The sequence below is a fragment of the Carcharhinus amblyrhynchos genome, chromosome 34 (genome assembly GCF_965287045.1).
Source record: "Carcharhinus amblyrhynchos chromosome 34, sCarAmb.v2.hapA, whole genome shotgun sequence".
NCBI classification, from domain to species: Eukaryota; Metazoa; Chordata; class Chondrichthyes; order Carcharhiniformes; family Carcharhinidae; genus Carcharhinus; species Carcharhinus amblyrhynchos.
Genome location: NC_137357.1, coordinates 22,068,136 through 22,189,289, shown reverse-complemented (window position 1 = coordinate 22,189,289; position 121,154 = coordinate 22,068,136). Strand labels below are relative to the sequence as shown.

The 121,154-nt window shown below is 44.0% G+C and overlaps 3 protein-coding genes across 6 annotated transcripts; all 3 read left to right on the top strand.

Moving 5' to 3' along the window:
• The first annotated feature begins 12,086 nt into the window (after positions 1-12,086).
• On the top strand, positions 12,087-41,818 carry LOC145361363 (hatching enzyme 1.2-like). 2 transcript variants are annotated; one of them, XM_080217046.1, is made up of 11 exons: positions 12,087-13,236; positions 13,321-13,428; positions 13,691-13,752; positions 14,716-14,809; positions 17,482-17,599; positions 20,513-20,694; positions 24,556-24,637; positions 25,363-25,523; positions 32,560-32,685; positions 33,189-33,319; positions 41,362-41,818. In XM_080217046.1, exons 1-11 carry the CDS (start codon positions 13,182-13,184, stop codon positions 41,515-41,517), a joined length of 1,275 nt encoding a protein of 424 aa, XP_080073172.1. In that variant the 5' UTR covers positions 12,087-13,181; the 3' UTR covers positions 41,518-41,818. The 2 variants fall into 2 exon arrangements, with proteins under 2 accessions (XP_080073172.1, XP_080073173.1); XM_080217047.1 differs by having other exon boundaries at positions 41,337-41,453.
• A 5,158-nt stretch (positions 41,819-46,976) lies between these two features.
• On the top strand, positions 46,977-66,065 carry ddx56 (DEAD (Asp-Glu-Ala-Asp) box helicase 56). Of its 2 annotated transcripts, XM_080217027.1 has the most exons (14): positions 46,977-47,071; positions 49,572-49,733; positions 51,022-51,176; positions 51,263-51,433; positions 52,473-52,563; positions 53,759-54,000; positions 54,214-54,333; positions 54,805-54,918; positions 55,318-55,412; positions 58,563-58,636; positions 59,909-59,998; positions 60,153-60,258; positions 63,958-64,052; positions 65,108-66,065. In XM_080217027.1, the coding sequence occupies exons 1-14, from the start codon at positions 47,012-47,014 to the stop codon at positions 65,180-65,182; spliced, it is 1,650 nt and encodes a 549-aa protein (XP_080073153.1). In that variant the 5' UTR covers positions 46,977-47,011; the 3' UTR covers positions 65,183-66,065. The 2 variants fall into 2 exon arrangements, with proteins under 2 accessions (XP_080073153.1, XP_080073154.1); XM_080217028.1 differs by lacking the exon at positions 46,977-47,071 and having other exon boundaries at positions 49,618-49,733; positions 51,026-51,176.
• Positions 66,066-69,522: 3,457 nt separating this feature from the next.
• Positions 69,523-106,629, top strand: LOC145361425 (uncharacterized). Of its 2 annotated transcripts, none has more exons than XM_080217167.1 (15): positions 69,523-69,544; positions 71,045-71,143; positions 74,961-75,042; positions 76,248-76,360; positions 76,919-76,976; positions 81,088-81,139; positions 81,917-82,249; positions 82,803-83,039; positions 84,049-84,167; positions 85,865-85,985; positions 89,476-89,717; positions 91,427-91,514; positions 94,984-95,699; positions 101,502-101,694; positions 104,730-106,629. In XM_080217167.1, exons 1-15 carry the CDS (start codon positions 69,534-69,536, stop codon positions 106,190-106,192), a joined length of 3,927 nt encoding a protein of 1,308 aa, XP_080073293.1. In that variant the 5' UTR covers positions 69,523-69,533; the 3' UTR covers positions 106,193-106,629. The 2 variants fall into 2 exon arrangements, with proteins under 2 accessions (XP_080073293.1, XP_080073292.1); XM_080217166.1 differs by having other exon boundaries at positions 104,727-106,629.
• The last annotated feature ends 14,525 nt before the right edge of the window (positions 106,630-121,154 follow it).

Genomic DNA, 121,154 nt, shown 5'->3' with positions numbered 1-121,154 from the left:
TAAGCTTGGGTAAGAGTCTCTGTAGCATCGATGGGCCAAGTGGCCTCCCTCTGCACTGTAGGGATTCTATTCCATGATTTAAAGGTGGAAAGTTGCTTGTAAATTGTGCCCTTGCACATTGGGAATCTGGATTCATCTCAGGAGGTGAAGGCTTCCTCTCCTGGGGACAAGAGATAGGTGCAGTTCAGTGCAGCAGTTGGGACAGGGTTTCTCAGGGTCCCCAGCTGATCCCTTGCCCACGGTTTCTCCTAACACCATCGGTCTGGATGTTCTCAGCTGTTTCTGACTGCTGTTTGGCGGCCATCATACTGCACCCAACACCAATCATGTGACACACCTGACCTTTCACTCTTTGATGTGTCAGCAATCAATTTCCAAACTTAATTCAAATTAAACTTTTCCCTCGTCTGTGTGGGTTTCCTCCGGGTGCTCTGGTTTCCTCTCTGTTGGAAAGAAGTGCTGGTTAGGTGCATTGGCCAAGTTAAAATCTCCCTCAGTGTACCTGAACACGTGACTAGAGGATTTTCACAGTAACTTTATTGCAATGTTAATGTCAACTTACATGTGACGCTAATAAATAAACTTAAACTTACAGTTTCCACTGTTTAGATCCAATAATATAAATATTATTTTATGAATGCTTGATGTTTTATTACCTGTCTTGCCCCGTGGTGCTCTCCTCCCCCCTGTTTTTTGGATAGTTCAAGCTGATTGCTTCGTCTGAATTATCGGTACCTCCAGGGATAGAAGCTCTGCTGAGGGTCTCCGGGTGTTGAAACCGTGCAGCTTGCAGCTGAATAAAATGGTCCAATGGCAATAATTTAGCCCACCCAAACTAGTCAGGGGCAAAAGTAAGTCCCAGAGACAGAAAAGCAGGTCATTGAAGGGCCTGCAAAATTGATCGCTCTCAGGAGAAAGAGCTGGGAAAAACAGGATCCAAACGTTGCCAGCAAAGCAATGCTATGGGTGGGAGAAAAAGGGCCTGTTTAATTCTGTGTATAGATCATAATTGGAACCAGAGTTAGGATAAGCAGACAGAAAGATGTGTGAGAGAAAGTGGCAAGGACGGCCTGATGAATCAGTGTCCCTGAAAAACACTGATAATTTACTTAAAGGAAGAAAATAAACAAAAGTTAAAGAGCTCTATTTTACTATTTTGATTCTAAGTGCTGGGTGTACTTGAAACTGAGTGTTTCCATTCCAATTTTTAGACTTGTTCTCAGGCACCCCCATATGCACTGTGCCTGCAGAAATATCAGCAACTCAGAATCGTGCTGTGGAAGTCTGTAGGTGGGGCTTAATGTGCCTGAAATCCTCCAGCTCTGATCGGGGCCTCCAACTGCACATGTGCAGAAAAAAAAGATAGAATTCTGCTCTGCTGCCACATCGCTCCTGGGCTGGGTAATGCCTCTCTCTGGACTCCACAGACCCCCCCCCCAACATTACTGACCCTCTTATTCCCTCCCCACTACACAGACTGATTGCGGGCCCCTCTCACCCCCCCCCCAACAACTTCATGCACAGGCTCGAACAAGATTTCTTCACCACAAAGGACCTTCAACTGCTGCTATACACAAGATACGTCAATGACATTTTCTTCCTTTGGACTCGTGGACTCGCTGAAACAACTATATGATGGTATCAACAAATTCCACCCCACCATCTGACTCACCATGGACTATTCTCCAGATTTGGTTACATTCTTGGACGCACGCATCTCCATCAAGGACGGTCACCTCAGCACCTCACTGTACCGCAAGCCCACAGCCAACCTCACGATGCTCCACTTCTCCAGCTTCCACCCTAAACACGTTAAAGAAGCCGTCCCCTATGGAGAAGCCCTCCGTATACACAGGATCTGCTCAGATGAGGAGGATTGTGACAGACACCTCCAGACGCTGAAAGATGCCCTCATAAGAACAGGATATGGTGCTCAACTCTTCAATCGACAGTTCCGATGCGCCACAGTGAAGAACTGCACCGACCTCAGAAGACAAACACGGGACATGGTGGACAGAGTATCCTTCATCGTCCAGTACTTCCCCGGAGCGGTGAAGCTATGACATCTTCTCCGGAGTCTTCAACATGTCATTGATGAAGACGAGCATCCTGCCAGGGCCATCCCCACATCCCCACTTCTTGCCTTCAGACAACTGCACAATCTCAAACAGACCATTATCCACAGCAAACTACCCAGTCTTCAGGAGAACAGTGACCACAATACCACACAACCCTGCCACAGCAACCTCTGCAAGACATGCCGGATCATCGACATGGATGACATCTTCACACATGAGAATACCATTCATCAGGTACACGGCACATACTCTTGCAGCTCGGCCAACATTGCCTACCTAATATGTTGCAGGAAAGAATGTCCCGAAGCATGGAACACTGGGGAGACCATGCAGACACTGCGACAACGGATGAATGAACATAGCTCGACAATCACCAGGCAAGACTGTTCCCTTCCTGTTGGCGAACACTTCAGTGGTCATGGGCATTCAGCCTCTGACCTTTGGGTAAGCATTCTCTAAGGCGGCCTTCAGGACACACGACAGCGCAGAGTCGCTGAGCAGAGACTGATATCCAAGTTCCGCACACATGAGGATGGTCTCAACAGGGATCTTGGGTTCATGTCGCACTATCTGTAACTCCCATGAGTTGCCTGGGTTTGCAAAGCCTCACTTTACTGTCTGGAGACAATACACATCTCTTTAACCTGCGCTCAGTGCTCCTTCCACTCACATTGTTGGCCACTTTAAGACTTGAATAGCAGGTTAGGTGTAAAGATACGCATTCTAATCAGTAATCTGTAAACTTTATGTGCTCTGTCTGAGGCCAGTACTCTCCATTCACCTGACAAAGAGAGAAACCTCGAAAGCTTGTGAGTTTACTATCAAATAAATCGGTTGGACTTAAACCATGTTGTCAGACTTGTTACTCTGCTCAGGCAGAGTGGCAGCGGAACCTGCCCTCTCACCACCACCCCCTGCCACCATTGATCTAATTAGAGGGAAGATATCATTTCACCGCCCCCCCCCCCCCCCAAACTGATCTCAAGCAAAGAGTTGTCGGATGCCAAGCACCTACCTCCTCACTAATTGGAGCGCCTGAATCAGACTTTTACGCAGCATATTGGTTCTGCGCCGATTCTGGATGGGCGAACACAGCGGTAAAAAGGAAAGTACCGGTTAAGTTGGGTGTGCAGCCCATTAAGTCAATTTAAATGCATGCAAATATGGTGAAATTGCCATTGCACCTTTTTCAGGCGAGTTCCCAATCATGGCCATTTTTGGGCTTTGGTAAAGGGGAAACCAGCGCAGAGACAGGTGCGGATCTCACTACTTGCCTCATGCACGCCTTTACCAAATTTTGAACATTCAAAAGGGTGCAATGCAATGGTAAAATTGGGCCCAAAGAATCAAACTAGTGAGATTTTGTTCCAATTGTATTTTGCAGGGGAAGAAGTTTAGAAATGTAGACTGTACCCTAGAACTGTGAATAAGTTAGGGTTACCTCCTCAAAGAATTCTAACATATTTGTCAGGCATGTCCTCCCCTTGGTGAAACCATGTTAACTTCATCCTATTTTACCAGGCGTGTCCAAGTATTCAGAAATTTCACCCTTGGAAGCGAATGGGAAAATAGGGCAAAATCAGCATGGATTCGTCCTATAAGGCCATAAGACAAAGAAGCAGAATTATGCCACTTGGCCCATCAAATCTGCTCCTGCCATTCAATCATGGTTGATGTTTTTCTCATCCCCTTTCTCCTTCCTTATTCTTATAACCCCTGATCCCCTTATTGATCAAGAACCTATCTATCTCTGCTTTAAAGACGCTCCAGAGGCAGAGTTCCACAGATTCACTACTCCCTGGTTGAAGAACTTCTCCTCATCTCTGTTTTAAAGGATCATCCCTTTAGCCTGAGTTGTGCCGTCTGGTTCCAGTTTTTCCTACTAGTGGAAACTTACTCTCCATGTCCACTCCATCCAGGCTTCACAGTGTCCTGTAAGTTTCAAGAAGATCCCCCCCTTATCCTTCTAAACTCCAATGAATACAGACCCACAGTCCTCAACCGTTCCTCATATGAGAAGTTCTTCAGTCCAGGAATCATTCTTGTGAACCTTCTCTGCACCCTTTCCAAGGCCAGCACATCCTTCCTTAGGTATGGGACTGAAAATTGCTCAGAATACTCCAAATGGGGTCTGACCAGAGCCTTATACAGCCTCAAAAGTGCACCCCTGCTCTTATATTCTAGCCCTCTCAACATGAATGCTAACATTGCATTTGCCTTCCTAACTGCAAACTGAACCTGCACATTAACCTTAAGAGAATCTTGAACCATATCTCCCAAGTCCTTGTGTTCTGATTTCCAAAGCATTTCCCCACTTAGAAAATATCTGTGCCTCCATTCATAGAAACATAGAACAATACAGGCCCTTCGGCCTCAATGTTGTGCCAAGCTTTGTCCAAACCAAGATCAAGCTATCCCAAGCTATCCCATTCCCTATCAGTCTGGTGTGCTCTATGTGCCTATCCAAAAAATCACTTGAAAGTTCCTAAAGTGTCTGACTCCACTATCACAGCAGGCAGTGCATTCTACATCCCAACCACTCTCTGAGTAAAAAACCTAACTCAGACATCCCTCCTAAACCTCCTACCATGAACCTTATAGTTATACCCCCTCGTAACAGCTACATCCACCCGAGGAAATAGTCTCTGAATGTCCACTCTTATCTATCCCCCTCATCATCTTATAAACCTCTATTAAGTCCCCTCTCCTCCTCTTCCATTCTGAAGAGAAAAGCCCTGGCTCCCTCAACCTTTCCTCATAAGACTTATCCTCCAAACCAGGCAGCATCCTGGTAAATCTCCTTTGCACTCTCTCCAATGCTTCCACATCCTTCTTATAGTGAGGGGACCAGAACTGAACACGATATTCCAAATGTGGTCTCACCAAGGTCCTGCACAGCATAACTCCATGGCTCTTAAACTCAAACCCCCTGTTTATAAACGCGAACACATGACTATCCACTTGAGTGGCAACCTTCACAGATCTGTGGATATGAACCCCAAGATCTCTCTGTTCCTCCACATTCCACAGAACCCTGCCATTGACCCTGTAATCCCATTCAAACACCAAAATGAATCACCTCGCACTTATCAGGGTTAAACTCCATCTGCCACTTTTCGGCCCAGCTCTGCATCCTATCAATGTCTCTTTGCAGCCTGCAAGAGCCCTGCACCTCATCCACTACCCCACCAGTCAGCAAATTTACTGACCCACCCTTCAGCCCCTCCTCCAAGTCATTGATAAAAATCACAAATAGCAGAGGACCCAGCACTGATCCCTATGGTACACTGCTGGTAACTGGTCTCCAGTCTGAAAATTTTCCATCCACCACCACCACCCGCTGTCTTCTAAGAGACAGCCAGTTACTTATCGGCCAAATTTCCCTCTATCCCACATCTCCTTACTTTCTTCATGAGCCGACCACGGGGAACTTTATCAAGCGCCTTACTAAAATCCATGTATACGACATCAACTGCTCTACCGTCACCCACACACTTAGTTACCTCCTCAAATAATTCAATCAATCACAAATCTGTGTTGACTATCCCAGATTAAGCTGAATCTTTCCAAATGGTCATAAATCCTATCCCTCAGGACCTTTTCCATTAACTTTCTGACCACTGAAGTAAGACTAACCAGCCTATAATTACCAGGGTCATTCCTATTTCCATGAACAGAGAAACAACATTCGCCACTCTCCAGTCTTCTGGCACTATCCCTGTGGACAGTGAGGACCCAAAAATCAAAGCCAAAGGCTCCACAAGCTCATCACTTGCCTCCCAAAGAATCCTAGGATGTATCCCATCTGGCCCAGGGAACTTATCGACCCTCAGAGTTTTCAAAATTGCTAATACATCTTCCGCCAGGACATCTACCTGCTCCATCCTATCAGCTTGTATCACACTCTCATCCTCAAAAACATGGCCCCTCTCCTTGGTGAACACTGAAGAAAAATATTCATTCATCGTCTCTTCCTACCTCTTCTGACTCCATGCACTTGTTCCTACTACTATCCTTGACCGGCCCTAACCTCACCCTGGTCATTCTTTTATTTCTCACATAAGAGTAAAAAGCCTTGGGGTTTTCCTTGATCCGACCTGCTAAGGATATCTCGTGCCCCCTTCTAGCTCTCCTAAACCCTTTTTTTTAAGCTCGTTCCTTGCTATTTTGTAATCCTCAAGCGACCCAACTGAACCTTGTTTTCTCATCCTTACATACACTTCCTTTTTCCTCTTGACAAGACATTCAACCTCTTTTGTGAAACATGGTTCCCTCACTCGGCCATTTCCTCCCTGCCTGACAGGGACATACCTATCAAAGACACACAGTATTTGTTCCTTGAACAAGCTTCACTTTTCATTTGTGACTTTTCCTGACAGTTTCTGTTCCCATCTTGGGGGAGGGGTAATTATGTTGTGATTAGGCAAAAATTAGGGATCATAATTATAAACCTTGCCCTGCCCTGTGACTCTATTCTTCATGATGTGGGTATGCCGGCGTTGGACTGGCGTAAACACAGTAAAAAGTCTGATAACACCAGGTTTTAGTCCAACCTATTTATTTGATAATATACTCGCAAGCTTTCGGGGTTAGCCCCTTCGTCACCTTCGTCACCTGACGAAGGGGCTAACCCCGAAAGCTTGCGAGTATATTATCAAATAAATAGGTTGGACTAAAACCTGGTGTTGTCAGACTTTTTACTCTATTCTTCTCTATTGCAATAATGAAAGACACTGAATTGTGGTCACTGTCTCCAAAGTGCTCTCCCACAAACAAATCTAACACATGGCCCAGTTGATTACCCAGTACCAAGTCCAATGTGGCCTCACCTCTTGTCGGCCTATCCACATATTGTGTCAGGAAATTCTCCTGCACTCACTGTACAAAAGCTGCCCCATCCGAACTACTCAACCTGTAAAGGTTCCAATCAATATTTGGAAAGTTAAAGTAGTAAACAGCAGCTTTTGTGATTGCTAGAGTTCTTCAGTTCAATTTTATAATTTGCCTTGGAATTTTGGACTCTCAGTTTCAAGGTTGCTAATCCAGACTGGTGGGTTTCCGCTGTTCTTTGCCAATTGAGCAGTTAATTAAATGATTCAAAGTGGGCTGTATCTGACAGCAGTTTAAAGGACTCCCACACAGGTTCTTTTCAAATTGCTGTTGCTGTTTTCTTTTTAAGTGTTCATTCATGGGATTTCTCTGGCAACATGAGCATTCTTCTTAGTCATTCTTTGTTGATTTTTAAACCTTTCCCAATCTTCTAATCGCCCACTACTTTTAGCCACTCTGAACGCATCAGCTTTTAATTTAATACTCTCCTTTATTTCCTTCGATAACCATGGCTGGTTATCCCTTCTCCTACATTCCTTCTTTACCATCGGAATATATTTCTGCTGAGCACCGAAAGAGATCTCCTTAAAAATCCTCCATTGTTCCTCAGCCATCCTACCAGTCAATCTGCGCCCCCAATCTACATTCGCCAATTCCTCTCTCATCCTATCGTACTCCCCTCTGTTCAATCAGAGGACACAGGTTCGGGACCCTACTTTCTCATCATCTGCATCAAAAACTCAACCATACAATGATCGCTCGTCCCAAGAGGATCCCTCACAATAAGATCCCTAATTCTTCCTGCCTCGTTAAACAACACCAGATCTAAGATAGCTCGCTCCCTCGTAGGTTCCGTCACATATTGTTCAAGGAAACTATCCCGACAGCATTCCAAGAACTCTTCCTCAAGCCCACCACGTCCAACTTGGGCTCAGGAAAGAATGACTAAGAAGTTGATAAAGAAAGGAAGGATAGACAATGAAGCTGAACTAGCACTAAATATTAAAAAGGACAGTAAGAGTTTTTACAAATATATAAAGAAGAGGAGGCTGGCTAGAGTGAATGTTGGACCCTTAGAGGATGAGTGGGGGGATTTAGCAGTGGGAGATGAGGAAATGGCTGAGGCCTTAAATAAGTTTTTTGCCTCAGTCTTCATGGAGGAGGACACAAATAGTTTGCCGGACATTAAAGATGGAAGGATGGTAGGAGTTGAGGGCCTGAATGCGATTACTGTCACTGGAGAGGTAGTGCTTGATAGACTAATGGGACTGAAGGTGGACAAGTCCCCAGGACCAGATGGAATGCATCCCAGGGTTCTGAAGGAAATGGCAGAGGTGATAGTGGATGCCTTAGTGATGATTTACCAAAATTCACTGGATTCCGGGGAAGTGCAGAAGATTGGAAAACAGCTAATGTTACACCGCTGTTTAAAAAGGTAGCAGACAAAAGGCAGGGAATTATAGGCCGGTTAGTTTAACGTCTGTAGTTGGAAAAATGCTGGAATCTGTCACCAAAGAAGAAATAGCGAGGCACCTAGAAAATAATGGTTTGATAGAGCAGACGCAGCACGGATTCGTTAAGGGGAAGTCATGTTTGACAAATTTATTGGATTTCTATGAGGATATGACTAGTGCGGTAGACAGAGGGGAACCGGTGGATGTGGTGTTTCTCGATTTTCAAAAGGCGTTTGATAAGGTGCCTCATAAAAGGTTGCTACAGAAGGTTAGGGTGCATGGAGTTGGGGGTAAGGTGTTAGCGTGGATAGAGGATTGGTTGTCTAATAGGAAGCAGAGAGTTGGTATCAATGGGTGCTATTCTGATTGGCGGTTGGTGACTAGTGGAGTGCTGCAGGGATCGGTGCTGGGGCCTCAACTGTTTACCATTTATATAGATGATCTGGAGGAGGGGGCTGAGTGTAGGGTGACGAAATTTGCTGATGACACGAAGATGAGTGGAAAAGCAAATTGCACAGAGGGTGTGGAAAGTCTGCAGAGCGAGCTGGATAGGCTGAGAGAGTGGGCGAGGACCTGGCAGTTGGAGTATAATGTTAACAAGTGTGAGGTTATCCACTTTGGCAGAAATAATAGTAGGAGGGATTACTATTTAAAGGGCGAAAAGCTGCAGCATGCTACGGTGCAGAGGTATCTGGGGATCCTGTGCATGAGTCGCAAAAACCCAGTCTGCAGGTGCAGCAGGTGATCAAGAAGGCGAATGGTATGCTGGCCTTCATAGCGAGGGGGATAGAATATAAAAGCAGGGAGGTCTAGCTGCAACTGTACAGGGTACTGGTGAGGCCGCAGCTGGGGTACTGTGGTCGCCGCACTTGCGCAAGGATATATTGGCCTTGGAGGGAGTGCAGAGGAGGTTCGCTAGGCTGATACCAGAGATGAGGGGGTTGGACTATGAAGAGAGACTAAATAGACTGGGTCTGTACTTGTTGGAGTTTAGAAGGATGAGGGGGGATCTTATAGAGACGTATAATAATGAAAGAGATGGATAGGGTAGAGGTAGATAGATTCTTCCCGCATAGAGAGGATAGCAGGACTAGAGGACACAGCCTCAAGATAAGGGGGAGGCAGTTTAGATCAGAGTTGAGGAGGAACTTCTTCACTCAAAGGGTGGTGAATCTCTGGAATTCTCTGAAGTGGTGGAGGCTACCTCGCTAAATATATTTAAGACGCGGGTTGATGGGTTTTTGATAGACAAGGGAATTAAGGGTTATGGGGAGAAAGCGGGAGAGTGGAACTGATCCACTTCAGATCAGCTATGATCTTATTGAATGGCGGGGCAGGCTCGAAGGGCTGGATGGCCTACTCCTGCTCCTATTTCTTATGTTCTTAGCCCATCCTGAACTGTACATCACAAGCCATTGCAACATCAGAACAGTAGTAAGCCATTCAGTTCTGTGAGCTTGCTTCACTCTTCAATATGATCATGGCTAATCATGTGCTTCAGTGCTTTATCCCATACTATTTGCCATATCCCTTTATGCCATTGGTATTTATAAATCTGTCAATTTTTCCTCAGATATACTCAATGACGAAGCTTCCACAGCTGTCTGCAGTAGAGAATTCCAAAGATTCACAGTTCTCCAAGTAAAAGGTTTTCTCCTCATCTTGGTTATAAGTGGCCCCTTATTTTGAAATTATGTACCTGGTTCTAGATTCCCGAAGCAGGGGAAACATCTAACCTGCATCTACTGTGTCTACCTCTTCAGCATTTTGTAGGTTTCAGTGAAATCACCTCCCATTCTTTGAACTCTAGAGAATACAGGCCCCGTTTCCCCAATTTTTCTTCATCGGACAGTCCTGCCATCCTGGGAACAAGTCTGATGAACATTTGTTGCTATGGCGTGAATATCCTTCCAAAAATAAGAGGTGTAAAACTGCATACAATGTTCCAAGTCTAATCTGACCAAGGTTTTATACAGTTGAAGCAGAACTTAGTTACTTCTATACAGAAGTAAATTTTGTTGTGACAAACGTACCATTAGCCTTCCAAATGGCTTGCTCTACCTGCATGTTAGCCTTCATGATACTTTCTCGAATACAGCTGAGTGGTATTGCAGATATAGGAAATTAGAAATGAAAACTATAAAAAGTCCCTTCACCAAAATCCCCTTATTTACAATTCCAACAGCAGTACACAGAGTGCTAGCAGTTTACCTACAGGAGTGCCAGAGGAACTGACACTCCCAGCTAAATACAAGGAAACGACTCTCTGATTAGCCCATCAATTGACTCCTTAATCAGGGAGTTCATATTCCAATAGGCTAACCGCAATGGCCTGATTGAAGTCATTACATAAACACAAAATGCAGGAAAAGCTTTGCTGGCCCGACAGCTTCTTTGGAGAAAAAAACAGAGATGCTTCGGCAACAGTGACACCATAAGTGTTATTCACAAGCTCATCTGACCAGATCATTGTGGTTTAGAGTCTCATCCTCAAATTTGAGCAAATGACACAGATTGATGTAACTGAGGGAAAGCTGCTGTGTTAATGGTGATGAGGCCACGTCTCCCTGTTCATTTGGACAGAAGAAATAGTGACCATTCTCAAGAAAGGACATAGTTTTCCTGGTTCTCTGGCCAACATTCTTCCCCTGAGTCTGCACCACTGGAAACAAACTATTCATTCATTTCACTTTGGGATCTTGCTATGGGAAAAGTGATTGCTTTGTCACCTCCATGACATTCAGTGCAATTCGAAGTGGTTTGGGATGTTTCTGAAAGATGCAATGTACTTCATTTTATCACAAGTTCCAGATTTAATTCTTTACATGTAGGTAGCAGATCTGAAGCTCAAGAGGATTTGTGGTTCTGAGAAATGTCTCACAGCACTGTGGCTTAAAGGAAAGAACTTTCTTCAAGGAATTGCCATTCATTTTTAAAGGGGAGGGGTTCAAGTTAGTGGATAAGCAGCACATTCCGCTTCATGCGTGTAGGAAGAAAAGAATACACATGCTCAGCCAAGGCACCATTATATAAGTTGAAGCAAGCTGTGATGAAACTGGAGAATGCTCAGATGACACGACATCTTAAAATAGTGCCCAGTTCTGATCACTGGGGTCTATGAGAAAGAGAGATGAAAGATTAAATGTTGCAGAGAAGCATCCACAAGATGAATTGCCACCACCAGAGTGTAGAGAGCGACCGAGATAGTCTAGAACCACTATATTTGTTTCATTTTCCCAGACCAGCCACGTCATTGCCCTATCCAGGTGAGCTGAGATTGTTAATTTAGTGTCGGTTACTGGCTCATGTTCACTGGGTTTTGTGACTCAAGAAGAAGTTTGATTTATATCACGCTTTTCATAGAGCAAGATGCCCCCAAAGTACTTCACCAGAGCTATTGCGACAAATGATGAAAAGTTTGGTCAAAGGAGCAGATTTTAGGGAATCATCTCAAAGTAGGCTGAGGTTCAGGGAGAGAATTGCAGAGTTTTGGAGTCTCGGCAACTACAGGACACAGCTACCAGTGGTGCAGCCATTAAAAAGAGAACTGAGTGAGACGCCAGGATTGGAGGAGCTCACTAATCTTATCAGGTGGGAAAGCTGGAGATTAGTGGGTCAGTGTTTTTTTTAAAAAAAAACTGGTCGGTGCAACATCGTGGGCCGAAGGGCCTGTTCTGCGCTGTAATGTTCTATGTTCTATGTTAATTACAAAGATATGTGGCGGAAAATAATGGAGGGATTGAAAACAAGGAGAATTGGAAATTTAAAATTGAGGCTTTGCTGGAATCTAATAAAGATCAGCAAGCACAGTGGTAACTTAATCATTTAGAATTCTTTGGCTGAGATTTTACTGTTTTGCTCGTCCTGAACCTATATGATCTGGCCCAAAGTCAACAGACCATTCCATGGTCCACCTTTCACCCACGGGTGGGATGGCAAAATTCCGGCCTTAAAGTTAGCAGTAGAATTCCACTCCACTCATTTGGGTGTATTTGAGCTTTTAAGCCCTGAGATAAGGTTCAGATAATGTTTACCTCAGTTGAAGAGTGCCATTGTTTTATTTTTGAGAACTTATAAAGGTGATATCTGTGCAGTTCTGAAAGATGCTGGTAGCCCAGTGCTGCTGTCAGCAAGCAGTGCTGCTGTTTGCCTTTTTCAATGCCAAAATAAAATGCATTTTCATTTCTTAAATACTTTCAATAAATTGGGTCAACACAGAGATACAGTCTCATCATTTAACAAAACACAGCACATTCAGCACATATTTGAGATTAGGATTCCTTGCTCTTCTGTCTTTGTGTCTCCACCTCTTTCAAAAATAGATTCAATCTTTCTCAGCACCAGCTGTGTGCACTGTGCTTACGCCTCTGCTCTGACTATTGGGTTTTGCTATCCATGAAGTGAGAGAGTAAAGTTGCAAAGAGTGGGCATGTAAGAGCGGAGCCCATGAGGGGCAAGAGTGGATGTGTGCAATAATTCATGGTGTCTGCAAGCCCATGCAGGGGATAAAATAAACTTACTTCAAGCAGGTGATTTTTTTTGCATGCAGATCAGTAAATTACTGGAATTGCCAGCCTCCCTTAACAAATCAATCTCTGAAAGGGTTAAAAGAAAGATATTGCTTCAGTTTGTGGTTGACAGGTAAGAATGACTTTCATCAAATTGCTAAATGCATTTGTCAGATTAATCCAACCTTTCAGATATGTTGCAGAACACCAACATTCCTTTGATTACTTTTCTTGTTAATTCTTTATCTCCCTCCTGATGTTTCTAGGAGCCATTGATGCTGAGTAACAGTTCTTGAAGTTTCTCCTCAGTCATGAGTTGCAGAGTGTGGCAATCCCTCTTCCTGACCTTGGCTCTTGCACTGAGAGGTAGTGGCTGTTTTTCACTTTGTCTCTTCAGCAAGATATCCTAATCTCTCTGTTTTTAACAACTGTCTCTTGTTATTACTACAGTAGTCAGACAGGCTGAAGTTAAGAAACAAGTCAGTGGTTTTTGCCTGGATGCTCTACAAACTAAGACTACCCTTACAGCCGAGGATGTAATCGTCAGGATTAACCAGCGTAAGTTTCTGAGTTAATGTCTCTGTTTATTTCACCGTCAATGGGGGTAAGTTATTCCTCAGCTCCAAAAACCAAAAATGGAACTGCTCTTTGGAAAGCTCCCCTCATTCCTTTGGCAGCAATTTAAAATCAACTCTTGCTGCAAATGTTTAAGTGTGTTCTAAATTACTTTTTGCTGGTTTTTTTATCTTTTGAATACTCAATGCAGCATCCTGATTGAGCTGTCAGATAAAACTGCTACCTTTTGCCGTCCTGGTTACAGGTATCTTTCGATATGAAAAGCCCTGGAGGAGCTTCCTCATTGAAGGGGACATCATCAAACCTGTAAGTTCCTTTCAGGCTGACCTTGTCCTTTTTCCAGATACATGTGTAATGCTCCATTGCCCCTCTTCACCCGTTGGGGAGTGGGGGAGGGAGTGGTTGGCAGGGGAATGATGTGCTCTATTGATGCTGATATAATTCTGTTTTCTTCTCTTTGCGGGTAAGTTCACCAACTTTTAGTTCTGCTTAAGCACCAATCTGCTAATCTTTTTCAGCAAGCAGTACAAGGGGGTTGCAAGGGCTGAGAGATAGGGGAGGATTGGGTCAGTTGGTGGATCTTTCGGTGGCTTTTTGAGGATCTGCTCCTGGACTTCGCTTAAACAGGTGCCGACTGTTTGAGAGAATGGCTGGAGGTAAGGGTGGGATGGAATGGGGTAGGAGGGACAGGGATAGTTGGGGAGCCACCTGCCTGGTCTTTACTCTGTGGTTATGTCTATGCCACAGTGGCACTAGAAAGGGATCAAGGAGCCTCCTATGATCATTGGATTCGGCAGAATGCAGTGTGTCTTGTACACAATTAGCATAAACATGTTGAATTGGTTGTTTTATTTTTGGCAGCATTTGATGCTTAATTTTGTCCGTTTTACTTGGAGTCATAGAGGTTTACAGCATGGAAACAGGCCCGTCAGCCCAACTTGTCCGTGCCGCCCTTTTTATTTGAACCCTTAAGCTAATCTCAATTGCCCAATTTGATCCATATCCCTCTATACCCATCTTACCCATGTAACTGTCTAAAATCTTTTTGCAGTTTTGATTGGTCCAACCTATATTGATGCCCTAAAAGTTAACCCTGTGATGATTTTTTGGGTGACCTGAAGATAGTTGGCAAAGAGGTTTTTTTTATAGGTCAGAGAAAGATTCATTGGTTTAAAAACTGAAGTCTCGGGTTCATTGACAATGTGTGCTGTGTATTGGGTGGGATGCTGGGTGACTGCAACTTGCTGTCTCTTTTGCCCCTCCAATCAGCTGTGGAAGAATGCTGTAGTGTCTGAAACCAAGACATGGCAGAAATCGCCAGATGGGATGGTGAGAATTCCATATGAAATATCGCAGCAGTACGGTAAGTGTTAAGTGGGAACCTGGGTTAGAAATTGTGAGCCTTTGTGTTCAGTGGCACAGAGGAACTGGGTGGGGTTTGTGACTCTGTTCCACATGGAATGATAGTCTGAATTCCTGATGGGAGGTTAGACACTAATGTTCCATCCAGCAGCTGGTCTTTCAGGTCCCCTGGCCACACAATATTCTGTGGATTCACTGAGATGGAGTGGGACAAGACAAAATAATTCTCCTTCGCTAAATTCATCAGTAAACAAAACTCTTTCCAGTCTTCAATTTTTTAAAGGAAGGCTGTACTTCATTGGGTCCAGGATAACTCAGGTTCGCTAGATTGGTTCTGGGCTGAGTGGCAGAGTAAATCGAGTCTTCCAACCTCTGGGGTTCAGAAGAATGAGAGATGATCTCTTTGGAACATACAAACTTGACACCATAGACACTGGAAGGCTGTTTCTGCTGCTGCGAATCTAGAACATGAGGCATAATCTCAGGGAGAAGTGTTGATCGTTTAGGACTGAGATTAGGGGAACCTCTTCAATTAAAGGGTTGTCCGTTTTTGGAGTTGCCTGCCCCTGGGGGTAGTGGATACTCCCATAATTTAAGATATGTAAAGGTAAAATGGATAGATTTTTTGTCAGGTGCTAGATGTGTACATGCATAGATCATTGAACACAACAGAAACAAGACTAGGCCACCAGACCCTTAAAGCCTGCTCTGCCATTCAGTACGATCATGGCTGATTGATGTTGGCCTCAACTCCTTTTCTGTGCCATTTCCCCATGGCCCTCTATTCCTCGATCTATCATATATTTATCCACCTCCACTTTAAATACTTCTAATGATCCAGCCTACCCTTTGGGTAGAGAATTCCAGAGATATACCACCCTCTGCAGGAAGAAATGTCTACGCACTTCAGTTTTAAATCACTGGTAGGACAGATGGAGAGAGCAATTGGTAAATCAGACAATATTCTGGGCTTTATTCATCAGGGTAGAGAAAACAAAACCAACAGCTGAACTCATACAAGACACTAGTTTCACCTCAGGTGGAATATTGTGTCAGTTCTGGGTGTCACATTGTAGGAAGAATGTGAATGCATTGGCAAGAGTACAGAAGAGGTTTGCAAGAATGGTTCCAGGATGAGAAACTTCAATTATGAGGATAGGTTGGAGGGGTTGGGACTGTTCTTCTTGAAGACAAGGTAAATGGTAGGACACTGAAGAGTGTAGTAGAACAAAGGGATCAGGGAATACAGATACATCATTCCCTAAAAGTGGCGTCACTGGTAGATAGGGTCATAAAGAGTGCTTTTGGAGTACTGGCCTTGATAAATCAAAGTATTGAATCTAAGTTGGAATGTTATGGTGAGGGTGTCTAAGACATTGCTGAGGCCGAATTTAGACTACTGTGTGCAGTTTTGGTCACCTAATTACAGGAAGGATATTAATAAGGTTGAAAGAGTGCAGAGAAGGTTTACAAGGATATTGCCGGGACTTGAGAAACTGAGTTACAGAGAAAGATTTAATAGGTTAGGACTTTATTTCCTGGAACGTAGAAGAATGAGGGGAGATTTGATAAGAGGTGTATAAAATTATTACGGGTGTAGATAGAGTGAATGCAAGCAGGCTTTTTCCACTGAGGCTAGGGGAGAAAAAAATTAGAAGACATGGGTTAAGGGTGAAGGGGGAAAAGTTTAAAGGGAATACGAGGGGGTGTTCTTCACACAGAGAGTGGTGGGAGTGTGGAACGAGCTGCTGGATGAAGTGGTAAATGCAGGTTCACTTAACATTTAAGAAAATCTTGGACAAATACATGGATGAGAGGGGTGTGGAGGGATATGGTCCAGGTGCAGGTCAGTGGGACTAGGCAGAAAAATGGTTTGGCACAGACAAGAAGGGCCAAAAGGCCTGTTTCTGAGCTGTAATTTTCTATGGTCCTAAGAGAGGAAGGTGAAGAGGTTATTTGACAGAGATGTTCAAAATCATGAGAGGGCTAGATACGACAGATATGAAGAAACACTTCCTGATTGTAAAATGATCGAAGATGAGAGAAAGATTTAAAGTGATCTGCAAAAGAAGCAAGTGCGATGTGAAAAAGAGCTTACTCAGACAATGATTGGTTGGGGTCTGGAATGTACTGCCTGGAAGTATGGTGGAGGCAGGTTTAATCAAGACGTTCAAAAGGGCATTGAATACAAACAATATGCAGGGGATCAGGGGAATGGCACAAACTCACGATGCTTGTTTGGAGAGCTGGTGCAGATACAATGGGCTGAATGGCCTCCTTCTGCACTGTAACAATCCTGATTTTATAGTCTCTCAGGGAATCAAGGGATATGGGGAGGGAGCAGCAAAGTACAGTTGGAGATTAACACAAACTGTGAAGATATTGAATGATGGAACAGCCCCAACAGGCACTATGATCTCTTCCTGCTCCTGTTTCTTATTTTTTTAACGTCTCACAAATCTAAATGTGAAAAAGCATTAAAAACACAAGAGTAGAAAGATAGATGAGGTTCATCAGCATCTCACAAGGAGAGGGGCATGTAGGACATTACCAACATTTTAACTTGTCTTTTCTAGTTTAAGGCTATTCAGATGCTGATTGGTGTAAAGTGCATTTCTCTTTTCAGAAAAGAGATCTTAAATTCATTAAAAAAATCTAATATTTTTCCTCCAGATGAGGAGACTTGGAGCTCCATCAGCCGAGGTTTCAAGGACTTTGAGAAGTTCACGTGCGTACGATTTATACCTCATAGTGATGAGGACGACTACATTTCCATTCAGCCCATCCATGGGTATGTACAAATTGTGGAAGCCGAGATGCAGTGGTCCTGATGCGTGTTCTTGCTGTCTCATGGTCACCAGCTGATTGCGCCTGAGCTTGGTGATGCTTCCAGTTCACTGCAAATGTTCCTTAGGAATACAAGCGTATGGCCAAGGGTAGCAACTAATGTGGCATTTCTAGACTTCATTGCAGAGCCCCCTTCCTCAGGTCATCAGAGAAATGAGACTGTAGCTGACAGAGTAAAAGCCAGCAATTTTCTTTCATGGCAACAATTTCTCCAAAAGAACGTCTTTGGATTTATAAAGCATCTTTCATGACTTTTGGTTGCCCCATAGCACTTGAAAACCAATTAAGCATTTGCGAGGTGCAAACAGAGAAGGCTATAAATACTCAAAGTCGGGTAGTCTCTATAGAGACAGCAGCAGAGTTAATAGTTTCAACAGGAACTTTTTTTAAAATTAATTGATGGGACATGGGTGTCACTGACTGCCCAGCATTTATTGCCCATCCCTAGTTCCCATGGGCAGTTGAGAGTCAGCCACACTTCTGTTGCTCTGGAGTCACATGTAGGCCAGACTGGGTAAGAATGGCAGATTTCCTTTCCGAAAGGATATTAGTAAAATAAATGGATTTTCCGACAATTGACAGTGGTTTCATGGTCATCAGTAGATTCTTAATTCCAGTATTTTTTATCAAATTCAAACTCCACCATCTTCTGTGGCAGGATTTGAACCCAGGTTCCCAGAACATTAGCTGAGTTTCTGAATCAATACGTAGGCCAACACCTCCCCTAAAGTGGTGCTTCCAATTCTTGTGGCTGGGGAGTGGAGGGAAGCAGTTGTGGTTTCTGAACAGGCTTGGCTACCTCTTTCTGGTGGGGGAGTACTTGGGTTGAAGGGAGAAATCAGAGAGATTTGGGTCCAGTCAGTGTGAAAGCTCAGTCGTGGGTGTGTGAATCGGGTTTAGCTAGGGCAGCTGGAGGGTAAATTCCTCCTGGTCAGAAGCAGTGCAGGAAAATCACTTGCCTTTTCCAAACAGTGGTGCTCACCTCTCTTTGGACCCAGGAAGCCCATCCAACCAGTGGGAAAGCTGGGAGAGAAAATTTGATGCACCCCACATTGAAATGAGTGACCCACCTCACTTGAAAGAAGTGAAGGTAAATTGTTTTATCTGAAATAAGTGTTTGGAACCCCGGGCAATGGAAAGGGAGGGATTGCAAGGGCACGTGTTGCACCTCACCATACAAGATTCCAAAGGCTCTTTCCCAGCTAAACAGCAACATACTTGTATTTTGTCTGAATTAGAATACTGTATTTGCCACATGGACTGGAGCAAATGAAGAAGATGGTTCGTCCCACTACCTTCTGAAGAAGAATCAAGGGTGACCAGCAAACGCTGGTCTTGCCAGTGATGCCCACATCCCATAAATACCTGGTATGGTGGGAAGGTCTTTTGAGGAAAGGCTGAGGGACTTGAGGTTATTTTTGCGAGAGAGAAGAAGGTTAAGAGGTGACCTAATTGAGGCATACAAGATGATCAGAGGGTTAGATAGGGTGGACAGTGAGAGCCTTCTTCCTCGGATGGTGATGGCTAACATGAGGGGACATAGCTTTAAAATGAGGGGTGATAATTATAGGACGGATGTCAGAGGTAGGTTCTTTACTCAGAGGGTAGTAAGGGTGTGGAATGCCCTGCCTGCAGCAGTTGTGGACTCGCCAACTTTAAGGGCGTTCAAATGGTCAGTGGATAGGCATATGGATAACATTGGAATAGTTTAGGTTAGAGGGTCATTAGATTGGTTCCACTGGTCGGCGCAACATTGAGGGCTGAAGGGCCTGTACTGCGCTGTAATGTTCTATGTTCTATACACAAAAATCATTGTCCGTGATGTGGATTCCTCTGTGTATAGGAAACTATACACAGATTGAGTGATTCTTTTGCTGTTCTGTGTGTGTAGCGCTGAACTCCCAATCATCTGTCAGTTAAATTCTCCTTCCAACTCCTGCTCTGACCTCCTGTCCTTGGCTTCTGACTCTCTTTCAGTGAAGCTGGGTATAGGTTTGAGGAACAGCACCTCACCTTTCTGTTAGGCATTTGTCAGCCGTCTGGAGTCAACATTGCTCAATAATGTCAGATCATAACCATCCCATTTGTGTGGTCAACAATACTTGGAATGATTCAGATGGAAGTGTTCTGATTTGAAAGATGGCACCTCCAACAGCACAGCATTTCTTCAAGACTGCACTGGGGTGTCAGTCTGGATTTGACCAGAAGACCATGAGATATAGGAGCAGAATTAAGCCATTTGGCACACTGAGTCTGCTCTGCCATTCAATCATGCCTAATATGATTCTGATCCCCATTCTGCTGTCTTCTCCCCATAACCCTTGATCCCTTTATTGATAAAGAACCTATCTGTCGCTGTCTTAAAGACACTCAATGACCTGGTTTCCACAGCCCTCTGTGGCAATGAATTCCAAAGATTCAGCACCCTCTGGCTGAAGAAATTTCTCCTCACTACATGTTCAAGTACTTGAATCCGTTCTGTGTGGTGTTGATCTTTCAGTGAAGGCGCCTGAGTAACTTCTCCATTTGGTTTCCAGATCTTTCTCATTTGCTTACTGCCATAAACTGGACGTTGCAACAAGTTACAATTTGTGTACCCCACGAGAAAATGCTGAAAAATCTCAGCAGGTCTGGCAGCATCTGTAAGGAGAGAAAAAAGAGCTGCTATTTCAAGTCCAGATGACCCTTTGTCAAAGCTAAAAGGCATAGAAAGTGGGAGATATTTACACTGTTATGTGAGGGGATGAAAGATGAGTCATAGCCACAAAAACAAGAGGAAAGGCAAAGAATTTATTTAAGGCTAAGAATTCTCACAGTTTATGTATGATTTGAATGGCCATCTTTCTGTGTCTCTCAGGTGTTATTCGTCTGTGGGCCGTGTTGGTGGGATGCAGCTCATCTCACTCAATCACCAGTGCCTGAAGAAGGGGAAGGGTGTTGTCGAACATGAGATCATGCACTCACTGGGTTTCTGGCATGAGCATGCAAGGAGTGACCGAGATAAATACATCAAAATTGAGTGGAAGAACGTGTGGCCTGGTAAAGTGTATCCTTCCTTTTCACTTCCTGCCCCCTGCCCAGTCCATCAGGCAAACCGGCCTCCCATCCATTGACTCTGTCTATACTTCCCGCTGCCTCGGCAAAGCAGCCGGCATAATTAAGGACCCCCATGCACCCCGGACATTCTCTCTTCCACCTTCTTCTGTTGGGAAGAAGATACAAAAGTCTGAGGTCATGTACCAACTGACTCAAGAACAGCTTCTTCCCTGCTGCTGTCAGACTTTTGAATGAACCTACCTTGCATTAAGTTGATCTTTCTCTAGACCCTAGCTATGACTGTAACGTTACATTCTGCACGCTCTCATTTCCTTCTCCATGAACGGTATGCTTTGTCTATATAGCGCACAAGAAGCAATGCTTTTCATTCTGTACTAATACATGTGATAATAATAAATCAAATCAAATCAAATTAAGCCTAATCTAAGCCTGGGTAATCCCCTATGTGCACAGTGAATTCTAAGGCAGGCTCAAGGAATCGCAATACCATTGGGACTCAAAAGTATTGACACTAGAATAACAGACCATTCAGCCCAACAGATCCACGCCAGTCTTAATACTGTACACATGCCCCCTCTCACCCTTTGTCAATGCCATCAACATATCTTCCTATTCCAGTTCCCTTGTTTATCTGGTTTCCTCTTAAATGCAGCTACAGTATTTGGCTCAACTGCATCTTGTTCTCACAAGCTGCACATTATAACCAGTCCCTGGGTAAAGACATGTCTCCTGAATTCTTTATTGAACTTAATTGTGACTATCTTATATTAATGCACTTTGGTTCTGGTTTAACTTGCAAATGAAAACGTCTTCTCTGCGTCTGCCCAATCAAAGCCTTTCATAATCTTGAATGCCTCTTGTCAGATCATTCCCTCTGATCTTCTCGAGGAAACACAAAGGAGTTCTTAGACAGGGAGGATCAGATATTCTTACAAGTTTGGAAGTGCAGCCGGGGGCGGGGTGGGGGCAGGCAGCAATGTGCCAGTCTTAGTGTTCGACCAAGATGTGTGAAACTGGGATGGATTTAGAATCTAGAGTCAGCCTATTAGAAACTGCTTACTCAAATTCATGGGTCCTGCTGCAAGTGAAGAGTGCTTAACGTTCAGGTTAGTAAAGTGGAATGGACCTCATAAAATCCCTACAATACAAAATGAGGCCATTCGGCCCATTGAATCTGTAATGACCATAATCCCACCCAGTCTCTATTCCCGTATCCAACACATTTACCCTGGTAATCTCATAAGAACATAACATAAGAACATAAGAAATAGGAGCAGGAGTAGGCCATCTAGCCCTTCGAGCCTGCCCCGCCATTCAATAAGATCATGGCTGATCTGTCGTGGCTCAGTTCCACATTCCCGCTTTCTCCCCATAACCCTTAATCCCCTCGCTTATCAAAAACCCATCAACCCGCGTCTTAAAAATATTTAGCGAGGCAGCCTCCACTACTTCAACGGGCAGAGAATTCCAGAGATTCACCACCCTTTGAGTGAAGAAGTTCCTCCTCAACTCCGTTCTAAACCGCCCCCACTTTATCTTGAGGCTGTGCCCCCTAGTCCTACTGTCCTTTCTGAGCGGGAAGAGTCTCTCCACCTCTATCCTATCCATCCCATTCATCATCTTATATGTCTCAATGAGATCTCCCCTCATTCTTCTAAACTCTAACGAGTACAAGCCCAGTTTATTCAGCTTCTCCTCATAGCTCAACCCCCTCAACTCTGGCATCAGCCTAGTAAACCTCCTCTGCACTCCCTCCAAGGCCAAAATATCCTTGCGTAAGTGCGGCAACCAAAACTGCACACAGTACTCCAGCTGCGGCCTCACCAGTGCCCTATACAGCTGCAGCAAGACCTCCCTACTTTTATATTCAATCCCCCTCGCTATGAAGGCCAGCATCCCATTTGCCTTCCTGACCACCTGCTGCACCTGCAGGCTGGGTTTTTGCGACTCACGCACAAGGACCCCGAGGTCCCTCTGCACCGTCGCCTGCTGCAGTTTTTTGCCACGTAAGTAATAGTCCTTCCTACCATTATTCCTACCAAAGTGGACCACCTCGCACTTGCCAACATTAAATTCCACTTGCCAGTTCCTGGCCCATTCGCCCAGCCTATCTAGATCCTTCTGCAGACTCTCCACACCCTCCGCGCAATTTGCCGTTCCACCAATCTTGGTGTCATCAGCAAATTTCGACACCATACACTCGGTTCGCTCCTCCAGATCATCTATATAAATGGTAAATAGCTGAGGCCCCAGCACCGACCCCTGGGGCACTCCACTAGTCACCAACCGCCAATCCGAATAGCACCCATTGACCCCCACTCTCTGCCTCCTATTTGACAGCCAATCCTCTATCCACGCTAACACCCTACCCCCAACTCCATGCCCCCTTACCTTCTGCAATAACCTCTTGTGAGGTACCTTGTCAAATGCCTTCTGAAAATCAAGAAAGACCACATCCACCGGCTCTCCTCTATCCACCGCCCTAGACACATCCTCATAGAACTCCAATAAATTTGTCAGACATGACTTCCCCTTAACGAAACTGTGCTGCGTCTGCTCTATCAAACAATTCCCCTCAAGATGCCTTGCTATTTCCTCCTTGATGACAGATTCTAACATTTTACCTACAATAGATGTTAAACTAACCGGTCTATAATTCCCTGCCTTTTGCCTGCCACCCTTCTTAAACAGCAGCGTAACATTAGCCGTTTTCCAATCTTCCGGCACTTCCCCGGCATCCAGCGACGTTTGGAAAATAACCACCAAGGCATCCACTATCACCTCCGCCATTTCTTTCAGAACCCTTGGATGCATTCCATTCGGTCCTGGGGACTTGTCCACAATCAGTCCCTCCAGTCTGTTGAGCACCGCCTCTCTAGTAACAATAATGTCATTGAGACCCTCCTGTCCTACCATCTTTCCATCGCTAACACCCGGCAAATTATTCACGTCCTCCTCCGTGAAGACCGAAACAAAAAAGTTATTCAGGGCCTCAGCCATTTCCCCATCCCCTACCACTAAGTCCCCCTCTCATCCTCTAAGGGTCTAACGTTCACCCAAGCCAGCCTCTTCCTTTTTATGTATTTATAAAAACTCTTGCTATCCTTTTTTATATTAAGCGCTAGCCCAGCTTCATAGTTTATCCTACCTTCTTTATCAACTTCTTTGTCAATCTTTGTTGACTTTTAAACCTCTCCCAATCCTCTTCTCGCCCACTACTCTTAGCTACTCTAAACGCCTCCGCTTTTAATTTAACACTTTCCTTCACCTCCTTCGTTATCCACGGCTTATTACCTCTCCTCCTACGGTCCTTTTTAACCATCGGAATAAATTTCTGCTGAGCACCAAGAAAGATCTCCTTAAAGACCCTCCACTGCTCCTCAGCAGACCCACCTTCCAACGTGCTCCCCCAGTCAACATTCGCCAATTCTTCTCTCATCCTTCCGTACTCCCCTCTGTTCAAACAAAGGATGCGTGTCCGGGAGCCCACTTTCTCCTCCTCCATCTGCACCAGAAACTCCACCATACAATGATCACTCCCCAAGAGGATCCTTCACCACAAGGTCTCTAATTCTACCCACCTCATTACATAATCTCCCTGACATTAGGATCAATTTAGCACCGCCAATCAATCTAACCGCACATCTTTGAAGTGGAAACCAGAGCACCTGGAGGAAATCCACGCCCTCACCAAATTTGGTTATGTTACAAAGATGCCTCTTGGCTTGTAATGGGATGGTTTAATTAGTTTAGTAAGACATCCTGATAAACAAAAATATCTTCAAGAGACATAGTTCTGTTTTGCTGTCAGATATGCCAGTCGTTTCCTGGCTTCTCTTTCAGGTTATGAACATAATTTCTTGAAGCAAAACACCAACAATCTCAAGACCAAATATGACTATGGCTCCATCTTGCATTACAGCAGGTGAGTAGGGAGTTGGTATTACTTTTCTCTCTCTTTATGACTTTAGCTGGAATAAAGAGCAAAGCCTGAGGAACTTGCGTGAAGTACACAACATATTCGCAACTGCTGTGAAAGCCTGAATCGAGTTGCAGCCCAACAACTCTCATTCTGCATGACATCTCGAACCTTGCATCCTCTGTCAACCCAAATTCATCCAAACTGGTGTGGCCTGTATCCTAAATCGCACCAAGCCCCAATCACCCCTGTATTTGCTGACTGACATTGGTTCCCCAGTCCGACAACACCTCTTTCTTTCCCAAAAAACTCTTCATGGTTATTTTCCACTTTTTCTGTAACTATGTGCGCTCCCTACATCTGTAACCTACTCCATTCCCACAACCTTCCCTTGATACATGCACTCCTCTAATTCTGTCCTGTTGTTAATCCTGATTTTCATCATGGAACTACATGTGAATGTGTGTTTAGCAGCCTGAGCTCCAGCTCTTTACTTCCTCCCCTCAATCTCAGTCTCCTCCCTCCTTGACAAAGTATTTCTTCATACCTACCTGTTTGACCAAATGTTTGGTCACCTGTTCTGATGGTTTCCCACGTGACTTGGTATCAAAGTTTTTTTGACAGTAGTCCTGTGAAGCGATGTTTTATTCTGTTAAAAGTGCTCTGTAAATGCGAATTTTCTTTTCACCATTCCTGTCTCAATGTACAATAAAATTACCTCCTAATTGTAGGACTGCATTCTCCAAGAATAGACAGCCAACCCTGAGACCGCTCATGGATACGGACACTGTGCTTGGCCAGCGCATCCGTCTGAGTGAGATGGACTTGGTGAAGGTCAATCGTCTCTACAACTGCACCACGCATCTCAAAGATAAGGCAACTGTGGTGAAACGTAAGGCTCTAAGGAACAAATCCTTTAAAGAGGATATCTGACTCCTCTCATCTGAAGCAAATAGATTTCAATCCTGTTAAACCTGTGTGAAAAGCCCAAAAGAAATCAGTCACAAGTTTTTGCCGGTCTCTGTCCATGAACATAGTACATTCAAACTCTGTTTCATATTGTTGGATTCCCTCCGTGATGCTGCCACTTAATTTATGGACCCCTCCAGTGGTTTATCCCACCTGGCAATGGATGTCTGCCTGCCCCTGAATCCTGTCTTTGAGAGGAGGGAAGAAATCAATTTAAAACAAAAATTCCAATAGTTATTTAGCTTCTTAAAGCTGGACCATGAATTGCTTTGAGAGTTACTGAGTTAGCTGAGAATCTGTTCAGTCTCTGAGACCTGTGCTTGCGGTGCAGTGATTGAAGTATTATTTGTGGTAGCTGGATATAATCTTTTGCAGAGACTCAAATCTGCAACTTTGTTTTACAACGTCCCGTACAGAAGAAGCTTTCCGTCAAGAGCTGCCTCCATCATTTCTCAAGTTAATTCATAATAGCCACTTGCATGATGAGGGATGGAAAGCTTGATTCCCAGCAGTGCAGTTTGGAGATGTGCCTTAACCGAACTGGGAAGGCAAGTGTCCATCTTAAATAAACAGTGAACCCTTTTATTTATATGATAAAAAATGTCATTGTAGAGGGAGAATGGTATGAAAAAAATCTAAGTGTTGGTACAGAATGCTGCTTGTATATGTTTCTGGATTACAGATACTGAAGTCTTTCTCCATTAGGAAGGTTGTGATCCCTTAACAAAAGTCGATGCTGAAAAATAGTTAGGGAAAATCTTGTCTTGCTCTTGTGATTGAAAAGCCCTTTGAAGGGGAACTCCCCGATTTAATTTTTGTTGTTTAAATCAGTGGCATACCAGGAGTTGTGGTTAAGCACATTCCCTTCTCTTTCACTATATGTCCTCCACACAACAGCCTTGAATCAAAGCTTCCTGTCTGTGTTGTTTGCAGGCTTTTTTCATCTTTTTACATGTCTGTCGATAATTATTTTAAGTCATTAACTTGGTGCATTTAGCCTGTGGGAAGAGGGTTCTCTGGCCATTGACATTGTCCCAGCAGCAAAGCATACCTGGTAATGCTCTGATGAAACAAGATGGATCTCTTCTGGCCAATAATTCCCTCTTTTCTCCAGCGAGAGACTGCCTATCCCGTTGCCTCAGCTATAAAATCAAACTGAATTCAGAATGCACTCAGCATTCTGCCTCAACGTGAAGTCTCTGCAACTGGAGTTCTTTGAGTGGAGATTTGAGAGAGGTCATTCAAAATCATGAAGGTTTCATTCATGAGAAGTGGGCATCACTGGCTAGGCCAGCATTTGTTGCCCATCCCTAATTGCCCTTGGAAAGATGGTGGTGTGCTGCCTTTTTGAAACACTGCGGTGAATGCAGTGTAGGTACACACGTAGTGCTGTTTGAGTGAGAGTTCCAGGATTTTGACCCAGCAACAGTGAAGGAAAGGCAATATATTTCCAGGTCGGGGTGATAAGAGGGAAACTTCCAGCTGGTGGTGCTCCCAGCTATCTGCTGCCCTTGTCATCTGAATGGCAGTGATTGTGGGCCTTGGAGGTACTATCTGAGGAGTCAGTTGCGACAGTGCACCTTGAAGATAGTCCTCAAGGCTGCCATTGTTCATCGGTGATGGACTAGTGAATGTTTGTGGATGGGTTGCCAATGAAGTGGGCTGCTTTGCTCTGGATGGTTGAGCTTCTTGAGTGTTGTTGGGCTTCACTTATCCAGACAAGTGAGCAGTATTCCATTACCCTCTTGACTTGTGCCTTGTTGATGGCGGGCAGGCTTTGGGGAGTCAGGAGGTGAGTTCCTTGCTGCAGGATTCCCAGCCTCTTTCCAGTTCTTTCAAAGTTCTCTCCTTGTAGATGCTGCCAGACTGCTGAGATTTTCCAGCATTGGTTTCAGATTCCAGCATCCGCAGTAATTTGCTTTTATCCAGACGTAACAATTCAACTCTGATCACACAATTGTTACAGTGCGTGTGGAATTCATTTTGATCCATAGTGTCTGTATCAGGTCTCCAACATCCATTTCTCTTGCCTTCTCCCCTCTCTACAACCTCACACTTCCTTCCTTTTCAGATAACTGTCCAGTTTCCTGTTGAATGGTTCAATTGGGATGGCATAGTGGCACATGGGTGGCACGGTGGCACAGTGGTTAGCACTACTGCCTCACAGCATCAGGGACCTGGGTTCGATTCCTGGCTCGGGCCACTGTGTGGAGTTTGCACGTTCTCCTTGTGTCTGTGTGGGTTTCCTCCAGGTACTGCGGTTTCCTCCCACAGTCCAAAGATGTGCGGGTTAGTTTGATTGGCCATGCTAAGAAATTGCCTCTTAGTGTCCAGGGATGCGTAGGTTAGAGGGATTAGTGGGTATAATATGTAGGGATATGGGGGTAGGGCCTGGGTGAGATTGTGTTTGATGCAGATTCGATGGGCCGAAGGGCCTCTTTCTGCACTGTAGGATTCTATGATTCTATGAAGACAAACTGTTTCCCAGTGATGGGAGGATGAGTAGCCTGAGAACACAGGTTTAATGTGATGGGTAAAAGAGCCAAAAATGACATGAAGAAATGTATGTTTTTTTATGCAGATCTCAAATGCCTTGCCTGAAAGTCTGACAGTAGATCCAATGCCTAATGTTGACAAGTGAACTGGATAAATATTTGAATGGGGAAAAGATGATGCACCACGGAGAATGAACAGGGAAATCTCCAACAAAGAGCTGGCTTAGGCAGCATGGACTGAATAGCTTCCTTCTGTATTATTCCATCATTGATTAGTTGACATTCTAAAATTGCAAAACCCGAGTTAACCTGTTCCATTTCCTCCTCTCCCATTTCACCCAAAATACCTTAGATCTCCAACTGCTGAATGAAGATGGTTCCTTGCATGAACTTGAAAGAACCAAAGAAGCTGGGAGATTGAAATATGTCTTGGGTACCTATCCCAAAACTGTGAAAGTGAGAGTTCACTCAGCAGCACAGCTGGGTAGAAGTTTGAGTGGGAACAAGTCCACAGGAAACCAGACCACGACCGTTGCCCACAGATGCTTTCCCCAAGGCACATGCTCACCTACTTCTTGGCTGACTAAGTTGATACCTGCAGTCATTCACAACTTCTCCATTGAAGCTGCAGTCAAGAAACCTGCAACTGAAGCTTCTGGGAACCTGGCAGCGATGTCTGTTTTGGCACAGGGCCAGAAAGGAAAAGCTGAGATACCGTTTTCCACTCCCACTGAGCTGCCTTTTGCTCAGAATCTGACCACAAACTTAGGGACCATTCACTCCTTTCTGCACATGGTATCTCCTTTACTGACCATGTGGACTCTGACTCAACAACCTACAGCCTGCCCCAAGGCATGCACCAGACGCCTGTCCAATGAACCTGCTTTGCACCAACAAAGCCAAAATTCATTTGGGCAGATTGAACATTTGCCTGTAACTCCCCACATCCTTAAGACTGACAACCAGACTCATGGGTCAATGTTTTTTCAGGAGGACTCATTGACTGCCCATCACCAGGAGCCTCAACCAACTAGCTGGACTGATTTAGCAGGCACACAAACAGTCAGTGTTGTTTACCAATCTTTGACACCAGTTGGGTTTCCACCCAGTGCCATTCATCCAAAACCACTCACGATTCTCTGTCGAAGCTGTCAACACAGAAATGAAAGATTTCCCATTCTTGTCCCAGTCTTCCAGACACAAATAACCGGACACTTAAACACTGTGACTCCAGCCAGTCAATATAAGGTGCCAACTGTGCCTCCACAGTCGACAATCCCAGGAACCACAAGAGGAATTCATCCTACAGGTTCTGGAGAAAGTACCAATGTGCAGATCAGTATGGCTACACAGGAAAAGGCACCAGTAGTGACCTTGCACACAGAAGGACTGGCTTCTCACCTGAAAATTGATAGCTTAGCAAAATGGAGCAAGGCATTTCAACCGTTTTACCCTCAGGCAATAACCATAGCTCCCCCTGCAGAGTTGCTGCTGACCTCTGCTGCCCCAGCAAACACCCTGCTAGCGCCTGCTCACTCTACAGATATCCTGATAACCTCCACCCCCACTGAGGAAAATCCACTGGAATCCACTCCCCATGCAGAGGATCTGCTGGAATCTCCCCCTGTAGAGGATATGCTGGCCTCCAGTCCCCCTGCGGGCCCCCTGCTGGCCTCCAGTCCCCCTGCGGGCCCCCTGCTGGCCTCCAGTCCTCCTATAAACTCCCTGCTGGCCTCCACTTCCCCTGCGGGCCCCCTGCTGGCCCCCACTTCCCCTGCGGGCCCCCTGCTGGCCCCCACTTCCCCTGCGGGCCTCCTGCTGGCCCCCACTTCCCCTGCGGGCCCCCTGCTGGCCCCCACTTCCCCTGCGGGCCCCCTGCTGGCCCCCACTTCCCCTGCGGGCCCCCTGCTGGCCTCCACTTCTCCTGCGGGCCCCCTGCTGGCCTCCACTTCCCCTGCGGGCCCCCTGCTGGCCTCCACTTCCCCTGCGGGCCCCCTGCTGGCCTCCACTTCCCCTGCGGGCCCCCTGCTGGCCTCCACTTCCCCTGCGGGCCCCCTGCTGGCCTCCACTTCCCCTGCGGGCCCCCTGCTGGCCTCCACTTCCCCTGCGGGCCCCCTGCTGGCCTCCACTTCCCCTGCGGGCCCCCTGCTGGCCTCCACTTCCCCTGCGGGCCCCCTGCTGGCCTCCACTTCCCCTGCGGGCCCCCTGCTGGCCTCCACTTCGCCTGCGGGCCCCCTGCTGGCCTCCACTTCCCCTGCGGGCCCCCTGCTGGCCTCCCCTTCCCCTACAGACAACCTGTTAGCATCCCCTTCCCATGCAATCATCGGTGCTGCAGACAGCCAGTCTGTGGCTTCACCATTTACTTTGAGAAGATGGCACAGTGGTGTAGTTTTTGATGAGAATCTGATCTCTCCCAGTCAGACTGTGTTACTTACTGACCATGCTGTGGAACTCTTCTGTGACTTTGAACATGGTCTGTGCGACTGGGAACAATCCATCACAGACGACTTTGACTGGATGCTTCATCGCCACCAAACATTCTCAAAGGGAACTGGACCAAGAAGGGACCACACTAAAGGCCAGTGCAAAGGCCAAGGAGGTGAGAAAATTTCACACTGGTTGGAGGCATTTGGGGGATGGAAATGTGGTAAGGTCTGGGATGCTCATGCATTTAAAAAATGGACAGGGGCAAAGGTAATGAATGGAAATGACGACCAGAAAAGTTTTGAAATAAGCTTTATTAACATCTCGAAAAAGAGAAGACGGCCTCAGCTTTCAGATATAAGAGCAGAAAATGCAGGAAAATCTCAGCAGATCTGGCAGCATCTATGGATAGAGAAAAACAGTGTTTAAACTCCAATATAAAGTTTTAGAGTTTATTTATTCATGTCACAAGTAGGCTGACATAAACACTGAAATGAGGTTAGTGTGAAAATCCCCCAGTTGCCACACTCCAGCACCTGTTGGGATACATTGAATTTAGCATGACCAATGCACCTAACCAATACATCTTTCAGACTGCAGGAGGAAACCGGAGCACCCGGAGGAAACCCATGCAGAGACGGAGAACATGCAAACTCCACACACACAGTGACCCAAGCTGGGAATCAAACCTGAGTCCCTGGTGCTGCTGTGAGGCAGCAGTGGTAACCACTATGTCACCGCTTTTTCTGAACTGAAAGTGGTGGGTTTTATGCTGTTGAAAAGCAGGGAGGTCTTTATTGTGCTATTAATACATAAGCGAGTGGTAATGATTGAAGTTAAAAAATGGTTGGTCCAGACCAGGTGTGAATTGCACTGTCTGAAAGCAAAAAAGCAGAGTAAAGACTTTCGCTGTGACATCTTTGTCATTTAATTCCTCCCTGTCCTCTGATGTATCATTGACCTTTTCCTTTGCTGCACCTGCCACTCCCTCCTTTTTACAACAGCACAAACCTATCACATTCCTACCTTTCTTTGCTTCCATAGAATGCATATTGGACTTGAAATTTTAAATGTTTCTCTCTTCACAGATGCTGCCCCAGACCTGCTGAATTTTTCCAGCACTTTGAGTTTTTATTTCAGATCTCCAGCATTTGTGTAGCTTTGCTTTTTTTCATCTTTCAGGTGTTCTTCTTTTTGTTAATCAAGTCATTTCCTTGATGGAAATGTTGTTGGCAAAGTCATCATTTATGTTTGGCAATCTTCCCGTCGTATTTGCAACCATGTTGATCAGGGTTTGGAGATCAGACTAGACGTGGACACAGATTTCCCCTCCCCTAAAGCACATTGGTGAATAAAATGGGAATTTGCAACAATCCAGCAGTTTCATGGCCACCAATGCTGCTGGTAGCTTCTTATCCCAGCATTGAATGAACTGAATTCAATTCACAAACTCCAGGAAGCTGGTGGTGCAGAGGTAGTGACCCCACCACTGGAACAGACATTCTGGGTTTGAGTCCAATTTGTTGCCACAGGAGTTCATAATGCAGTTCAATGGGCTGACAATGGGCTCAGTAATCTTTTCACCTCTATCCACCACTGTTCCCCAAGGGGTAAAGAACAGTGTATGGGTGTGAGTGCATACTAAAAAAAATCAAAACTGCCTTGATAAGGTTTGAATTTGTGTCTCTGGATTAGAAGTCCAGTAATGTTGCCACTCTGTGTGTTTGATTGAGTTGTTGAGGATCAGGCAGTGGGCATGCAGCAGTGTCTGAGAAATACTTGGAAAAATGCATTGTGGATTCACTGGTTTGATACCTGGAAGTGAAGTATGAAGCTGTAATGAATGATGTGGCTGTGTTCACTGGAACAGAGAAAATTAAGGGGAAAATAATTGGACGATTGAAAATTCTGAGTTTTTGAGAATATACGTTGAGAGTTGCTGCAAAGAACTTCAGGGGAATGTGAAGAATTAGTCAGTTGATTTCAAAAGACATTTTTGGCTGACAGTTATTTCTGTTTCTGATTATTTTTTAAATGCAGGTCACTACCTGTATCTAGAAGCTTCATATCCTCAGCAGAATGGGGAGAAGGCAGTACTCATCAGTCCTCCACTGAGAGGACAGAAGTGCCTGACATTCTGGTTCAACATGTTTGGGAAACACATGGGTGAGTTGTGAGGGACCCAGGCAGTGAGTCTGATCATTACTTGTGATAATCTGCAGGAAGTACCTGACTTCATATTGTCGCCATTAAAAAAAAAGTAACATGAAGAAAATTGCTCATTGGAACTGTGTGAATTTGGATAGGTGTGAGGTGAAAGCAAGAGGAGGGATGTTGAGAAGAGTTGTGTGTGTTTGAATGTGGTGCTGCTGATGTGTGATGGACGCTGTAGAGGATGGACTGTGTGATATAATGACACATGGAGAGATTACTTAGATTAACATTGCTCCTTCAATGTGAATCAGAATGAGGCTGAACATGAGGAAAGGTCACTTCAAACAGAAATATGCATGTTGCTGACTGACAGAAAGCAGCACAGTCATCTTAGGTCTGATTCTGATGTTCTATAAAGCTACAGGTTACACTATCTTAATGGAAACCTTTAAAACGAGACACCATAGGGGGATTATTTTTGAATACATCAGTCTGAATCTGTTTCTTTTTCGCAGGTACCTTAAACGTGTTTCTGAAATACGAGAATTCTCCTCATTGGCAAAAGCTGTGGTCTGCCTCTGGAAATCAAGGGCGGAAGTGGCTAAATGCTAAGATTGATATAACTCCTGATGGGGAGATCTATCGAGTAAGTCAAATCATGATTGATATTACATTGAGCAGGAATATAATAGCCATCATGCAGGCTGCAAATAAAAGAAATTTATCAAAAGTCATCTCTTGATATGCATTTAGATTGTGCTGTTTATATTGTGATCTTGAGGAAGAACCAAGGGATGTGAATTCTTGATCCACAGTTTTAGGTGTATCCGAAGGTGTGCGTGCGTGCGCACGCGCACACGCACGCACACACACACACACTGCTGATATGCTTGCTCAGGTCTCCCTAATGTGAGCATCTTCCAATGAACTACCCAGTCTGGGGAGTGACAAACCATTTCACTCACAGTGGGCATAGCAATTCCTCGCTGAATCTGTGTGGTCTTCGTTGTGTGTTGTCAGTATTAGAGATTTATGGATGTCACAATGGATATCTCGACACTCTACACCAGCATCCCCCACGAAGATGGCATTGCTGCGACTGCCTCAGTACTCAATGCCGATAACTGCCAGTTTCCAGATGCAATTTTACAACACATCCACTTCATCCTGGACCACAATGTCTTCACCTCCAACAACCAGTTCTTCACCCAGACACATGGAACAGCCATGGGGACCAAATTCGCACCTCAATATGCCAACATCTTCATGCACAGGCTCGAACAATATTTCTTCACTGCACAGGACCTTCAAGCGATGCTATACACTAGACACATCGATGACATTTTCTTCCTTTGGACTCATGGTGATCAATCACTGAAACAACTATATGATGACATCAACAAGTTCCACCCTGCGATCAGACTCACCATGGACTATTCTCCGGAATCGGTTACATTATTGGACACACGCATCTCCATTAAGGACGGGCAACTCAGCACTTCACTGTACCGCAAGCCCACAGACAACCTCACGATGCTCCACTTCTCCAGCTTCCACCCTAAACACGTTAAAGAAGCCACTCCCTACCGACAAGCCCTCTGTATATACAGGATCTGCTCAGATGAGGAGGATTGCAATAGACACTTCCAGATGCTGAAAGATGCCTTCATAAGAACACATTATGGTGCTCGACTCACCAATCATAAGAACATAAGAAATAGGAGCAGGAGTAGGCCATCCAGCCCTTCGAGCCTGCCCCGCCATTCAATAAGATCATGGCTGATCTGTCGTGGCTCAGTTCCACATTCCCGCCCTCTCCCCATAACCCTTAATCCCCTCGCTTATCAAAAACCCATCAACCCGCATCTTAAAAATATTTAGCGAGGCAGCCTCCACCACCTCAACAGGCAGAGAATTCCAGAGATTCACCACCCTTTGAGTGAAGAAGTTCCTCCTCAATTCCGTTCTAAACCGCCCCCCCTTTATCTTGAGGCTGTGCCCCCTAGTCCTACTGTCCTTTCTGAGTGGGAAGAGCCTCTCCACCTCTATCCTATCCATCCCATTCATCATCTTATACGTCTCAATGAGATCTCCCCTCATTCTTCTAAACTCTAACGAGTACAAGCCTAGTTTATTCAGCTTCTCCTCATAGCTCAACCCCCTCAACTCCGGTATCAGCCTAGTAAACCTCCTCTGCACTCCCTCCAAGGCCAAAATATCCTTGCGTAAGTACGGCGACCAAAACTGCACACAGTACTCCAGCTGCGGCCTCACCAATGCCCTGTACAGCTGCAGCAAGACCTCCCTACTTTTATATTCAATCCCCCTCGCTATGAAGGCCAGCATCCCATTTGCCTTCCTGACCACCTGCTGCACCTGCAGGCTGGGTTTTTGCGACTCATGCACAAGGACCCCGAGGTCCCTCTGCACCGTTGCCTGCTGCAGTTTTTCGCCCCGTAAATAATAGTCCTTCCTACCAAAGTGGACCACCTCGCACTTGCCAACATTAAATTCCATTTGCCATTTCCTGGCCCATTCGCCCAGCCTATCTAGATCCTTCTGCAGACTCTCCACACCCTCCGCGCAATTTGCCGTTCCACCAATCTTGGTGTCATCAGCAAATTTCGACACCATACACTCGGTTCCCTCCTCCAGATCATCTATATAAATGGTAAATAGCTGAGGCCCCAGCACCGACCCCTGGAGCACTCCACTAGTCACCAACCGCCAATCCGAATAGCACCCATTGACCCCCACTCTCTGCCTCCTATTTGACAACCAATCCTCTATCCACGCTAACACCCTACCCCCAACTCCATGTCCCCTTACCTTCTGCAATAACCTCTTGTGAGGTACCTTGTCAAACGCCTTCTGAAAATCAAGAAAGACCACATCCACCGGCTCTCCTTTATCCACCGCCCTAGACACATCCTCATAGAACTCCAATATCGACAGTTCCGATGCGCCACAGCGAAAAACCGCACCAACCTCCTCAGAAGACAAACACAGAACACAGTGGACAGAGTACCCTTCTTCATCCATTACTTCCCCGGAGCGGAGAAGCTACGACATCTTCTCCGGAGTCTTCAATTTGTGATTGATGAAGACAAACATCTCACCAAGGCCATCTCTACACCCCCACTTCTTGCCTTCAAACAACCGCACAATCTCAAACAAACCATTGTCCGCAGCAAACTACCCAGCCTTCAAGAGAACAGTGACCACGACACCACACAACTCTGCACAACAACCTCTGCAAGACATGCCGGATCATCGACACAGATGCCATCATCTCATGTGAGAACACATCCACCAGGTACACAGTACGTACTCTTGGAACTCGGCCAACATTGTCTACCTGATACATTGCAAGTTTCTGAATCTGCACGTTGACAGCATGAGGCAGGGACATTCCAGTGAGGAAATCCCACCAGCTGTGAAAGCTGTTTTGGGACTCCCGCTGGATTTCCCACCCATACCAACCTTCCCGTCCACTGAAAACAGGAGTGGAAAATCCCAGCCTATGTTTTGAGTTTTGCAAGCACATTCTTTTCCTATTGGGAATAGCCGAAGGCGAGTCGTGTTTGATACAATCCGCCAGTTGTTGGGACGTACGCACTGAAAGACATACACCCTATTACTCATTTGTGCGTTTTTTGGTTTGACTGCAGCATCCTGTCAGTGGGGAAGAGCCACTCATGTTCCTACTGTGTAGTATCAGCATGAAACATCTTGCTTCACCTGTTACTCAAACTTTTGAGGTACCTTATCCCAGGGTAATTTGAGGTAGACTGTGCACTTCTCAGGACTGAAACTGGCAGCTGTAGACTCATTCATGAAGTTGTGCAATATACAGTGAGCAATGATCTGATCAGGATAACCATTATCCACAGGAGCGCTTTATAAGCAAATGGCTGGGGCCTGATTAACAATGTTGACAATAAGGCCAGTTTGCATGGTACTGTCAGAATTCCAATGCTTACATGGAGCAATGAAGGTAGGCTGGCAGCAGACAGTTGTTGAGAACACATTGGCAGATTTCTCAATGAGCACATCAAGGAAAAGGAACTTGTTTCACTGCTCTGTTTCAAAGGTGAATTTGAGTGTAGGATGGAGCCCATTCAGGTGTGTAAGGAAATTCTTACATGCAGATGCAGATTCAAATGTAGCAAATGTAGGAGCGGCACAGTGGCTAACACTGCTTCTTTGAAGCACCAGGGACCCAGGTTCAATTCTGGCCTTGGGTAACTGTCTATGTGGAGTTTGTACGTTCTTCCCATATCTTCATGGATTTTCTCCTGGTGCTCCAGTTTCTTCCCACAAAGATGTGCAGGTTAGAGGGAATAAGTGAGGTAAATATATGGGGTTATAGGGATAGCATCTGGCGATGATGCTGTTTTGGAAAGTCGATGCAGACTTGACAGGCCAAATTCTGTTAAGAACCCCGCTGGTGTTACCTGTGAGAGTGTCTTAAAACCACCAAAGGGTAACATGACATACTGGTTCTTAGTGGTGTATATTTGTGTGGAATAATGCGAGGAACAGTGTGCAACTCAGTGAGGAATCAGTCCAATCGATGTGTGAACAATTAACAAAGATATTTATTAAAGTAAAAGAAAAGAAAAATACACGGCAAAAAAGATGAATATACACAATGATTCTTATGTCTATTATTATGTAAACATGCCGTGATGTCAGAAATTACCAAAATATACCCACGTTCCCTGAACTCACTGAGGCACCCCTTTTCTCAAACAACATCTAATTTCGTAACGCTAAGTCACATCTAGCTCATAGTTACCACGCAATACAGCTGAGGTGACCACGTCTGAGAAAATGTCTTTTCCTGGTTCACTGAAGGCATGAAACAGCGTCTTTTAGAGGACAATCTCTGCAAACTGCCATGGCTCTAAATGTTGAATGGAACAGACCTCTGTGGCTTTGATCAGAGATGAAACTGGCCTCTCTGAAGATTAGATGACCTGTCTGATGTTGGATGGAAAATGAGCCTTCTTTCCAATGAGGGTGCAGCTATACTGTTCAGTCTCTCTGACATTCCATCCCTATGGATTTGGTTGTCAACATCTCTCAGATCCCTTGCCTTTCAAAGTTATCATTTATGTAGCCCCACTGATCTCTGGTAAACAGTTACTCTGATATGGCAATTATCACCTCAGTTTCTCTTGATACCTGCTAATCTAGTTATTGGACAAATAGCATCTCATTATAAGAACATAAGAAATAGGAGCAGGAGTAGGCCACCTAGCCCCTCGAGCCTGCCCCGCCATTCAATAAGATCATGGCTGATCTGTCGTGTCTCAGTTCCACATTCCCGCCCTCTCCCCATAACCCTTAATCCCCTCGCTTATCAAAAACCCATCAACCCACGTCTTAAAAATATTGAGCGAGGCAGCCTCCACCACTTCAACAGGCAGAGAATTCCAGAGATTCACCACCCTTTGAGTGAAGAAGTTCCTCCTCAACTCCGTTCTAAACCGCCCCCCCTTTATCTTGAGGCTGTGCCCTCTAGTCCTACTGTCCTTTCTGAGCGGGAAGAGCCTCTCCACCTCTATCCTATCCATCCCATTTCAACATCTTATATGTCTCAATGAGATCACCCCTCATTCTTCTAAACTCTAATGAGTACAAGCCCAGTTTATTCACCCTCTCCTCATAGTTCAACCCCCCCAACTCCGGAATTAGCCTAGTAAACTCCCTCCAAGGCCAAAATATCCTTGCGTAAGTGCGGCGACCAAAACTGCACACAGTACTCCAGCTGCGGCCTCACCAGTGCCCTATACAGCTGCAGCAAGACCTCCCCTACTTTTATATTCAATCCCCCTCGCTATGAAGGCCAGCATCCCATTCGCCTTCCTGACCACCTGCTGCACCTGCAGGCTGGGATTTTGCGACTCATGCACAAGGACCCCGAGGTCCCTCTGCACCGTCGCATGCTGCAGTTTTTCGCCACGTAAGTAATGGTCCTTCCTACCATTATTCCTACCAAAATGGACAACCTCACATTTGCCAACATTAAATTCCATTTGCCAGTTCCTGGCCCATTCGCCTAACCTATCTAGATCCTTCTGCAGACTCTCCACACCCTCCGCACAATTTGCCATTCCACCAATCTTGGTGTCATCAGCAAACTTCGACACCATACACTCGGTTCCCTCCTCCAGATCATCTATATAAATGGTGAATAGCTGAGGCCCCAGCACCGACCCCTGGGGCACTCCACTAGTCACCAACCACCAATCCGAATAGCACCCATTGACCCCCATTCTCTGCCTCCTATTTGACAGCCAATCCTCTATCCACGCTAACACCCAACTCCATGCCCCCTGACCTTCTGTAATAACCTCTTGTGAGGCACCTTGTCAAACGCCTTCTGAAAATCAAGAACGACCACATCCACCGGCTCTCCTCTATCCACCGCCCTAGACACATCCTCATAGACCTCCAATAAATTCGTCAGACACGACTTCCCCTTAACGAAACCGTGCTGCGTCTGCTCTATCAAGCAATTCCCCTCAAGTTGCCTCGCTATTTTCTCCTTGATCACGGATTCTAACATTTTTCCTACAACAGACATTAAACTAACCGGCCTATAATTCCCTGCCTTTTGCCTGCCACCCTTCTTAAACAACGGCGTAACATTAGCCGTTTTCCAATCTTCCGGCACTTCCCCGGAATCCAGCGACGTTTGGAAAATAACCACCAAGGCATCCACTATCACCTCCGCCATTTCCTTCAGAACCCTTGGATGCATTCCATCCGGTCCTGGGGACTTGTCCACAATCAGTCCCTCCAGTCTGTTGAGCACCGCCTCTCTAGTAACAATAATGTCATTCAGGCCCTCCACTCCTACCATCTTTTCATCACTAACACCCGGCAAATTATTCATGTCCTCCTCCGTGAAGACTGAAACCAAAAAGTTATTCAGGGCCTCAGCCATTTCCCCATCCCCTACCACTAAGTCCCCCCTGTCATCCTCTGAGGGTCCAACGTTCACCCAAGCCAGCCTCTTCCTTTTTATGTATTTATAAAAACTCTTGCTATCCTTTTTTATATTAAGCGCTAGCCCAGCTTCATAGTTTATCCTACCCTTCTTTATCAACTTCTTTGTCAATCTGTGTTGACATTTAAACCTCTCCCAATCCTCTTCTCGCCCACTACTCTTAGCTACTCTAAACGCATCCGCTTTTAATTTAACACTTTCCTTCACCTCCTTCGTTACCACGGCTGATTATCTCTCCTCCTATGATCCTTTTTAATCATCGGAATAAATTTCTGCTGAGCACCAAGAAAGATCTCCTTAAAGATCCTCCACTGTTCCTCAGCAGACCCACCTTCCAATGCACTCCCCCAATCAACATTCGCCCATTCCTCTCTCATCCTACCATGCTCCCCTCTGTTCAAACAAAGGACACATGTCCGGGAACTTACTTTCTCCTCCTCCATCTGCATCAGAATTATTCCTCCAGATTCTTGCTAATCTTATTACTTGTCTGTTATTTTCCTTTCATCTCAAGTTCAACTGTTAACCTTATTAATGTCCCAAATTCCTAACAGTGTAACATCTTCACGGAAGTGGTTGCAGCAAATCATTCAACCATTAGTCCCCATTCATGTTGTGCAGAACCAGTCACAAATACTATAGGGCATAAAGGGATATCACTTTTACCTGTCTCGGGCAGTCCATTGTTATGCGGATGCAGTGAACAGTGAGGAGGAATTCTCTTATGTATATCAGCCACCAGCTTGTTACTCTGACACAAGTCCCTCAAAAAGTTTTTGTAACTTGCTTTCAAACAGGTCTGTCCAGCCAGACTTTGCGGCTGATTAAATTGGTACGAATTAGTCCTGTCATTAAGAATGGCGAGCATTTTGTGGATAATGTCACACTTTTTCAGGATGATTATTCCAGTCCCTTTGTCGGGTTTACCGATATGTTTATCTGATTGAACCTGAGGCTTCGCAGTGATATCAGACATTGACATTGTATGTGGAAATCAGCTTGGTAGTTAAGTGTTCCCTGGTGCATTATCCATGGCAATGTCTCAACCACTGTCAACCAATGAGCATTCTCTTCTCATGCAACATAAATTATTTCCTTTACAATTCTTGCGAAACTGTTCTGATGAGTGCAAGATGAAAAGCTTTGACAACATGGGCAGGATTTTATGGCCTTGCTTGGGCGAGACTGGAAATTCCTGCCTGAGGTCAATGGAGATTTCTGTTATTGGATCCTCGCCCACTCTGATTCTGTGGCAGGTGAAGTGGTCAAGTTCTGGTGCATGACTCTTTTTCAGCAGGCTGTGTGCTACCAAAGGACTATCAGATTTTTAGAACATAAGGCTCAGGGAAATTGCTTGACTCAGAGAGTCAAGAGGCTGTTGTCTTCAATCCCAGGGTTACTTGATGCAGAAACATTGTCAATGCTAAAGTGGACAAATGTTTCAAACAAAAGGGCAGGTAAATTAATTGGGCTGTTTGTTTCAGCAGAAAGTAGATGCTGACATTCGTTGGGCCAAATGTAATGTCTATGTGTTTCCTCTGTTTATTCTTCATCCCAGGCTGAACAGCAGCTTGAATAGAGCAGCTTTAACCTCTGTTACCTGGTGATTAACATTTCATTGTGGCTCAGTCTCTCTTTCCAGATCTGACTAGTCTTTGCCTCTTCAGGTGATAGTCGAAGGCATACTGGGACTGAACTATCAGAGTGATGCTGCAATTGATGACGTGCAGATCTACAGAAGTAGCTGTGCCTCAGGTTGGGAGCACCATAACCCATCCTGCAACTGGCGTCTGAAGAGAAGAAACAAACCTCACCTGGCTTAAAGAGTTGTGATGGCAAATTCATTTGATAAAGTCCTGCAGAGGGTGTGCAACTGCCCAATGTTATGGCATTGTTCATTGATTGGTAATTGCACACAGTAACCCAGACGAGAGATGCATTGTATTCAGAAGAGAAGCTCATCTATTTGGGCTGATTTTTATTAAGTAGTACGTTAACACACAGTGCCTTCCTCTGAGAGATTGGAGCTCCTTTTGGCACCTGTCCAACTTCCCAATACCACTCTCTAGCCTGTCATACTATGTATTCAGAGTCAGATGCAATAAACACTTGGAATATGTTTTACCTTCTTTGTCAAGATTACCATTTTCTTCCGACCAGTTCATGGGCTGGGATTCAAACACTTTCAACAATACTGCCCCATGTATTCTGACAGTATGCAAAGTCTTGAATTTGGCTCTGTTCTCTCTCCAGAGATGCTGAGATTTTCCACCATATCCTCTTTTTGTTTCAGATTCCAGCATCTGAAGTATTTTGCTGTTATTTTGAATTTATATAGTTCCTGTCCCAACCAGAGGAGATACGAAAGCACTTTACTACCACAAAACTTTGGAAGTGTTATGTACAAAAAGTGGCTGATAATTTATGCATAGCACGCTCCCAAAAACAGCAATGTGATAATGTGCAGAGAGAATCTGTTTTTTTAGTGATGTTGACAGATGAATACTGCCCATGACACTCCTGCTGTTCTTCAAAATGGTGCCACAGAATCTTTTCTTTCCACTTGAGATGGCAGATGGGACCGTCAGTTTGGCATCCCATCCAAAAGGTGGCAAAACCCTGCTAATGTTCACTCTGTAAGCAGTGTTAGCACACAACAACCCTGATGTTTCTTTACATAAGAAGTAAGGGCAAGAATAGACCTTCCAGCCTGTCGAGTCTACTCCGCCGTTCAGTATAATCAAAGCTGATGTTTGCCTTCAACTCCATTTTCCCGTCTGCTTCCCAGATCCCTTGATCCACTTAAAGATCAAACATTTGTCTATCTCCTTCAATATATTCAATTATCGTGCATCTGCAACCCTCTTGAACGGACAAGTCTGAAGATTCACATGCCTTTCAGTGCATGAATTTCTCCCCATTTTGGGGCCACTGCTGTTTGTCATTTTTATAAATGACCTAGATGAGGGTGTAGAAGGATGGGTTAGTAAATTTGCAGATGACACTAAAGTCGGAGGAGCTGTAGACAGTGAGGATGGATGTTACAGTTTGCAGAGAGACATAAATAAGCTGCAGAGCTGGGCTGAGAGGTGGCAAATGGAGTTTAATACGGAAAAGTGTGAGGTGGTTCACTTTGGTAAGAGTAACAGGATTACAGAGTATAGGGCTAATGGAAAGACTCTTGGTAGTGTCGACAAGCAGCGAGATCTCGGTGTACATGTGCATAGATCCCTGAAAGTTGGCACCCGGGTTGATAAGGTTGTTAAGAAGGTGTACGGTATGTTAACTTTTATTGGTAGAGGGATTGAATTTCGGAGCCGTAAGATCATGTTGCAACTGTACAAAACTCTGGTGCGGCCACACTTGGAGTATTGCATACAGTTCTGGTCGCTGCATTATTATAAAGATGTGGAAGCACTGGAATGGGTGCAGAGGAGGTTTACCAGGATGTTGCCTGGTATGGTGGGAAGGTCTTATGAGGAAAGGCTGAGGGACTTGAGGCTATTTTCATTAGAGAGAAGAAGGTTAAGAGGTGACCTAATTGAGGCATACAAGACGATCAGAGGATTAGATAAGTTGGACAGTGAGAGCCTTTTTCCTCGGAAGGTGCTCACGTGAGGAGACATAGCTTTAAATTGAGGGGAGGTAATTATAGGACGGATGTCAGAGGTAGGTTCTTTACTCAGAGGGTACTAAGGGTGTGGAATGCCCTGCCTGTAGCAGTTGTGGACTCGCCAACTTTAAGGGCGTTCAAATGGTCAGTGGATAGGCATATGGATAACATTGGAATAGTTTAGGTCAGAGGGTCATTAGATTGGTTCCACTGGTCGGCGCAACATCAAGGGCCAAAGGGCCTGTACTGCGCTATAATGTTCTATGTTCTATTTCAGTCCAAAATGACTGGTCCCTTATCCTGAGACTGTGCTCCATTGTTCTCCTCACCGGAGAAACAAACTGTCAGCATCTACCCTCCAGGTGGTTTTGACACAACTTATTCAGTTTTGCCTCATAGTACAATCTGGTCATGCTTGCTGTACCTGCATGCCAACTTTGTGTACGAGCACATTCAGGTCCTTTTAATTATCAACATTTATAAATTTCATGCTGTTTTAAAATATTTTGCTTTTCCTCACTTTGGCACATTATACTTCATTTGCTAGCTTGTTGCCTACTCACTTAACCTCTCTCTGTATTTTTTCAGTCTCTTTGTATCCTCCTTATAGTCCCAACACTCATCCTTGCGGCACTCCTCAAGTTATAGCTTGCCAGTTTGAAGATGCCCCATTTTTCCTTTGTCTATGCTTCCTGTCCATTAACCAATCCTCTATCCATTCTCATTTATAACCCTAACTAACCCTTGTCTATTAACCATTTGTGTGGTACCTATCAAATACCTTTTGGAGATCTGTTTTCAAATCTGCTGGCTCTCCCTTATCAACCCTCCTAATTACATCCTCAAAATCACTAATAAATTTGTCAAACATTCTTTCACTTTTGTAAAACCGCATTGACTTTGCTTGATCATGCTATGATTTTCCAAGTGCATTGTTAAAACTTTCTGAATAATATAATCCAGCACTTTCCGTATAACTGATATCAGACTAACTGGCCTGCAGTTCTATATTTTCTCTCTCCTTCCTTTCTTGAATATTAGTGTTATATTTGCCGGAGCTGTTACAGAATCAAGGGAATTTTGGAAAATCGTAGCCAGTGCACCCACTATCTCTGCCATTATCTCTTTTAGAGCCTTACCTAGCGCATGGGCCACTGGGTTTCTCTTGAGCCATTGTGCCTGGTCTCTGCTGTTAGGGACTAGTAGTGATTCTTGCTATTCTTATGTTGTGTCCATTCTGGGTGTGATCTCATTAATACCATGAGAAAGGGACCAGTTGATTGCAAATTGTTTGGCGCTGGGTGTGGAACTGATTTTTAGCCTGCATGCTATTTTCTGGAATCAGTGCAATCTGCACCAGTCGTGGTGAGATCAGAATCCCCTATTGAATTGTTTCTTTCAATAATTCCCACTGTTTATTTACCTCCATACGTCTATTTTCTCAGGCTGACTACAAGCTATCATGTATGTGCAACTGCGCAAAAAACCTTTAAACGTTCTGCTACCTTACATGAATAAGCCTTGCACAAAAGTAGGACAGATGTTGCCTCCAGCACTCATGCTGTCCCGCACTGGGAATGCCAACTTTTGGTGTATCAGATCTGTGGAATGAACCAACACTGTACTGACTCAGAGACAAGGCTGCTGTTCGCACCAGTTATAGCTAATCCAAGAGCATGAATAAACCAGTTTAGGTTTTGGATTTCCTTGTTGTGAGAGTATCATGTTTTGATGGGATGTAGGCTTGCAGCTTTCCTGTTCTACAACCAAAGGACCTGACTCAGCTCCTTGCACAACATGCTGTTCAAGTATAGAGATTTGTAAGCTTTTTTTTGCTGCCAGATTGTTTTACTGCCTTCTTCAGAGGCAAAAGCTCCGGGCCCTGTTCTGAACCTCATCCCATCACCCCTTGCAGGTTTCATCTCTCTGCCCTTGAACTCTCTCTCTTTATCCCCCTGACTTTTTGCACTCTCTCTATCCTCTCCTCTCTGATCTGTCTCCTTCTCCAACCTTCATTCCTCACTGCCTCTCTGTATCTGTAACGGTCTCTCTTCCAGTCCCATCCCATGGAAGGCCAGCTTCTCCACCGCTGCCAGCTTGATCCCAAGGAGACCTTTTGACTTTAAAGAATGCAAATTATATTCACACAAAAGTATTATTTGATTTGATGGGGGACTGAAAACATTTGAAACAAAATCACAACATGACAGATGCTGAAAATCAGAAATAAAAACTGAAAGTGCTGGAAAAACTCACAGTCTGGCAGTTTCTGTAGAGAGAGAAGCATTTTGAGACAAAATTACTTCTTCAGAACTGAAGAGAAATAGAAATGTGATGGGTTTTGAAACAGAAATCATGTCATGTTGGCTCATCAAAGACAGTGCATTTCTCCAGTTAATTCTGATGAGATTTTTGTGCTGCCAAGTGGAATGGACAGGAGGATTGCAAGGTGGTCCATGGAAATATTTCCATATTAAGTTAAATTGCAAGTTGCTTCCGCAGAATTGACAATGAGACCATAACACAGTGACGTAACAATTCAAAACCAAAAGAGAAGTTGCTGGAAAATCTCAGCAGCTCTGGCAGTATCTGCAAGGAGAGAAAAGAGCTGATGCTTCGAGTCCAGATGACCCTTTGTCAAAGTTCCCTCCTTACTGATGCTGCCAGAGCTGCTGAGATTTTCCAGCATTTTCTCTTTTGGTTTCAGATTCCAGCATCTGCAGTAATTTGCTTTTATCCAGACGTAACAATTCAACTCTGATCACACAATTGTTACAGTGCATATGGAATTCATTTTGATCCGCAGTGTCTGTATCAGGTCTCCAACATCCATTTCTCTTGCCTTCTCCCCTCTCTACAACCTCGCACTTTCTCCCTTTTCAGATAGCTGTCCAGTTTCCTTTTGATTGGCTCAATTGGGATGGCATAGTGGCACATGGGTAGCACAGTGGTTAGTACTGCTGCCTCACAGCATCAGGGACCTGGGTTCGATTCCTGGCTTGGGTCACTGTGTGGAGTTTGCATGTTCTCCTTGTGTCTGTGTGGGTTTCCTCCAGGTACTGCTGTTTCCTCCCACAGTCGAAAGATGTGCAGGTTAGGTTGATTGGCTGTGCTAAATTGCCCTTTAGTAGGGGAACTAGTCAGGGTAAATGGGAATTGGGCCTGGGTGGGATTGTGATCGGTGTAGACTTGGTGGGCTGCATGAACTCCTCCTATACTGTTGGGTTCTATGTGCCTACCTCCAGTGCATGGTCTGAACATGCAAGACCCTAACCACTTGCTGCATGCAAAAGCTTTTCTCTATGTCGCTACTGCCTCTTATACTGGTAACTTGAATTCTGAGCCCTTGCCTTCTTGAGGCTTGGCCAAACTATCTCGACCCCTCATGATTTTCCATACCTCTGTCAAACCTCCTCTCAGTCTTTTCTCTCAGGAGAACAGTCCTAACTTGAAGGTTGTTCAGCCGAGAGGTAAAAGACTGCCTCTTGTTTTCTGAAATTAAGGGCCAATTTTAAGCATTGGTTTTAGTTGTCTGTCTCTGTTTGGAGGGTAAATGACGAGAGCTGATAGCGATCAATGAATGAATGAATGGATGCAGTGGCTGCCGGCTTCCCATACTCGCTGCTGTTGCTGCAGTGAGAGGGCGCCACCGCAGAGCGGCAGCAGCGAGCGGTTTGCGGGGCCACCTGAGCAGCGGGATCAAGATGGCGGCGGTGGAGAAGCTGGGCTTCCACGAGATGGGCTTGGAGGAGAGACTGTTACAGGTAGAGAGAGGGAGAGGGGAATGAAGGCTGGAGAAAGAGACAGGTTAGAGAGGGGGGGATAGAGAGAGAGAGTTAAATGACGGAGCGATGCAGTCTGCAGGAGGCGGTGGCATAGCGTTTGGAACTGGGCCCGGAGCTGTGGGATATACCGGGACAGGGGGGTTAGTGAGCCCGGGGAGGGGGAGGCGGAGAAGGAGGGGGAGGGGGAGGCGGAGAAGGAGGGGGAGGGGGAGGCGGAGAAGGAGGGGGAGGCGGAGAAGGAGGGGGAGGGGGAGGCGGAGAAGGAGGGGGAGGGGGAGGCGGAGAAGGAGGGGGAGGCGGAGAAGGAGGGGGAGGCGGAGAAAGAGTGGGGGGCTGAGAGGAAGGGGAGGGGGTGCTGGGAGGGAGGGGAGGGGGGGGCTAGGGGGGAGGGGAGGAGGAGGGGGGGAGAAGGAGGAGGAGGGGGAAGGAGAGGGGGGGAGAAGGGGGAGGGGAGGAAGAGGGGGGAGAAGGGGGAGGGGAGGAGGAGGGGGGTAGAAGGAGGAGGAGGGGGAAGGAGAGGGGGGGAGAAGGGGGAGGGGAGGAGGGTAGAAGGAGGAGGAGGGGGAAGGAGAGGGGGGGAGAAGGGGGAGGGGGGGGGGAGAAGGGGAGGGGAGGAGGAGGGGGGTAGAAGGAGGAGGAGGGGGAAGGAGAGGGGGGGAGAAGGGGGAGGGGAGGAGGAGGGGGTAGAAGGAGGAGGAGGGGGAAGGAGAGGGGGGGAGAAGGGGGAGGGGAGGAGGAGGGGGTAGAAGGAGGAGGAGGGGGAAGGAGAGGGGGGGAGAAGGGGGAGGGGAGGAGAGGGGGGGAGAAGGGGGAGGGGAGGAGAGAGGGGGAGGGGAGGAGAGGGGGGGAGAAGGGGGAGGGGAGGAGAGAGGGGGAGGGGAGGAGAGGGGGGGAGAAGGGGGAGGGGAGGAGAGGGGGAGAAGGGGGGGAGGAGAAGGGGGAGGGGGGAGGAGAAAGGGGAGGGGGGCGAGGAGGGGGGGAAGGGGGAGGGGGGCGAGGAGGGGGGGAAGGGGGAGGGGGGCGAGGGAGGGAGGGGGGAGGAAGGGGAGGGGGGCTGGGAGGGAGGGGGGAGGAAGGGGAGGGGGGGCTGAGAGGAAGGGGGGAGGAAGGGAAGGGGAGGGGGGGCTGAGAGGAAGGGGGGAGGAAGGGAAGGGGAGGGGGGGCTGAGAGGAAGGGGGGAGGAAGGGAAGGGGAGGGGGGGCTGAGAGGAAGGGGGGAGGAAGGGAAGGGGAGGGGGGGCTGAGAGGAAGGGGAGAGGGGGGAGGAAGGGGAGAGGGGGCAGCGGCCTGGGAGGAAGTGGGGGTGGGGGAAGCGGGGGGTGGGGGACGGGCTGGGAGGAAGGTGGGGTGGGGGACAGGGGGTGACGGGCCGGGAGGAAGGGGGGGTGGGGGACGGGCCGGGAGGAAGGGGGGTGCGGGCTGGGGGGGTGGAGGACGGGCCAGGAGGAAGGGAGGTGCGGGGGACGGGCCGGGAGGAACTGGGGGGGAGGAAGGGGGCGGGGGGGGGGCGGGAGGAAGTGGGGGGCGGCGGGGGGGGCGGGAGGAAGGGGGGGGGGCGGCGGGGGACGGGCCAGGAGGAAGGGGGGGCGGGAGGAAGGGGGGGCGGCGGGGGACGGGCCAGGAGGAAGGGGGGGGGGCGGGGGGGGGGGGGGCGGCGGGGGACGGGCCAGGAGGAAGGGGGGGGGGGCGGCGGGGGACGGGCCAGGAGGAAGGGGGGGGGCGGCGGGGGGGGGGCCAGGAGGAAGGGGGGGGCGGGAGGAAGGGGGGTGCCGGGAGGAAGGTGGGTGCGCGGGGGGGGGGGGGGGGGGGGAAGGTGGGTGCGGGCGGGAGGAAGGGGGGGCTGGGGGGCGGGCCCAGAGGAAGGGGTGGTGGTGGACGGGGGGCGGGCTGGGAGGAAGGGGGGTGTGGGCTGGGGGGGAAGGGGGGTGGGGGGGGGGGGCGGGCTGGGGGGAAGGGGGGTGGGGGGGGCGGGCTGGGAGGAAGGTGGGGCGAGGGGGGCGGGCTGGGAGGACGTGGGGGTTGGGGGCGGGCTGGGTGGAAGGGGGGTTAAAGGAGGGTGTTGAGTTGAGGTGTGGGGTTCAGGAATGGGTTGTGAGGTTAGTTGGGGGGAGGATTGTGTGGGGGGGGGAGCAGGAGCTGAGTAGAGATAGACAGATTAATCGTTCTGGGTCATGAAAGCTTGAGGAAATCTCAACAGCAGTTGCAAATCATCACTGCGGGGGCCTTACAACATAATACATTAAGATGGAATTCTCATTACCATCAGTAGCGCTGTCATTGTGGTTCATTTTGCCGAATATCCAAGAGCAATATGCAGCAAACACTTTTTTCAAAATTGAATGGGACAGACTCCCGTGGAATCCAGCTGGGGCATTTGAAGAATGAGGGTGTATGTGAAGGCTAGTGGGGGTGAGTTGAGCTGGGCAGCTCCAAATATGCATGTTGACTGAATGAACAGCTGTATTTGTCACATTCTTCAGGCCATTGCGAACCTCAATTGGGCTGAACCGACCTTGATCCAGGAACAAGCCATTCCCTTGGCACTGGAGGGAAAGGATCTACTGGCCAGAGCACGTACTGGCTCAGGAAAAACTGCAGCGTATGCCATCCCCATCATTGAACATCTTCTTAACACCAAAAAGGTAAATAAATTCCTGCAGAGACTTTATTTGCCTTGCTTTTTAATGGCAAAAGACCTATCAGTTTTGTGGGATCAGTTTTGGATTAGTTTCCTGCAATTGGTGCAGACATTGATTTGATTTATTATTGTCACATATATACAATGAAAAGTATTGTTTCTTGTGCGCTATACAGACAAAGCATACTTACATAGAGAAGGAAAGGAGAGAATGCTGAATGGTGTGTTACAGTCATAGCTAGGGTGCAGAGAAAGGTCAACTTAATATGAGGTAGGCCCATTCAAGAGTCTGATGGCAACAGGGAAGAAGCTGTTCTTGAGTTGGTTGGTACATGATCTCAGACTTTTGTATTTTTTTCCCGATGAAGGTGGAAGAGAGAATATTGGTGTGTGTGGGGTCCTTGATTGTGTTGACTGCTTTTCCAAAGCAGCGGGAGGTGTAGATGGAGTCAACAGGTGGGAGGCTGGTTTGTGTGATGGACTGTGCCACGTTCACAATGCTTTGTAGTTTCTTGCGGTCTTGGTCAGAGCAGGAGCCATGCCAAACTTAAAGAATGCTTTCCATGGTGCATCTGTAAAGATTGTTGAACGTTGTAGCTGACGTGCCAAGTTTCTTTAACCTCCTGAAAAAGTAGAGACGTTGGTGGGCTCACTTAACTATAGTGTCGGCATGGAGGGACCAGGACAGGTTGTTGATGGTGTGGATACTAGAAACTTGAAGCTCTCAACCATTTCCACTTCTTCCCCGTTGATGTAGACAGGGGCATGTCCTCCACTACACTTTGTGAAGTCAATGACTATCTCCTTCATTTTGCTGACATTGAGAGAGAGATTATTGATGTTGCACCTGTTCACCAGATTCTCTATCAGTTTGCAATTGGTTTAAGGAGTTATGGCCAGACTGCACTTTTGACCAAAATGTGCTCGTTTCTGTCTTTCCCATCTTGGAAGTCATTGAGTCTTATCATAGCTGCTGACTGAAATCAGCAAGTAGTTGCATTGGAGGTTGCCAGCAAGTTTGTTCATGCTTCCCTTGTATAGCCAGTGATGGAGTGTGCATTTATCTCCATTCATCCTCAGCAGCATGAGATTCTCACCCTCAGCACGTGTAGTTCAGGGAGGTTTAACTTAGTGCATTCACTTCTGAGTTGTTGACAATATAGAGCAAACTGAGTGCAGGAACCAAGTTAGGAGGTGGAACTTGCCCATTTCTGCTGCGGACTGGCAGTGGAGCACTTAGTATTGGTGATACTGGTGACAAAGCTGGATTTAAACCCTATCTGTTTCTCAAGTCAGCTTGTGAGCAGGCAGTGCGAGCCCTTGTGCTGGTCCCCACAAAGGAGCTGGGCCAGCAAGTACAGCAGATGATCCGACAACTCACCTCATGTTGTGCGCGGGATGTTCGAGTGGCTGATGTCTCAGGACAAGCGGATGTATCTGCACAGAGGTATGAAATAAGAGGGCATGTTGTTTGGGCATTGTTTTTTATTTGTCACTGCGTGCGCCTTTTCAGTATTGCTTCTCTTGTTTCAGGCCAATCCTAATGGAGAAACCTGACATTGTAATTGGAACGCCTTCCCGTATTCTGCTTCATTTGGAACAGCATACCCTGAACCTGTGCACTTCACTGGAGATGCTTGTGATTGATGAGGCTGATCTGCTCTTCTCTTTTGGGTTTGAAAATGACCTGAAGAACTTGCTTGGGTAAGTTGCTTTTTTTTTTCAGCCTGTTGCTCAAAGTCATGAGAGAACTGGACAGAGTGGAAGGTTTGCAAACCAGAGCATCCCAATTTAAGGTGAATGGCAAAACAACCTCGGACAACATGAGGAAATTTTTTTGCACAGCAAATGACGAGGTTCTGGAATGCATTGCCTGTGTGTATGACCGAGGTTCATAAAATTGGGGCTTTCAGAATTAGATAACCATCTGAAGAGAAAAAGATAGGGAGGAATATGGGGAGTAGGTGATTAAGGGGAGTGAACGGAGTTGTTCTTGTCGAGAGCTAGCCCAGACAAGCTGGGCTGAATGGCTTCTTAAGTACTCCCATAATTCAATGATTCTGTTGCATGGTTGGCTTCCCACCTGACTTTGTATTTTATTGAAGAGCTGTTGCTGTGAAGTGAGATTTTTGACTTGCAAGTTATCTCCATTACTTTCGAGCAACTTATCTTTGACCTTATTCTGGTTGGCAGAGACTGTCCCACAGATGAGTGATACTAGAATTGCGTATATCAGCAATTTGGAGCATGTGACACATCTCAGCATGGGCTGTTATGTGAGGAGGGCTTTTCAGTTGTGGCCTTGTTACCGTTGGGAACAATTGGAGGTGCTGATTTTGGCACGGTGTACAAGGTCTGTGTCACGTTATTGAAGGGCATTATGGCCCTTCCTTTATTTCTGACGGTTTATTTAGCACCAGTGTGCCCGATATGTTCAGTGACAACACCTTTGCAAAGAGCGCTGCTCCCTTGGGCAAGCTGTGTGGATCTGTTCATTTGTGGTCGGAAATGTGCCACTTGGTCCAACTTCTGCCACTGTACTTCTGTTTTAGTACAAGTGTCCACTGGAGATGAGATTTACTGCTAAATGTGTGAAATTCTTGAAAAAGCTCACTGCCTGCACTTTTTTTGTGTGATATGCCGATCATTGTTACTGTTGTAATATTTGTAACATTAGGGCCACACTTGGTCATTGATGTAAAAGCTGGAGTAAATGTTCAGTGGGCATTCTGACTGCTTGCAGGCATCTTCCGAAGATTTATCAAGCATTCTTGATGTCAGCCACGTTTAATGAGGATGTTCAGGCCCTGAAGGAATTGGTGCTTCACAATCCAGTAAGAAATCTTTTGAAGAATCATGTGATTTGATTTGATTTATTATTGTCACATGTATTGGGATACAGTGCAAAGTATTGTCTCTTGTGTGCTATACAGTCAAAACATATATGGGGAGAAGGAAAGGGAGGGTGCAGTGTGTATAATCATAGCTAGGGTGTAGAGAAAGATCAGCTTAATTTATGGTAGGTCCATTCAAAAGTCATCTGCAGCAGAGAAGGAGCTGTTTTTGAATCTGTTGGTATGTGACCTCAGACTTTTGTATCTTTTTCTGACAGAAGAAGGTGGAAGAGAGAATGTCCAGGGTGTATGGTGTCCTTAATTATGGTGGCTGCTTTTCCGAGGCAGAATCAATGGATGGGAGGCTGGTTTGAGTGATGGACTGGGTTACATTCATGACCCTCTGTAGTTTCTTGTGGTCGTGGTCCGAATAGGAGCCATAGCAAGCTGTGATACATCTGGAAAGGATGCTTTCTCATATGTGAGAAACCCAGTGTCAGCCTCGCCCGAGAGTTAGTTCCCTTGCCTCTGAATCATGAAATTGATGGTTCTATCCCCATTCTGGAACCTAAGCGTGTATTACACGCTTCAGTTAGAGGCCCGGCAGAGCGCTCAGACTTTGAGATGAGACATTAATCTGAGACGTCATCTGCCTGTTTGGACATTCTTGGAAAGATCCAATGCTATGTATTTAAAGACAAACAAGGGGGAGTTCTCTCAACATTTCTCCCTCACCAACATGACCCTGAATCAGCTTGCAAGTCTTTGTCTCATTATCTTGGCTGCCAAGTTCACTAACAGAAGTGTGATGATATACTTTAGAAAGTGATATATTTGACGCAAGGCAGTTTGGGGTGTCCTGTTCGGGTGTCTTGTTAAGTATGAAGATGAGTAAATGCTCTAACCAAGGAGATACAGCAAACAAACCACCATAAATACAAGTTACTCTGTTGGGTGGACTGTGCAATCTGCCTCAATATCCCAGTTTTGAAAATACAGTCTCTCCATGAGGAATTAAGCTTTTTGTCCTGAATGCAGGATGGTGTGTAACACCTTGTGAATGCAGTGTGAGAGAGATTGCCAAGCTAAAGATGGATAAATTGCTTCATTCTGGAGCAGGGCACTGATGGACAAGCAGATTGTCATGTGTGTGTCTTCATTTGTATATCCTAACCTGATTTCCTTTTACCAACAGGTGATTCTCAAGTTACGAGAGTCTCAGCTCCCAGACAGCTCACAGCTGACCCAGTACCAAATTAAATGCGAGGAAGAGGAGAAGTTCCTGCTGATTTACACATTACTCAAACTCTCCCTTGTCCGTGGCAAGACCATCATTTTTGTGAATTCCATCGATAGGTGCTACCGACTGAAACTGTTCTTGGAGCAGTTCAGCATTTTATCATGTGTCCTAAACTCAGAGTTACCAGTGCAGTCCAGGTAGGGCATCTCTTGAATAAAAGTGCTGCTGTTTGCTTTCATTCTCTGTGTGGGCATGTGTGCGTACGTGCCTCACTTTCTCTGCACTGTGCGCAGCAAACACTCAGGAAATGTGGAAAGAAACTGGTTTTAAAAGACAGGTGACGAACCCGATCTGTGAAGTTGGGGAGTGAATCGCATTACTCAAATATTTGACTGCTGTTTCTCTATCAGGTGCCATATCATCAGTCAGTTCAATCAAGGTTTCTATGATTACATCATTGCCACAGATGAACATAGTCTGACCAGCGCAGAGAGGCAAAAGCACAAAAAGAAACTCAGTAAAGGAGCAAAGTAAGCATTGCTAATTTTGTAATTTTTGAAGATCTGGTGCTTTACAATGAAGGATTATCCCAGTGACCTAAAATTGTTTTGTAAACCCTGGATTTCTGCTGGTTTCATTACTTTAACTTGTGAAGAGTTTGAGGCTCTTGAGCTGGGTTGTCCTCCTTTGAGCTTGGAGTCTTGATTGCACGAGTTTAGCTTCTGGATGCCTGTCAGGTCTAATTTGCACCATGTCAATAACTTTCCTTTCTCTCCAATGCCAACATATAATGTCTGGCTGGTCCCCGCCTAACCCTGGAACAATGGCAGCATACTCTACCCAAGGAAAGGAAGTAACTGGGATTGTATTCCGTGGTCCACTACTTCATTTATAAAAGCCCCGCCAGTACTGACCCAGGACGGTGGTTTGTTTGCTGTGCCTCCTTGGTTGGAGCAATTACTTATCTTCGTACTTAACAGGTCTCTCTCCTTCTGTTTCAGAGTGAAGGATCGTGAATATGGGGTCTCCCGTGGTGTAGATTTTCAGAATGTGTCAAATGTCATTAACTTTGACTTTCCACTCACAGTGGAGTCGTACATACATCGTGTTGGCAGGTGAGATTTATAGAACATAGAACATTACAGCGCAGAACAGGCCCTTCGGCCCACGATGTTGTGCCGACCAGTTAAAAAACAATGACCCTCTAACCTAAACCAAACCCTTACCATCCATAAACCTATCCACGGATCTCTTAAACGCCCCCAAACTAGGCGCATTTACAACTGCAGCAGGCAGGGCATTCCAATCCCTCACCACCCTCTGGGTAAAGAACCTACCCCTGACATCCGTCCTATAACTACCACCCCAATTTATGGGTACTTCTGCAACAAATGTTTTTCCCAGATTCTCATGTATAGCTACCTTTACTTAAGGACTTTCCTAATGCTAGTTGTGTTTACTTTTATAAGTGGTGAGGTGGATAATAAAACTTGTACTTCCATTTCTTCTTACAGGACAGCCCGTGCTGATAAGCAGGGAACGGCATTAACGTTCGTGTCTCATACGGAATTTCCACTGCTACAGCAAGTCGAGGAAGGGCTAACTGGAGGTTTGTGTTGGACATGTTAATCCTTTTTGCTCCATGTTGCTGTCAGGAATAGCGTTTGGTGAAGCAGAAAGATAGAATGTGAATCCGTGTTTGTTGCTCAAAGCCACTGATGCCCAGGTGAAAGGGCTGATCAGAAACTAATCTTCCCAAGAGGGGAGAGTTGTCAAGTTCAGTCAGTGCTTTCTCTCTCTCTCTCTCTCTCTTTTCCTTGCATCCCAACTTCAGAGCCATTTTGCATTCCCAATGGTGTTAGTCCTCTGCAAAGAGGACTGACGACCCTCTTGTCAATAGTGACATGAGGTCAAATCCTACCGAGGCAGCTCATGGAATTTAAATTATATAATTAATTGAAAAGATAAGGAGGTAGAAATCCAGTCTGAGTAATGGTGACCATGAAACAACCAGACTGTTATGTAAATTCATCTGGTTCACTGATGTCCTGAAGGGAAGGAAGTCTTCTCTCCTAACTTGGTCAGCCTAAGTGTGACTCTGAATCTGCAGCAGTGTGGTTGAAATGACCTAGCAAGGCAGTTGTTTCAAACTGTACAGAAAAGTCAAACAAGAATGAAAGCAAACTGGCATTGAAACGAGCAAGGCACAGCCTGATGTTCAGATTAAAGGGCTGATCAGAAGCTAAATCTCAGTTACATTGGAGAAGAATTGTCAAGTGCAGTTGGTGCTCTCTCACTGCAAGGTGTTAATCACAGACATCCAGGGCAAAGTATCCGACAGGGTTCTGAAAGAAATGGCGGAGGTGATAGTGGATGCCTTGGTGGTTATTTTCCAGACGTCGCTGGATTCCGGGGAAGTGCCGGAAGATTGGAAAGCGGCTAATGTTACGCTGTTGTTTAAGAAGGGTGCCAGGCAAAAGGCGGGGAATTATAGGCCGGTTAGTTTAACGTCTGTTGTAGGTAAAATGTTAGAATCCGTCATGAAGGAGGAAATAGCGAGGCATCTTGAGGGGAATTGCTTGATAGAGCAGACGCAGCACGGTTTCGTTAAGGGGAAGTCGTGTCTGACGAATTTACTGGAGTTCTATGAGGATGTGTCTAGGGCGGTGGATAGAGGAGAGCCAGTGGTTGTGGTCTTTCTTGATTTTCAGAAGGCGTTTGACAAGGTACCTCACAGGTTATTGCAGAAGGTAAGGGGGCATGGAGTTGGGGGTAGGGTGTTAGCGTGGATAGAGGATTGGTTGTCAAATAGGAGGCAGAGAGTGGGGGTCAATGGGTGCTATTCGGATTGGCGGTTGGTGACTAGTGGAGTGCCCCAGGGGTCGGTGCTGGGGCCTCATCTATTTACCATTTATATAGATGATCTGGAGGAGGGAACCGAGTGTATGGTGTCGAAATTTGCTGATAACACCAAGATTGGAGGAACGGCAAATTGTGCAGAGGGTGTGGAGAGTCTGCAGAAGGATCTAGATAGGCTGGGCGAATGGGCCAGGAGCTGGCAAATGGAATTTAATGTTGGCAAGTGCGAGGTGGTCCACTTTGGTAGGAATAATGGTAGGAAGGATTATTACTTACGTGGAGAAAAACTGCAGCATGCGACGGTGCAGAGGGACCTCGGGGTCCTTGTGCATGAGTCGCAAAAACCAAACTTGCAGGTGCAGCAGGTGGTCAGGAAGGCGAATGGGATGCTGGCCTTCATAGCGAGGGGGATTGAATATAAAAGTAGGGAGGTCTTGCTGCGGCTATATAGGGCATTGGTGAGGCCACAGCTGGAGTACTGTGTGCAGTTTTGGGCACTGTACTTACGCAAGGATATTTTGGCCTTGGAGGGAGTGCAGAGGAGGTTTACTAGGCTGATGCCGGAGTTGAGGGGGTTGAGCTACGAGGAGAGGCTGAATAAACTAGGCTTGTACTCGTTAGAGTTTAGAAGAATGAGGGGAGATCTCATTGAGACATATAAGATGATGAATGGGATGGATAGGATAGAGGTGGAGAGACTCTTCCCACTCAGAAAGGACAGTAGGACTAGGGGGCACAGCCTCAAGATAAAGGGGGGTGCAGTTTAGAATGGAGTTGAGGAAGAACTTCTTCACTCAAAGGGTGGTGAATCTCTGGAATTCTCTGCCCGTTGAAGTGGTGGAGGCTGCCTCGCTAAATATTTTTAAGACGTGGGTTGATGGGTTTTTGATAAGAGGGGGGATTAAGGGTTATGGGGAGAGGGCGAGAATGTGGAACTGAACCACGACAGATCAGCCATGATCTTATCGAATGGCGGGGCAGGCTCGAAGGGCCAGATGGCCTACTCCTGCTCCTATTTCTTATGTTCTTATGACTTGATTGCCGCCCAATCTGCCACTTCAAATATTCGCCCCTTCCACTATCGGTGCATAATGGCAGCATTTGTACCATCTACAAGATGCACTGTAGCAACTCACTTAATCTCCTTTGACAGCAGTATAACCCCAACATTTACAAAGACAAATAGCAGCAGAAGCATGGGAGTACCACTACCTGCAGAATGAGCCCTCCAAACCACACACCATTCGGATTTGGAACTTTATTGCCTTTGCTTCACTATTGTTGCATCAAGATCATTTTCTAACAGCACAGTGGGGTGTACCTGCAGTACATGGACTGCAGTGGTTCAAGAAGGTGGCTCAGAGTGCTTGGAGCTGAGCAACAAACATTGACGTTGCTGAAAATCCTCACGTGCCATGTTGGCTTAGAAAATGCAATTCTGTCACAGCAGAACTAAAAAGTACTTTGCTCATTTTCATGATCTGTGTTTGAAAGTGGCTCAGTGAGAAGTCCTGTTGTTGCCGTTTTCAGTGTTGAGGAGAACTCTGACTATACGGAGTCCTGACCACGACCCTGAGAAATGTGCAGTATCTCTCTGACCAGCCCTATGCCATTCACTAGATATAAAGGGACATGAAATGAGGCATCAATATCCTGCTCTTTGTCCTGCTGGGTTTAATACAAGTATTTGCTGTAACTGTGCTCAGATAGTAGAAGTAAAACCTTGTGTAGAATGTTGCAGCACAAGCCATCCCATTAATGCTTTCACTGTTCGTCCTGCCTCTTGTATTTTGTCCTCCTTCGTGGAGATAAGTTTATCTCGCTGTCTGGTTGCAGACTGCACATGATCTTTCAGCAACTGTTTTGTAATTGTTTTGTGTTCTTTGTTCAACATTGACAGAAAATTTGGACTGTGCTTTGAAACCCTACCAGTTTCGCATTGAGGAGATTGAGGGTTTCCGTTATCGCTGCAAGGTATGGCAATCGTGGAGGGCATGGAACTAGCTGGTTCTGTTACATTGCCTTATCCAGACTCCAAGGTTTGAGATATTCGTATTGTAACATCAGCAAGGGCATTGCATTGTACTGGGACCTTTGTAGGCGAGAAATTTAAACACAATTCAACATCAGAGTTCAGGAAACAGCACACTGTTGAGTTTATTTATTAGTTACAAGTAGGCTTACATTCACACTAATTCTTTGTTGCCTCTGCATTTAATATCTGCCTGAAATTTTGAACTGGAAAGCTACCCAATTTCCTGGTGCAATGAAATCCAAGAAAGCCTTTTGTATACGTTTGGAAAATTAAGGGCTTACCAGGGCCAGCTTCTCAACCAGCCTTGGTTCAAATATGAGGTCACACAACCAAACAGTGTACAAAGCCATGTAATCAAACACATTTTCTCTCCATTCATATTCTCCGTCGGGACTTAGTCCCAACTCATATTCCTCTGCAGCTCCTTTGCCAGGCCCTCAGTTGGGATGACTCTGTTTGACTCCTTTTTTTATTTGCACTCTGTGTGATGTCTTCTGGGAAACATACTGCACGCCTTGTGCAGTCCTGGCTGAGAGGAAGTGTAGAGACATAGAGAGCCTGTTCTCCATTCAGCTCACTGCTGTGTTGCAATGTTTAATATTTATGTACTTCAACTATATGAATTCAGAGCTGCATTCTTATGAATATTAAAATGCAGCGAATATTATAAAGCACTCTGAAGAATGGATGTTCATAGAATCCCCCAGTGCAGAAGGAGTCCATTCAGCCTGTCGAGTTTGCACTGACAATAATCCCATCTAGGCTTTATCCCTGTAACCCCACACAATTACCTTGCTAATCCCTGCAATCTACACATCCCGGGACAAGGGGCAATTTAGCATGGCCAATGCACCAAACCTGCACGCACATCTTTGGACTGCTCTTATATTCTGAGAGGCAGTGGGCGCTTAAGCATCTGATCTTAATTACTCCATCGTTGGCCATCAATACCTGGTTTGGCCCTAAATTCCCTCCCTAAACCATACTACCTCTTTTTCTCTCTTTCTCCATTTAATATGCTCCTTAAAACCTAGTCCTTTGGTAAAATTTTTTGTCTTAATATCACTCATGTTTCAACATTATGTAATTTATTTTGTTAGAGGCACAAGTTGTTCTAGGAAGGAAGGTTCTACTCTTGTCATTTAATATTTGATTTTGGGAGATTGTGTTTTTCCATGCTGTACCGATAATGTATTTTCACTTCTTTGCAGGATGCCATGCGTTCTGTTACCAAACAATCAATTAAAGAGGCTCGGCTGAAAGAAATCAAACAGGAACTGCTCAACTCGGAGAAACTGAAGGTGTGAAACAGTGCTGCTCTCTTAAACCTCTTATGCTCATCTGCATGAGATTGAGAAGAAGCTCCAAAAATAAGTCTGGGGGAAAAGCTGGTACAGTAAAAATGTTTGTGTTTTTGTGATGTTCTTTAATGAACTTGATGCTCTGTTTTTGTAGACCTATTTTGAGGACAATCCGAGAGACCTTCATTTGTTGCGACACGATAAACCTCTGCACCCGGCTATTGTGAAACCGCACTTGAAGAATGTACCACCCTATCTGAGTGAGTAACCTATGCAGTGACACACACACACACAGACACTCCCATGTATCTGTGTCAGAGTATAAATTCCTGCAGTGTGTGGATTCCACTGGAATAAAATACTGTCACTCCGGAATATAGAGCTGTTCAGAGGGAATGAGCTAGAAAGAAAGCATTTGGTGCTGGAGTGTACAGATGCTGTTTACATATGATGTACACTGAAATGAAGGTCCGGGAGCTGTACGAGTGACCAGTTAAAGAGAATATTTAAGAATGGATTTTTCACTCTGTTGTCAGCACCTGCTGGAGGTGTAGTCTCTGAAATTATGTAGATCCTGCCTGTGATTTATTTTTGATTTATTAAATCCTGACCATGAGGGGTCCCCATGTTTTTGATGTGTAGCACTTGGGGTACCAGCATCACGCAGTTTGAGCACTGTCAAAACCTGGAAAACGGTTTTGGGATAATCTGTTTTGTGCAATCACACTTTGCTTGATGAATACAGAGACAGCTTATTCATTGGCCATTCTCACACTTGGGTAACTTGGGGAATTAATGCAGTCTTTTCAATCTCAGTCTTCAAGGTCATGACTCTCAATTCCTTTGCAGTTGATTCTGAACCAACCCAATTTCAGTTTTGTACCATATCAACCCCAGGATGAGACTTGATATTGCAACCATAGAAGCACAGTTTACAGTGAAAATAAATGTGTAGACTGAAAGAGTTCAGTAAGCCCTTTAGAAATAATGTGAAGCTGAACTTAAAATAGAAAAATATGAAATGCAGGAGGATAAAAAACTGAATGAGAGAGATGATCTTTTTTTCCTGTGTATTTTACCAGCAGTACACAGCTGATAAAACTCACTGAATTGAACAAAATTAAGACAGCTGCAGTGCATTTACTTGTTCACGGCATGTGCTAGGTGGAACATTCTCTGCCTACCCTACCTTGAAGTTAGATCGGCTGATTACATAAATGTTCGGGTAGAAGGGAACAGAAAAAAGATGAATCGTAGAAAAATTTGTTCAGCTGTTGGACTTGGAAGGGAAGTGCGACTCAAAATTGTGTCCATGGGCAACATGAAGCCAACAGTGTTGAAGGAAATTGTAAGTTAATTGAATGGGCACAGCAATCAATTTTAATATTGGAAGAAGATTCAGAATACTTGTGCAGAATGAAGGCAGGCTGAGTAGCACCTGAGAAGATGATTTTGGCCAAGTTGTTCCTATGTTGTTGGGGAAAGAGAAATATTACCGTGAGGAACAGCAGACTCTATTTATGATTTTTATCAATAATTTGGAAGAGGGGGCTGAAGGGTGGGTTAGTAAATTTGCTGATGACACCAAGATTGGCGGAGTGGTGGATGAGGTGGAGGGCTCTTGCAGGCTGCAAAGAGACATTGATAGGATGCAGAGCTGGGACGAAAAGTGGCAGATGGAGTTTAACACTGAAGTGTGAGGTGATTCATTTTGATAGGACAAACTTGAATGTGGATTACAGGGTCAACAGCAGGGTTCTGAGGAATGTGGAGGAACAGAGAGATCTTGGGATTCGTATCCACAGATCTCTGAAGGTTGCCACTCAAGTGGATAGAGCCGTGAAGAAGGCTTACAGTGTGTTCGTGTTTATTAACAGGGGGTTTGAGTTTAAGAGCCGTGGGGTTATGCTGCAACTGTACAGGACCTTGGTGAGGCCACATTTGGGAATATTGTGTTCAGTTCTGGTCCCCTCACTATAAGAAGGATGTGGAAGCATTGGAGAGAGTGCAGAGGAGATTTCCCAGGATGCTGCCTGGTTTGGAGGGTAGGTCTTATGAGGAAAGGTTGAGGGAGCTGGGGCTTTTCTCTTTAGAGCAGAGGAGGATGAGAGGCGACTTAATAGAGGTTTACAACTTGATGAGGGGGTTAGAGTGGACAAACAGGGACCATTTCGTTGGGTGGATGTAGCTGTTACTAGGGGGCATAACTGTAAGTTTCATGGTGGGAAATACAGGAGGGGTGTCCGAGGTAGATTCTTTACTCAGAGTGGTTGGGCTGTGGAATACACTGCCTACTGTGATAGTGGAGTCAGACACTTTAGGAACTTTCAAGTGGTTATTGGATAGGCACATGAGCACACCAGAATGACAGAGAGTGGGATAGCTTGATCTTGGGTTTGGACATAGCTTGGCACAACATTGAGGGCCAAAGGGCCTGTACTGTACATTTTGACACTCCGGATAGTGTGTCAAATCTATCCAGATAGATAGATACCCCTGTGTATTACACATGATCTTCATTATCTGTGGGTTGAATAAGAAGTACTTTTCATGAACACTGAATAAAGACTCTGCTTTTTATCTAGTGCCTTTCACAAGCTCAGGACATCCCCAATTGTTTTGGGGGTGACGTATGCTTAAAGTGAGGTATTTGTTATATAAGAAAACAATTGGTTTGTGTTATATAATGTTTGTAGGTAATTGAACCTCTGACTACCTTATTAGACACAACATGAACCAGTCCAGGCTTTTTAACTGTTCATTGTAACATTGGTACAATTAAAAACATCATTACCCTCTGCCCTTCAGCTAAATCAGTGCTATACTTCTAAACTCTGTTTCATAACATCATAGCTGCTCTCAACTTATTAAGTCTTGAAAAGTTGTTTCTGTAACTACTGCCAAATGTGTGTTTGTTTAAAAATTACTAAATCACTCCTGTGAGAATGACTGGCCAAGACCCTCCCACTTTTGATTCTATCTTAATGCTTCAGCTGTCGCACATCTTGGGTCCTGAATAGGCCATTAATGTGTGAAGGTGCTTTGATTGGGGGAAAATTCTGCCAGTTTCAGGTTGGTGAAGTGAATTTTTCTCTAATTAAACAGTTACTGAGATTAGCCTTTCCAAGAAATGTGGGGAACACCCAGACACACTGGTTCCACAGCTCATTTGTCTTGATGTATTACGTACAGTTTGAGAGTAGTTCACAGCAATCCAATGGTTTAGGCACACCATTTAAGTCTTGGATAGATGCATTTTATTGTGTGGTTTAATTGCTCCTTCCATCTGTTTACCAGCATATTGAAGAAGTCACTCGTCGTATCAATGCTTTTCAAGGTTTTTACGTCCAGTTCTGTGACAAATGGCCTTTTTCTGCTCGACCTTCTTTTGGGCTTTCAAATGTTGACTTCCTTTAAGTTCAGTGAGTTCTTACTGAAATACTGGCTGCAGGACTGGACTGCCTAAGTGATGTATCTTCCAACTCCTCAAGAGCGTGAAATCACATTTAAACCAACTTCTGTTCTTGCTGAGTCAAGACTTCTGATGTTATCTTTCACTGTCAGCTTTTAAATGACCAGACAATTAGTTTTGGAGATATCAGTTGAGAATACAGATTGGCTGGGACATGGAGAATTTCCCTTTCACTGCATACTGGCATGGGATCTCATGTTCATCTGATAGGGCATTGGTTTAACATCTGAGACAGTAATAGTGTAGCTTGACTGCTGATTTTAGATTATATGGTCAAATCTCTGGTCTGGAATTTGAAATCATGACATTCAGAGCTGGCAAGAGTGTTACTCACTAAGGAAAGGCTGCCAACTAATACCAATGTGAAATCAGTTAATACCTTCAGCTATTTGAGCCTTTTGCATTTCTGAATCTGTAGAAGTAATATTTTAATTAAAATTCAATTTTCGTCATAAGAATGCTAAAGTGATTATTTTAATCCTTCCAGTTCCCCAAACTTTACGAGGAATTGCTCGCCCTCTCATCAATAAGAGAAAAAAGTGGAGGAAAAAGTTCCTAGAAAGAAATACCCGCAAAAGAAAGGTGAGGGAAAATCGCACTAGCCTCTTTGTTTAAGATCCTAAGATGAAGTGCATCAAGACCAGGAAACTTGACGGCCTGCAGCTCCAACTTTGACAACTTCCCTGGTGTTGGTAGATATTTTGAGTTCCTCCCGCCCTGTTCTTTTGGGATGTGACTTGTATCCACTGCAATGAGAACCAATACAAAATACCTGTTCATTCACCGTCTCATCTTGCATGATAAATTTTAAGTGGAGCAGCACTCACTTTAAATTTTTCTTTCCAACATATTTTAAAGAAACTCTTTGTATTTTAGCTAGCTTTCCCTTGTACTTGAATTTTTTCTGCATCCTCATCTTTTAGCTCTTTCCTGTTTATATTCCATCCATCCATCCATCCAGTTGGCTGACCTGTCACCTGTCTTTAAATTTGATACTGTCTTTAACCTTTTTAGATGGTGGGTTCCACCTTCCTCTTGGAATTTTTCTTTTTTGTTGGAATGTATTCTTTCTGAAATATCCCTGTTGTCTGTATATCTCTTGACCTTTTCCTTAATTTGTCAGTTCACTTGAGCACACTCTGCTTTGATGTCATCGTACTTGGTTTATTTCAGTTCAAAATACTAATCTTAAATTCATTCTTCTCTTCCTCAAACTGTACGTAAAATTCAATCATGTTATGAAGTGATGAGACTTGACTTCATTTGCTTCATATATCAGCATTTAAGACAATGCAGATGAACAGCGGGAAATCACATCATCCTTCAAGCCTTCCCTGCCATTCAAGAGTATCATGGATGAACCACTGCATTAATTTCACTTTCCTGCCAAAGTTAGCTCTATATTTCAAATGAGTGTCCTTAATCCAAATGGATATCTTAATTAACTAGTCACAAGTGACCAGTAATTAATATTCCAGCTATTTCTGCTGCAAATGCTGTAATTGATCACCATGCTGATGCGTATTATTAGTTGATTTCAAATCTGGGTTTATACAATGCATTGTCGAGGACAAAAGTGATTGTGCTGTTGGCATGTTGGAAGATGAGTCTGAACATGATTGTTTTTTCCTTTTTAGCCAAACGTGAAACGGAACCCACTCAAGCATTTCACGTACACAGGAAAAAAGAAAAAGACCAAAAGTGCGAGTTAAAACCACAAAAAGGATTCGACTTTGTGTCCACGTGCCTTACGTTCAGGCTCAGCTGAAGTCTTTGCTTACTTGGAGGCGTCTTAAAATTGACAAAAGCTGCTTTCAAATGGCAGGGGCACAGTTTGTATTTCCCCAGCTTAGTGTCACCTTGGACAGTGGCCTTGATTGAAATGTTTGTCTTAAGTTCTGTGGAACTTTCTTTGTGTCCTAAATTCTTGTAATTTTGCACTTCAAAACTGAATCTTCATTGATGCAATTGGTTTGAGCCGCCTTCAGTTTATTCCCTCAGTACGCACGTTTTAAACTGTCTTGCTTACTGGTTCAGTGAGTGGCCTGTGGCATTTTTAATTACACCCCCCCAACACACACACACACACACACACACACACACACAATTGCTACACATAAACACAATTTTTTTTTGTTCTTGGTTCGATTTGGGTGCTTCCCAAATTGCCGAGGATTTAATTCATATTTGTGAACATATGTCCTTTTCTCAACTTGAATAAACTGAGGTTCGACTCTTTCTTTGACTTCTTGCAGAGAAAATCTTACCTAAATTTCACAAGGCAAATAAGACTGCTCTGAAAACAAGTTTAAGAATAGAAAGTCCAAGAACATAGTCATTCTGCTTGAGGGCTCTATCTCATCCCTGTTGTTCATGCTCTTTCAAGCACATGGTAGTGTACAAAATTGTGTTTTATGTATGAAGAAGAAATTACAAGTTGTAAGGAAAGTAACATTCCAATTAAAATACCTCTTTAAAGAAGTGGTTGGTATCCTACCATCTGAGAGATGATGAGGATGCAACCTCAGAACTTTGAAGTCAGATAAGATCATTTGCTATACTTCAAGTATTAAAAGACTTATATTTTTAAAACAATTTATGGATAAATCTTGTTCTGCAGTCTCACATGTAATCATGATGTGGATATGCCAGCGTTGGACTGGGGTAAACACAGTAAAAAGTCTGACAACACCAAGCTTAAGTCCAACCAATTTATTTGATAGTAAACTCACAAGCTTTCGGGGTTTGTCCCTTCGTCAGGTGAATGGAGAGTTCTGGCCTCAGACAGAGCATATAAAGCACAGACGGTTTACAGATTACTGATTAGAATGCTTGGTTGGAAAGTTACTGATTAGAAGGACTTGAATAGCAGGTTAGGTGTAAAGATTTGCATTCTAATCAGTAATCTGTAAACTGTCTGTGCTTTATATGCTCCGTCTGAGGCCAGAACTCTCCATTCACCTGACGAAGGGGCAAACCCCAAAAGCTTGTGAGTTTACCATCAAATAAATCGGTTGGACTTAAACCTGCTGTTGTCAGACTTTTTACTGTGTCTCACATGTAAGCCACAGATGGTGACGTTGATCTGTGAAACATTATCTCCCCCTACTGTTAAAAGATGGTAGTACTGGAAACTTGAACAAAGTCAATGCATTGCACTGTGTATACCCCACAAGCAGACATGAAAAAATCCCAACACTGTTCTTTTTGAGGTGGCACAGTAATGAGCACTGATTCAATTCGTGGCTTGGGTCACTGTATGTGTGGAGTTTGCATGTTCTCCCTGTCTCTGCATGGGTTTCTTCTGGCTGCGCTCGTTTCCTCCAAGTCCAAAGATGTACAAGTTAGCCATGCTAAATTCTCCCTCAGTGTACCCAAACAGATGCCACGGTGTGGCGACTAGGGGATTTTCACAGTAGCTTCATTGCAGTGTTACTATAAGTCTACTTGTGACTAATGAATACAATATTTAAAGAGGAGGTTTGAACCACTAGTGTGCTGGCCAGTGTTTATTCATGATTCAATATTCCCTTTCTCCTCAGGTAAAGTTGCCATAGTTCCAGATGACCATAAGCTGCTCTCCCCTTTAAAGGGGAACACTGACTGAGGATGATTTTAACCTGAGTCACCACACCTGAGGGGAGGGGCAAGGTTGAGAAGCTGGGGCCTTGATACAGGCCAATACTGAAATTGAACTGTATCATAAACTAGCTGTCCAGCCAGTCGAGCAGACTGACTCCTCAGGTGCCATGTCTTGGAAGAACTTTTGTGACCATGGCTGCCTTTTATTCTGAACAAGATATTGTCGTGGTTTGCTGTTAACCTTCTGCAGGAGACTGCTGCTGTGACTGCCTGCCGTTAGCAGAGCAGAGGCATTTACAGATTGATAAATCAACCTGTTTGTTATAATCTGCTTCTCAAAGCCAGCAAGTCCTGAAATGTAACTTGTGTTTTTGGCTAAGAGGAAGCACTGTGCGACATGACTTCCCCAACCAACATTATTGCAACAAGTTATCTGGTCATGACTGCATCGCTGCTTGTGGCAATTTGCTATGCAAATTGGTTGTTGTGTTTTGTAGATCACAACAACAACGAAGTATTTAATTGAGTATAAAGCACTTTGGGACGTCCTGACGTTGGGAAATACTCTCATAAAGGGAGACTGACTCGAAACTATTGTTGGTTGTTGTAAAAAAAAAATTCTACACCCTGGCCTGGCCTTCACGGGAATCCAGACCTATTGCCCTTTGAAATGGACTCTCAAGGCATTCGGGTGAAGACTTGCCGTTGATGTTCACATCTGTGAAAGAATAAAGCAGTCCAAAGGATTTTGTGTCAACGCATCAGATGCTGGAATTCAATTTGTTTTCTTGCCTGAAATCAGCCTGGATTTATTGGCAGTATACAAAATTGCAGCTGCAGGTAATCTATAAATGCTGAGATGTTCAGTCATGCAGCTTTCCTGGAGAAAAACAGCTGAAATTCCAGCTCCATGACTTAAGTTTTCACAGATCTGATTTATGATTGTCACATGTATGAACGTATAGTGAAAAGTATTGTTTCTTGCACGCTATACAGACAAAGCATACCATTCATAGAGAACGAAACAAGAGTGCAGAATGAAGTGTTACAGTCATAGCTAGGATGTAAAGAAAGATCAACTTAGTGCAAGGTAAGTCCATTTAAAAGTCTTGACAGCAGCAGGGAAAAAGCTGTTCTTGAGTCGATTGGTACGTGTCTCTGACTTCTGTATCTTTTTTCTGAAGAAAGAAGGTGGAAGAGAGAATGTGCAGAGTGCATGGATCCTTAATTATGCTGGCTGCTTTGCCAAGGCATAGGGAAGTGTAGACAGAGTCAATGGATGGGAAGCTGGTTTGTTTGATGGATTGGGCTACATTCACAACCTGTTGTAGTTTCTTGCAGTCTTGGGCAGAGCAGGAGCCATACCAAGCTGTCATACAACCAGAAAGAATGCTTTCAATGGTGCAAGAATTGCTGAGAGTTGTAGCTGACATGCCAAATTTCCTTAGTCTTCTGAGAAAGTAGTGTTGGTGGGCTTTCTTAACTGTAGTGTTGGCATGGGGGGGAACCAGGACAGGTTGTTGGGAGCTGGAGGCCGAAAAAATTGAAACAAGATGTTGCAACTTGGCCATATACCTGCATGCATAATGCTGGACCTTGTAAACGAAGGTATGTTCAAGGCATTGCATTATTTGGGGAGCTGATATTTATCACTGACTAACAGTCATGGGTCAGTTGTGTTTCTGAGTTTTGTGGGGTCTTGAGTGACTCTAGAACATTACAGCACAGTACAGGCATCGGCCTTCAATGTTGTGCCGACCAGCGGAATCAATCTAATGACCCTCTAACCTAATCTATTCCAATGTTATCCATGTGCCTATCCACTGACCACTTGAATGCCTTTAAAGTTGGCGAGTCCACTACTGCTGCAGGCAGGGCATTCCACGCCCTTACTATCCTCTGAGTAAAGAGCCTACCTCTGACATCCGTCCTATAATTATCACCCCTCAATTTAAAGCTAAATCCCCTCATGTTACACTCTGACATGAAATGAACTGCCTTGGAAAAATAGAGGCATTCAGGAGGGTATGAGATGGTTATTTGAAGAGAATGTGCAGGGGACAGGGTAAGAGCACTCAAAACTCATGGTGCTCATTTGGAGGGCTGCTGCAGACACGATGGGCCGCATGGCCTCTTGCTGCAGCGGAAGAACTCAAGTGATAATTGCCGCCTGCGTTTGTTAAACATAATAAGAAGTCTGACAACACCAAGTTTAAGTCCAACCGATTTATTTGATGGTAAACTCACAAGCTTTCCTGACTTTTCTGTTGACTGACTGCCGGCGGAGGGAGCTGCGGTGGCGCGCGCTCGGATTTCAAATCGCAGCACGTGACGCCAACCCTCAACCGTCGCTTCCCTGATTGGTGGGGCCGCCCGCCACGTGGCCTGGGCGCTCTGCTTCCCATTGGTTGGTTTCGAATCCAGCCGCTCGCGCCCCTCACAGGGTTTCCGTTGTGGTCGGACGGGGCGCTCTTCGCCAGGATGAGTGGAAGGTGGGTGTTTGATGGTTGTTTACTGACTGAGTGTGAGGTGGTGTGTTTTTTCCCAACTCCCACAAACGCTTCATTTCCCCAACTGAAAATAAACAAAAAAGTATGTGTATGTTGGAAATCTGAAATGAAAAAGCACTCCAACCCCCTGCTCCGCGGTAGAGCTGAGCGAGCCGGTGTCTCCCTTCGAGTGGTGGGTTTCTCTTCAGAGTTGGTGCTGTGAATTCACATTGCACTGCAATCCCTAGCTCTTCTCTCTCTCTCTCTCTCTGTCTCTTTGCAGCAGCTGTCAGATACGATCTCCGATCCGTTTCGAGTCACTTGCAGCTTTTACTTTGCTTTACCCGGGGATGGGGAGGGAAAAGGCAGTGACACGTTGGTTAACACTGCTGCCTCACAGCTCCAGGGTTCCCGGTTTGGGTGGGAAGAGTGATCCGTGTCTGTGTCGAGTTTGCATGTTCTCCCCATGTCTGCGTGGTTTTCCTCTGGGTGCTCCGGTTTCTGAAAGACGTGCTAAATTCTTTCTTGGTGTACCTAAATGGGCATCGGAGTGTGGCAACTTGGGGATTTTCCATAGTAACTTCATTGCAGTGTTAATGTAAGCCTTGGCACTAATAAATTTAGAGGCTGGGACATGACCGCTGTTCTGACAGTATCTGGAAAGAGAATGGCGTCTGGGTGACACTTCCTCAGAGCGTCGGAGAATTGTCTTGTGGGACTTGAAACATTGATCTCTCTGTCTCTCCATCGATGCTTTCTGATCTGCTACATTGCTTTCCAACACTTTTTTTCAGATTTCCAGCATTCGGAGTATTGGTGCTTCTGGTAGAAGGAAGGGCAATGTTTGGGGGCTGAAGGTGGTTGTCATTGCTGTTGGATTATTTTGTCTGTAGTGAATCATTTGGAGCCACGAGGCTTTGCTGTTGTACCTTCTTGCTTCACCCTTCATCTCCTCTTCCCTGTCCATCTCCACCCCAGCTCCTTTTAAATGTCAAAAACAGAAAATGCTGGAAAGTCTCAGCTGATCCCTCAGCATCTGTGGGGAGAGAATAGCACCAACATTTTGAGTCTCAATGATGCTTTGATTCTATCCTCTTCCTGCATGCTGTCAGACCTGCTGAGATTTTCCAGCATTTTCTGTTTTTGTTTCAGATTACAGCATCTGCAGTATTTTGCTTTTATCCTTTTTAAATATATTCCAGTTGACTGGTGTCAGTTTACGGTTTCCACACTCAATTATCTGGAGTAGGTCGCAAGCCCAGAACCACCTGAATGAGTTGAGAGTTTTACCACTCAGCAGCAAGTGGCACAATATTAGTAAATGGCTATAATTCGGACTTCGGATATCCAAGGAATTGCTGGTACTGGGAATTACTTGACATTTGAGCTGAGAACTGCTGATTGTCTCTTGACAATGCATGACCTTCTATTGACAACTGCAGTTGTCACTAACTGGTCTCTTTCAGTTGTTAAAACAATTGTCTTTATTTTCTCATTTTTAAGACTGAATTTGAGTATGGATCGTAATGGGGGTGTAAATTGGATTGAAAACAGAAATAACAAATTTCCCTCGCCATTGGACCTGAGGCCATCATTTGGAAGGTTTGTGAATTTTTGATAAAGAAGGAAGGAATTTGTAATTAGTCATGTATGTAAATGACAGTCAAACGATTTTTAACTTGGAGTGTACAGTCCACAAGGAGTCATGTAAATCTAGGATAATGTTAATTATAGAATTAAGTAACACAGGAGGCCATTAAAATAATTGTATTATTGCCAGCTCTTGAGTGGTATAGTTTCCTCATTTTTACCTGCAAACCTTTCCTTTTCAAGTATTTATCCAGTTTCCTTTTGCACATTGCATTCAACCTGCTTCCTGCACTCTTCCAGATAATTATAACTTGTTATGTTCATTTTAAAAATATCTAATTTTCCCTCAGTTCTTTTCGCATTTAACATCTGTGACAGATTCAGCGAGAGACTGACTGAAAAACACCAATCACGAGTGAGAGAGGGACTGAGATATATGTCAGTCCACAGATATCTTGGTATTGTTTGCACTGTATTGGGGCCTAGAGAAATATGAGTGAAGTATAAGTTGGCTGGAGTGATGGGGCCCAGGGGAGCCTTAATGTGGAGGGGGGTGGGGAGGAGGGGCAGCAGGAGTGTGAGGCAGTCTGAGCAGGAAGTGGAGCATGAGGCAGCTGAAGCGATGGGGTCCATGGAGGCCTGAGCAGAGCATCAGACAGCTGGAGTGGTGGGGCTCTGGGATGACTGCTCAGCATGAGGTAGTCCAAGTGATGGGGCCCTGAAGAGCCATAGTGAGACTCAGGCTAATTATGACTGAACCATTTGCTCTGATACAAGTGACCCCATAATTAAGGTAGCTTTCAGAGAGCAGAACAAGCTAGGGATCAGCAAGAGAGGGACTTGCCAAGCTGGCCTCTGCACATTAAGAGAAGCCAGTTGTTAGTTCCTGTCCTACAGCAGAGCCTGGCTTCCAGTCATCTCAGACCTCCCTTCCAATGGACCAAGACCCTTCTTTGCTGGGGCTATGTCGTAGTTGGTGTGCAACAGTCATCCCAAATGAAAAAAATCCACACACAAACATTTTCTACACAAACACTGTTTCTACAAGGTTGGCTTTGCCGATTTAAAAAAAAACAAAGTGGTCAGATGTCTTCATGACCTCCCCTGACATGAAAACCTCATGACTCTACGCTCATACACACCCTGGTCCAGAAGCAGCATGTCACAGCCATCAATGCCTGTGCCCCAACCCTACGTACAATGAATGTAACAAAGGAGACATCCTATTCTTGCCTCGACCAATTGCTGTTTCGCATCCCAAAGGGAGACAAACTGATTCTCCTTGGTGACTTCAATGCTAGAATCAAGAGGAATGCAGATTTTTGGACTGTGTTAGGCTGGGAGGGCATTGGAAAATAAATCCCAATGGAGGCCTCTTTCTACTTGGAGCATGATCTTATCATAATCAGAGGAGTACAAGAAGAGCAAGTACAAGACCTTATGGTGACAAGTCCAAATGAGGGATTGCAAAGATGTCCACATCACCTGCACCATGATTGGGCCAACGACAGAAAAACCTCTGCTGCAGGGTATTAGTATAGCTGGACTGACAGACCCCAAGGAAGAAGATCCACCTATGCCTCTGAACTAACCTGATGTTGACCAATAAGTTCAAGCTGCAGAGTGTCCACAGCACTTGGTCTGCCCTATAAGATGATCAGCACCTGTGTGGAGATGCTCAGTCTCAACTAGGAAGTGCCAAGACCTGTTTAACGAGAACAACCAGAAGATCTGGGATCTCTTAGACAGCAAACGCAAAACCTTCCTGAACTGACCGCTCCGTCAAAAGTTGAATGGGAAGAAACAAGCCTGTAGAAAACTAAAGGCTGAGGTGCAACAAGGAACCTGTGACCTGAAGAATAGGTGGGGGTGGAAAGATGCAGGTCACTTTGCAACTCATCGACAGATACTGTGCAGTTTCTTCAATGCAATTAAAACCAACTACAATCTGGGCACTCGGAGAACCAAAAACAGACAGGTGCTCATCAAAGATTATCGAAGGAGCAGTCAGTGTCCACTGGGGAGAGCACTTCAAAGATCTCCTCACAAGACTGAGCCTTCGACGCAAGAGTCATCAACAGCATCCCGTAACACGGTATCCGTCTATGTTGACACAATCCCAGCTCATCAAAAGATCGAAAAACCATTCAACACCTGAAAAATAACAAAGCCTCTGGTGCAGATGGAATTTCTGCTGCAGTATTGAAATACAGTGGAGAGGGACTCCTGCCTCATTCATGATCTCATCTTATCTGGAAGAAAAAGAGCATGGTGGGAGATCTCAGAGACATTGTGGCCATCTTCGAGAAAGGCAATAGGTCCGGCTGTGGAAGTTATAATCAACTCCCCTCATTTGTCAACCCCCATCTATTGCGGTTTTATTTATCCATGTAATCTCAGTTTGTAGTCCCAAAAACTTCACTCAGCTGCCATTTAAAATGCTGAACTCTTACCTTCCCCTGTCATTCTTATGGGGAAAGCACGTGCTGTCCACGTGTGGACTCTGCATGTGCAATTTTGCATGTTGCGATAAGTTGAAGATATGGTGTAAGTGTACTTTATCACAAATAATCATGATGCAGAAAGAGCTACATGTGTCCTGTTCATCAGTTATTAAGTAAAAAGTTATTACTTTTAGCTTGATTGTCTGCTCTCTGAATGTGCTGTTGCTTGTGAAGTGGCAATAGGTAAATATGGCATAAGTGTCTGTTATTGTTGCTCATGAAGATGACAAAAAAGGCACGGAGTTTTTAATAATTTTTTTTCTGTTTGAGGTATGATCATTCGGCAGGCCACTGGAAAAACTTGATGGTCTTAAAATACTGGAACTTTAGGTCAGCTGGACCACAGGAACAGACAGTTGAAGTCTGGTTTAGACTCCCATTCAAAGAATGCCACCTTGTGTGGGCTGTGATAGAAAGATAAAATGTTAATGGTACAATTTGTGTGACAGATGGAATGAAATGTGGGAAAAGATTAAATTATTCACTGGATTCACTGGAGATTTATGAGATTGATTCCTGAATTGAATGTGACAAATGTCTGGATAGGTTCTTCAGGAATCCATGTAGTCTATTTTTGTTGTATTTATCATCTATTGTACGGTGTGGTGTATCTGACCACAGATTGTCTGTTATTTCACATGTTTTTCTTCCTAAACTTCAATAGTAAAGCTTTCCAAACCTGTACAATCTTATTCCTTTATTCACTGAGTAACCGTCTCATATCTACTTTAAACAAAACGTTATTGGTCCCCAGCCACATTTCCCACTGTATCCTGGGATCTGGCCAATGATGATGACAAGATAAGCAGACATTTCTTCACTCAGCTGTGAATATTTGGGGTTCTCTAACCAGAAGACTGAATTTGTGGTTCTCTCCCTTTATCTAAGGGATATATGGATTGGGCTGAAAACTGGAGATGTGGTTAAAGATCAGTTATAATGCTACTGAATGCGACAACAGGCTTGAGAAGCTGAATAGCCCACTCATGCTCCTATTTGTTCTTGGCACAAAATGCTTACCATTCATTAAACTGGCATTTTATTACAAAGTTGTATACTTGCAGACAATAGATCATTAAATTGATTATCCACTTGGATTTCAGTGATTCAATAATTATTAACTGGCTCCTTCTGCTCCTGTTAGGGAAACTGTGCAGTTTCAACAGTCAACTTTGTACCACGTTAGCAATCAAAGTTTGTGAGAATGTCAAGAATTGTTGGATTTCCTGAAGTCTTCACACTTCACTGACTACCTATTGTATCTTGCAGGTGAATGACTTCTGTAATTTGTAATCTGTAATTTTGTAATTTCTTTCAATTTTCAGAAATCTAAAAGTTGACCTTGACATCATGGGCCCTGATGTGGCAGCAAAGCACTGTCCATTGACAATGTGTCAGAAAAATGAAGTAAGTATTACAATAACTGTGTCCATGATAGGTACACTCATATAGTACTATCTCTGAGGTAGTGTCAGCCCAAAACTGCACTGAATTGCAAGGAGACTTGTCCGCTCTTGACGCTTATTTTGAACGTAGATCTGATTTTGTTTACATTTCACATCTACATTAATTTACTTGATCAATGCAGAAGTTCATTGCTGAATACGATGTTACTCTGTATTTTCCACAACCACATAGATGGATTGTATTCGTCTTTATTATGTCAGCAGGCAATGACATTTGAAGCAACATATTTTCAAGTTAGAATTACAAATGCAACTGTATCCTTTGGAAAAAAAAGTCTTGAGCTTCCAAGGATTATCCAGCAATACAGCCACTTAAAATGTTTATACTAACACAATGTAGGAAGAATGGCTTGGTATGGTATGAAGTGTGGTGCCATCAATTAATCGCCACAGATTTATCCCATTAATTGTTGCTCAGTTGGTAGTATTCTCCCCTGAGTCACAACAGCTCCTTGATCAGGTTCTGCAGAAGGGCTTGAGTACAAAAATCTATGTCAATATTTCAGGGTATTGTTGAGGAAATGCTGCATTTTTGAAGGAACATCTTTCAGATGAGACAGTACAATGAGGCTTTGCTGAAATTCTTAGTTAGATGTTGATGATTCCATAACCTCATTTCAAGTAAGAGTAGCGGTGTTAGCTCTGGTGACCTGCCAATATTGATTTGTCAATCAAAATTACAAAATCAAATCTGGTCATTATCACTTGCTTTTTGTTGAAGTGTACCTTGTGCAAATTGGCTGCTGTGTTTCCATTGGCTGCATCATTGGAGAAGTACTTCATTGGCTTTGAAAAACTTTGAGACATGCATTGACATGAAGAACACTTTGGATGTGCAACTCTTTTCGTGTTATTCTTGGGCAACTTTCTACTCACCACAACTCAGAATGGTCTCTCCAGAAATAACCCAAATTTGAAAGAACGTATTTGAAGTTAACATAGTACTGCTTTTGTTGATGTTGATTGGCACGAATGAAGTGCAGGTGGCCACAAAACAGCATACCGAGTAGAACAAATGGGTAATTGGACCTTTGAAGGAGTTGAAATAATGTCAAATTCCATTAAAATTACATCAAACGTTGAAATATTAAATTCAATTGAAATTGCATTAAATCTTTGATGTAAGCAATATTTGAATCTTTTCAGGTCTTTTTAAAAAGTCAAAGTTGTGCTGCATCTGCTTGGATAAATGAAAAATCTGCGACTGAAGGAAACTTAGTGAAACTGTGTGATATTACAGTTTTTAATGGTTCTGTCAGGTAACTTTTGCATTATATACTTCTAAACCACTCCTGGATTTTGTTTAAATATATAAATTACAGGTTGTGGCCTCATTCTCTGCAAATATTTACCACAAAGTCATAACAGACTTGGGGTAACTGATGGATTCATTTGCCCCTCTTTTAGTAACTCATCGTAAGCTGGTTCCATAGCAAGGGCCTCTGTTCTGTGGTAACCAGGAGAAAAAAAAACAATGGCAACTGAGAAACCACTGGTGCAAAATGTATGGATGTCAAGAGATGGCAAAATTTAACTCAGCTGAGGTACCCTTTAAGGTTGAAAAGGTTGGCAAAACCAGTCTCTTACATTAGCAAGGAGCATTCAGTAGGGTGGATGATGTGTGGAACTGTAAACTTATTAGGTTAGGCAGTTCACTATCATCGCCCTCTTTACCAGTTATTGAAGCTATCAGATTTGTTGAGTTTCTAGAATTGACAGGCAAACTGTCAAGGTCAATATATTTTACTGTTAAGAGTTGTGTTTTTTTTTGAAAAGTTTGAGTGACAGCACATGTCTTTTTGTGACTTAACCCACAGATATGAGAACCAAGATTTGGAAGACTTTGTTTCAATGTGTAACGAGGATGTGACACAAGTACGTCATTTGATATTTTATCATGATTTTTGACTATATGTAAGAGTTGGGGGTGAGGTAACTGCACCACAGTCATGGTGTTGAACTGTACCCATGGATCTTTAGTTTGATGGCTGGTACTTTCTGAGCCTGCTCACCTCAGCCAGGACATTGGATGGGATGCTGCAATGATCCCAAAGCACCAATTTAATGAGAGAAGAATAAATTACCAGTTGATCACTATCCACCAATAGATACTGAAAAATTGGCATGTAGGATATCAAATTAGCACAGGTTTGGACTTGCCTGTTATTCTCATTGGTCAAAACACTTGGTTTAGTGTACTAGACGCAAAATGATTGGCACTGGACTGTTTCAGGAGGACTTGGTCCAGATTTGAAGCTACACGTAGAAGTTGTACAGAGGCAGTTGTGATCTACTTTTGTTGTCAAGAATATTTGTAAACTTTTCTGCAGTGAGCATGTAAAACTACTATTTTGCTAGCAATTGCAGCAATCCCTCATTGAACACTAACATGTTCCTGAAAAAGACGTACAAAAAGAAAGAGTTTCCTGTGAAAAGCATGGAATAAGGATGTGTTCTTGTCCTGACCTGTGATTTTTCAGATTGAAGGCTTTCTTGAACATATTAAATTTACTTTAAACATGATGACACATGTTTGAATACACTGTCTAATTTACATGGTAGGATGGATTCTTCAATCACTGCAACTCTTGCCTCTTAACGTAAACAGTTGCATCCTGCTCAGCTCCTTGCTCGGGGCGGAGTTGGCAGTAAGAGCTTGAGAGGGGCAGAGAGGCTCAGGAGAGACGTGTTGTTGGAGTATGGTTATTTTCCAGCTGAGTTGTGCGGTCATTTGATTCCAGTGTGTTGCTGTAGGTTCTGACTGAAATGTGCAATTCGCAAAATAGTGGTGCACGTGCAGTAACTGCACTGAAGCAAATAGGGGCGATGCATGGCTGCTCCATTTGGACAACTTTCCTCCCTTAAAAGCAACACTAAAGTGAAAACGGAGTCTCAGAATGTGCTTGAAATGGAGGCTATTTGTACCTACACGGACTATGTGAATGATGTCCTGATAAACCCAATCTTGTGTCCAGTGATAAGTGGGACTGTGCTGCTTATGCTTGACCAACTTTAACTTCAAGCAGCTGTAAAGCTAACTGGTGTTCCTTGCAACAAACGTAGACTTAAAACTTTGCAAGGCACCTTCTAGGAGAGAAAATAAAGCACAGGTTATATTTGAAACCAGGATAGCACTGGGAATTTCATCATCCCTTTATCATCCGGGCTACCCTGCACCCTCCTCAGGCCTCAAAATGAAATCCATCCCTTATGTGCCTCAGATTGGTGCTCGGTCCACTGTTAGTTGTCATTTATGCTAACGATTGAGATGAGGATTTAGTAGGCATGGTTAGTAAGTTTGCAGATGACACCAAGATTGGTGGCATAGTGGACAGTGAAGAAGGTTATCTAGGATTGCAACGGGATCTTGACCAATTGGGCCAGTGGGCTGATGAATGGCAGATGGAGTTTAATTTAGATAAATATGAGGTGAAGCATTTTGGTCTATTGAACCAGAGCAGGACTTACTCAGTTAATGGTAGGGCATTGGGGCGAGTTATAGAACAAAGAGATTTAGAGGTACACATTCATAGCTTCTTGAAAGTGGAGTCACAGGTCGACTGAGTGGTTGGCATTCTTGGTTTCATTGGTCAGAACACTGAATACAGGAGTTTTGAAGTCTTGTTGAAGTTGTGCAAGACTTTGGTAAGGCCACACTTGGAATACTGTTTACAGTTCTGGTCACCCTATTGTTGAAAGGATATTATTGAACTATAAAGAGTGTAGAACACATTTACTATGGTGCTACCAGGACTTAATGGTTTGAGTTATAAGGAGAGACTGGATAGACTGGGACTTTTTTGTCTGGAGCTTAAGAGGCTGAGGGGTGATCTTACATAGGTCTATAAAATAATGAGGGGCACAGATCAGCTAGATAGTCAACATTTTTTCCCCAAAGGTAGGGAAGTCTAAAACTAGAGGGCATAGATTTAATGTGAGAGGGGAGATATACAGAAGGATCCAGAGGGGCAGTTTTTTCGCACACAGGGTGATGAGTGTCTGGAACAAGCCGCCACAGGCAGTAGTTGAGGCGGATACAATTTTGTCTTTTAAAAAGCGTTTGGACAGTTACATGGGCAAGTTACAGTTGGACAGTTATGTGGGCAAGACGGGAATAGCGGGTTATGGGCCAAACACAAGCAATTGGGACTAGCTAAGGAGTTTAAAAAAAAGGGACAGCATGGACAAGTTGGGTTGAAGGACAAGTTTACATGCTATAAACCTCTGACTCTATGAAACATGTCTCTTCTGTGTTTTTTGTGCCTCTTTTAAACCTCTTTCACTCTGGCTGTAATGTATGCATCTTCAGCTTGTTCGTTCTACGTACCTCAACTGCTCTAGAGGTCATTGATTCCACACCCTGTATCCTAGGCAACTTTGCATGCTAAACTGCATTTAGGGCTTCACGATCATTCTGAATTTTTGAAGTAATTCTTCTCAATGAATTATAGCACTTAGATACTCTGACCTGTCTGAGATGTTGGTGGGAAGTGAGGCTTTCAAGCCGTCTGCTGCTAAAAGCAACAGTGCCTTTAACTTCAGTCAGTGAATTCCAGTGCCATCTTAGTGACAGACCTGCTGACCCAGTATGGAATTGTTATTTGCCAATTACACAGATTCAAATAGGTTGTGTATGAATTACTGCAGCCTAGCTCCAATCATCTTCAGAAGCATCAGTGACCTTTTTTCCATCATAAAGTCAGAAGTGAAAATGTTCACTGACATCATACAACATTCAGCACAGTTTGTGACTCTTCAGATACTGAAGCAGTTTGAGTCCAAATGCAACAAACCCTGGACAATATCCAGTAACGTACAGCACAATGCATGAAACTTTGGGGCAGCACGGTAGCACAGTGTTTAGCACTGCTGTTTCACAGCTCCAGGGACCTGGGTTCGATTCCCAGCTTGGGTCACTGTCTGTGTTACAGAACCTAGAAGGTTCACTAGGCTGATACCAGAGATGAGGGGGTTAGCCTATGAGGAGAGATTGAATAGACTGGGTCTGTACTCGTTGGAGTTTAGAAAGCTGAGGGTGGATCTTATAGAGATGTATAAGATAATGAAGGGGCTAGATAGGGTAGAGGTAAACAGATTCTTCCCGCTCAGAAAGAATAGCAGAACTAGAGGGCACAGCCTCAAAGTAAGGGGGGTGGGGGGGGGCACAGTTTAGATCGGAGTTGAGGAGGAACTTCTTCACTCAAGGGGTGGTGAGTCTCTGGAATTCTCTGCCCATTGAAGTGGTGGAGGCTACCTCGCTAAATATATTTAAGTCACAGGTAGATAGGTTTCTGATAGACAAGGGAATTAAGTGTTATGGGGAGAAAACAGGAAAGTGGAACTGATCCATTTCAGATCAGCCATGATCTTATCGAATAGCAGGGCAGGCTCGAAGGGCTAGATGGCCTACTCCTGCTCCTATTTCTTATGTTCTGTGTGGAGTTTGCACATCCTCCTGTCCAACAAGGGAGGATCTAACCATTTCCCTTGACATTCAATGGCATGACCATCACTAAATTCCTTCCTTCCACCTCCTCCTCCTCCTCTTCTCCACCCCCCACCTCCCCATCAATATCCTGGGATTATCAATGGCCAGAAGCTGTACGAGAACAACCGTACAAATACTGTGGCCACTAGAGCAGGTCAGAGGCTCAGATGCTGTGGTGAGTAACTCATCTCCTGGCTCCTCAAAGCCTTTCCACCATCTACAAGGCACAAGTCAGGACTGTGATGAAGTACTCTCTACTTGCTGGATAACAGCACTGTGGATGTCCCTACACCTCAGGGACTGCAGCAGTTCAAGGAGACAGCTCGCCACCATTTTCTGAAGGACAAATAGGAATAGATAATAAATGCTGACCAAACTAGTGATGCCTACGTGTTGTAGAATGAATTAAGAATTTTAAGAAGCTGTAAAACCATCATGTGTAAATTCTGAATGTTTGTTTTGGAGTGCATTTTTACACCCGAGTTCTCGTTGCAATAGGAGAATCTCTCATTGGAAGAGCATTTACCCAAGGCACGGAGGAAAGCAGCTGGTAAAGAATAAACATTACTTTTTTTATGTACTATTTATAAGAAAATTATATTTACAAAGTATGCTGTTGAGTCTCCAATGCAGTGGATCATTTCTGGATTTCAGTCACTGTTATGTATGGGAAAATGTGTTGAAATAATAATCATGGAATCTGTTATAAAGCTAGGAATGCTGGTCAGGATGGTCCCCTACGTTTAATGTTCACAGAGACAAGAGGTATCTGAAGGATGATATTTATTCAGTACTGCACTGTGATGGCAGTCCGGAGCATGTGCACTCTCCGTTTTGAAAAATATACTCTGTAGTAGCAGTATTGAATTTGTTGACAGTTCAATATTTAGTCCTGGGGCATGGTCCTGTGGGGAGTGGGTGGAGCAATTCTTCTGTCGGTGGATATTGGAATATGTTCTGCACTTGAAGATTTTGTCATGCTCTGTTTATTCCATTCCAAAGATGACTTCCAGTCAGAAATATGAGGAAAAGGGTTGGGAAACAAATTACTATGATGGAAGGAGATGGGATGATGTTTGAGACTTTACCTCAATGTACCTTGCTTTAATTAATTATTATTTATTTTGTGACATTCAATGTCAATTTTTTTCTTTGTAGTATCCCTATGAAGTACCTTGGAATGTTTTGTTCAAGACACTATGGTTAGAAATTATGCTGTTTGGAGCAATGGAAAAAACTTTGAACTCGTATAAAAATATCTTGGAGCAAGTTGCAATTACCAGCTGTAATTGTAGTCAAATAAATAAACTATGTCTCTCATTAACAGGCAAAAGGAAATCACAAGATGATCCCTTGCGTGAAATGACAATATCATCAGTCAAAAAACAAGATCGAAGCACCAAGCAGTTATTTTGTCGACGGCTATTACAAACAAATAACAGACCTCATGTACCACTAACTTTACAAGAAAAAAAAAGATTGCAAGTTCACAAATTAGTGAAACATCAATCCAGAACACAGCAAAAAGGATCAGATGAAGCATCTAAAAATGTAGCTGTAGATGAACTGCTAACTGCATCGTTAGAGCTGGGCCTCCAGTCTGAACACTTAACTCAGACGAATGAATTGTTATGGAGACCTGTTGCTTTAGCAAGTAAAGGTAACTTTTTACTCTCCCCTGTGTTTACAGGACTTGGTTTGCATGGATTCTTAATGTGATAGCATACTACAGCACAACTATTAAATGAGCCACTTTGAAGTGCTGATTGTGTTGGTGAAAGCACCCAGCACTGAAATTGGAACAAAGAAATTGGACAATAAACTGTTCTTTATTTCTTTGTTTCATCATTTTCTGAACTTGCGGATTCTTTGTGGTTCTCATGTCCTTCATCAGCCCCCCAGTACTTTATCAAATATCCAGCTTTGCATGTAAATATAAACAGTGAATGTTGCATTTTGTCATGGGCAGAGTCAGTGTTGAGTTTAAACGTGTTCTCACCGTTGCTCTTGGCAGAAGGATTTACAACAATGCTGAGTAGCAGGAACTACAACTGATTACTTTCAATTCTCCCAAACCTGTTATTGAGGCTACTTTTAGAATGAAACCAGAAATTTGTTAGAAGTTTTGAGCAAATCTGTGAATCCAAGCACATACATAGACAAAGCTTGTATCCCTGTATTTGAATTGGTAGTTTTTTTTTCCCCTTTTTTAGGCACAACAGTTGGTCGAGATGATGAGGGGAGGGCTTTATTTTGTGCAACACCTGGTGATTGTGCACCTTGCGGTAGTGGTGACAATATTGCAAATAAACAGGAAGACCAACTGATGAAAGCGGACAAGGAGCAAGCTCGTGCAATGGTTTTAATTAATGCAAAAACACCCTCCACTCTATTGGGTTCTGCAAACCAACTGGAAATTGCAGCAGAAATGTTCGACTGGAAGTCAGCAGGTAATTTGTAACAGAAAGAAATGGAGAAACTTCACATGTCGTCTTAAGTTGTGTTTGTCGGGATGCTGCACTTGGCTTTCCTTGGACTCCAGAGCACGCATATCGTCTGATGTTTTTTATTTTTGTTCAATCACACGGTGCTTGAAATGTGCATGCTTGTTAATGTTTGGAAATGATTAGGTTTGGGATGTAACTTCACTGTCAGATTTCTGTACCATCAATTCCTGTATGAAAAATGGCTCCGGAAGCAGGACATAGCTGGTTAGTGGGGATAACAGGTATCTATGGTGTAGTACCTGAGTAGTAGTCAGTTTATTTCTAGCAAAGCAACCAACTGTTTTCGGATTGACAAGTAGTGAAGACCGAACAGTGTACAATTTGATGTTGAAGACATTTTAGATGTCTGAAATGTTCTTTTAGCAGCTTTAAAGTAACCAAACAAATACTTTACTTGGGTTGCTTTTTGAAAATAATGTTAAAAGTACAAAATGAAAAGCTCAAGCAGAATGTCTTTTTTTGAGCAATACTTAGGTTCTGTTATAATTATCAGGAGTTAAAAGAAGGACTAAGGATAGGGCAGGGGAGTGGGGAGAGCTGAGTTTCTCTTGAGCAGGTGCAGATAGGAGGCCATTCAATCAATCCTATGTTGTAACCAGGACAATGTACCTGATCAACAACCCTGCCAATTTTCTGGGTGTTACATTTAAGGATTTAGCTTGCTAATTTGACCCATTCTCTGTTGATCTAGATCTGTGCTGGGGACGACTGACTGGTATTGCTGCAGTATTAATAAATAAAATGACAATCTTTTACCTACAAGGTGTCTGCTAAAAGTCCATGTTTGTGATATCAGAAAGTGCTGCCATCTTAGATATCCTTCCCTTTCAAGTTTGGAGGCTTGTATCTGATAGAATAATTTCCAAAAAAGCATCAGAAATGCATATTGTTTCAGCATTTGACTGGTCAAAATGCATGATCTGTATAATATTTCCTTAAATTTGTGTTACAGAAAAGTTCCCTGCACAGAGGAAGAGATTTTCTCGGCGAGTATCTTCTGTTGGAGCCCGAGGATCCCCGGAAACCAATAGTCTTATCCGCTATATAGCCAAACAGAGAATGCAGCCACAGGTATAATTCAGAAATTGGCATTGCTCACAATTACCCCATAGGACTTTATGGCTGAGGTCGTCCCAAAAGTCAGGGGAGGCAGTGGCGTAATGGTATTGCCACTGGAGTAATGCCCTGAGGACCCGGGTTCATGTCCTACCACAGCAGATGGTGAAATTTGAAATCAATCAATCTGGAATTAAATGTTTCATGACATTGACATCATTGTTGATTGTCGTAAAAACCATCAGATTCACAAATGTCCTTTGGGGAAAGAAATCAGCTGTCCTTACATGGTTTGGCCTACATGAGACTCCAGATCCACAGCAATGTGGTTGACTCTTAAATGCCCTCTAAAATGGATGGGCAGTAAACACCACCCAGCGACACTCATTCACCGTAAATTAATTAAAAAGAAATTAAATAAATATCCTTGGAACTTTGCAGTTTGATCCATGATCTTTGCTGGGTTAACTGATTTGAGCCAGATCAGAAATGGGCTGCCAAAATTGTCTTTTGTGCCACGGTTGAACATGGTGCTTCTGGGCTGGACTGTGGTAGATGGGGAGAAACTGTTCCTGCTTGAGAACGAATCAAGAATGAGAGGGCACAATTTAAAGTGATTTGCAAAAAATCACTTTTGTAAAATGAGAAAAATTTCTCACATAACAAGTAGCTGGAATCTGTGATGCACAGTCTGGAAGTGTGGTGGAGGCAGATTCAATCAAGGGTTTAGATGATTACATAGAACATTACAGCGCAGAACAGGCCCTTCGGCCCACGATGTTGCGCCGACCAATTAAGAAAAAAGCAATGACCCTCTAACCTAAACCAATCCCTTTCCATCCATAAACCTATCCACGGACCTCTTAAACGCCCCCAAACTAGGCGCATCTACAACTGCAGCAGGCAGGGCATTCCATTCCCCCACCACCCTCTGGGTAAAGAACCTACCTCTGACATCCGTCCTATAACTACCACCCCTTAATTTAAAGCTATGTTCCCTCGTGCTAGCTTTCTCCATCCGAGGAAAAAGGCTATCACTGTCCACCCTATCTAAACCTCTAATCATCTTGTATGTTTCAATAAGGTCTCCTCTTAGCTGCCTTCTTTCCAACGAAAACAACCCCAAATCCCTCAGTCTCTCCTCATAGGACCTTCCCTCCATACCAGGCAACATCCTGGTAAACCTCCTCGGCACCCAAATAATTTTTATTACTGCCAATCAGCCTAACAGCACATCTTTGGGGTGTGGGAGGAAACCGGAGCACCTGGAGAAAACCCATGCAAGCACAGGGGGAATGCACAAACTCCCACAGACACCGGCCCAAATCCAAAATTACTATATAGAAAATTGCACAGGGATGTGAGGAATGGCAATAAGCCATGATGCTTGTTTGGAGAGCTGGCACAGTCATGCTGGACCACATAGCCTCATTTTCCATAACAATTCAGTAACTACACCTGACATGTTATGACCTTTTATATGGAAGAGTGCAGTTTGAACAAGTTGTATATTGCTGAGCCATGACTGAGAGGAAGTGATTTGTGTGTCCATAATAGAATCCTATAACCCATCAGTCTTGGTTTGATTTGATTCAAGCTAGGCATTCACCTGCTGCGGTCTCTCATTCTCCAGATGCTAAAAAAGAGATTTTGCAGAACCTCAACGATCTTACTATTAATTGATTCAGTGATTTTTTTTTTTGGAATCCCAGAAAGTTGCAATGCTGAAGAGCAAGATGGCAGGATTCATGGACACATTTGAAGTTTTAGAACAGGGTGAGAGGAAAATGTCCACCCCAGAGCAACTGCATCTCTCTGATTTGCAACAAACTGGTAGGATTATAATACATAACATGACATGAGCAAAGTTATTCAGCAATGGATGTTAGAATCTGAATGAAGTCATAAATGTTCGCATTTAAACTTGAGATAAATGTGTTTTGAATTGTGTTCGCTGCTAATTCATTTAGCAAATCAACCACAAGCTGTGTCACTGATCATGCTGATCACAAAATAAGGATTAAATTTTGGTTTGTGTTGTTTATTGATTTCAGCTGAGTTAATAGTATGACTGGCACATTGTACCTTTCCTTTTTACAGGCGATGACTGATCAGTGTTTGCAGCATTTTCTGTGAGCGGACTGGCCATGACATTGTGGTACAGGAAGACATTCAAGTCAGAGTGCACATAAGCATGTAGCAGTAGTAGAAGACAGTATTGTGAGGGGAATTGACACTGTTCTCTGCAGCAAAGAGCCAGGGTCCAGATAGCTGTGTTGCATCCACACGCCAAGGTTTGGGACTTCTGCTCCTGGCGGACTTGTTATCCATGTAGATACCAACCACATAGGTAGAATGAAGAAAGAGGTTCTGCATGGAGACTTTGAGGAACCAGGCACTTAAGTTAAACAGAATCTCCAAAGCTATAATCTCTGGGTTATTACCTGAGCTGTGTACAAATTGGTTAGAAGGTTAATCTGGGGCTCAAAGACTGCTGTGGGAGAAGTGCATTTCGCTTTGTGGGAGACTGTCACCAGAGGTGGTAAACTCGGGGGCTCGACCATTTGGGCGGCCTGAATTTGATCTATGCTGGGATCGGTGTTTTTGCAAATCGAAGTGGAGAGGGCTTTAAACTAAGTGGGGGGGCGCACAACAATGAGAGGGGATACACAGCTGTACAACGGAAAATAATATTGCAGTATTGTAAAACAGCTATTCAGATAAGAATACTCTTAAGTGTGACAGGAAGGACAATGTACAAACATAAAAAGCAACATATGGGTCCAACAGGTGAAAAAATCGTAAAGGGTCAAAAATAATGGTTCTTTACTTAAATTAATTAATGGTAGAAATTGAGGTTTTTGTGTATGAACTTATTAGCCATGACAGAGTTGTGGTTACAAGGAGGTCAAAGCTGGGGCTAAATATTAAAGGGTATGTGCCTGTTCGTGAAGACAAGCAGGAAGGAATAGGTGGCGGGGTAGTTTTTTTACTATGAGATGAAGTAAGTACGATAGCAATAAATGAGATTAAATTGGAAGATGTGGAATCCATATGTGTACAGGAGAAATACAAGGAGAAGAAGGCACTAGTGGGAGTAGTCTGTCTGCCCCGTTTCAGCCTGTATTATTGGATAGCAAATAAATGAGCAGATAATGAGGGCGTGCAAAAAGCTCCATATTTGCGTATGTAAGGATGAAAAAAACAATGTTCAGTTGGGTCGCTTGAGGGTTACGAGGTAGCTAGGAATGAGTTTAAAAAAAGGGCTTAGGAGAGCTAGGAGGGGGCATGAAAAGTCCTTGGCTTTTTACTCTTATATGAGAAATAAAAGAATGACCAGGGTGAGGTTAGGGCCAGTCAGGGATAGTAGTGGGAACTTGTGCATTGAGTCAGAAGAGATAGGTGAGGCATTGAATGAATACTTTTCTTTTGTGCTCACTAAGGAGAGGGGCCATGTTTTTGAGGGTATATGTGATGGAGGAGGTAGATGTTCTGAGAGAAGATGTATTAGCAATTTTGAAACGTCTGAGGGTCGATAACTCCCCTGGGCCTGATGGGATACATCCTAGGATACTTTGGGAGGTAAGGGATGAGATCGCGGAGCCTTTAGCTTTGATCTTTGAGCCCTCTCTATCCACGGGGATTGTGCCTGAGGACTGGAGAGTGGCGAATGTTGTTCCTCTCTTCAAGAAAGGAAACAGGAATGACCCTGGTAATTATATGCCAGTTAGTCTTACTTCAGTGGTCGGTAAGTTGATGGAAAGGGTCCTGAGAGATAGGATTTATGATTTGGAAAGATGCAGTTTAATCAGGGATAGTCAGCATGGTTTTGTGAGGAGTAAATCCTGCCTCTCAAATTTGACTGAATTCTTTGAGGAGGTAACTAAGTGTGTAGATGAAGGTAGGGCAGTTGATGTCGTATACGTGGATTTTAGTAAGGCGTTTGATAGGCTCATGAAAAGAGTAAGGAGGTGTGGGATAGAAGGAAATTTGGCCAATTGGCTGAGTAACTGGCTGTCTTGTAGAAGCCAGAGGGAAAATTTTCAGACTGGAGGCTAGTCATCAGCTGTGAATACACCATTTGAGAATATTTCATGACTCACAACAAAGATATCCCAGCGAAGAAGGAGGATTTTAGGAAGGCGGTAAATGAACCATGATTAAGCAAGGGAATTAAGGATAGCTTTAAACTGAAAGAGGAAACATATGATGTGGCAACGATTATTGGTAAGGAAGAGGACTGGTCGAGTTTTCAACATGAACAAAAGATGGCCAAAAAATAATAAAGTGGGGGAAGATAAACTGTGATGGTAAAGTTGCAAGTAATATTAAAATGGACAGTCAGCACTTCTTTAAATAGATAAAAAGGATGAGAGAGGTTGAAGTGAACATAGGCCTCTTAGAGAATGAGACTGAGGAAATAATACAAAAAAGTTAAATAAAGGCTTTGCGTCAGTCTTCCCGGTCGAAGACAAAGAGCGTTCCAAAAATAGTAAATAATCTGGGGCAAAAGTGGGGGAGGAAATAGATACAATAACTATCGCTCAAGGAAGACGTACAAGGGAAACTAATGGGACTAAAGATTGATAAGTTCCCAGGATGTGATGGGTTGCATCCTAAAATATTAAAGTATCTACAGAGATGGTGGATGCAATGTGAGGAACAGTCCCGTGAGGCTGCTGCATAATTTTTGACAGTTCGTGTAATTGTCATCAGGACTAGAGGCACAGCCTCTAGATAAGTGGGGGGAGCAGTTTAGATCGGAGTTGAGGAGGAACTTCTTAACTCAAAGGGTGGTGACTCTCTGGAATTCTCTGCCCTTTGAAGCGCTAAATATATTTAAGTCATGGGTAGATAGGTTTCTGATAGATAAGGGAATTAAGGGTTATGGGGAGAAAGCGGGAAAGTGGAACTGATCCACATCAGCCATGATCTTATTGAATGGCGGGGCAGGCTCGAAGGGCTAGATGGCCTACTCCTGCTCCTATTTCTTATGTTCTTATTGTTGTGCTAAAATGGATAAACCCTTTGGAATAGGGGAATTAATACTGATGAAAGGCATGGTCAATATATTGGTACATTGCTTGTTCCCGTTTTGAGGTTTAAAAAAAAGACACAGAAGAAAATTGTAACAGAGCCATAATAAAGCTGGTGGTATTCAGCAGGCAGCATATCTGGTGAGAGAAACAGTTAATTTAGTACTTGTTGACTTTTCACCATCTTTTTTGACAGCAGTACAGATGTGCTTGGGATTTCCACCTTTTCTATATGTTTATAAGTTTGGAGAAATGAACAAAACATTGAAATAATTTTGATGTTTTAGGTGCAAGTCCTGCAAAGAAACGTGATTGCATTCTTTCACTGAGTGACAGTAAACCACCAGTAAAGAAAAAAGCTACTTTCAGAGGAGAGCTGAGTCCTGAGGTGTTTGATAAAAGTCTGCCATCCAACACCCCTTTATGCAAAGGAGAAATGCCAGTCTGTCAGAAGGTCGTCATAAGTGAAGGTCCTTCCTCAGCTCGAAAACACAGTTTCAATGCCCAACTTCGTTTGGAAGATGAAATGGTAAATTTCTGTAATTTGGATGAGCCCCTATTGAAATTGGGAGAACAGGTTTTGTGGGATCTGAAGTTTTATAAGCGCTAACATCGAGCAGCAGAGCAAAAAAGTAAAGATGAATTCGTGCAGCTTACGGCAAAGTCAATCTATGAATATTGTGCCCGGTGTGAGGTGAGCTTTCGGTTCCATCAATGTGAAGTATGACATGTTGGAATAAAAAATATTCACACTGCAACAATATAGGAATGATGTGAAATACTTAGAGCAGAGGGAAAAATGCATCTGGGATGTTAGACTTGATACTCGAATACTTCAATGATTTTATGCTGCTCTAAAGAAGCAACCAAAACATGCTGAATCATGTTTGCTGCTGAAGCGCCACAGCACTCTGGCCAGAGTATTGTGCTCACATCTGCCCATTAAAGTTAAAATACTTGAATGAATGTGCTCAGATGAGTGTCATGAGGCTGAAGTTAATGCCAGGGATTTAATTATGAAGGAGATGAAACAAATCTGAAAGATATCATCAAGGAGATCAAAATCCACTGAAGTATTTGAAATTAATCCTAAACAATAGAACATGAGACAAAAATGGCAAAAGAAAAAGTTGAGGACTGACGGAAGAAAGGTGGAAGTTCATATAAGGATTGATAAAGCTGTGGGATGGTCTGCTTATTGGAAGTTGGAGGTGGAAATTCTGGAATGACCAGTATGAAGTGACTAGTGGGAAGTGTTTGTTTTTAACTGATTGATCTACATAGAACTCTACAGCACAAACAGGCCCTTTGGTCCACAAGTTGCGCCGATCATATCCATTCCTGCCAGGCCATAGAACTATCTATAACTCCCAATCCCGTTAAATCCCATTTACTCATCCAGAAGTCTTTTAAAAGACCCAGCGTTCACCTCTACCACCGCTGACGGCAGCCGATTCCACTCACTCACCACTCTCTGAATGAAAAACTTACCCCTGACATCTCCTCTGTACCTGCTACCCAGCACCTTAAGCCTGTGTCCTCTCGTAGCGACCATTTCAGCCCTGGGAAATAGCCTCCGAGAATCCACCCTATCCAAATCTCTCAACATTTTATAAACCTCTATCAGGTCACCTCTCAGCCTTCGTCTCTCCAGGGGGAAGAGACCTAGTTCCCTCAACCCATAAGGCATGCCTCCCAATCCAGGCAACATCCTTGTAAATCTCCTCTGCACCCTCTCAATAGCTTCCACGTCTTCCTGGAGTGAGGTGACCAGAACTGCACACAGTACTCAAGTGGGAAAGCTGGACTGAATGATTTTGAATACTCAATTATCCATTAAGTAGGATTTTAGAGTGGTATGTTTGAAACATGTTTTGATGCACTTTTAGAAGTGGCTGTTCGGAGCAGTTTTCAGTTATCATTTTTTAAACTGACAGGTGAGGTCACATAGCTTCATTTGGGTCTTTGGATATTATCATGCATGCAAGTTGATGGGGTTTTGGTTTAATATTCTTGATGTTGGGACAGACCATTTGTCAGCACAGCAAACCCATCAGTACTCTATAGGAGCGTTTCACATAGTGTCTGTGCTCCACGGAGTTCAACCTTGCCACAAAGGTTCTTGATCTTACATCAACTAGATGTGTAAATATCTGAAGTTTCAGGAAATGTTTGTGGTACTCTCAACTAGGAAGAAAATGCAGAGTATAACCTGACCACTTAAACTTATTTTCCCAGCCCACTTCCAATACTCTGGCTAACAATGATATCAGTCCTGTGAATGACCATCATGACAAATCATGGAAACTGCTTAGAAAATTGGCAGGTAAGTTAAATGAATCTTAATAGTTGTTTTAGAAACCTGTTGTTGTGTGGTCAACTTTTGTCTTGTCACTGAGAGAGCTGAGTTTATTTGTGAATTGAAGGGAATGTCTGCAGGGTGTTGTATCATGGAAGGTAAAGCTGACCCTGACTACCTTTAACTGAAAGTGGAAAAGTGCACACTTTTCAGAAAGGATCACTGGAGCAAGAACATTCGCCTGCTTTTTGTTTTGTTGTATTTTGACTTTATCAAGTTTGAGGGAGGTGCTCTGACCAAGATTAATTGCAGATTCCCAAATGCTCAGAGAATTTCAAAATTTGAAATAAGTTGCAGAAGTTAAGAGATGAAATTTAGTTTCATAGTTCAATACTGCCCGAAAGAGATATTTATTAACTGAGCCAAAAGATTTGATACTGCAGAATATTGTTCAATTTGCTTCCAATTGTTTTAGTACTTCTTTCATCTTCAGTGCCTGGTTTTGTTGAACTTCACAGTATTGGGAAGAAGGTGGAAAGTGATTTAAGTAGATAGCTTCAATATGGAGCCATGGCTAGACAAGGTGTCACATGCTAAACACCAGCATCCTTAGATTTGTCTGGTTCAATTAAGTATCCTTTTTTATAGACAAAAATACATACTCCAGGTAAACATGCAAGTTTCAGGGTAGTATCAGAAATAATGATTTGAACATAAAAGGGACATTGTATCCTCCTGGAGCTTGACTGGCGTGAATAATGAAAGAAGGTGCCTGATTCATATAGGGTTAACCGCAGACTGAAACCCGGCTGAATGAAGTGTAGCTTTTTTTTAGCTGAAAAGGCTTGGACAAATTAAGAGGACGAGTGGAAGCAAGCTATCCAGCAGTTAGTTGTTTTCTAGCACTGAGCATTAAGGATATTTCTTCCATGTTGGGAACTGAAATCCTTATGTTGTGTAGTACAGCTGCAATCACTTGAATTTTGGAATTTAAAAAATCTGTATCTTGACTCTAGTGACCTGGTGGGTTATTTTGGTCACTTGGCATGACACATAATTAATTCTTGGATTCAGTTCAGTTTGATCTCTTTTGTGGCAGCAATTGCTACCGTTATTTCACAGCTCTGGATCTGGGAAAGAAAAACTTAGTCAAGATTATTCGCCACTGTCCAGTGACTCCTGCTATAAGGTGGCACAGTATGGAAAGACAGTAAGGAGTCTGACAACACCGGGTTTAAGTCCAACCGATTTATTTGATAGTAAACTCACAAGCTTTCGAGGTTAACTTCTTCGTCAGGTGAATGGAGAGCTCTGGCCTCAGACAGAGCATATAAAGCACAGACAGTTTACAGATTACTGATTAGAATATGAATCTTTACACCTAACCTGCCGTTCAAGTCTTAAAGTGGCCGACAATGTGAGTGGAAGGAGCACTGATCACAGGCTAAAGAGATGTGTATTGTCTCCAGACAGTACAGTAAGTGAGGTTTTGCAAACTCAGGCAAGTCACAGGGGTTACAGATAGTGCGACATGAACCCAAGATCCCTGTTGAGACCGTCCTCGTGTGCGGAACTCGGCTATCAGTCTCTGCAAGTTCTGCGCACGAGGACGGTCTCAACAGGGATCTTGGGTTCATGTCGCACTATCTGTAACCCCCGTGACTTGCCTGGGTTTGCAAAACCTCACTTACTGTACTGTCTGCAGACAATACACATCTCTTTAACCTGTGATCAGTGCTCCTTCCACTCACGTTGTCGGCCACTTTAGGACTTGAACAGCAGGTTAGGTGTAAAGATTCGCATTCTAATCTGTAAACTGTGCTTTATATGCTCTGTCTGAGGCCAGAACATTCCATTCACCTGATGAAAGGACAAACCCCGAAAGCTTGTGACTTGACTATCAAATAAATCGGTTGGACTTAAACCTGGTGTCGTCAGACTTCTTACTGTGTTCACCCCAGTCCAACGCCGGCATCTCCACATCATAGTATGGAAAGTGCAGGACCGGACTGTGACGTACTGCAAGATAGAGTAGCTTGTGATATTCTTTCTCTCAGCTCATAAATTAAGAATGGTCACTTGATCTTTTCTTGGAGTACTGCTAATGGCTGTGGAACTTAATTTCCGCATGCTTTTGACAAGGTCCCGCATGGAGGTTAGTTAGGAAGATTCAGTCACTAGGTATACATGGAGAGACAGTAAATTGGATTAGACATTGGCTCAATGGAAGAAGCCAGAGAGTGGCAATGGAGGCCTGTGACTAGTGGTGTGCCACAGGGATCAGTGCTGGGTCATTGTTGTTTGTCATCTATATCAATGATCTGGACGATAATGTGGTAAATTGGATCAACAAATTTGCTGTTGATACAAACATTGGAAGTGTAGCGGACAGTGGGGAAGACTTTCAAAGCTTGCAGAGGGATTTAGACTAGCTAGAAAAATGGCAATTGGAGCTTAAAGCAGACAAGTGTGAGGTATTGCACTTTGGAAGGACAAACCAAGGTAGAACATACAAGGTAAATGGTGGGACACTGAAGAGTGCAGTAGAACAGAGGAATCTAGGAATACAGATACATAATTCCCTAAAAGTGGCGCCACAGCTAGATAAGGTCGCACAGAATGCTTTTGGTACATTGGCCTTTATAAATCAAAGTATTGAGTATAAGAGTTGGAATGTTATGGTGAGGGTGTAAAAGACATTGGTGAGGCCGAATTTGGAGTATTGCGTGCAGTTTTGGTCACCTAATTACAGGAAGGATATTAGTAAGGTTGAAAGAGTGCAGAGAAGGTTTACAAGGATATTGCCGGGACTTGAGAAACTGAGTTACAGAGAAAGGTTGAATAGGTTCGGACTTTATTCCCTGGAGCATAGAAGAACGAGGGAGATTTGATAGCGGTGTATAAAATTATGATGGGTATAAATAAAGTGAATGCAAGCAGGCTTTTTCCTCTGAGGCTAGGGGAGAAGAAACTAGAGGACATGGGTTAAGGGTGAAGGGGAAAAGTTTAAAGGGAATATTAGGTGGGGGGCTTCTTCACACAAAGAAGAAAAGAACAAAAACAGCCCGGGAAACAGGCCCTTCGGCCCAACGAGCCTGCGCCGCCATCTCAACACCACCAGTCCCCCTCTCCACCCATGACCCTTGGCTAATGTTTTATGGCCATCCACATTGAGGGAAACTAATTTAGGGACAATTTATTACTGCCAATCAGCCAGTGGTGGGAGTGTGGAATGAGCTGCCAGATGAAGTGGTGAATGCAGACTCACTTTTAACATTTAAGAAAAGCTTGGAGAGGTACGTGAATGAGAGGGGTGTGGAGGGATATGGTCCAGATGCAGGTCAGTGGGACTGTACAGAAAAATGGTTCGGCACAGCCAAGAAGGGTCAAAAGGCCTGTTTCTGTGCTGTAATGTTCTATGTGATATTGGGAATATGGAAAGGGGCAAAAGATCTGTCAATTGCTTGCTTCTAATTATATTTTTTATTTCAAGTAGGTAACACAGAAGATGGTACTGTCACAACCCACAATGTTGATGAAGAGAGATATTCTCTGGTCCCTATCAATTTTGAATCACTGTCTCCACTATCAGCATGTGCATTTGAGTCAAATCTTCAGAAGAAATACAACAAAACTGATGAATATCCTCATGATATTTTGGAAACGGAAGTCCAAGAACTGAAACAAGAGCTACTGGATACAAGTAGTCCTTCCAGACACCCTCAGAAAGAGAGTGAAGTTGGGGCCAATAATGTCTCTTGCAGAACTGTGATAAATTCAAAGAAAATGGAGTCAGCTAGTCATCTAGAATTGTCAAGAATAAGTGGAAAGTCTGACAAATGTTTTGCCACAATTGGTGACTTGGAATTTTCTGGAATGAAAACAGCATCAACAGTTGAGCTTGATGTGCACCACATGACTTGTATGCTTGATGAAATGTTGAAAAATAGTGACCGTCAGGTCAGTGACCAGGAACAAGCCAGTTCTTGTATTTTGGACACGTGCCCCGTTATTCAGAATGTTAATGGTAAACAAAGAGCTGAAACTGAAGATCTAACAATAAGTGTAGAATTGACAAGTAAAGAAGTAAATCCAAAATCAAAAGAGGAGGTGAAGAATGGAAATCAGGAGCAAGAGTCCAGAAAAGATGAACCCCGCAGATCAACTCGAAAAAAGAGCAATGCTCAGAATATTTCGAAGAATTCAGCTCCAGTACGTGAACTTATATTGCATGTTGATCATTTTGTAACAGTACTGTTTAAGAAGGGAGGGAGCAGCAGACGGGAAATTATAGCTGGTTCACCTGACTTCAGTCATTGGCAAGGTTTTAGAATCCATTATTAAAGATGAGGTGGTGGAGTACTTGGAAGTGCATGATAAAAAAGGACTGAGTCAGTACAGCTTTGTCAAGGGGAGGTCATGTCAAGCAACTCTGTTAGAATTCTTTGAGGTAACCAGGAAATTAGATAGAGAACCAGTGAATGTGATTTATTTTGATTTCCAGAAGGCCTTTGACAAGGTGCCGCATAGGAGACTGTTAAGTAAGTTAAGAACCCATGGCATGGATAGATGATTGGCTAACTGGCAGAAGGCAGACAATGGGGATAAAGGGGCCTTTGTCAGGATGGCAGCCGGTGACTAGTGGTGTATCTCAGGGGTTGGTGCTAGGACCAAAATTTAACACGAGACACAGTAACAATTTGGAAGAAGGAATTGAACGCACTGTTGGTAAGTTTGCAGGTGATGCACAGATATGTCGAGGGACAGTGAGTATTGAGGAAGCAGAGGGGCTGCAGAAGGTTAGGAGGGTGGGAAAAGAAGTGGCAGATGGAATACAATGTGGAAAAGTGTGAAGTTATGCACTTTGGAAAAAGGAATGGAGACATAGACTGTTTTCTAAATGGGAATTGTGTATCAAATCAAACACAAAGAGACTTGGAAGTAATTGTTCAAGATTCTCTTCAGGTTAACGTGCAGGTTCAGTCGGCAGTTAGGAAGGCAAATGCAATGTTGGCATTCATGTCGCGAGGGCTAGAATACAAGAGCAGGGATGCACTTCTGAGGCTGTATAAGGCTCTAGTCAGATTCCGTTTGGAGTATTGTGAGCAGTTTTGGGCTCTGTATCGATGGAAGGATGTGCCGGCCTTGGAAAGGGTCCAGAGGAGGTTCACAAGAATGATTCCTGGAATGAAGAGCTTGTCATATGAGGAATGGTTGAGGACTCTGGGTCTGTACTCATTGGAGTTCAGAAGGATTAGGGGGGATCTTATTGAAACTTACAGGATATGGCGAGGTCTGGGTAGAGTGGACGAGTAGGAAAATTTAGAACCAGAGGGCACAACCTCAGGCTAAAGGGACAATCCTTTAAACCAGAGATGAGGAGGAATTTCTTCGGCCAGAGTGGTGAATCTGTGGAACTCTTTGCCGCAGAAGCCATTGGAGGCCAGGTCATTGAGTGTCTTTAAAACAGAGATAGATAGGTTCTTGATTAATAAGGGGATCAGGGGTATGGGGAAAAGGCAGGAGAATGAGGATGAGAAAAATATCAGCCATGATTGAATGGCGGAGCAGACTCGAGGAGCCAAGTGGCTTAATTCTGCTCCTTCGTCTTATGGTCTTACTTTCAACAAGCCACTCAATTGCTTGTAAAGTTAAGCATTTTCATTGGAAAGTAAGTGAAATTTGACTTTGTCATTCAACTTTAACCAGTGGTCCTGTTGAGTGTGGAAAAATGTTCATTGTATTTGTTTAAAGAATGTGGATGTCACTGCCCAGGCCAACATTTATTGCCTATCCCGAGTTGGCCCTCGAGAAGGTGCTGAAGATTTGCACCTTGACCAAGTCCATGTAGTGTAGAAATACACACAGTGCAATCAAGGAGGAGGTTCCATGATTTTGACCACAACAGGTGGCGGGACATTTCGAAGTCGGGGTGATGGATGACATGGAGGGGCACATTGAGGTAGTGATGCTTCAAAATGTCTGCTGCCCTTCCTTTTAGATGGTCCCCGCTGCCCCTTGCTGTTATCATAGAAAATTACAGCTCAGAAACAGGCCTTTTGGCCCTCCTTGTCTGTGCCGAACCATTTTTTGCCTCGTCCCACTGACCTGCACTTGAACATAAGAACATAAGAACATAAGAAATAGGAGCAGGAGTAGGCCATCTGGCCCTTCGAGCCTGCCCCGCCATTCAATAAGATCATGGCTGATCTGTCGTGGCTCAGTTCCACTTTCCCGCCCTCTCCCCATAACCCTTAATCCCCTCTCTTATCAAAAACCCATCAACCCGCTTCTTAAAAATATTTAGCGAGGCAGCCTCCACCACTTCAATGGGCAGAGAATTCCAGAGATTCACCACCCTTTGAGTGAAGAAGTTCCTCCTCAACTCCGTTCTAAACCACCCCCCCTTTATCTTGAGGCTGTGCCCCCTAGTCCTACTGTCTTTTTTGAGCAGGAAGAGTCTCTCCACCTCTATCCTATCCATCCCATTCATCATCTTATACGTCTCAATGAGATCTCCCCTCATTCTTCTAAACTCTAACGAGTACAAGCCTAGTTTATTCAGCCTCTCCTCATAGCTCAACCCCCTCAACTCCGGTATCAGCCTAGTAAACCTCCTCTGCACTCCCTCCAAGGCCAAAATATCTTTGCGCAGGTGCAGGAACCATATCCCTCCACACCCTTCTCGTCCATGAACCCATCCAAGTTTTTCTTGAATGTTAAAAGTGACCCTGTGTTTACCACTTTATCCGGCAGCTCATTCCACACTCCCACCACTCCCCCTAATATTCCCTTTAAACTTTTCTCCTTTCACCCTTAACCCATGCCCTCTGGTTTTTTTTCTCCCCTAGCCTCAGTGGAAAAAGCCTGCTTGCATTCACTCTATCTATACCCATCAAAATCTTATACGCTTCTATCAAATCTCCTCTCATTCTTCTCCGCTCCAGGGAATAAAGTCCTAACCTATTCAATCTCTCTCTGTAACTCAGCTTCTCAAGTCCCGATGACATCCTTGTGAACCTTCTCTGCACTCTTTCGACCTTATTTACACTCTTCCTGTAACTAGGTGACCAAAACTGTACACAGTACTCTAAATTCGGCCTCACCAATGCCTCATATAACCTCACCATAACACTCCAACTTTTGTACTCGATACTCCGATTGATAAAGGACAATGTACCAAAAGCACTCTTTACGACCCTATCCACCTGTGACGTCACTTCTGGTGAATTCTGTACCTGTATTCCCAGATCCCTCTGTTCAACTGCACTCTTCAGAGTCCTACCATTTAGCCTGTATGTTCTACTTTCGTTTGTCCTACCAAAGTGCAATACCTCACACTTGTCTGCGTTAAATTCCATTTGCTATTTTTCAGCCCATTTTTCTAGTTGGTCCGAGTCCCTCTGCAAGCTTTGAAAGCCTCCCTCACTGTCCACTGCACCTCCAATCTTTGTATCATCAGCAAATTTGCTGATCCAATATACCACATTATCGTCCAGATCATTGATATAGATGACAAACAACGACGGACCCAACAGCGATCCCTGCGGCACTCCACTCGTCACAGGCCTCCACTTAGAGAAGCAGTCCTCCACAACCACTCTCTGGCTTCTTCCACAGAGCCAGTGTCTAATCCAATTTACAACCTCCCTATCTATACCTAGCGACTGAACCTTTCTAACTAACCTCCTATGAGAGACCTTGTCAAAGGCCTTGCTGAAATCCACGTAGACGACATCCACCGCCTTCCCTTCATCCACTTTCCTGGTGACCTCCTCAAAAAACTCTAATAGATTGGTCAAACATGACCTACCACGCACAAAGCCATGTTGACTCCCCCTAATAAGTCCCTGTCCATCCAAATATTTGTAGATCCTATCCCTTATCACGCCTTCCAATAATTTGCCAACCACCGACGTCAAACTTACTGGCCTGTAATCTCCCGGACTTCTTTTGGAACCTTTTTTAAACAGCAGAACAACATGAGCCACCCTCCAATCATTTGGCACCTACCCCGTGATATTAACATTTTAAATATGTCTGCCAGGGCCTCTGCAAGTTCAACACTAGCCCCCCTCAAGGTCCATGGGAATACCCTGTCCGGTCCTGGGGATTTATCCACTCTGATTTGCCTCAAGGTAGCCAGCACCACCACCTCTTTAATCTGTAAAGGTTCCATGACCTCCCTACCTGTTTGCCCTATTTCCATAGGCTCCATGCCTGTTTCCTCAGTAAATACAGATGCAAAAAACCCATTTAGTATCTCCCCCATCTCTTTTGGTTCCATACACAGTCTACCACTTTGGTCTTCAAAAGGACCAATTTTATCCCTCACTATCCTTTTGCTCTTAACACACCTATAGAAGCTCTTTGGATTTTCCTTCACTCTGTCTGCCAAAGCAACCTTGTGCTTTCTTTTAGCCCTCCTGATTTCCCTCTTAAGTAGCTTCTTGCATTTTTTATACTCCTTGAGCATCTGATCTGTTCCTTGCTGCCTGTACATTTCATACAACTCTCTCTTCCTCTTAATCAGTGTTCCAATGTCCCTCGAGAACCAAGGTTCCTTATCCCTATTTACTTTGCCTTTAATTCTAACAGGAACATACAAACTGCACTCTCAAAAATTCTCCTTTGAAGGCCTCCCACTTTCCATTTACATCCTTACCAGAGAACAGCCTGTGCCAATCCACACTTCCCAGATCTCTTCTCATTTCATCAAATTTGGCCTTTTTCCAGTTCAGAATTTCAACCCGAGGACCGGTTGATGTTTCCCAGCCTATTGTGTTTCCTAAGGAGGGCAGTGGCCTGGGAGAGTTTCCTCCATAATGTTTAATTGTGGATTCTGCTGCAGGATTGCGACTAGTTCATCGTTGGCAAAATGGCTATTTTGGCCTGGCTGCGGTGTGTTTTTACTCGTTATATCACTCTCTTTACCTTTCCCCTTGTTTGTCTGGCCTCAATTTTCACTTGAAATGTGGCAAGTATCGAGTACACAATTCAGGTCTTTGTCCTAAACTTGGCGTGTGCCTGGAGAAAGTTGCATAATGTGAGAAATAAATAGGTCTGAATAGCAAGATATTGCAAGGGACTTTACAAATAGTATTATTAGACACGAATTGTCACTTTGCCTCATGGGCATTCAGCAAGGTGATCTCAAGCTCTACAACACGTTATGGAAGAACCAAGAAATGTGGAGGTTTCAGCAGTGAATTCCAAAGCTTGGTACCTAGAAAACTGAAGACATCGCTACCAATGGAGGGGTGAAGGAAATTGGGAATGCATATGAAGCCAGAATTGAAGGAATGTCAAAGAAAGTTTTGGGCTGGAGGAGGTTGAAAAGATGTGGAGCGCAAAGTTGTGAAGGGATTTGAGTACAAGAATTTTAAATTTAGTAACTAAGAAGTCAATAATCTACATTTGCATAATACATTTTTTCTTGGAATATTCCAAAATGGATAATCGCCAAAAGTAAGTGCAGTTGCCAGTACTTTGTAAGCAGATGTGACAGGTAGTTTGCATAAGGCAATATGCATCAAGCAGAATATTCCAAAGTGATTATCCACTATGGAATATTCTGAGAGAAAATGTATTATGTAAATATAGATTATTGACTTTTCAGCTACTAAATTTAAATTCTTGTACTCAAATCCCTTCACAACTTTGCGCTCCACATCATTTCAACCACCTCCAGCCCAAAACTTTCCTAGACATTCCTTCAATTCTGGCTTCATGTGCATTCCCAATTTCCTTCACTCCTCCATTGGTAGCGATGTCTTCAGTTCTTACTATTTACAAATACTATTTGCAGTGATGATTGCATTTCTCAATACACCACTCTGAAGTACTAGCCTTGAATATCAGCGTACATGATGTGTTGAATATTGTACAGTGCAGTGGTCCCTGAATCTGTGATTGAGGGAAGAGTGCTGCTGAGTTAATTTGAATTAATGCTTTCCTGTACCTCCACTGGCAAATTAGATGAATAAAATTGACCACGGCAAAAATGTTTTGCAGGCCACCAAAGGCAGATTTAAACAAAAATTCAAAAAAGAACTTTATGGAAAACGTGAATATGCTTCAAGGAAGCCACTGTTGAGCCCAATCGCAGAGGTCTTGGATAATTGTTCTGAATCAGCAAATTTGCCTGACGGTGATGGAAAGTTGCAACGTGAAGCTTCTAGGAGAACCAGTCTTCTCTGTCTTGAGAGTAAGTATCTTGTAATGTTCGTGGGCAAATACATTTCAAGTTGTTCAAGGTTTTTCATCTCCATGTTGCTGAAGACTAAAGAAGTATGTCTCAATGGGACAAGCAGATTTTTAAAAAATGTATTAAATAATATTCTTGTGTAAAACAAGAATTGAGCATCTTTGTGTCTATGTTGTAGTGACAATTACTGGGAAGACCAGAGTGGACGAGTGTAAAAGAATGAAAGGGGTATTTCTTTAAACTGGACTGAAGGTCATCATGCTACTTACTTCTCAGTCTGTAGTTAGAACATGTTGTAGTTCTGTAGCTAACTCCAGAGCATCTGTCAGACTGCTTTGTCATTGCCCTGCTGCTGTTTCTGGTGGATTTATTTCTGAAATTTGAGATTTTGAACAATAAGGAGAGAAAAATCCAAACAAAATTGTGTGGGCAGCACGGTGGTTAGCACTGCTGCCTCAAAGCACCTGTGTTCAATTCTGGCCCTAGCTGCCAGTCTGGATGGAGTTTGCACCTTCTCCTCTTGTCTGTGTGGGTTTCGCCCGAGTGCTTCAGTTTCCTCCCACACTGCAAAGGCCATGCTAAATTGCCCCTTGGTGTCAGGGGGATTAGCCAAATAAATATGTGGGATGACAGAAATTGGGCTGGATGGAATTGTTGGCAGTGCAGGCTCAATGGGTTGAATGGCCTCCTGCACTGTCAGGATTCTATAAAAAGGCTCATAACAAACTATTCGCTTTCACTAGTTCCTCATTCCATTACAGTACAATCAGACTGTTTGTTTCACTCATACAATGTGGAAAAATTCATGTGCAAGTTATTTGGCAGCATTAAGATTTCAACTATTGTTATTATGTGATGCTGTAACAAAATACCCGGAGGGCTTGAGCAGCTCTCACCAGAAGCTCTCAGCAGCTAGTGGCAGCTCCTCAGCTGTATATGAGCCAACATAGGGTTGAGTGCTGCTCTGGAAAATCATTAAGTTACTTAGCTCTGGTTTTCAGCTTTGGGCTGTCTATGGCTTTTGAGATGAAAAAGCACTACATATTTTCATCAACTTTGAAAGAATGCTGTTGGTTGAAATAAATGGTACTTTTATACATACAGTGCAAGATTGGTTATTTCTCCCTCCATGATTAAAGATCACTGTTAAACTGGCTGCCCTGTGGATGAGTTGGTAATGGTTACATGCTAACATATGAACTAGGAGCAAGAATTGGCCATTCGGCCCTTCAAACATGTTCCACCAATGAAAAGATCATGGCTGTTCTGACTGTAACATCCTGCTGCCTGCAGTAATTCTTCACCCCCTTGTTTATTATCATCGTATTTTCCTTTGCCTTCAAAACATTAAGACTCCTCTTGCACGCCCTTTGAGGAAGGGAGGTCCTCCTCTACTCTGAGAAATATCATCTTATGTCCGCCTTTAATGGTGACCCTCTTATTTTTAAACAGTGAGCCCCAATTTGAGATTGTCCCATAAGAATAAACAACAACATTTCCGCATTCATCCTGTCAAGAACCCTCGAGTCACTTTCTGCTCTTATAAACTCCAGCACATGCATGCCCTGCCTGTACATTTCCTGATATGGCAACACTCCCATTCCAGATATTTGTCTTGTAAACATTGTCTGAACTGCCTCCAAAGTATTTACATCCTTCTTGAAATACAGAGACCAGCACTCTACAGTTTTCCAGATGTGGCCTCTCAAATACCCTATATAAGTGAAGCATGACCTCCCTACTTTTGTACTTGCAATCCCACTTGCAATAAACGATAACATTCTATTAGCTTTCTTAATTATTTGCTGTACCTACATACTAACCTTCTATGATTCAGTTGCCAGACACCCAGGCGCCTCTGCATCTCAGAGCTCTGCAATTTCTCACCATTTAAATAACCTTGTTTTCTATTCTGCCTATCGAGGTGGACAAGTTCATGTTTGCCCATATTTACTCAGTTTTCCAGATCTTTATCACAGATCTCCAGTTAGCCTATCTAAGTGACTATGGGCAGCATGGTGTCACCATCTGTGTGGAATTTGCACGTTCTTCCCATGTCTGCGTGGGTTTCCTCCAGGTACTCTGGTTTCCTCCCACATTCAGAAAGACGTACAGGTTAGGTGTATTGACCCAAACATGCGCTGGAGTGTGACAACTAAGGGAATTTCACAGTAACTTCACTGCAGTGTTAATGTAAGCCTTACTTGTGACTAATAAATAAATAAGTCTCTTTGTAGCTTCCTGCTGTCGTCTTCAACATAATTTCCGATCTATCTTTGTATGCACAGAAAATTTAGCAAACATACCTTCAATCTCTTTATCCAAGTCATTTATATGAATACTTTTCTTCAAAGATCTCCAATAAATTGGGTAAATTTGAGTGTTTTCTTGACTCTGCCTGATTGTCTTGAATTTTTCCAAGTGCTCTGCTATAACATCATTAATGATAGCTTCCAAGATATTCCGTATGATAGATGTTAAGCTAAATGTCTTTTTGAATAAAGGAATTACATTTGCTATTAAACATCTTGCCCGAGTCCAGGAAATTTTGGAAAATTAAAACCAACATATCAAATGTTTCAGTGGCCGCTTCTTTTCAGACTTCAGGATGAAGTGTCATCAGGACTTCAATCCATCAGGTTACCTTTCTGCATTGAGTTAGTTGAGCTCAATTAGAGTGGCACTTGGAAGTGCCAAAGTTAAGCTCTGTACCTTAGCTCAGGAGAGGAATAATAACCCAGATTCAATTAATGGTCATTCTTCAATTACTTCTGTGAGCATTTGTGTAGTGAGACAGCAGATATTGACAGAATCAAGGTTAGCTGTGATAACATTAATTTTAAATAACCCCATGAAGTACTTTTGACTGTTAATTGTAGGTATTGAAGTAATATTTAGATGCTAATCCCATTTATTTCTGAGTCATAATATTTGTGATTTCTATCACAACTGGACTTGCCTGTCTGTAATGCAGTTCTGTACCAATGTGCAACCGTCTGGACTGTTTGTAATAATCTTGTTTCATTGCCAAGCAGGTACTGATATTGGAGGAGAAAGGCAGCAAAGCATGTTCAAATCTGAATGTTCAGCTGAAGGACAGGCTGCTATGCATTCAGTTTGCAAGTCCATAGGTAAAAAAGCACAAAGACTGAGGAGACCACGAAACAGGAGTATGCACTACCTTGAGGCGCAGAGTGTTCAGACATCTGTTGAAAGTGAAACTCAGAAAGGAACTGTTAAGAATGTTGGAGACCACCAGAATGTACTCACAAAATTAAACAAGGATTTAAGTTCTGGTCTTGTAAGTGGGAGTGATGAGTCATCTAAAGTTTCATGTGAAAATGCAGAATACAGCCCATGTGGAGTGAAAGCACTAGAAAGTTCAAGTGATAAGAATCCTGTCAATGACAATAAGAATTCAGCATTCATGAAAAGAAAATCCTTAAAAAAGGAAAGGAGGCATCTTTGTGAAGACTTTACTGTAGTGAAAAATAATCAGCAAGGAATAACTGGTCTGCAAATCCTATGTGAGAGACAGTGTCCAACAGAAGCTGGACTCGCAGAATGTATCAAGGAGACAACGCAAATGAGTGATTGTGATTGCTTTTGTTCTTTGGAACCTGAATCAAATATTGTTGAAGGTATTGAGCTACTACACACAAAGCCAGCTGAAATGAAGGAATTGATTCCTATTAGTAAATATAGTCGAACTGAAGAATCTCATGTAACACCAATTGAGCCATTGTTTGTAGTTCCTGAGCAGAAGGTATGCATCTTATCTCCAGATGCAAGGCAGATGTTTCGAAGCAGATCCCAACGCAGAAATAGCAAATTATTCACTGCAGCAGAACTAGGATGTACAAAACATTTGGAACAGGCAGAAGTCATGAATGTTGGAGAACACCACATTGTAGATGCAAACAGTGAAAATGGAGACCAAGCTGAGAATGTTACATCAAAGGAAGAAGAGGAGAGCTTTTCAGACAAAATGATCACCAAGCAAATTGTTCCCAGTAATAAAAATGATATTAATAAGGTTGGTGAGACCCAAGTAGAAAATGACTCTCAAACTTTGCTCGATAATTCTGGCCGTGATGACTCTTTAGAGACGATAAACAAAAATACGTTTGAGGCTGTTGACCAGTTTGAAATTGGAATAAAATATTCAAATATTTGCACAGAAAATTCAGTGCATGAAAAGAAGAAGGTGAGGCGCAGTGCCCGACTGTCTGGTTTTGTAAATATTGAAGGACTGAGCTGGATAGAAAGAAGCAGCCCTGAACAGCTCTTGGAAAAGAACAAGAGCAGTAAATTGACCAGAAGATCTTTGAGGCTCAGCGAAGCATGGGAAAAACTGGATAAAACTGAAGAGATCGGGAGCAAAACTGACTGCCGATCAAGAATCAGAATACAGAGCCGAAGATCACTTGCGCACACAAGAAATATGGCCACTGATGACTTGGAGGAACCTCCTGAGAAAACTAATATAATTAACTAAGGTGACCTTCAACAATACAAAGGTATTATCATATATCTGGAAAAATAACTTGTATTACTTGGATATTTGTGAGGCTTATTAAAATGTGCGAAATTTTCATTTTCTGCCCAGTTGAAAAATATCCACCAATAAAATTATAAATTCTGTTCTTAAACCTGCATTATGTCTGCATGTAATGTTGTGACTATACCAAGTACATAGGTATAGGTACAGGCATAAGTCTGTCACTGTTAGTGGAATAAATCTAAGGGCTAAATTTGTTCAATATAAAAATGCATATTCGCTTGAGTGCAGCTGTCCATTTCTTTGCCTACACCCTAAAATGTGTTGCAACAGACCAGCAGTAAAATGATAAAATAAATTCACAAGAACACAAGTCAATGATTGCAATGATAAATGAAAAGTGAATTATAACAAATAAACTTTTGAAACTTCATATACAGCATTCCTGTATGGTGTAATAAATGGAAATCAAGGAATATGAGTCGCTGTCCTGAAATGGGTCAAAAATAATGTTTGTTGACATGTTTATTAGTATTTGGACAATTAGCTTTGTTATTATTTTTGTTTTTCCAACTTCTTTGTAGGCACTCAGTCTAGTTCTGTTAGTGCTTGGCATCCAATAGCACCTGAGCCAAAAACTCTTCATTTGTGAGACTGTTATGTTGGCAAAGTATCAGTGAAGGAGAATGCAATGGAAATTTGTTTCTGTCCTCTCCCAACCTTTGAGTACAATTTTTGACTCTGAAACCTAAATAACAATGAAGAACAAGAACCATGGTTGACTTGTAGTCTCTCCACCCCACCTCTCTATTTGCCATCCAGTGGTACTGAGGTCAGTGATGGTAGCTGTAACTCCAAACTAGCTGACATCACTGAACTTAACATTGAACAGGAATTGAATCAGACATCTTATTGCTATTTTGAGTCCTGGCTTTAGCCGTAAGTCCATTGGAAGCTCTAGGTTTGATAGAACTAGCTAAAATTATTATTTGAATTATCTTTGAATCAAATCAAACTCTTTGGCTTTTTTTAAGGCATTGAAGAAATGAAAATTGTCTAACATAGAGTATCCTGACAACAGTTTAAGGAAGATAACTCAAATTGAGGCAACTGGAAAGAGTCCCAGCTTGTTTGTTTAGAAGAAGTTGGTCGTGCTCCTTGTACATTTTCTACCAGTGTAACAGTGTGAAACATGGAACAGGTACTGAATCCCTATATTAGCAGATCCATAAGTATATAATTGAACTCAAAAGATATTTTACTTGACTGCACAATGAAAATGTTTTGAGGTTGTAAGTTTAATTATATAATTTTAGAATGTTGACAGATATGGTTTAGCAATGAAAGACAGGTTGGACTTGTCCGAGCTTCTGTGTGTTTGCAGCCTGAACTACATTGACTCTTCGTGAGTTTAGTGAATTTAGGGTTCAAATGTTATTTGTATATGGTGGTCAAATTGGAAGACTGACTTGAGGAATCCTGCTTCATTGACATGGATTCCCTTGGTCTTTGCTTATTATTGGGGTAAGTGCGTCACCTTCTTGCTGTGAAAGCCTAGAAATATGGAGTAATGCAGAAGTGGGAAGAGATTTTGAAAGTTCGGAATTCTGCTGCTTTTTGTGTGTTTTGCATTCCGATGTGCAAACAGGAAAATTGTCCCCTTAATTTTTTGTTTGCAGTTAATCAACGCTAATTACACTAATGTATCTGGCAGTCAGGAAATTTATGAAGACCATAATCTTGGAGAAAATTGTTATTTGGTTGAATGTATGATTGGACTATTATTTAAATAGTAAGAAGTGGACTATTATTTAAATGGTAAAAAATTGTAGCATGCTGCTGTGCAGAGGGACCTGGGTGTCCTTGTGCAAGAAACACAAGGAGTTAGTTTGCAGTGCAGCAGGTAATTGAGAAGGCAAATGGAATTTTGTCCTTCATAGCGAGAGGAATGGTGTTTAAAAACAGCGAAGTTATGTTGCAGCTCTGTAGGGTGCTGGTGAGGCCACACCTGGAATACTGTGTACAGTTTTGTATTCTTACTTGAGAAAGGATATACTGGCACTGGAGGGGGTGCAGAGGAGATTCACTAGGTTGATTCCAGAATTGAGAGGGTTGGTTTATGAGGAGAGACTGAGTAGACTAGGGCTATCCCCATTGGAATTCAGAAGAATGAGGAGAGATCTTATCGATTCCCGTCATAATCTTATATGTTTCTATAAGATAGAAGCAAGGAAGTTATTTCCACTGGCATGACTTCAAAATAAGGGGGAGCAGATTTAGGACTGAGTTGAGGAGGAACTTCTTCATACAAAAGGTTATGAATCTGTGGAATTCCCTGCCCAGTTGAAGCAGTTGTGGCTATCTCATTGAATGTTTTTAAGTAAGGATAGATACATTTTTGAGCAGTAAAGGAATTAAGGGTTATGGTGGGTGGGTGGATAAGCGGAGCTGAGTCCATGAAATGATCAGCCATGATCTTATTGAATGGCGGAGTAGGCTCAAGGGGCCAGATGGCCTACTCCTGCTCCTAGTTCTTATGAGAGGTTAAAAATGACAGCTTTATTAAAAGCAAATTGTACCATACAGACTTAATTGTGTTCATCAATGCAATCACTGTGTGGGCTGGTGAAGCTGCTGCATCTGATATTCATGTAGACTTGCATAAAGCTTTTAATAAAGTGCTACATAGGTTTGTCTGAAGATTTGTGAGTTTAATGGGCAGTAGCAGCATGGGAGGCAGGGAACAAAATAGTTATGTGACAAGTTGTTAAAGGAATGCAGTGTTGGTTGAGCAAACTGGTACCTGGAGTCAAAGGGTTAAATTAAAAGAAGAGATTCTACAAGCTAGGATTTTAATTCCTAGGACTTAAAGGATAAATAGTGATTTGATCGAAGCTGTAAAAATATTGTAGGAAATTGATAGAATAACTGTTTTCTCGGCTGGACGAGTTGAGGAATAGATGACGTAATCTAAAAGTCAGAGCCTGGCGTTTCAGACGTTTTCTGCTCTTCCTTCAAATGGCTTTCTGAACAGTTGCTATCATCAGTTTTATCGTCAAGTTCCTTGATCAGACCAGTATCCTGCTGGAGAGCAAGTGCAAGTTGCCTGTAAACTTACTTCGGGGGGCAAGAAGTTATTGTGTGCTCTGCTGTTGGTCAGGATTTCTGTAGCCTCAGCCATGCCAAACTCTGATTCTGTTGGATGTTGTCCATGTGCTCTGGAGAAAGTTGAAACCTGATTGTTCAGACGTTGGCTCAGAAATGATTTATTTATTTGAGTGGATATTTTCTATCCAAACTTTCCTGCACATTTCATTAGTGTTATGAGGTTGGGGATGTTCGATCTGTATCCAGAAGGAGCTTTATAGAGCCATGTGGTGGGTTGGAGGTGGTCTTGAAGTTCTCTGGATGGAGAGGTCCAAGTTGCTGCTGATGCGATACATTTTCGGAATGAGATGAGCGGATACTTCGTCACCTGAAGGATGGTAGATGTTTGGAGTTGTTCTGCAAAAGTCAACTGATGCAAGATCAATATGTAAATTTTAAATCAGGTTTATAATCACTTGTGAGGAATCAGTGGTTATGGGGAACAAGAAGAAAGTGGAGTTAAGGTCACATCAAATCAGCCATGACCGCAATGACTGGTGGAGTTCTCTCGAGGGACCTCTAATGGCCTATTCCTTCTCCCATTTCTTCTGCATTTTATATTGAAGGAAATGAAAATTTTACATGTTTATCTCTGACATTTTTTACTTGTCTCCTGCTTTGTCATTTTATGAAAAGCTGTGCTAATTCAGATTAAATAAAGAGGTGCACAATTACTGAATTTTCTTTCAAGCCCATCATCAGTTGCATAGAAGCATTCAGTTGGTGCTGACATTTTCTGGTTCAGTTGAGCAGCTGGGTTTCCTGCATTCATGCCCAACAGCTAGTTGGTTTCGTATGATAGCTTCAGTTCGGCAGTTGACTAATGCAAAGTTATGCCCCTGGTTACTTTGGTTCAGTTCTCTTTGTGGTCATGAGTGGCCAGGCTCCTGGAGGGTAACGGAGTCTTTCTTCCCTCTGAGATGATTGATGTTGAAAGTCTTGGCATTTAGTAATGTTGATGCAAGTCTGCTGGCGTGAGGGCAGGATTATGAACCAGTGAAACAAATAAACTTGGTTGGCAGCGCTCAACCTGTGAGCCAGAAAGTTTTGTACTAAAGCTGCATGATGAGATTTGAGCATTGTGCTGCACTTCATGTGTTTTATCAAAGGCCTCATCTGTCTATTGAAGTGGTTTTGTTACAGTGAAGAAGACCATTGATTACTTTTTTAATTATTCATGGGATGTGGGTGTCACTGTCTGGCCAACAATTATTACATAGAACATAGAACACTACAGCACAAACAGGCCCTTCGGCCCACAAGTTGCGCCGATCACATCAATACCTACCAATCCATAGACCTATCTATAACCCCCAATCCCATTAAATCCCATATACTCATCCAGAAGTCTTTTAAAAGACCCCAGCGAGTTTGCCTCCACCACCACTGATGGCAGCCGATTCCATTCACTCACCACCCTCTGAGTGAAAAACTTACCCCTAACATCACCTCTGTACTTGCTTCCCTGCACCTTAAATCTGTGTCCTCTCGTAGCGACCATTTCAACCCGGGGAAATAGCCTCTGAGAATCCACCCTATCTATTCCTCTCAACATTTTATAAACCTCTATCAGGTCGCCTCTCAACCTATGCCTCTCCAGGGAGAAGAGTCCCAGCTCCCTCAACCTATCTTCATAAGGCATGCCTCCCAATCCAGGCAACATCCTTGTAAATCTCCTCTGCACCTTTTCAATAGCTTCTACGTCCTTCCTACAGTGAGGCGACCAGAACTGCGCACAGTACTCCAAGTGGGGCCTGATAAGGGACTTACAGTTGCAGCATTACCTCCCGACTCCTAAACTCAATCCCTCGATTAATGAAGCCCAGTACACCATACGCCTTCTTGACCACATCCCCCACCTGCGAGGCCGATTTAAGAGTCCTGTGGACCTAGACCCCAAGATCCTTCTGCTCTTCAACACTGCTAAGACTCCTGCCCTTGATAGTGTACTCGTTCATCCCATTGGTCCTGCCAAAATGGACCACTACACATTTATCCACGTTGAAGTCCATCTGCCACTTCTCCGCCCAGTCTTGCATCCTATCTATGTCACACTGCAATTTCTGACATCCCTCCAGATTACCCACAATACCACCAACCTTCGTATCGTCGGCAAACTTACTAACCCATCCCTCCACTTCCTCATCCAGGTCATTTATGAAAATGACAAACAGCAAGGGTCCTAGAACAGATCCCTGGGGCACTCCACTGGTGACTGACCTCCATTCAGAAAAAGACCCATCCACAACCACTCTCTGCCTTCTGCAGGCAAGCCAGTTCTGGATCCACAAGGCCAAAGCCCCTTGGATCCCATGCCCTCTCACCTTCTCAAGAAGTCTTGCATGGGGGACCTTATCAAACGCCTTGCTGAAGTCCATGTACACCACGTCCACTGCTCTTCCTTTGTCAATGTGCTCAGTTACATTTTCGAAGAACTCAACTAGGTTCGTAAGGCACGACCTGCCTTTGACAAAACCATGCTGACTATTTCTGATCATGCTAAACCTCTCCAAATGCTCATAAATCCTGTCCCTCAGAAGCCTCTCCATCAGCTTACCAACCACTGAGGTCAGACTCACCGGCCGGTAATTTCCCGGGCTATCCCTGTTCCCTTTCTTGAAAATAGGAACCACATCCGCAATCTTCCGGAACCTCTCCCGTCTCCATCGACGACGCAAAGATCATCGCCGGGGCTCTGCAATCACCTCCCTCACCTCCCACAGTAACCTGGGGTACATCCCATCTGGTCCCGGTGACTTGTCAACCTTGATAGAATTCAAAAGTTCTAACACATCCTCTTCCTTAATATCCACATACTCAATCTTTTCCATCTGCTGCAAACCTGTAGCAAAATCTCCCAGATCAGTTTCCACCGTGAATACTGAGGCAAAGTACTCATTAAGCACCTCTGCCATTTCTTCTGGTTCCACACAGACCTTTCCCCCTTCACCTTTTATAGGCCCTATCCCTTCTCTTCTCATCCTTTTACTTTTCACATATTTGTAGAAGGCCTTGGGATTCTCCTTAATCTTACCTGCCAAGGCCTTCTCATGACCCGTTCTGGCTCTCCTAATTTCCCTTTTAAGCTCCTTTCTACAATCCTTATACTCCTCTAGATCCTTAACATCTCCTAGCTCCCTGAACCTTTTGTACACCTTCCTTTTCTTCCTGACAAGGTTCACCACAGCCTTCGTGCACCACGGTTCCTGCGACCTACCAAAACCTCCTTGTCTCATCGGAACAAAGAAATTGATAAAGAAGGGTAGGATAAGCTATGAAGCTGGGCTAACGCTTAATATAAAAAAGGATAGCAAGGGTTTTTATAAATACATAAAAAGGAAGAGGCTGGCTAGGGTGAACATTAGACCCTTAAAGGATGAGAGGGGGGACTTAGTGGTAGGAGATGGGGAAATGGCTAAGGCTCTGAATAACTTTTTTGTTTCGGTCTTCACAGAGGAGGACGTGAGTAATTTGCCGGGTGTTAGCGATGGAAAAATGGTAGGAGTGGAGGGCCTGAATGACATTATTGTTACTAGAGAGGTGGTGCTCGACAGACTGGAGGGACTGATTGTGGACAAGTCCCCAGGACCGGATGGAATGCATCCAAGGGTTCTGAAAGAAATGGTGGAGGTGATAGTGGATGCCTTGGTGATTATTTTCCAAACATCACTGGATTCCGGGGAAGTGCCGGAAGATTGGAAAACGGCTAATGTTACGCCGTTGTTTAAGAAGGGTGGCAGGCAAAAGGCGGGGAATTATAGGCCGGTTTGTTTAATGTCTGTTGTAGGAAAAATGTTAGAATCTGTGATCAAGGAGGAAATAGCGAGGCATCTTGAGGAGAATTGTTTGGTAGAGCAGACGCAGCACGGTTTCGTTCAGGGGAAGTCGTGTCTGACAAATTTATTGGAGTTCTGTGAGGATGTGTCTAGGGCGGTGGATGGAGGAGAGCCGGTGGATGTGGTCTTTCTTGATTTTCAGAAGGCGTTTGACAAGAGGTTATTGCAGAAGGTCAGGGGGCATGGAGTTGGGGGTAGGGTGTTAGCGTGGATAGAGGATTGGCTGTCAAATAGGAGGCAGAGAGTGGGGGTCAATGGGTGGTATTTGGATTGGCGGTTGGTGACTAGTGGAGTGCCCCAGAGGTCTGAGCTGGGGCCTCAGCTATTTACCATTTATATAGATGATCTGGAGGAGGGAACCGAGTGTATGGTGTCGAAATTTGCTGATGACACCAAGATTGGTGGAATGGCAAATTGTGCGGAGGGTGTGGAGAGTCTGCAGAAGAATCTAGATAGGCTGAGTGAATGGGCCAGGAACTGGCAAATGGAATTTAATGTTGGCAAATGTGAGGTTGTCCACTTTGGTAGGAATAATGGTAGGAAGGACTATTACTCACGTGGCGAAAAACTGCAGCATGCGACGGTGCAGAGGGACCTCGGGGTCCTTGTGCATGAGTCGCAAAAACCCAGCCTGCAGGTGCAGCAGGTGGTCAGGAAGGCGAATGGGATGCTGGCCTTCATAGCGAGGGGGATTGAATATAAAAGTAGGGAGGTCTTGCTGCAGCTGTATAGGGCACTGGTGAGGCCACAGCTGGAGTACTGTGTGCAGTTTTGGTCGCCGCACTTACGCAAGGATATTTTGGCCTTGGAGGGAGTGCAGAGGAGGTTTACTAGGCTGATACCGGAGTTGAGGGGGTTGAGCTATGAGGAGAGGCTGAATAAACTAGGCTTGTACTTGTTAGAGTTTAGAAGAATGAGGGGAGATCTCATTGAGACATATAAGATGTTGAATGGGATGGATAGGATAGAGGTGGAGAGGGTCTTCCCGCTCAGAAAGGACAGTAGGACTAGAGGGCACAGCCTCAGTATAAGGGGGGGGGGGTGGTGTTTAGAACGGAGTTGAGGAGGAACTTCTTCACTCAAAGGGTGGTGAATCTCTGGAATTCTCTGCCTGTTGAAGTGGTGGAGGCTGCCTCGCTCAATATTTTTAAGACGCGGGTTGATGGGTTTTTGATAAGAGAGGGGATTAAGGGTTATGGGGAGAGGGCGGGAATGTGGAACTGAGCCACGACAGATCAGCCATGATCTTATTGAATGGCGGGGCAGGCTCGAGGGGCTAGATGGCCTACTCCTGCTCCTATTTCTTATGTTCTTATGAACGTGGTCGTGCAGAGCTCCAGACAAACATTCCTTGAATATCCGCCACCTTCCTTCTGTACTTCTCCCCAAGAATGCCTCCTTCCAGTTTATTTGTCCAATTAACTGTCTGACGTCTTCGTATTTCCCCTTACTCCAGACAAACACCTTCCTAGCCTGCCTGATCCTGTCTCGTTCCAATGCAATTGTGGAGGAGATAGAATTATGATCACCATTCCCAAGATGCTCTCCTACCGAGAGATCCGTCACCTGTCCTGGTTCATTGGCCAGTACCAGGTCAAGTACAGCCTCTCCTCTCGTAGGCTTATCCACGTACTGTGTCAGGAAACCTTCCTGAACACACCTAACAAACTCCTCCCCATCCAAACCCCTTACCCTTGGGATATTCCAATCGATGTTTGGGAAATTGAAGTCTCCCATCACGACAAGTCTGTTATTACTATATCTCTCTCGGATCTGTTTCCCTATCTGCACCTCAACTTCCCTGTCACTATTGGGCGGTCTATAGAAAACACCCAGCAAAGTTATTGCTGTTCCTAACTTCCACTCAGAGACTCCGTAGACAGTCCCGCCACAGCATCCTCCTCCTCTGCAGCCGTGACACTGTCCCTGATCAACAGTGCCACTCCACCTCCTCTTTTGCCTCCCTCCCTGTCCTTCCTGAAGCATCTGAATCCTGGCACCTGAAGTACCCAGTCCTGTCCCTGAGACATCCAAGTCTCCGTAATGGCCACCACATCACATTCCCAAGCAGCAATCCACGCCCTAAGCTCATCTACCTTATTTACTACACTCCTGGCGTTAAAATAGATACACTTCAGCCCCTCAGTCTGGACATTTCCCTTCTCCACCACCTGTCTAACCTCCCTCTCATACTGCCTGCAGTCCTTCCCTACCTGGGAGCTAACCTCCTCCGTCCCAGTTTCCCCATCACTATTCCCTCCCCCCATCCTTTCTAGTTTAAAGTCCCCCCAGTAGCCCTAGCCAGTCTTCCCACCAAGATATTAGTCCCCCTGGGATTCAAGTGCCACCCGTCTTTACTGTACAGGTCACACCTGCCCCTAAAGAGGTCCCAATGATCTAGGAACCGAAATCCCTGCCCCCTGCTCCTGTCCCTCAGCCACGCATTCAGCCTCCACCTCATTCCGTTCCTGCCCTCATTCTCCTGTGGCACAGGCAGCAATCCTGAGATTACTACCTTCACTTTCCTCTTCCTCAGCTGCCTACCCAGTTCCCTACAGACCCTTTTCCTGACTGCCTCCCTCTTCTTGCCTACGTCAGCAGTACCTATATGCACTACAACCTCCGGTTCCTCACCCTCCCCTTTCAGGATGTCTGGGACACGCCCAGAGGCATCCCGGATCCCAGCTCCAGGGAGACAAACCGCCATCCACGACTCACATCTACGTCCACAAAAACGCCTGTCCGCCCCCCTCACTGTGGAGTCCCCTGTTAGTACTACCTTTTTGCTCTCTTTTTTAATTTTTTGACATACTGGCTCAGCTCCAGAGACCTGGCCACTGCTGTCTCCCTCGGATGAGTTGTCCCCCCCAGTAGTAGAACACTACAGCACAAACAGGCCCTTCGGCCCACAATAGAACATAGAACACTACAGCACAAACAGGCCCTTCGGCCCACAATAGAACATAGAACACTACAGCACAAACAGGCCCTGAAGTACTCAGGCAGGAGTACTTATTTTGAAGGGGGACATCCACCGCGTGCTCTCCATCACCTGAGGTTTCCCCTTCCTAATAGTTACCCACATGCCTTCTTCCCGTTGCCCTGGTGTGACTACTTGCTGATAGCTCCTGTCAATTATCTCCTCACTCTCTCTAATGAGCCAAAGGTCCTCGAGCTGCATTTGCAGCTCCTTAACCTGGTTCCATAGGGACTGCAGCTCCACACACCGAGCACAGGTGTGGATGTCTGGTAGACCAGGAGCCTCCAAGACCTCCCACATGTTGCACTGGCAACAACATACTGGCCTCACACCCATACTTGCCCCTTTTTAGTAACCCAGAGGAAAAGGTTAAAAAAAGTAAAAAAACACCTTATAACTTACCTTGCCTCACCCTTATCTCTTTGGCTCTGTGAGCCAAAGCCTTTACAGCACACTCAAAAACAAAAACAAACTTACCTGCTCTCAGTCAGAGCCCTTCTCTCTCTCTTTTTTAGGTTAGAGGAGGAGGGAGGGTTGGGATACTCTACCTATGTAGAGTATCGGGATTCCTCACCGCTCTAATTTATAGTAAGGTTAAAAAAAAACTCTACCCGAGTGTCTTTGCAACTGCTTCTGGTGTAAAACTTAAAGAAAAAACTAGTAAAAAGTTCGCTTTAAAAAATTGCTCTACTCACCCACAAGCTCTCCACTCGCAAATCGCTGCCTCTCTTCAGTGCTCCCAAGGAACAGTGAGCACGTATCCCTGAAGGTGGTGGCAAGCTGCCTTCGTGAACCAATGCAGTCTAATTCTTAAATAAAGTTGCCCCTCAATCCACACCATCAAAATGTGATATAAATGGACTTTTTGCTATGGGCAAAATGACTGACTGTTATACGTGAAATGAGAATCATTGCATGTCAAGGTACTTTTCACTGCAAGTGAAGTATTACGTAGAATTTACAGCATAGGGACAGGCCATTCAGGCCAATGACCTTGTCCAGCTTCTTCTCATGTGACATCAGTGGCCCCATTAATCTATCCTTCTATTATTTTCTCCTTCATGCCCTTTTGCTTCCTCTTAAATGCATCTATGCTGTTCGGAAGTATTGTTGCACGTTGTAACTGCTCCCGGTGAAGCAGTTTTTGCTGAATTCCTCACTGGATTTATTAGTAACTGTAATTATGATTGAGAGTCCTGGTCTCATCTTTTTTACGTCTACGTCATATCAAACTCAAAAACTGGGATCCTCTGGCCACTCCGTAGCTATTTTGCCAGCGGCAGAAGTTGGCCTGCCTTTGGCCGGGATCTTTTAGTCCCAAGCTGTCAGTGGGATTTTTCCATTGATTCCAAACACATGCTGCCAGGAAAGATGTGGTAGGATAAATCATAGGCATGACCAGAAGATCCTACCAATGTGAAACGCTGTAAGATTGCATACATAATCTAAAAAAACCTTTCTCATCTGGGATTTCTTGAGAGATGAAATCGGGTGATATGCAATTAATGATTTTCAAACTGACCTAAAATATGCACATGCTTCTTAACTGTTGCCACCAGATGGCAACATTATACTGTTCTTGAAACATGTACATTCAAACTCTAGAAACAAAATAACTTTGGGCAATTTGCATAGAATCCCAACAGTGCAAAAAGAGGTCATTCAGCCCATCAAATTTGCAGTGACTCTTTCTGAAAGAGCATTTTATCCAGGCCCACCACTTGCCCTATCCTTGTAACCCTGTGCATTTAATCCACTCAACTCCCACATCCCAGTACACAAAGGGGCAATTTAGCATGGCCGGTCCATCTTACTGGCACATTGTTGGAGGAAACTGAAGCACCTGGAGGAAACCCATGCGGACATGCGGAGAACCTGCATACTCCACAGTCACCCAAAGTTGGAAGTGAACCTAGGATCCTGCAGCTGTGAGGCAGGAATACTAACCACTGTGTCATCGTGCCACTTTTGGCATGGGCATAACATTGTAGACAGGGTGACAGTCAGATTCTGAGTTTGGCCAGGTGTCAAAGCAAGATCGGTTTTTTTCCTTGATGGCTGAGGGAAGCTTTTCGAGAGAACCAGGACTCGATTGCTGATCCAGAACCAGGATTAATTTCATATTTTGCTGAGCTTTTTTTGAGTGATTGTATCTGTCACTCAGTGACAGCAGATGTCGTCTAAGACCATAATTGGCAGTATGGTGCACACTTAACAAAAATTGTTAAAGCCCTGCTTGTTCAATGAATTATTTGAAGGTCCATTGTATAAGGCAGCAATTGATATTGTAGCATGATGACATAGCAACTTTGAGAAGTTCATATGGTAAGTTTTTTGGGGTGTTGCTTGAGAAAACAGTATTGTTTAGACATTTGTTCTTCAAATTTTGGATCAACAGACTGTGTCTTAGCTTCTCAACTAAAGGATGACATTGTTGACAGTTCAGCACTTGGCCAATAAATTTCTGGCTAATTTAAAATCTTGTTTTGGTTGTCATTACTCATGATACTGGTTGAATTTTTCCTGGTGACAAGTTGAATTTCACTGTTGACTCAGCAGTTTAGCACAATTTCAAGAATAAGAGTTAGGAGCAGGAGTAGGTCATCTCGCCTGCTCCGCCATTCAAAAAGATCATGGCTGATCTTTTCGTGGACTCAGCTCCACTTATCTGCCCCCTCACCATAGCCCTAAATTACTTGACTGTTCAAAAATTTATCTATCCTTACCTTAAGGATAGCCTCAACTGCTTCACTGGGGAGGGAATTCCACAGATTCACAACCCTTTGTGTGAAAAAATTCCTCCTTGCCTCAGTCTGCTCACCTTTATTTTGAGGCTATGCCCCCCTCGTTCCGTTTCACCTTCCAGTGGAAAAACCTTCCCTGTCTCTCTTATTTATTCCCTTCATAAACTTATGTTTCTAGAAGATCTCCCCTCATTCGTCCGAATTCCAATGAGTATAGCCCCTGTCTACTCAGTATGTCCTCATAACCCAACCCTCTCAACACCAAAATCAACCTAGTGAATCTCCTCTGCACTCCCTTCCAGTATATCCTTTCTCAAGTAAGGAGACCAAAACTGTACACAGTACTCCAGGCATGGTCTCACCAGTACCACGTACAGTTGCAACTTAACCTTGCTGTTTTTAAACTCCATCCCTCTTGCAATAAAGGACAAAATTCCACCTGCTGCATCTGCAAACCAACTCCTTGTGTTTCTTGCACAAGGACACCCAGGTCCCTTTGCACAGCAGCATACTGCGATTTTTTTACCATTTAATCTACAAAAACCCAGTTATATAATTATTATTGTTGTTAATCAAATATTGTGCTTCAAAACTGCATTGATTTCAATACTTTATTGTTACTTTGGGCTTTTTACAATGTGTGTGGATGACACAGTGTTGCCCAAAATCAGCAAACACTGATTGCCACATCAAAAGTTGGAATTGTCCTGGCACCATCTTGAAGAAACAAAATCAGAATTCAATAAATTTGAACAAGGTTCACAAGAAAGTTTCCAAGGATGATGACCTTCAGTTATGAAGATAAATTGGAGAAGCTGGGACAGTTTTCTTTGGAGAAGAGGTTGAGAGAGGCACTCAAACTCATGAGTGACAGAGTGGATAAGAGTGTTCCCACTTTTACCTTGTAAATTCTCTCATTTTTCTGGATGTCAGCTGTTGGTAACGATTTTTTATTTCAGCTCTCATGTAACAGACTTTGTCTTTTGTTCTTCCAAATACCTCCCACCACCTCTCACTTCTCTGCCTAATGAAAGAGCAATGAGCTGAGATGTTAACTTTTTTTCTGTTTGCATAGATGCTAACGGATTGTGAGATATTTTCAGCATTTGCTGCTTTGTGGAGAGTTCCAGTGACCATGATACCTTGTTTAGTTTCTTTGTTCATAGGATGGAGATGTCACTGGCTAGACCAACGCTTATTGTCTATCCCTAATTGCTGTTGAAAAGGTGGTGGTGAGCTGCCGCCTTGAAATGTTGCAATCCACATGGTGTGGGTACACCCCCATGGTTGTCAGTGAAGGAGTTCCAGGATTTTGATTCAGTGACCCTTAAGGAATCGTGATATGGTTCTAAAATAGCATGATGGTAACGTCATTGATTTGGAGATGCCGGTGTTGGACTGGCGTAAGCACAGTAAGAAGTCTCTCAACACCAGGTTAAAGTCCAACAGGTTTATTTGGCAGCACTAACTTTCAGAGTCTCAAATTCCTTCATCAGGTGAGTGAGGACTTGTGTTCACAAACAGGGCATATAAAGACACAAACTCAATTTACAAGATTATGGTTGGAATGCGAATCTTTACAGGTAATCAAGTCTTAAAGGTACAGACGATTTGAGTGGAGAGAAGGCTAAGCACAGGTTAAAGAGATGTGTATTGTCTCCAGCCAGGACAGTTAGAGATTTTGCAAGCCCAGACAAGTCGTAGGGGTTACACATAGTGTGACATGAACCCAAGATCCCGGTTGAGGCTGTCTTCATGTCTGCAGAACTTGGCTATCAGTTTCTGCTCAGCGATTCTGCATTGTGTGTTGCAAAGGCCACCTCGGAGAACACTTACCCAAATGACATCAATGTCATTGATTGTCAAGGGATAATTAGATCATCCTTTGTTGGAGATAGTCACTGCCTGGCAGTTGTGTGGCATATGTGTGACTTGCCACTTAATGGTTCAAGTCTGAATATGTCCAGGTTTTTCTTCATGTGGACATGGGCTGCTTCAGTTTCTGAGGAGTTATAAATAGTGATCTTAGAATGAAGGGAGGATGGTTGAATAAGAATCAGCACAATACCCTACCTGATTCATTGAGCATGAATGATCTTCTGGCTAACCTTCAGCTCTTATTCTTTTTAGTTTGCTGTTCTGCGACCCAGTAATATAATAGAAAATAATGTGGTTTATTGAACTTTGAAGAATTTGTACATAAAGAAAAAGAAGTCCCAAAGATGCAAATGGAATTTTGCCCATTTATGGCC

Bases quoted from the DNA above. Each gene is read 5' to 3' on its own strand.
- LOC145361425 (XM_080217166.1), top strand. The intron at 91,515-94,983 runs GTAAGTTAAATG...TATTTCAAGTAG, and splicing joins ACTGCTTAGAAAATTGGCAG to GTAACACAGAAGATGGTACT. The intron at 101,695-104,726 runs GTAAGTATCTTG...TTCATTGCCAAG, and splicing joins CAGTCTTCTCTGTCTTGAGA to CAGGTACTGATATTGGAGGA.
- LOC145361363 (XM_080217046.1), top strand. From the start codon at position 13,182: ATGAGTTGCAGAGTGTGGCAATCCCTCTTCCTGACCTTGGCTCTTGCA. The intron at 13,237-13,320 runs GTAGTGGCTGTT...TTATTACTACAG, and splicing joins CTTGGCTCTTGCACTGAGAG to TAGTCAGACAGGCTGAAGTT. The intron at 17,600-20,512 runs GTATGTACAAAT...TGTGTCTCTCAG, and splicing joins TCCATTCAGCCCATCCATGG to GTGTTATTCGTCTGTGGGCC.
- ddx56 (XM_080217027.1), top strand. From the start codon at position 47,012: ATGGCGGCGGTGGAGAAGCTGGGCTTCCACGAGATGGGCTTGGAGGAG. The intron at 54,334-54,804 runs GTAAGCATTGCT...CTTCTGTTTCAG, and splicing joins AAACTCAGTAAAGGAGCAAA to AGTGAAGGATCGTGAATATG. The intron at 64,053-65,107 runs GTGAGGGAAAAT...TTTCCTTTTTAG, and splicing joins GAAATACCCGCAAAAGAAAG to CCAAACGTGAAACGGAACCC.